The following is a 144,179-nucleotide window of genomic DNA, read 5'->3' as shown; positions in this document are numbered from 1 at the left end:
AAAACGGTTCAGAGTCACCGTTACCATAGGTTTATTACAACTTCGCCATTATTGCAACTTGAACACGTGTTCCAACACACACACACACCAAGTACAGCAACTGTGCATAAAGAACAACATAAAGAACCAAACAGCAAACTCATGGATAACTAAGGCAGGGCGGTGATAAGGGCAAACTATGATGACTGAAGATGAATAAACTAAACACAAACAGACAAGGGAAAACAATTGTCACCACCCTGCCTGGCAAAGCCAAATAAAAATTAAAAGGGGGTACTGACCCCAAAATCAAAAAGGGATCTTCAACATAAGCATGAGTGCCAGGCAAAAGTTGACCAAGAAGTTTACAAAATCAAACAAACAGCATTCAGCAATGTGAAGGGGCCTCTCTATGTCCATGGCCTTGTGAGCTTCTTTTATAGGAGTCAGTAGGGGAAGGCCTCAGGTGCAGCCTGTCCACAATCAGTGCAGCAATCAGCACCACTTCACTGGCTCCACCTTCTCAGGCACCACCTCAGATGACAGAACGGGTAGGGGCATAACAGGGGTCATATTTGAGCTTGAGCACATGTCTGTAGTGGCTGAGTAAAAGTCAATTTCTATTAAATCCTTGAGAATGCCATCCTTCACTTGGTTGTATAATTTGGGGATTACAGTTTTGGAGATGTATGTTTTTCCTGGTAATTCATGCAGCTTGTCAGACTTTTGTAGCATTTCTTTAAATGCAGGTTTTTCAATTTTATTGAACAACTGCATTTCTTTGGCTATAAACCACATTGCACTTTCTGTTAATGTGTGCCGTCTGGTACTGTCACATTTATATTTAGACACTCTCCTGAAAACTTCAGGAACAGCCAGTTGGCTGGATGCAACTGCAGCCGTGGCTGTCTTTCCAAGGTCGGTGAATTGGGTGGGCTGGTGGTGTTTGTTTTTTTTTTATAATTTTTGGTATTAGCACTTTTGACCGCCACTTTTTTGCTGCAAATCCGACAAATTGCCTCCTCCATGTTATTGGGTTCTCCTTTTTCATTTGGCTTGAAACCAAAATGTGCCCACAGCAGAGCTGTGGTGTTTGACTTTGCAACTACGTCCATAATGTTAATGTCAATAGATGCTCATCGAAATGCAGTCATCGAATATTAGTGAATAAGCATCTCAAGATAAACAGTTTGTTGGCACTAATCCACCACTCATGTGCCATTTAATCATCGCAGAAGGGGCGCAACAAGATGACCTCATTAAAAGAGTGCCAATCAAACAACAAATGGTGGAAGACGACATGGAAATAGTGATGGAAATATGACATTTCTGTTAGTTTCATCTAGCTGTTTTTATACAAATGAATGGTAATGATTATGCAAAATGATCGCGGTCAGGTCAAATAATCATGATGAGGCGATTATGTAATAATTGTGACTGCCCTAACCCTTGAGCTCCTGGATGGTGTTGTGGAGCTTCCTGTGTGCGCCATCTCGCCAGCATGGATTGCATCCCTCTGGTGGGCAAAGGTCTCCTGGAAAGATCGGATCTCTTCTTCCCTGTCTCTGAGGGTGGCCTGGAGACGGGCCAAAGTGGACTCCTGCACTGACAGTTTCATTTTGAGAGTCTGAAGCTACACCTCCTGGCTATCTTGGAGGCTCTCCATGACCTTGTACTTTTCATGCAGGTTGAAAAGGTCTCTGTGGAGGTTGTTCTTATCAATGGTGGTTTTCTCCAGTTCCTCACCAGCAACTCACTAGCTGAGGAACTCAACCACTTCTTTGCCCATTTTGAGGTGAATGAGGTGTATGAGGCGGAGAATGAGACTGCACTGACACCAACCACAAACTGCCTGGCACTTCATGTGAGCACAGATGATGTCTGGAGAGTGCTCCGCAGTGTCAATCCCAGGAACGCCCAGATGGCATTCCAGGGGGGGCACTCAGATACTGTGTGGATCAGCTGGCGGAGGTTTTCAGCAACATCTTTAACATCTCCTTGTCATTATGTGCTGTCCCCAAATGCTTTAAGTCTGCCACTATTGTGCCTATCCATAAGAAAACATCTATCAGCAGCCTTTTTTTATATACACTTTTATTGGAAAATATATCAGATGAGAACATGACAAGAAAAAACGCGTCAGTTTAACAATGAGAGTCAGTTAAAATATAGCTACACTATAATAGTAATATAATTAAAGTACTGTGCATCTCAATGGATAAAAAAACAAGCCATTTATCCTGCCTTTTTAAACGTGTTTTCATACATTTTCATAACAAAGCAAAACAAAGCAAACTCAACTAGAGATAAGTAAATAAGTGAATTAATTTAAACAAAAAATTAACAGGGGGAAGGAGGTGAGGGGGGTCTGTCAATGAGAGGACAGAGATTGAAGAGTGTTTAAGAACGTTAAAAAAGGTTGCCACTTATAAAACTTAGCAGAATTAGCTCTCACTGAATATTTAATCTTCTCTAGCTTTAGAAAGGACATGATATCACAGAGCCACTGAGTGCTGGAGGAAGCTTTGGTTGACTTCCAGTGAAGAAGAAGATGGCATCTTGCCAGTAAGGCAGTGAAAGCTAGAATATCTAATTGCTTGGAGGTATATGGGTTGTAGTCTTCCAGAAGCCCAAATTTGGCAATATGGGGAGAGACATTTATAGTGATCAAAAGTATTTTTGACATAGTATCAAAGTATTTCTGCCAAAAAAAAGGTAACGATGGACAAGAGTAGAACATATGGGTCAGATTGAAGGATGAAGCATGACATTTGTCACAACTGTCAATAATATTTGGATAAATTTGTGACATTCTAGCTTTGGAAAAATTAATCCTAAAAAATACCTTGAGACCTGTATGAGTGTTGAGCACAAGTTGAGTTTGTGTGATTTTGTTAAGAGCACCATCACACCAGTTGTCCTCCTGGTTCAACCCCAGTTTATGCTCCCAGGCACCCTTGACTTTGATAACTGGTGAACTGTCATAGGACAGGAGTTTGTTATAAACTTTCAACATGGGTGGCTTTTGAAGGGGGTTGGAGCTGAGAAATTCATCCCACAGTTGAGTGAGAGGTGGGGAGAGAAAAGTTAGAAACAAAGATTGAACGCAGTGTCTAATTTTGAAAATATCGAAAGAGATGAGAATGTGGTTGATATAGCTACAAAGGTACAAGCAATTCCATCCATATACAGGTCTTTACAAGATTTCAGACCTTTATCATGTCATGTGGAAAAGGCTGGGTCTGTAAACGTGGGTTGAAATAAGTAAGTCCTCACTAAGGGAGCTGAGGTAGATGCTGAAATAAAATTGAAATGCCTCCTGAATTGGTACCAGATTTTGAGAGACCTTGCCACTTCGTTATTTGTAAAGCCAGAGGGGTTGGTTGAAATAGAGGAGGTAAGTAAAGCTATTAGAGAAGATGAAACACAAGACAGTGCCTCAGACTTACACCATGGAAAATCTGTTGATTTAAACCACAGTGAAATTTTGTGGATGTGTGCTGCCCAATAATACAGTTGGAAATTTGTGAAAGATAGTCCACCATTGAATTTGCATCTCTGAAGTACAGATTCGTGAATTCTGTGTTCGTTTCCACACCTTAGAATTCAAGAAATAGCTTGATCAATTGTTCTAAAAAAAAACGTTTCGGCAGGAATAGGGGGAGACATTGGAAAAAAACAGGAATTTGGGCAAGATGTTCATTTTAACTGTTGTCTCTCATTTTGTAAATAGGGTGGAGAATATCAGGTCCCAAATCCAGCCTGGCCCTTTCCATTCCCCATGTTAATTCTGTCTCTTTTACTCAGTTTCAACCAATGACAATTTCAGTGTTAGAGAGTACAGTCTCCAATATGAACTCCCCTTCCTGCATATTAGACATCATACCCACTAAGTTGCTCAAGGAGGTATTTTCAATTGTTAACCCTGTTATTCTGAAAATTCTTAATGATTATCTGGCCTCTGGTTCTTTGTTAGACAGTTTTAACCGTGCCATTGTTTACCCATGCTGAAGAAACTTAATGTAGATTCCCTTTCCTTAAGTAACTACAGACCAATCTCCAAATTGTCTTTTTATCGAAGGTTCTGGAAAGAGCCATTTTATCTCAGTTGATTTCTTTTATGAACTCTAATAATGTTTTTAACAGTTTCTAGTCTGGATTTAGAGCACTTCGCAGTACCGAGACAGCTCTAGTTAATGTTACTAATGACTTACTTACTGCTGACTGCAGATAGAGGGGACTGCTCGATTTTAGTTCTTTTAGACTTAAGTGCTGCCTCTTACACAGTAGAGCGGCTCGGCTCATAGTTTATTACACACTTAACTCTCCAACATGACTTTTTCTGTTGTTCTGGGTAACTCTGCTTCCTCGATGGCTCAGTTCTCTGCCCCCTTCTGTTTTCTATATACAACATGCTGCCCTTTGTTCAGGTCATTCAAAATCATAATGATCATACTAAAATGACGAGGTCTGCTTAGCTGCTGTGAAAAATTTGGTGTCACTAAATTTCCTGCTTTTCAGTTGTGAAAAAAAACAAAAAAAGAAAACTGGGATGCTGGTCATTGACCCTGCTAGACACAGACACCAGTTTAATCAAGTAACAATAACAATCGACAACCCTTTGATTTTACAGTGTGGCAGCCAAAAAGCTTGGTGTTATGTTTGATCTTAGCCTTTCGTTTGATAAGCACATTAAAGAAATCACCAAGAATGCCTTTTTTCACTTATGTAACATAGCTAAAATTCGGTCTTTCCTGGCTATGGCTGATGCAGAGACTCTTAATACATGCATTTGCTTCATCCACACTTGATTACTTTAATGTTGTTTTCAGATCTGCCACATGCCAGTACTAAACGTCTTCAGATGGTTCAAAATGCTGTAGCTAGAATCCTAACTACTACTACTTTCGGCTGCTCCCGTTAGGGGTCGCCACAGCGGATCATCCGTTTCCATTTCTTCCTGTCTTCTGCGTCTTCCTCTGTCACACCAGCAACCTGCATGTCTTCCCTCACCACATCCATAAACCTCCTCTTTGGCCTCCCTCTTTTCCTTTTCCATGGCAGCTCCATATTCAGTATCCTTCTCTCAATATAACCAGTATCTCTCCTCCACACATGTCCAAGCCATCTCAATCTTGCCTCTCTTGCTTTGTCACCAAACCGTCCAACCTGAGCGGTCCCTCTAATATAATCGTTCCTAATCCTGTCCTTCTTCATTACTCCCAGTGAAAATCTTAGCATCTTCAACTCTGACACCTCAAGCTCCACCTCTTGTCTTTTCGTCAGTGCCACTGTCTCCAAACCATATAACATAGCTGGTCTCACAACCATCTTGTAAACCTTCCTTTTAACTCTTGTTGGTACCCTTCTGTCGCAAATCACTCCTAACACTCTTCTCCACCGACTCCACCCTGCCTGCACTCTCTTCTTCACCTCTCTACTGCAGTCCCCGTTACTTTGGACAGTTGACCCCAAGTATTTAAACTGAAATGCCTTTTACCACCTCCACTCCTTGCATCCTGACCATTCCACTGTCCTCCCTCTCATTCACACATAGGTATTCCGTCTTGCTCCTACTGACTTTCATTGCTCTACTCTCCAGTGCGTACCTCCACCTCTCCAGGCTCTCCTCAACCTGCACCCTACTCTCGCTACAGATCACAATGTCATCCGTGAACATCATTGTCCAGTGAGACTCCTGCCTGATCTTGTCCGTCAACCTGTCCATCACCATTGCAAACAAGAAAGGGCTCAGAGCCGATCCTTGATGTAATCCGACCTCCACCTTGAACCCATCTGTCATTCCAACCGCACACCTCACCATTGTCACACTTCCCTCATACGTATCCTGCACCACTCCTACATACTTCTCTGCAACTCCTGACTTCCTCATACAATACCACACCTCCTCTCTCCGCACCCTGTCGTATGCTTTCTCTAAATCTACAAAGACACAATGCAACTCTTTCTGGCCTTCTCTATACTTCTCAATCAACATTCTCAAAGCAAACATCGCATCTGTGGTGCTCTTTCGTGGCATGAAACCATACTGCTGCTCGCTGATCATCACCTCTCCTCTTAACCTAGCTTCTATTACTCTTTCCCAAATCTTCATGCTGTGGCTGATCAACTTTATACCTCTGTAGTTGTTACAGTTCTGAACATCACCCTTGTTCTTGAAAATCGGTACCAGTATGCTTCTTCTCCACTTCTTGGGCATCCTCTCACTTTCCAAGATTGTGTTACGTAAACAATCTAGTTAAAAACTCCGCTGCCATCTCTCCTAAACATCTCCATGCCTCCACAGGTATGTCATCAGGACCAACTGCCTTTCCACTCTTCATCCTCTTCATAGCTGCCCTCACTTCCTCCTTGTTAATCCACTGAACTTGCTGATTCACTATCCCTACATCATCCAACCTTCTCTCTCTCTCATTTTCTTCATTCACCAGCCCCTCAAAGTACTCCTTCCACCTTCTTAGCACACTCTCCTTACTTGTCAGCACATTTCCATCTCTATCCTTGATCGCCCTAACTTGTTGCACATACTTTGCAGCTCGGTCCCTCTGTCTAGCCAATCGGTACAAGTCCTTTTCTCCACCCTTAGTGTCTAACCTGTCATACAACTCACCATATGCCTTTTCCTTTGCCTTTGCCACCTCCCTCTTTGCTTTACGCTGCATCTCCTTGTACTCCTGTCTACTTTCTTCATCTCTCTGACTATCCCACTGCCAACCTTTTCCTCTGTATACTTTGCTGTACTTCCTCATTCCACCACCAAGTCTCCTTGTCTTCCTTCCTCTGTCCTGATGACACACCAAGTTCCTTCCTAGCTGTCTCCCTCACTACTTCTGCAGTGGTTGTCCAGCCATCTGGCAACTCTTCACTACCACCCAGTGCCTGTCTTAACTCCTGCCTGAACTCCACACAACAGTCTTCCTTCTTCAACTTCCACCATTTGATCTTTGGCTATGTCTTCACTCGCTTCCTCTTCTTGGTCTCCAAAGTCATCATACAGACCACCATCCAATGCTGCCTAGCTACGTTCTCCGCTGTCATCACCTTGCATTCTCCAATCCCTTTTAGATCACGCCTTCTACATAAGATATAGTCCACCTGTGTGCACTTCCCTCCACTCTTTTACGTCACCCTGTGTTCCTCCCTCTTCTTGAAATATGTATTCACCACAGCCATTTCCACCCTTTTCGCAAAATCGACCACCATCTGTCCTTCCACATTTCTCTCCTTGACTCCATACATTCCCATCACCTCCTCATCACCTCTGTTCACTTCACCAACATGTCCATTGAAGTCCGCTCCAATCACCACTCTCTCCTCCTTGGGTGCCCTCTCCACCACGTCGTCCAACTCACTCCAGAATTCTTCTTTTCATCCATATCACACCCAACTTGCAGGGCATATGCGCTGATAACAGTCAGCAATACACCTTCAATTTCCAGCTTCATACTCATCACTCTGTCTGACACTCTCTTCACCTCCTGCACGCTCTTGACATACTCTTCCTTCAGAATTACCCCTACCCCATTTCTCCTCCCATTCGCGCCATGGTAGAAGAGTTTTAACCCACCTCCGATACTCCTGGCCTTACTCCTCTTCCACCTGGTCTCTTGCATACACAGTATGCCTACCTTTCTTCTTTCCATCATGTCAGCCAGCTCTCTCCCTTCACCAGTCATAGTGCCAACATTCAATGTTCCAACTCTCACCGCCACATGCCTACCCTTCCTCCTCTCTAGCTGCCTCTGGACATGCCTTCCCCCTCTCCTTCTCCTTCAACCAACAGTAGCATAGTTTCCACCAGCACCCTGCTGGTTAACAGTACTGGTGGCGGTCATTGGTAACCCGGGCCTCGACCGATCCGGTATGGGAATCTTATTTATGATCCGCATATTTGATTTGGCAAAGACTTTACGCCGGATGCCCTTCCTAACGCAACCCTCCCCATTTATCTGGGCTTGGTACCGGCACTAAGGATGCACTTGCTTGTGCATCCTCAGTGGCTGGGTTTAGCTAGAATCCTAACTAAAACTAGAAAATTTTACCATATTACACCAATTCTTGCCTCCCTTCATTGGCTTCATATCCATGTTAGATCCGACTTAAAGGTGCTTCTGCTGACTTATAAAATCCTTAAACCATACATTCTATCTTGAGCCCTCCACTCTCAAAATACAGGGCTCCTGTGTGTACCCAAAGTTAAGAAGTCAGCTGGTGGCATGGCGTTTTCCTACCGGGTCCCATTCTTGTGGAATAGGCTGCCTGCTGCCATCAGTTCCGGACACTGCTTGGCACCATCCTCATCATATTCTTCATATATCTTATAATTCTGTTATAATTCTGTTATCCTCTTTCAATTTTGTATTCTGTACATTTTGTACACACAACATCCATTGCACGTCTGTAAGTCTTAGGGGTGAGATCCCTCCTCTCTTGCTCTCCCTGAGGTTTTTTCTTATTTTTTCTCCCTGTTAAAGTGTTGTTGTTGTTTTTTTTTTCTTCTTTTTTTAGGGAGTTTTTCCTTAACCGATGCGAGAGTCTAAGGACAAGATGTTGTATTGCTGTAAAGCCCACTTAGGCAAATTTGCGATTTGTAATAATGGGCTATAAAAATAAAATTGAATTGACATGATTTGTTTTACCATTTCTATGCTGATGACACTGTTTTACATGCTGCTAAAACCCACAGATCCTAGCGGCCTAGCACATTTCACATCTTACCCTCTGACATTAAATTCTGGCTGTCCCAATATTTTCTCGAATTTAATGACAATTCCGAGGTCATTCTGTTCAGTCCCCCAAATTCTATCAGCCCTTTTGGTACTAATGTTGGTGGCTGTCAGGTAGTCTTAAGCAGGCTGCTAGGAATCTTGGGGTGGTAATCGATGCTAACCTCAGTTTTGATAATCAAATCAAACATATTGTTCATTTACACTTTATCCAGCCCAAGGTCATCTCTAAAATTAGGTAATTTTTATCAATTGCCAGTCCGCAAAAATTTGTACGTTTTTATCTATTTGCGGCTTGATTATTCCAATGCACTTTACTCGGGTATCCACAAGGGCTCCCTCAACCATCTGGAGTTGGTACAAAGTGCTGCTGCTCGGCTCATTATCGGGACAAAAAGGTATGGCCATATATCACTCCTGTGCTTGTCTTCCTATACTGGCTCCCTGTTATATTTCGGGTTGATTTTAACATTTTATTGCTCACTTAGATTACTTTTTTTAACTACTTTATTAATTCCCATGGGGTAATTCTTCCCCTGCATTTAACCCATCCTAGCTGTGTAGCTAGGAGCAGTGGGCAGCCGCCGTGCAGTGCCCAGGGACCAACTCCAGTTCGTCTTGCCATGCCTCAGTCAGGGGCTCAGACAGGATGCATGTCATTTTGATGGTGGGGGAAACCGCAGCACCCAGAAAAAACCCACCGCAGACACGAGGAGAACATGCAAACTCCACACAGAGGACAACCTGGGATAACCACCAAGGTTGGACAACTTCGGGGTTTGAACCCAGGACCTTCTTGCTGTGAGGTAACAACACTAACCACTGGGCCACAGTGCCGCCTTTAATGCCTTAAACAGTCTTGCTCCTATTTACATTTCCAATTTACTGACCTGGTATATGCCCTCTCGACCATTACAATCTGCAGATGGAGCCCTGCTGGTTATTCCCAGGTCTCGGTTCATCACAAAGGGTGAACGAACTTTAGTTGTTACAGCCCCCACACTACAGAAGTCTTTCTATTCAGCTAAGACAAACCAAGTCTGTAGCTTCTTTTAAATCTCATCTTAAAATTTTTCTTTTCATGAAAGCTTTTACAAATGTTTGACATTTTTCTATTTATTTACATTGTTTTTATTGTTACTCTTGTTTTTGTAACTGTTTTGATTAACACATTGATTTATATGAACATAATTTATATGAAAATAAATTATAAATGAAATACATATTCAATAAATCATAAATGAAAATAAATGTATATGAAAATCAAATTCTAGGTATGATACTAGGACACAAAATCTGCTGGAAACCTCACATAACATATATGCAAGCAAAGCTGGCAAGGAGCATTGTTGTCATGAGAAAAACAAGTCACATTCTGGATCATAAATCATTGCACACTCTGTATTGTTCATTTATTTTACCATATCTGATCTACTGTGTGGAGGTATGGGGTAACACCTACAAAACCACCTACAACCCTTATGTATGCTACAAAAAAGAGCCATAAGGAAACAAGCTATTTTTAAAGTCAGATGCTTTGAAGTTCAGGGATTTAGTAGAATTTAAAACAGCACAAATAATGTTCAAAGCAAGCAACAATCTACTTCTGAGTAATATACAAAAAAAAAATTCAGACACAGAAGGGGAATATAATTTGAGAAAGAAATTAAAGTTCAAGAAATTGTGTTCGAACAACTTTGAAGAGCATGGGCATTTCAATCTGTGGAAATGAAACTCAAACAAAGTACAAACATTATGCAGTCCAAGAAGAAGTACAAAGGACCGATTTTCAAGAGGTATTGGGGACGATGAAGAGTTGTGTTAACCGATAAAGTTTTACTTATCTCCAAACATTCCTGATCATTTTTTTTTCCTTCATATGACACCGAGTGATATCTGGGTTGTTACTTTTTATTTATTTATTTATTGTCATATTTTTGTTATTTTTTTTTCTTTTTGTAATGCATAGTAGGAAAAATAAATATATACTTCCTCCTACTCCTTTTCATACATGCAACAAATAATCTGATGTATATGGAGATTTGTTCGCTGAGTTTGATGTGTGGATTTGTTGATCATTTCAGATTATTGGCAATGGATTAACTGTATGTTATAGCCTGCTTCTTTACATGTTCAAAATAAATCATTATTCTTTCATTCATGGCTTTTCTTCCCTTTCCCTGTTATTTTATGGTTTTATTGTTAGTGTTTTTATTCTTTCACAATGTTTTTTTTGTGTGTGTCTAATTTTTAACTATTTTATTCTGTTCTGTGAAGCACTTTGTAGCCTTGTTTAGAAAAGTGCTACATGGATGTTTTTTTAAAAAAAATTATTATTATTACTTATTTTATTGTTGTTATTCTTTCTCTCCCGGTATTGCTTACAATCCTTTTGGGCAGGGTAGAAGATGGAGTCACCCCAGTTGCTCCGGCTCTGTGCACTTAATCTGATCCTGCCAAAAAGTGAAAAAGGATCAAGTTTAGGATCCCGGACAGGGCCCTCAAAGTGTTGTGGCAATTTTGCCAGCAACATTGGTGAGAATAAGAACCCAGTTTTACAGCAATCTGTCTTCATAAAGCCACACATATGCATACGGGGTCACCCCCCTAGAAGGAATGAGCCCCGATCTTTGTCTTCAGTTCACTTTATGCTTGGCATGAGTACACAAATATGCTTTGAGTGGATAAATTCAGGTGAGGTGAGGTTCTTCCTTGACTAGGTTCTCTGTTTTGTGTACAACAGCTTGTTAGATACCAAGCAGTTGTTATCTCAGACTATCTGTTCTCAGAGAAAGAGCTGGTTTCTATTTGGCCTTGATGTCACAGAAGCACAGTGGCAATTTACTGCTATCATGAGATTAGCACAAATGGTAAATTACTACTACGACAACACCATATGAAGACTCAATTATATTTACCTTTATCATCAAAGCAAAGTTGGTGAAGTGATATCGCATGGCTCAAGCCTTCTAAGCTGCTCTATTGATTTCCATTCCCATGTGGTGCATTTTGTCATACAGGAGACCATGGAGACAAAAGCATTTTAGATTCATTCATTCATTATCCACACCGTTTATCCTGCTGTCAGGGTCACGGGGATGCTGGAGCCTTTCCCAGCAATCACTGGGCGGCAGGCAGGGAGACACCCTGCATTTTAGATTGTTCGTCTTAAATTTTCTGAATGGGAAGATCCAGTCTCTGTTGAATCCTTTTCAAATAATACTCTATTTTGATCATCAAAAAGCTCTCATAGGATTACAGTTTCAGACTGGATTGTAAAGCACAATTAAATATCAATTCAGAATGAATGTCACACTAGTAGGTATCAGTCACTTGCCAACCCCCGAAACACAAATAAAGTTGAATCAGTTCATCTGGACACAACGTTTCTTGAAAGAGAAACTTTTCATCACTCATCTAAGTGACTTCTTCAGTCTCAACTGACTGCAGGTATCCCCACCAATAGTGTCATAACGACCGAAAACAACAGTCGGGTTCATATGCAAATTGCCATGAGCATTAATTTGAGTTTCAATGGCAATGTGTACTATTCACAGAGGATTGGGGAATAGTCGCAATCATAGCATTGTTACCAACCTCGAAACAGCTCATACAGTTCATCAAAGGTTGAATCAGTTCATCTGGATACAATGTTTATTGACAGATAACGTTTCATCACTCAGCTAAGTGACATCTTCAGTCTAAACTGACAGCAGTTATCCCCACTCCTTATAACAATATGGTTGCATAACGACCGAAACCAACAACCAGTTTTACATTACATTACAATCATTTAGCTGACGCTTTTATCCAAAGCGATTTACAATAAGTGCATTTAACGTAGGAAAATCAGGAGAACTACTAGTCATCAGAGATCATAAGTGCATCTAAACAAGCAACAACCATCTAAGAGCAAAACCAGTGCTAAAGTAAAAGTGCAAGAAAGAGATTTTTTTTTTAATGAGTGAATACAATAAGTGCTAAGAACAAGTAACAGGGTAGTAGTTCTTAAAGAGGTGAGTTTTCAACCTGCACCGAAAGATGGGCAGCGACTACGCTGTCTTGACATCAGTGGGGAGTTCATTCAACCACAGTGGGGCCAGGACAGAAAAGAGCTGTGACCGAGTCGATAGGCAGCAAGGGCCTCTGAGCGACGGGGCAACCAGGCATCTCGAGGCAGCAGGGCGAAGTGGTCGGGCGGGGGTGTAGGGCTTGACCATGGCCTGGAGATAGGAAGGAGCTGTTCCTTTCACTGCCCTGTAGGCTAGCACCAGAGTCTTAAACTGGATGCGAGCAGCTACTGGGAGCCAGTGTAGGGACCTGAGAAGGGGAGTTGTGTGGGAGAACTTAGGGTGGTTGAACACCAGACAAGCTGCAGCTTTCTGAACAAGCTCCAGAGGTCTGATGGCCAATGCCAGGGCGCCAGCAAGGAGGGAGTTGCCGTAGTCAATGCGGGAGATGACCAGAGCCTGGATGTGCACCTGTGCCGTCTCATCAGTGAGGTATGGGCGAATCCTCCTGATGTTATAGAGGACAAATCTGCAGGAGCGAGCAACCGATGCAACGTTTGCAGCAAACGACAGTTGGTCGTCCAGGATCACACCCAGATTCCTCGCAGTCCGAGTTGGCGTCACCACAGTGTTGTCAATGGTGATGGCCAGGTCTCGGTGCGGGCAACCTTTCCCCAGGAGGAACATCAGTTCTGTCTTGTCCAGATTGAGCTTCAGGTGGTGTGTCACCATCCACTCAGCAATGTCGGTCAAGCACGCAGCAATGTGTGTGTCTCTACTTGTGTGTCAGAGGGAGGAAATATGTCAAAGGACGATATGTCAAAGGAAATGATGACCACAAACAATACAGAAATTAGAAGTGTGGATATTGTGCATGTGAACACAATGACGATGAGGTCTGTCCAGCAAAAGGGAAACAGTGTAGTAAGCGTAAGAAATTTAGTCACTTTGCTAAAGCTTGCAAGACAGGACCACAACGACAAAGATACACAGGAAAAGTGTATGGCATAGTAGAAGATGACAATGTGACCAAGGATGAATCCTTCATAGACACAGTTACTAAGAATGCCAGTAACAATGACAAAAGGCAAGCATTTGTTGAACTGGAGTTGGGACCAAAAAGGCACAAACTGAAGTTTAAACTGGACACAGGTGCTGATGTAAACACAATACCGAGAGACATTTATGACAGGGACTTTAGAGATGTAGATCTAAGACCAGCAGAAATAAAACTCAGTGCATATGGTAGTCAAGCACTGCATTTGACAGGGATGTGTGACCTAGAATGCAAGTACAAAGGCACTACTGTCATGTGAGAGTTTTACATAGTCAGTACACAGGGCCCACCTGTCCTAGGCCTGCAAGGCTGCCTAGACACGGGTTTAGTCAAACTGGTGCTATCTGTCGATGCTGCACAAAATGAACCCACTAACATTATGGCTGAGTACTCTGATGTGTTTAAGAGCATTGGACAGTTCCCAGGAGAATGCACAATCTATGTGTCCACCCAGTGTTGCCGAATATTGGAATCACAGGGACGAGATCACAGAAATCAACGGTGTGTTGTTCAAAGGTGAGAAAATCGTCATTCCACACACACTACGAAAAGAAATGCTTCTACACACAGGACACATGGGAGTAGAAAAGAGTAAACAAAGGCCTAGAGACATTCTATTTTATCCTGGCATGAATGCACAGATAGAATATGTAGTGGAGAGATGTCCCATATGCATAGAGCACTGCAGCTCAAACATGAAAGAACCAACGATCTCACATCCCATTCCTGAGAGGCCATGGCAGGTTGTAGGTACAGACTTGTTGACTTCTGAAGGGCAAGACTACATAGTAGTTGTAGATTACTACAGTAAGTACTTTGGGATTGAAAGACTACATCACACTACTTCGTCTGTAGGCATCCACAAAATGAAGGCCATAATTGCTAGACAAGGAACACCTGAGAGAGTTATTAGTGATAATGGTCCTTGTTATAGCTCCAGAGATTTCAAGAGCTTTGCAGAAGCATGGGAGTTTAACCACATCACTTCTAGCCCCCACTATGCACAGAGTAATGGCCTTGCAGAGAGAACTGTCCAGACAGCCAAGATGACACTGGACAAAGCCAGAGCAGAAATAAAGGATCTATACCTCAGCTTGCTGGAGTACTGCAACACTCCAGCTGACGGCCTGAAGTCACCAGCCCAGCTGCTAATGAGTCGACGACTGACGTCAGTACTTCCCACCACAGGTAAACAACTCCAGCCACAAGTTGCCTTTCAAAAGGCTGTGCATGCCAGGAGAGTACAGTGTCAGCACAGACAGAAGCAATACTATGACCTCAGTGCAAGACCACTGTCAACACTAAAGTGTGGTGACACAGTCCACATCCAACAGCCAAATGGATGCTGGAAATCTGCTACTGTGACAGAGCCTGCAGACACAGAGAGATCCTACAATGTCCACACTGATGAAGGTCAAGCCTATCATTGCAATCAGCATCACCTGCTACAGCCAAAGGACAACACTACACACACAAGCTGTGAAATACACCCAGAACCAAATGATGGTACAGAACAAGGGATGTCAACGCCGGACACTACATCTTCATACACGTACACTACCAGGTTTGGACGTGCAGTTAAACCAAGAAAGGTCCTTGACCTGTAAATGTAAAGGGTGTAGGCGGATCGCTGCCCTATGGACATTTGTCAAAAAATCAAAAGACAAATAATAATAATCATATGTTGAACGTTACATTTTCAGAATTGCACTGAACATGCCAAATGCAAGAGTTGAAGTTTACTATTACCTGCTTATCGTGCTTATGTTGTATTTTGAATTGCACTGACCATACTGAATGCAAGATTTGAATATGATACTTACCTCTTTATCCTACCTACTTACCTAAAGGGTATACATCGTTCGAGTGTTCTGTTTATCATATGGTAAAATAATAATAATAATAATAATAATAATATAATAATATTGTTATGTTTTCACTGTTGCCTTGAAATATTTAGTGTTTTAAAAAATGTCCATGTTTAGAATAATGCACTTATGTCATACCATGGTCTACTTACTGGGGCAACAGAAATGTGATTAATGCCAAATGTGTTGTATTTTATGAAGGCATGTTATTTTAAGAAGGGAGATGTAGTATTCCTGTAACCTATCACGTTACAGTTGATACGACAGGATATGACATTTGACGTACAGTTGATACGACAGGATATGACATAGGACGTACGGGAGTACTGGAGGTCAGAGATGTAATGAGGATGCCCCAATGGAGTTCACTAAAGACAAACAATATTCGTAAACTGCCTCATTCATTATACTGTATCAATGAATACGACACCTTTTATGCAAGATGTATTTGATGTTAGAGTGTAACGGGTCACATGACCAGAGTTTAGTTAAGGGCATAGCCGTTGCAATATGGGTCAGAACCAACATGGATGCAGAGGAAGATTATCTCCGTATACAGCTCCCAAAATAACTATTCTACATGTGGTTCAAGAGGCGCACACGATAGTTGTCCTTCATATGTTTTATATTTGTGTATAATGTTTGTTGATGTGGCTTTACGTGGACAATGTGATATGTTTTCAGCAATTTTACTTGATTTCATCGCATTTCTGTTGCGCTAGCATTTGGGCCTGTTAATCAACGGACACTAGCTTTGTTGTGTATTGGTATTAAAAAGAAGCACGGAACAGAGAATATTTTAACGTAACTTGACTGTCAGCTCAAGTTCATCACGCGCTACATCTTCTTCTTCATCTCTATTAACCCCATAGGATCAAACAGTATCACAACAGTTACCTAGTGGAACATATAGGCTTGGAATGGAATAGCATTCAGAACACAAAATTTCCCTCTCTCTTAAAAATGCTACTTCTATATAAAACAAACGGGTATAGAAGCAAATACAGCAAACAAGTAACTTCTGAAATGTTAACCTAATAGGCCATACGTCTCTTGTACTCAAGTTACATAGTCTTTGATCCAAGCTGGCTGTGTTCTGATCCGCTGGCTCAGATTTCGTACAGTATCACTTGTAGAAGGCTCCATAGGCCTCTGATCTTCTGCTGGAAGAGTGAAGGTCTCCAGCAGTGCGTACAAGTGCGAAGCACCTCAAGTCTTCCCATCAGCTAGTGTGTAACTGTGAGGTCCTTCTGCTGTGAGGTTAAGACTGAAATTATTGTACGTATATGGACAACCTGATCTTCTGGATGGTTATGGTAGCGCTCTTGGCCCTTTAGCTTCCTACAGTCACTCTTCTGTTAGGAATATTGGTGTGATTTTTGACAGCTCTTTTAACTTTGATAAACAAATAACCTCACTAGTCAAAACAAGTTTTTTTTCAATTATGACTTCTGGGAAAAGTAAAGGCCTATCTCCCTCCAAATGATCTTGAAAGGGTAAGTCACGCATTTATTACCTCTCGTTTGGATTATTGTAACTCATTGTATGTTGGTGTAGCTCAGTCGTTGCTTCATCTCCTGCAGCTTGTACAAAATGCAGCTGCTCGCCTTCTGACAGGAAAGAAACGACGTGATCACATAACACCTGTACTGGCCTCCCTTCATTGGCTTCCTGTCTGTTTTAGGATTCAGTTTAAGATTTTATAACTTGTTTTTAAGTTTTTAAATGGGTTGGCACCACCTTATTTATCTGAGCAAATACATCATCATACACCAGTCAGAGCACTCAGGTCAAACAAACCAGATGCTCCTACATGTTCCAAGATCCAGGCTTACGAATAGGGGCGACAGAGCCTTTGCAGTAGCTGCCACCGATCTCTGGAACAATCTATCAATACACATAGGATCTGCTCAGACCCTAGAGACTTTTAAATCTTGGTTAAAGACCTACCTGTTCTCACTGGCATTCAATTCAAGTTGAGTTTGACACCGTGATTTTATTGTGGAAATTGTGGAGTTAGAAAACAACGAGACAGGAGACGTGAGAGTAGACGTAGTCGAGGTAGTTTACTAGCTCCAACTTAGCATGTCATACATTCGACAACGACACTGAACTGTGAACCGGAAGCGGAAGTGCATTATCTGACCCCTCGCCTCTTCCCTTAAAGGTACACCTTCCTCTTAGGTGAATGTCTTTCATTATATAGATGTGGGTCACCACACAGGCCCCCCCAGAATTCACCTACACAAAACAATGCAAAACAGCAAAAGTGCAAGTCATGAACATAAAAATAGACTCTACAACAGAACAGTCAATGACATAGTGCAAAGTCACGGGGAAAACAGGTGACGAGTCGGGGGGCGGACCCTGCGGCCATAACGGCTGCACTTCACAGGAGGGGAAACAGATGGGGCCGAAACCCGGGCCATAGGCGGGGCCGAAGCAGGAACAGAGGCAGGTGCCGGGGCCGACCTAGGAGGGCGTCCCCGCCGCGGGGGTAGGGCCAATTGCATTGGCTCCCCAATGTCCAAGTGAGCGGGCTTGAGACGGTCTATAGCGACCCGCTCCAGCCTGCCCCCCATGTCCACCACAAAGTTCTTATCCCCCGCCTCCAGGACGCGGAAGGGCCCGTCGTATGGGGGCTGCAGCGGGGACCGATGGCTGTCGTGCCTAATGAAGACGTACCTCGCCGATGGCAGATCCTTGGGGACGTAGGACCGGGGGAGGCAGTGTTGAGACATCGGAACGGGAGCGAAGGCACCGGCAGCGCTCCGGGACGCACTGAGGTGAGAGGCGACCGACCAGGGAGCCGTAGCATCCGGAAGAAACTCCCCCGGAACCCGCAGGGGCTGGCCATACACCAGCTCAGCAGAGGAGGTCTGGGGGTCTTCCTTCGGGGCCGAACGCAGGCCGAGCATGACCCACCGGAGCCGGTCCATCCAGTCGCAGCCACTGAGGCTTGCCCGCAGAGCGGCTTTCAAGTCATGGAACCGCTCACAAAGTCCGTTGCTCTGCGGGTTGTACGCCGTAGTGCGGTGGATCTTCACCCCCAGGTGCTCAGCGACCGCCGTCCAGAGCTCCGAGGTAAACTGGGAGCCCCGGTCGCTCGTGATGTCACCAGGCGTGCCAAAACGGGCCACCCAGCAGCCGATGAACGCCCGTGCTACCTCTGCTGCCGTCGTGGAGGACAAGGGAATAGCCTCTGGCCACCTGGTGGCCCTGTCCACAATAGTGAGGAGGAACGTATAACCACGGGAGGGGGGCAGGGGACCCACCAGGTCAACATTGACGTGGTCAAACCGCCTCTCTGGAACCACAAACGGCGCCAAAGGGGCCTTGGTATGGCGGTGCACCTTGGCGCGTTGGCACGCCACACACGAGCCGGCCCAGGCTCTAACATCCTTACGGAGCCCGGGCCAAACGAACTTGACGCTCACCAGCTTGGTCGAGGCCTTCACTCCCGGGTGGGAAAGGCCGTGGACGGTGTCGAAAACTCGGCGCCGCCAGGAAGTAGGCACCAGGGGGCGCGGTTGACCGGTGGAGATGTCACAGAGGAGGGTGGTGTTGGCCGCGTCGAACGTCACGTCCTCCAGCCGTAGCGCCGTAGGGGTCGACCGGTAGTCTTGAACGGTCGCGTCCTTGGCTTGGTCCGCTGCCATAGCGGCGTAGTCGAGTTCCAAGTGAACGGCGTTAACAACCACCCGTGAAAGGCAGTCGGCGACGAAGTTATCCTTGCCCGACACGTGTTGTATGTCCGTGGTAAACTCGGAAACCGCCGCGAGATGGCGCTGCTGATGCCCAGACCACGGTTCTGAGGTTTTGGCCATACAGAACGTCAGCCGTTTGTGGTCCATGAAAGCGGTGAACTGTCGGCCCTCCAATAGGAACCTAAAGTGTCTGGTTGCAAGGAAGAGACCCAGTAGCTCCCTATCAAAGGTGCTGTATTTGCGCTCGCTCTCACGGAGTTGTTTACTGAAGAATGCCAACGGCTGCCAGCCCCCCCCCCACCCACTGCTCACACACGGCCCCCACGGCGTAGTCGGAGGCATCCGTTGTAAGGGCTATGGGGGCGGCAGGCGACGGGTGAGCTAGCAGCGCAGCATTGGCCAGCGCGGTCTTGGCGGCCACAAAAGCCTCGTCCATCCCTGAAGACCAGTCCAGCTCGTCCTTAGACTTCTTACCCCGCAGGGCCTCATACAGGGGACGCATGATGTGGGCGGCACGGGGCAGGAAACGGTTATAAAAGTTCACCATGCCCAGGAATTCCTGCAGCGACTGTACAGTGCGGGGGCGGAGGAACATGGTGACAGCCTCAACCCTGGCAGGGGGGGGAACGGCCCCCTGTGGAGTGATGTGGTGCCCGAGGAAGGTGATGGACGACTCCCCGAACTGACACTTAGCTGGGTTGATGATGAGGCCGTGTTCGCTGAGCCTGTCGAACAGCTGTCTGAGGTGTGTCATGTGTTCCTCAGCCGACGCGCTGGCCACGAGGATGTCGTCTAAGTACACAAACAAAAATGGCATGTCGCGGAGCACAGAATCCATAAGGCGCTGAAACGTCTGCGTCGCCCCTTTAAGGCCGAAAGGCATACGTAAGTACTCAAAGAGCCCCAAGGTGTGTGATGACAGCCGTTTTTGGGACATCCAGTGGGTGGACCGGCACTTGGTGATACCCCCGCACTAAGACGATTTTGGAATAGATGGCAGCGCCCGCCAGGTGGGTAGAGAAATCTTGTATGTGCGGTATGGGGTACCGGTCGGGGGTCGTGGCATTGTTTAGGCGACGGTAGTCCCCGCACGGGCGCCAACCCCCGTCGGCCTTAGTAACCATGTGAAGAGGGGAAGCCCACGGGCTGTCAGAACGGCGGACAATGCTGAGGCGCTCCATAGTCGAAAACTCCTCCCTGGCTATTGCGAGCTTGGCCGAGTCGAGGCGTCGGGCCCGGGCGTAAACTGGGGGGCCCACTGTGGTGATATGATGTTCCACGCCGTGCTTGGCCACCGCCGAGGAGAAGGTGGGTGTGGTCAGCTCGGGGAAATTTGCGAGCAGGCGTTGGTATGGATCCCCGGTGGAGAGTGTGTTAGCGAGGCACAGCGCTCCAGCCCCCCCAAGCGTGCAGGGGTATGACGCAAATGAGACGGCATCAATCACGCGACAGTTTTTAACATCCACCAGCAGGTTGAAAGCACAGAGGAAATCCGCACCTAGGAGCGGGGTGGATACAGCAGCCATCACAAAGTCCCAGCCGAAACGTCGGCCGCCAAAACACACGTCCACATGTCTGATACCGTACGTCCGAATGGACGTCCATCTGGGGGCTGTGACTGTCGGTCATCGTGTTCACAGCTTGTGCTGGTAGTATGCTGCGTTGAGCGCCAGAGTCAACCAGCAGCCGCCGGCCCGACAAGGAGTCTCTGATGAACAACAGCTTGCAGTCACGGCCGGCGCCCATAGCCGTTAACGAGCGCCGGCCTTGGCGTTTCCCTGAACCCTGTAACTGCAGGGTTTGCGACACCGTTTTGCTTTTGCCCCAAACCTGGCATGGTAATAACAGAGCCCGTCGTCAGGTTGGCGGCGGGCTGTCACCGCAGCCGCGGTGTCCATATAGTCGTACACAGGTGGTGGTGGGGCGGTCTGGTGGGGTAGCAGGGCATGCACAAACTGTTGCCGGTTGGCCAGGAAAACCCTGTCTGCTTCAGCAGCCAGAGAACGGTAGTCCTTGGAGGCGGCGAGAGGAGAACTGGCCAGTGCTGTGCGTACAGGTGCGGGGAGCTGCCTCAGAAAAATGTGTGTGAAAAGAAAGGCCGGATCAGCCGATCCCAGCACAGACAGCATTTTTTCCATTAACTCAGACGGTTTGCCGTCGCCGAGGCCATTCGGGGACAGTAAACGGTCTGCCTTCTCCAGCTCCGACAGTTCAAATAGTTTCGGGAGGAATGTCTTTATAGCATCGTACTTGCCAGCAGCTGGCGGAGCTTCCAACAGTGTCCTTGCTCGCGCCGTTGTCGATGCGTCTAACGCCGCCACTACGTGGAAGTACTGCGTTGCATCCTGCGTTATCCCTCTCAGCTGGAACTGGGCTTCCACATGTTGAAACCACGGCCGTGGATTATGCTGCCAAAAGTCGGGTAGCTTCACAGTAGCGGTGTAAATGCTAGCGTTAGCAATAGCCATGTTGTTAGCACCGGCGTCGACGTTGTCAGACATACTCGTATTAGTAGTTCGATCACGTCGGGGTCACCAATGTGGAGTTAGAAAACAACGAGACAGGAGACGTGAGAGTAGACGTAGTCGAGGTAGTTTACTAGCTCCAACTTAGCATGTCATACATTCGACAACGACACTGAACTGTGAACCGGAAGCGGAAGTGCATTATCTGACCCCTCGCCTCTTCCCTAAAGGTACACCGTCCTCTTAGGTGAATGTCTCTCATTATATAGATGTGGGTCACCACAAAATATACTTTTATGTTTTATTGTTTACATTTTATAGTCTTTATTTTATTATGTCTTCTTTACACATATTTTTCATATTCATATGTATCACTTATTTTATATTGTATTTTAAGCTTGTGCAGCACTTTGGTTCAAATGCGGTTGTTTTAAATGTGCTATGTAAATAAATTTGACTTGACTTGACTTGACTCACTGAACTTGGACTTTCCTTTCTTGACATGCATAGGGTTTCTCACAAGCACAAGGCTTCCGGGCTGCAGATTAGGAGTCTTAGCATGTCTCTTGGCATCAGCATATGTTTTCATGTGTAACTGTTTCTTTGCAACTCTGTCTCTCAGTTCATGATCTTGCACAGGTGTGAACTTTGACTGGATAGTGAGTTTGGTTCTCATCTTTCTTCCATACATGAGCTGAAAGGGTGATGTTCCTGATAGAGGAAGATGCAGAAGACAGGAGGACATGGAAACGGATGATCCGCTGTGGCGACCCCTAATGGGAGCAGCAAAAAGTAGTAGTAGTAGTAGTAAATCAACGGACACTAGCTTGAGAGACTTTAAACGGAATGAGAGATGTGTATTTTAAATTTTGTCTTTTATTTTCTTGTAGTTTTCATGGTGTCTGCTGATGATAGAGAGAGAGATATAAAATACATCTTCAAAAGACATCTGTATGATGCGTGGCCATTATTTCATTGGACCAATGTAGCTACAGTGGTCTCGTCTAGACGCGACACGAGTCTTTGTTCGATATGCTCCTCTTTGGCTTTCAAAGCATCAATTGTAAAATGTGTTTGTCTCTCTTGTCGTTCAACAGCTGGCTCTGTGCCTTCTGATGGATCTTGTTAGCTCAGTGGCCCTTGACCGTGACCCTTGAGTACATCTGTCATCATCTTGCAATGCTTGGATTGCAAACATTCCCAAATCATCTGTCATAGTACACAAGGACATTGAAGCTCTAGTTAATGGCACGCCCATATTTGCATATGAAACTGGTCGTTGGTTTTGGTCGTTATGCAGCTGTCTTGTTTGTAAGGGTGGGGATGCCTGCAGTCAGTTTAGACTGAAGATGTCACTTAGATGAGTGATGAAGCATATCTGTCAATAAACATTGTGTCCAGATAAACTGATTCAACCTTCCTTTGATTTTCTTACCTGGATTATTGTGCATGCATCAACACAGCTCGTACAGCTGTAAAGAATGCAACGGTATGACAGCAGATTGTCGTTTCACATTTTGTTCCTTAGTCCTGCTTTTGAGCACTTATGTTTGTCTTTGTTTTTCCTTTTCTATGAGAGAGGAAAGCAAGTTGAGCTTTTAAACAAACAAAAAATAATGTTTTTACTATTTATTTTTTTATCCATTTTAGACTTGATCCATTAGTGTTCTGGTGGTGTGGCTTTCAATGGTACGTGTGTGTGTGATGGTACTGTGAATGTTAACACCTTTGAGAATATCTTTTTAAATAAAATCCCATGTTAATTTCATCGTCTTGAAGGAGAAACATACAGTTTTAGCAAGTTTTGTTTTGTTTTTTTTTTTTTTTTTTTATCATTGATGAAGAATGTACGTACTGCTGTTTAAGGTAGAAAACTACTCCCCAAATATCACCGTACAATTTTCCTCTCTGTCTTGGTTTGGGGGAGGCGCTGGTGTAGTGATGTATTGTACTGGGTTTTAGCTGGGACATAGATCCCAAGGAGACATAGTTGCTCGTAGTGGATTTAGGTGGCGGTGGCCTGCCCCAGAGTTGTGTTAATTAAAACACAAGGGGCTGTCACTAGCTGTGCCTGTTCAGTAATACACTGTGGCTGCCACATGCTCTTTGGAGTCTGCTTTCTTTCTCTTGTTCTTTCTCTCTCTCGCTCGCTCTTGTCTTCTTCTCTATCATCTTCTCTGCTATTGTAGTTGCATATACAGTATACATACCGTATTGATCAGCATGAGCCGTAGGTGTGGCTACTGAGTGCCAGTGCAAGTTTCACCAACCTATTTTCATTTCACATTTCTCTCTGCATTTCATTCTGTTTGGCTAGTTTTGCTATCAGCTATCCAGGGTAGTTTCTGAGGCAACAGTGTCACCTATAGGCCGAGAAGAGACCCACTTTCTACCTCGTCTTATCAACCTGTTATATTGTATGTGTAAAGACATATTTATTTTGCCTGTAAAATGCTCTTGTACCCCAGTGCCCAGATCTTGCGTTTTACAAGCTCACACAGCTCACGAACTCTACGTAGTCTGATTAACACGGCTCTGCCAGAGGCTGAGCAAATAGACATGGTGAATTTCAAAAAGAACAAGAAAGGGAGAAGAATGTGAATAATTCATTTCTCTGTTGCGCCGCTCATTACTGTAATTACATAGCCATTGTTCTCTGACAGGAAAGGAACGTAAAATTACAATTTAGGCAGAGAAATTGTCATTTGTAGCAGTAATTGACGCTAATGAAATGATTCTCTCCTTTTCCCCCCCATGGATCATATGTTAATCAAAATGGGAAGCATTAAAGATGACACTAACGGCTGTGATAAGCATTAATGAAAGTGGGAAGGCAAGTGGGATAGCAGCAGACATACTTCCTTTAATAAGTTCCTGTTCATTAGAGCATGCACAGTACACTCTTCCTCCTGTCTCGACCTATTCTTCTAACTGACAGTGTTGACAGGCCCTCCTATCAATGAGGAATTTTTGACCACAACCTCAAACATGAAAATCTCAAATATTTCCCAGCATCAGTAAGCAAGTTATTGGTCTGTGCACAGATCAGTAGTCTGCTATTATCAGAGGGTGACTTAAGCGTCATCATGACTCTCTATTCAACAATAGGTGATGGTCTGTCAGGTTGTCTTTGCTGCCTCTTACCATGTCAGTGGGCTAACTCACACAGAGTGACATTAATATGACAGGCTTTAATCTTTCCCAATATGTTCTCCTTTTTTTTCACCTTGTTTTCCGTTCTTCCAGTGGACTTCTGCATATGCTAACTACTATCCACCCCAGAAAAAGCAAAACAAGGATCCATGAAATGAGATGCCAAATAGCAGACATTGAGGGTGACATGGCAAAAAAAGAAGAGAGAGAGAGTAGGGAAAACAGGGCTAGGTCATTGGCCATGATGAATCGTGTGTGACTCCAGTTCACTGCTGATAGGCATATTAATCTGTTTTGCTGTAAAATCTAGTCAGGTATTCACAGTGGGATGTCACCAAACATGCCTTAGGTCCCAAATTACACCCTGGAGGGGCTTTACCCTTTAGAAGGAGGATGGAAAATTGCTCCAAAACAGCCCACAAATAGCATCGGAATTACAAATAGGAAGCAGAGGGGGCCGTAGGGAAGCCTGGAGGCAACTCGTCTATAAGCCATGTGGGTAGGGGCTACCTAGGAGATGCAAAGAGATCAGGGGTAGTGAGATTCACCAAAAGAGTGGGTACAAGGATAGTAGAGGAACACTCAGAGATCATCATGCTTATACTGAATCTCCTCATTACCTCTGAGGCTGAGCTGTGGGCACAAGTCCAAATCACAGTGAGAGTGCGATGGAGAAGGGGTGAGAGTGGAGAGCGAGAGGATGAGAGGGAGAGAAGATTTGCAGAGGGCAGTATTAAAACCCCGCAGATCTCCGCTGACTTTGGGGAACGGAACCAGTATGTAGATTATATTTATATACGTTGCAAGGAGTGGCTTCTGGCCTATAGGGATAATACAAGTAAGATATGCTGCGCATTTGGAAGTGTTGGAAATACAAATCCTGTTTCGTACTGGATATTAGGAGATGACGTTTAAACTGCGGTATTTAGATGCTTTGAAATGGTATGGTTAAAATGGCTTAAAGGAAAAAGACAAAATATTAGTTATATTTCCATCCATCCATTATCCAAACCACTTATCATGCTCTCAGAGTTGCAGGGATGCTGGAGTCTATCCCAGCAGTCAGTGGGCAGCCACCCTGGACCAACCCCTAGGCCATCACAGGGCACACACACACACACACACCCAGGGACAATTAAGTACAGCTGATTCACCTGACGTACATGTCTTTGAACTGTGGGAGGAAACTGGAGAACCCGAGGAAACCCACGCAGACACGGGGAGAACATGCAAACTCCACACAGAGGACGTCAGGGCGACCTGGAACAACCCCCGTGGTTAAAGCATCATGGGGCTCAAACCCAGGACCTTCTTGCTGTGAGGCGACCGCGCTAACCACTGCGCTACCGTGCCGCCTTAGGTATATTTAATATCACTTATTGTTTCCCTTCTACCCAATGGAACTGGTTTTGGAAAAGGATTTTAATAAGCCTAACATGCTTTCTCACAGACTTCTCTCTGCTTTAGCCTATTATACGATTCAACAACCAACCAGTCATTTCAATTAACAACATGACGCTGTTAGCGCCCTAACCCCCCCCCCCCCCCCCGCTACTATGTATGGCTATTCCCAGGAGATTTCTGCATTGCTACAATGCTACAGGTCAGGTTTAGATCTCAGATCAGAGGTGTTACATTTTTGCAAACTCTAATGACAAGCAAAAATAGAACATTGGAACTTCTTCTGATCATTGTCAATTAAGGAGTACATGACAAGGTTCACTAAAGGTGTTTTTGTTTTTTTAACACATCAAATTCTCTACTTATTTGGTTTTGGCTATTTTTGTCCAGTCTGTATTTGGAAAGATATTTGCTACAATATGACTAATGTCAGAAAAAAAATGAAACATTGCAAATAGTAATGGAAAAAAAATCCATTTGAATAAGCTAAAAAAAAGTAGTCACCTTATAAAGCATTGGTCTTTCTCATCTAATTTAGCCTGACGTTCTCGTCTTTGCTAATTTGCTGTAAACATGTGTGTAACATTTAGTTGAAAGGACACTAACTTGACAGTGAATATCATACAAATGCTCAGCACGATGCAAATGAAGCCCAGCAAAGAGTCCACGTACAATAAAGCCACTTGTGATCCTTCATCTCTGTCGGTGTTTTGTAGCTGCTCACCAGGATGTGTTGAACACACACCAAAGCTAATTGTCACCCATCAGTCTTCACACAGCCTGTAGGGAGAGGCTGTTGAGAGAGCAGATTAGAGGTTGAGGAGACTGAGGACAGCGAGCTGGTCACATCATTAACAGCTTTGAACAAGACCGAAATAAGCTTGTTCTCAATAGTCAAGTGAAATTAACCATCCAATGGGCAATATTAAGGTCCCCAGACGCCACAGATAGAGAGAGAGAGAGAGCGCGAGGGAGGGAGAGAGAGAGAGCGAGAGGAAAAAAGATACTGCTCTTTAATCAACAAAAAAACCCAGACATGTACATTTTTAATCTGAGTTTGGCGTATTTATGAATTATTTTCTTAATGCCACTCAACAAGATACTTTTAAATAAAAGTTTCAGAATCTGGTCCCTGATGATGAAATACACAACACAAATGTTTGCTTGGTTTAACACAAAGGGAACTTTTTCTCTAAAGGTCTAAATCTATTTTAAGCAATAATTGCACAACACTCACTCTTTTTGGATTTGTGTTTTCTTCTGTCATGATTGTGTATGTGTGTTTGAGAGTGTTTTCTCGATTAAGTCAGTGCTGTGTGTGTGTGTGTGTGTGTGTGTGTGTGTGTGTGTGTGTGTGTGTGTGTGTGTGTGTGTGTGTGTATGTAAGCAAAAGAGAACGAACACAGCCAACGAAACTTAAAAGCTGCGTGGGTATGAGGTGTAGTGGCTGATTGGTGTGTGCGCATGTCTGTGCGTGTGTGTGTGCGTGTGTGTGTTGGAATCCACTCCTATGCAAATACCTTCGTGCCATGATAGCTTGCCAGATAGCTTATAGGAGTAGGAGCAGGAAGTTAAGAGAATAAAGTACCCATTGTAGTGGGGCAGCACCGAGACTGTCACTGCGTTGGCACCTGTAAATTCTGTTTTCTTTTTTTAAAGAAGCAAAAAGAACTCAACAAGTGCCCACGAGAACTAGTACGTGAGTGAGAGCATTTGATATTGCAGAAACTTCATCGGTCCCTATCCAGCTGCGCAGAGGGAGACTCCGTACCACCACACATCTGGTCACAGGCCTGATTGGACCCGATTCTCCAGTTCTGGTAGGCTAAACTACACTCATCTATGCAGACAACCTGCAGTGCACATGTATTTTAAAATGACTACATGCAATCAAAGCAAAACAGTGGTTGGAAAGGGTGGCTTAGCATTTTTTTGTATTTTATTTGAAAGTGTTTGGAGAACCCTACAGCAGTATATGGTAGCCACATTAATTAATTTTTTTAATCAAGATTGTACTCTTAAAACTGGCCACCACTGTTGAAAAGACCCAACAGCACACGGATCCTGCTTTTATTAAGACATTTTCAAATTGCTGGTAGTCCTTTAAATCTTACACCACGATAATGTGTTTATTATCAGGCATTTCTCTTATCCTTATTCAACACATTTTGGGAAATATTAGCAGTGCTGTTTCCTAAATTAGCGGTTCACCAAATGGCAAGGCCAAATTTGCCACATGGGAATGAATTTTGAATTTAGGTTTTCGGTTCTTTGTTGTTTTGGCGAGGTTTCAAGCGAAATGAAACTGCCAGTTATACAGAGGGTAGATTCAACGCTCCTGCAATCTAGTTATGACAAAGCACAGGAAATAATTCATCATGATGAAGGGCATATGGAGTAACGTACACTGCAGACTGATTTACAGGGGGTTTTCGTGCTCCAGTATGGCTGTGGCAGAGACGGTTAGTGTTTTGATGACTCTTTGACTGAGCAGTAGACAGCTGATCTGGAGTGGGCCACATGCTTATCTCCTGGGAAAATCTCAGTCAAGAAACTTGACTCAGCTTCTTACGATACATACTCAGGATGTTAATTTGGAGCTCATTCTGGTTTCTGTCTCTTTTTTTGTTTTGTCACCTCTGCAAAGTTATATGCCTACCTCCAAAAACTACATGAAGGGACTCTGAGTAAGCTGATTTCAGGTGTCGGCTTTTATAACCATCATAATAAAGTTATCAACAAGGTCTAGCAGTGATCCGCAGCAGAGTTGAAATGCGGGTCATCTTGCAAAGAAAAGGTTTCTTTGTTTATCAAAGTGAAACTGGTGTTGCTTGCCATGTTAATCATTACCAGATATTGTAAAACCTGACCGTTGCGTAACAATGTTATATTTTCAGGTAATTCAAACAAGCACTATTCCTCTTTTTACTATTTTTCAACTCACACTGCGCACATGATGCTTGGGTGAGAATAGTTACGGGGTGTCATGTTTCAAATAATTGGATTTTACTCAGTGTATTTTCCAACACGGTTTTAATTTCCAAAATGACAACCAGATTGAACGGACTGCTGTTTTGAATTAGCAAACTATGAACACAGAGAAAAAAAAAGGCCATGTAAATAGTGTAGCCATACAAAATATGGATGTACAAAATCAAGGTAGATTCAGTAGTAGCTAATTTTACCATAAGATTTATTGACCTTAATGTGTATAATAAGGTTGATAGGAAATTGTCTCCCATTTTCTGTCATGCTTGATGCTGTCAGTATTCAATCCCTTAATAGATAAGGATAAAGTTACATGGAATTTAATTCAGACAAACTTGCAGACATGACTCATATGTAATAAAATGGGTTGACTGCATAATAAGTGTTGATCTTTCACAGTCTGGATAAGTCATTTGTACAGCTGCTACAATTCTAAGGAACTCTATTCAAACACAAAGCAAATGTATTTGTATTTAAGCTCTAAGCACATTGCTATTTTTAATTATATTTTTACACAGTACAGAAAAAAAGGCATTTGAGAGCGATCAAACATGCAGAGTGGGAGGCAACGAGGTTTAAATTGATCCATAAATGAAAATGTCACTGTCAGACCTCTCAGTGGAAATCAGTAGCCATCATACTACAAAACTTCCAACAAAGTTGATCTCTAAAATATATATATAACTTCAACACCTTGAGGGTGCAGTGCTTACCTTTTTCAAAGCAACAGATAGATAATTATCCTTAGAGGATATCTGAGCCTCACATATAGTAAATACATGTACACATACTAAACATACCATACGACATACGTAGGACAGGGAGACAACAATACATTAACATAAAGGTTCAGAGGTCCAGTGAGTTGAGATCTTCAATGGCAGAAGGAACAAAGCTCCTTTTAAAAGCTCCTTTTTAATCTTTGAAGAGTAACTAAACTCAAGACCATGTTAGTGAGTTTGCTGACATCTATAGGTTAAAAGTGAAGTAAAGATTAAAAACATGTCAGGCTGGTCTTGGTACTCTGATGTATGCATAGCAGGATAAACACAGCTGCAGCAAATAAAATTAAATATGGGTCTGTTTGATGTAGGTGTGCCAGTTCACCTGTCCGTATTGGCAGACAGACAAAGGCAACACTAGCAATTGTAAATAGTACTGTCAATGCTGGTTCTTTGATCTTTGTGTGTATCTGTGTTTTGCATGAAAACTTTTTTTTTATCCTCTCAACTTCTCTCCAAAATTACTCACAATATTTCACTGTGTTTTTGGTCTTCACACCCAGCTTTGGGCCATGGTGCATCATAATTTAGCCGGTGCAATATGAGCATCACTCCCACCACCACCCTTGAGAGCCAGCTATCCACTACCTGGAGCCCAAACGCTTACCCTGATGGTGAGGGACCTGACACAAAACTTAAACACATGCTGATAGTCTTCATGAGGCCTATACTCTACGAGCCATAACGTTTGCACTTTTAACTGGAGTACATCAATTAATTAAATTGTCTTGAATGACTATTGTCTTCAAAATGCCTTGAGGAAATGCGATAATTTCGTTCTGCTGAACAGTTCTGATTGCTACCAATTCAGAGACTCTGTCGTTGAAAAGCCTGTGCTCTTGGGAGGCTATGCGCATGCCATGCTAAATGAATATCTGTTCAACAAACGACAACTGATGTTGTCCACTGTGTTCCCTACCTGACAACCCCATGGCTCTCAGTTACAATGCTTGATTTCTATGGTTCCCTGTTGAGAAGTAGAGCAATGGTCCATTTGGCAAACCTCCCTGCTGGTTTAGTTAACGGCAAATAACTTTGAATATAGAAATGTATTAATCCATTTCGGTTTTGATCTCTTGTTAACCCCCAGTTTCAATGATGCCCAGTTACACAAGTCGCCTGTGGTCACATGACTCCCAGCCTCAGTACTGGAGCAAGTACCAAGTGTGGGAGTGGCTGCAGCAGGTGATGGACATGCACCAGATCGATGCCTCCAACATTCCCTTCCAGAGCTTTGACGTGGATGGCCGCCAGCTCTGTAGCATGAGCTACCAGGACTTCATCCGCGTTGCTGGAAACGTGGGACCCATCCTCTTTCATAGCCTTACAGAGCTCAAATGGGGTGGTACGTTTGAGAGCAGACTGAGGGGAAACAAGCAAAAAGTACAGTTGTGTACTGAATCAGCTGCTTTGGCTTTATTAACATAATAATAGTGGTGATATTGATGCATGGGCATTACCTTGGTTGGCAAATCCAGTGGTCAGAGATGTGGCAGCCAGCCCAAGTGAGCAGGCACAAAAAAATGAACAGCAGTAAACTGGGACAGCAAATAAAAGTATTTTAAGCCATTGTAAAATACGCAACATCAGATAACAACAACAACAACAACAATATTAACAATCCAAACATCTTTCACGTATTTACGATGCACAATTCTCCTCCCAGACCACTATTTCTTGGAATTACTTTTTGTTCTTGAAGAACACCGGTGTGTTACTACACACAGGAGCCTGTTCAAAACACATATCAGGCAGCCTATCATTTGTTTCAGAGAGCACACTACAGTTGGTAAAATGAGTAATGAGAACAGGTTCCAGTGAGTAGTCTAACATCGTTGTTCTTAAACAACGCAAAGAAGTAGATCCAATATCTAGAGGGGTTTTAGAGGAGGGATGACCTTTGGAAATACACGAAAGATGCTATATTTTCTGCGTGGTTAAGGTTTTTTTGTGTGCATGTTTTAAAGGTAGACCGAGGAGGATTATCCTAAAAATCAGTGTATAGACTCCATCCATCAATCCATTATCCAAACCGCTTATCGTACACAAATAATCCCTCAATCCTAGCGACCACGTGCCAAATCCAGATCATAAACACGCATCCGAGAGGAAGCTACGACAATGGCGGACATGGTGCCGAAAAGATGCAAATATATCGAAACGAAATGCCAAGTGGACAAAGCTCGACCCAAAATGAGTGAATCTGGGTTGACTTTCACCCGCTGGCGAGCACTGAAGGAGAGGATGGGGATGAAGAGCCACGCGGCGTTGGCCCGTACACTGGGATGTGTTCTGGCAGCTGCGCTCAGGGGGCGTGTCCCTCTGGAGACGTTGAGCCAGGGGGGAGGGGCCAACTTTGAACGTTGTGTTTACAAACCCCAAACAACAAATCCTACTGTTCTACCTTTAATATTAACCTAAAATGTTTTCATTAGCTGTCCCTATTTACTGCTGTCCATTTGTGTGCCCACTCACTGGGACTAGCAGCCAGATCTTTGACCATGGGACTCGCCAAAGAAGGTAATGTCCATGCATTGATGACACAACAAGTGAGTAACTCACAACACCTTATGTCAATAAATCTTAACCATCTATTTAATCTTTCTCAAAGAGAACACTCATTTTTTGGTAACTTTTGTTGGCATAATAGACAGTCATCTTGAATAGATATGTCATATTACATGTATACATAGATGCACTGCTCAAACAATGTGTGTTTACAAAATGTTAGAATTCCTCTCGCTTCAAGATCATAATAGCTACAGCTGAATATTTTATTTCAATGTTTCAGCACCTTTTGGAGAGAAGTCCACATGAATTATGACATCATGTTAATTCCCCCAGAATAGGATTGTTTGAAGTTGTGTAAATATGTGAAGCTAACGTGCGAACATTCATAGTTCAAGATCATGTTTCAGTTTGAAATATGTCTTCCTGGTATTATTTACATGCATGATAAAGGACATATACAATTGGTAGAAAATAGTTTTCTCAAAGATGAAGGCATTTCGGAGCGAAGTGTCTCCTGTTGACCGAATAACCGGAACTTGCCTTAATGATGATGGTATGGAAAATGGGCAATGGTGATAAGGGATAAGTAATTCAAGGTGGGTGCGAAAAAGGGACTTGATTGAAGGTTGCTAAGAACTGATTAGAGCCCCAGTAAGAAGTATTCACTTAAAAGGCAATAGGATGATGGTTTCACCATTTTCTCTTTTCAGAGACAGTCTATAAAGGTAGATGGGTATAAAGACCCGGGGAAGCAAATTGAAAACTGGCTCAGGTATATACATATATAATTGGGATTTCTATGAAAGAACTGGAGTTCGTAGGTCTCAGTCTTTACCTTCCAGGGGTGGAACTGAGAAGGACTCAGTCTACAATAACCTTTACTGCAGCAGTTAGTACTGTACTAATGACTTTCCTCACTCTCTAATCATCCTCATACAGGACAGCACCTTGTAGACCTAGGGCAACTTGACATCAAGCCAACAGAATGTAAGTGTCAATCAAACTGAAACTGAAGTGCGCCACATACTATAAACCATACACATCTACTCAGAATCAATCAACCCACAAGCAATCAGCAGGGATGGGTATTTTCATGTTTGCTCCAGTGAATGTAACTGATGATACAAATTCCAATTAAATTCCCTTGATAACGCCCAATAAAGAAACCTTTTTATCACATTCAATGTATGTTTGTCCTCTTCCTTCTCCAGTAGATTTTTCTTGTTCATTTCCTGAGACCAGCTATCCACCTGCAGGTAAATACGCTAATATACCTACAGTATTACTGTACAATTAACCATGCATATAATTTGCCCTTACATTTAGATGGACTACTTAACTGATTGATATGTGCTTTTCCCCTTTGTTTAGAAATCTATGATCCCTCACTTCAACCCCTTCCACCTGTTGAATCACCAACTCCATCAAGCCCTGGTAAGGGATGCATTATATGGCCCACATAAAACCAACTATTCAAGCTATTTGAATTCAGCTAATAAACCCATAGCTCCTTTGGTAAAAGAACCAGTGGAGGAAAGCAGACATTGGTGTTGCAAGCCAAATACTGAAAATAACATCCGTGAAAACCAGTTGTGTAGTCACATCAATGATTGGGCACCTTGTTTGCTCTCGTTAAAGGTGGAGCGAGTAGGATTTTTTTGGTTGTGGTTTGTAAACACAACATTCAAAATTGGCCCCTCCTCCCCGACTCAACATCACCGGAAGGATATGCCCCCTACCAAGTTGCCAGAACACATCCCAGTATACAGGCAAACTCCACGTCACTCTCCATTCCCATCCTCTCCTTCAGTGCTTGCCAGCGGGTGAAAGCCAACCCCAGATTCACTCTCATTTTGGAACGAGCTTTGTCTGCTTGGCGTTTTGTCTCACTATATTTGCCTCTTTGGGGTGCTGTGCCTGTCATTGTTGTAGCTTCCTCTTGGATGTGTGCTTAAGATCTCAATCTGGTACCTGATTGCTACGTTTTTATAGAGTTCCGCTGCCCAAAGGTTAATGCCCAGAAACGTCCCATACACAGCTACTACTACTACTGCTTCCGGTTGCTCCCCTTAGAGGTCACCACAGCGGATCATCCATTTCCATTTCTTCCTGTCTTCTGCATCTTCCTCTGTCACGCCAGCCACCTGCATGTCCTCTCTCACCACATCCATAAACCTCCTCTTTGGCTTCCTCTTTCCCTCTTCCCTGGCAGCTCCAAATTCAATATCCTTCTCCCAATATACCCAGCATCTCTCCTCCACACACGCCCAAACCATCTCAATCTCACCTCTCTTGCTTTGACGTCCCGTACACAACAAAATAAGTAAACACAGGCAGAGGACAGGGTCTCTGCAGGCACCACCACACATGTCTGGTGGATCATAAGTGATGATTGAGAGGGATTATTTTTGAATGAGTCTATACACTGATTTTTAGGACAATCCTACTCATTCTACCTATACAACACTTCCAGTGAGATGCACAGTAAAAGTGATCTTGATTGTATGGTGTGTAGAAGGATTCTTTTTTTTCAGTTCCTGTTTGTCTATTTTCAGACATTAAAAGGTCTTACACACGCCCTTATCAGGTCAAAAAACACAGTAAGTAAAATCAATATTTATTAATTATCAATATGTAAATCACATCTATCTATCTATCTATCTATCTATCTATCTATCTATCTATCTATCTATCTATCTATCTATCTATCTATCTATCTATCTATCTATCTATCTATCTATCTATCTATCTATCTATCTATCTATCTATCTATCTATCTATCTATCTATCTATCTATCTATCTATCTATCTATCTATCTATCTATCTATCTATCTATCTATCTATCTATCTATCTATCTATCCATCTATGTGGAGACAGAAAGAGGGATGGTAGGAAGACAAAATGAGAAAGGAAGAGGAGAAAGATGCAATAAAACTGTGTATCAGTGCCCATGGAAGGACCCACTGTCTATACCTCTTTTTTGTTCATAGATCCTAGAGGAACACACTTGTGGGAATTCATCAGGGACATTTTACTGAACCCAGAGCGCAACCCAGGACTCATCAAATGGGAGGACCGCACAGAGGGTGTGTTTCGTTTCCTAAAGTCAGAGGCTGTGGCCCAGTTGTGGGGTAAAAAGAAGAATAACAGCAGCATGACATATGAGAAGCTAAGTCGTGCAATGAGGTATGGTTATCCATGCGTAGATATTGGAAATGTAGTTACACCAAAAACAGACCCAAGCATGAGCAAACACTGTTTTAACTCATGCAAGCACACCATATATCACGATCCAATTAATTTCTATAGCCATTGCTCATTTACCACATTTTATTATTTGAAACTCCTTTCCTTACATGTCATAGAGAGTAGTTATTAACATTGCAAAAACAAATTTGACATCTTGAAAGAAACTTGACAAGTTATCCTAATAATGTCTCTTACTTCATGCTACATACAATACACCTTCAATTTTATCTTACCTTGTCTTCAAATTAAGTTGGAAAGATGATGCAATTAGTTTCTGAAGGATTTCGATCCATCACTTGTGTTTTATTAAGCGACGTGAAAAGCATTTCAAGTTCCCCTTCAGTCTCTCAAATGTTTTTATCTGAGTTGAAATCTTATTTGTCATTAGCGCTGTGGTGCAACTCAAGAACTTGTATCTCGATTACATCACCAGTTTTTTTCACTGGATTCTAGCTTCGAATGTCAAGGTCCACAAAACAAGATTTAATAATCCAAGTTGCATCAAATGTAAATCAAATACTTTTATCTTTTTTCATCACAATAATCCAATTCCATAGTATGCAACCTGTAACATTACAAGGACATTATGAAAGCAGGCAAGCTTTATATTGAAATTAGTTGGATGATATTTATTTTATTTTGTTATTATTATTATTATCATTATATTATTTAATTTTATTTTTGATATATTTTTAAAAAAAATGAAAAAACATTTTAATCCCATAGATAACATTAAGCAATTAGACTGATATGTTTTATGTATTCCAGTTGTCCATGTTAATAGCATACAAATAATCTGTAATCGTTGATGTTTGAATAGAGATGAAACTCTTCTCAACTATTTCTTGTGTCCTGTATTGCAGATATTACTACAAAAGGGAAATCCTAGAACGAGTGGACGGACGCAGACTGGTTTACAAATTTGGAAGGAATGCAAGAGGATGGCGGGAGTCAGAGTGAATCAACTGAAAATTGAATTAATTTATGTTTTCTTAAATTTGTGTGTATTTGATTGAAAAGAACCTTTTTGTCTTATAAGTTAATGTTTTTGTTAAGTTTTAATAAGATATATTTGAACGGTTTACATTGCTGGAAATTGTACTTTTGCCTCAGTGAAATTTCCTGTTTCTTTTTGGTCCCTTTGTGATGACTCTGCACTGGGATTATATTTATTAGGCCAAAAAAAAAAAAAACTTTACTGAATCCACCAGCAAAGTATCAATCAAACCCCACCTACATTTGTTTACATGAGGTCTCACAGGAGGAAAGTATGTGAAAACTGTCAAAAAAACTAACAGAAGTTGTGTCTCTACTCCCACATCTCTCACAGTTGCAAAATCTGAAACCAAATACAAGTCTTAAGGTGGGAAGAGCAGATATAGGATTCAAATCACCATACCTCTGGTGGAAAAAAAGGATACGTGTGTGTGTGTGTGTGTGTGTGTGTATATGTGTGGGTGGGTGTGTGTGGGTGGGTGGGTGTATATAACACTCAACAGTAGGGAAAGTGCTCAACAAATAAGGAGCAAAATAATCCAGTTGGTCAAGTAAATTCTTTATGAGACAGCCATGTACACACATTATATGTATCCATCCATCCGTCCTTTATCCGAACCGCTTATGCTGCTCTCAGGGTCGCGGGGATGCTGGAGCCTATCCCAGTAGTCATTGGGCAGCAGGCGGGGAGACACCCTGGACAGCCCGACATATATATAGATATACATATATAAAAAAATGTGTGTAGACCTTTTGCATATTGATACTGTGAAGCTGAATGTTTGATTGCAGCAAACACACAGTCAGCATGCCATAAGCACAACACAGTAAAACTATTGGACAATAAATGGTTGGTGGAAAAAAAAACAGCTAGTACAGTAGCACATAAACTTTGTGTGACAATAAAATTTCAATTGTTGGTATGTGTCATTTTAGTAGCTCCATCCTTTGCATTCGCCAATTAACAACACTGACCTGTAGAAAGAATTATGTTAATGCCTGGTATGATGGCCAATAATTGTCTTATGCTGTTTTTATTAAAGATCTTTTGTAAATAATACTTGCATACTGCGTGGGTGTCATCATGTCCAATCCAGAAGATAGAGCAAAACTGGTTTTAACTCAAATTTGTGCACGCTTATCGGTTAATTTCTTTGATTTCAATCTGCCACCAGACCTGCAGCGATGCACTTTTGTTAATTATGGATGGAGCCACGCACTTTACTGAGTTTGTTTAGTTGGACCCAGGCCCACCCACAGAAATGGCTAGACCCCTGAAAAGGTCCAGTGAATGCTCCCCCCCCAAAACAAAAAAATCTGCTTTACTCATATCAATGCATGTGTCTCTCTCCTACTAAACACATATCTAAACTGAGAGACTTAGTAACGAGTGCTACATAGGGCAAACAACAGTTTGCCCTTCTTGGACTGTGACGTCCACATTGGGGTTTACAGGAAACCTACACACACAGATCAATATCTGCTTTTCGACTCACACCACCCTCTGGAACACAAACTGAGCATCATCGGAACTCTGCAACACAGAGCTGACAATGTGCCCAGCAGCACTCAGGCCCAACGGAAAGAACACAAACACCTGAAGGGAGTTTTAAAAACCTGCGGCTACCCCAGTTGGACCTTTGTGAAAACTGCAACACGTTCCAAAAAGACCAACCAGGTGAGTGACGAGGAGAAAAGGAACAGAAGGAATAACATAGTCATCCCGTATGTTTCTGGGGTCTCCGAGAAACTCAGGAGAATTTTTAACAAACACCGCATCCCGGTATACTTCAAAGCCAGCAACACACTCCGACAAAGACTGGTTAATCCCAAAGACCGTGTACCACACACCCGGAAAAGCAATCTGATGTTCTGTACAGTGCAATGTGGATTGTACTGACCTATACATAGGAGAAACCAAATAACGACTACACAAACGGATGGCCCAACACAGAAGGCCAAACTCCTCAGGACAAAACTCAGCAGTTTATCTACACCCAAAGGAGAAGACACACTCCTTCGAGGACAGCAACGTACACATTTTGGACAGGGAAGATAGATGGTTTGAAAGAGGGGTGAAGGAAGCCATCTATGCGAAACTGGAAAAACCATCTCTCAACAGAGGAGGAGGTCTGCGACACCACCTATCTCCCACTTACAATGCCGTCCTTTCATCTCTACTCAGGAGACTCAAGAAGCCTAGCCTCCAAGAACAACAGTCGGTCACTAACGGCTCCAACAACTCATGACCACTGAATGGAGCACTAGCGAAGTCGAAACTAACACCCACAATGACCATCGCTGCTTAACATCGGAACATAAAAGAGCCACGCATATCAGTACCTCTGATAACGACGGGCGTTGCTAAACATCGGAACACAAAGAGCCATGGACATCGTTAGCTCTGATAACGACTCCAAAGAGGCTAAATATCTGAGTTTCATCACCAGCCAGTCAGACTAGCTTGGTCTAGTCAGAAAGGCACGAACTGAGGAAGCCTCTTGGATGAGAGGCGAAATGTTTTCACGGATATATACCAAGTCCAGTTGCACTCAATTCAATTCCTTTAGATAGCCATGACCTGGATGAATGAGAACATTCACAGACACGAGTGCTACATAGTTATAGGCACACACACACACACCATAACAGGACTCTTTGACACACAAACACACCAAGGTCAGCAAAGGTCTGCTACACTTACACCACATATTTCTTAGTAGAAAATGCAATTTCTTACCATATGACTTCGTCTTTGCCTCTTACATAGCCATCTTCCTTGTCTTACTGGATGCAAAGTTCTTTATAATGTCTTTAAAGTCTATCTGTTTAGCCAGTTCACACTCACTGGCAAGTATTGCCATTATCATTGCTTGTATTTAGGATGAACATGATTATTTTTGGCCCTCATGCCTTATGGGCGGCCCTGGTTGGACCCAAACCCTTTAGTCTTATAATCCATTGCAGCCATTACAAGCCTAACTATGAAAAGTCCTTGCCGAAAGAGTACTTGCTGTTGCCGACTTATCTTGGTTGTGAGAAATGCCAGGCAGTTAATTACTTGCTGGTGCAATGGTGTAACAGCCATACTGGCTCCTTTAGGCAATAGATGGATGACTAGGCCTTGATGACTAATGAGATAAAAGCAGTATCACTAAATGTCCCATTTCTTATGCTTGTGATCACAGGCAATTCCCTGTTGAATCTCCACTCTGATGAGCCTCTATCTTGTTGTTTCAGTCCTCTTTAACATAATACTGATTGACCCAACAATTTGTTACTATGTTTTTTTTTATTAAAGAATCAAAATGTGGCCATTATTTTCTTTCAGTGTTCACCCTGTCTCTCTGCTCTCAAACGATCAATCCAAATCTTTCACAACAAAAACAGCAGAAAATTAAAGGTACAGTCAGCATACAATACTTTAATTTCCGAGGTACAATAAAGATTTGCAGGGCAAATGGTTCTGATGGTTAGGGGGCCATGTGTGGATGGGATGATAGAAAAAAAATAAAATATGCATACAGAGAGATCCTATGCACAATGAATATACATTTGACTATTCTTGGCATGATGGTGTTAATGTCTATTGATACAGGCTATGTGATGCACACTGAAGTGCGTTATGTTGTTTAGTTACATTATCAAATTATTTTGAAGGAGCAATAACACGTAGTTCGTCTTGAATACTATTTATTATGCTTTTATAAATGAGGGGTGGTATGGTGACCCAGTTATTATTGCTGTTGCCTCACAGCAAGAAGGTCCTGGGTTCGAAACCCAGACCATCCGAAGTCCTTTCTGTGTAGACTTTGCATGTTTTCTCCCCGTGTTTGCGTCGGTTTCCTCCGGGTGCTCCGGTTTCCTCCCACCATCAAAAAGACATGCATGTTAGGGTTAATACTCCTGCCTGTGCCCCTGAGCAAGGCAATGGAGAGAAGAACTGGAGTTGGTCCCCGGGCGTTGCAGCTGCCCACGGCTCCTATACAATAGGATGGGTTAAATGCAGAGAACAAATTTCATTGTAACCAAACTGTACAAATCCTTTCTTCTTCTTCTTCTTCTTCTTCTTCTTCTTCTTCTTCTTCTTCTTCTTCTTCTTCTTCTTCTTCTTCTTCTTCTTCTTCTTCTTCTTCTTCTTCTTCTTCTTCTTCTTCTTCTTCTTCTTCTTCTTCTTTCTAAACTACAGTGCATACAGAATCAACCCTAAATTGTGAGCATGCAGTGTCAGTGTCTCAGTCATAGCTGTTCAATGGAGGATTCATGTTATTATCCCCTATTGTATTTGCATTATATGCTGATAAGGTACCAGTCATTGGGTATGAACATTATAATAACATAAAGAGATGAAGAGAGTTGAACAGTGTGAACGTCTGAAATCTCTGGTGGGATTTTTCACTTTTAAATGATATGTAAGTCACTGTGACTTCTGATATATAGGGAAATGTTGGCAGATGTGACTCACACTAAGATAACTTACCAGTTAGGCAAATTGTCACATAATCTCTGCAGTACAAAGAGATTGCACTCTGATTTTCCTAACAGACTGTCTTGCGAATGCAAAAGTGATTATCATGCAATCCTCCATATGAAAAGATTCATGGTGGCCGTAAAGATTTGGTTAACGCGGCATTATGAGTTTGAGTTTTACATGCATTTTCTCTCCAGTGTCTGTGAGCCTGAGTTTGTATGAGTTTGTTATAAAGAAACAAAGTGTGTCTTTCTGTGCGCGTGTGTCTTTCTGTCTCTGTGTCTGTGCCAGCCTTTATGTCTACTGGATTTTTGGTTACTGTCTGTGAATGTTCTCATTCATCCAGGTCATGGTCATCCAAAGGAGTTGAATCAAGTGCAACTGGACTTGGTATATATCCGTGACGACGTTTCGCCTCTCATCCAAGAGGCTTCCTCAGTTCGTGCCTTTCTGACTAGACCAAGCTAGTCTGATTTTGGTTACTGTCTGCTTTTATGTGTCTGTGGTTTACTAAGCCACAGCGAGAGAATGCCTCGTCATTCTGTTGAGCTTTGAAAGTGTGGAAAAACCACCAGAACAGGTACCTGTGGTGTTGAGCTGCAAGACACCGGCATGGAAGATGTCAGAGGCAGTTAAAAGCATCCAAACCAGTTGTAATAGAGCCTTAAAACCAAAACAACACACACGCACACGCACACACCCACAGTGTATTTGCTATAGTCTCTAAAAAGACTAAGTGCTCATATGAACTCACATGAATACAAAAAGAAAACAGTAAGAAAAAGATCGCAGTCTTCAAAACTATGTGATTTAAACTGTATACTAATTTTGATGTGTGTAAACTGTGTGGGTGTTTGCATGTCCGTCTCTGTCTTGGTTTCTTTGTGTGTCTGTATATTCGTCAATTTCTGTGGTGTATGTGCGTGTGTGTGCGTGTGTGTGTTAGAAGTCACTGTCAGAAAAATAATAATAAAAAAAAAAAAAAACAACTCCGTCTTGAATTTGGCAATATGTTGGTGAACCAGCAAATCAAGTATGCTCACTGGCAACGAGGCACTAACGGCAGACTGGCAAACATGCAACCAAACCTGTTGTGATGGAACCTGCAACGAACACTCACACGTGCCCCCACCCCCCACCCGCACACGCACACAGGGCGACATTTTAGTATTGGTCTGTTGGTGCAGTGATATGTAATGTGCCGCTAAAAGATTGTGTGATTTCTCGGTACAACAGGGATATTGTGATGCTGAATGGCACAGACAACACTGCTTTCTGAAAGATTAGAATAGCAGTTAGCCCTACACGTTGTGTACCACTGAAAACCACAGACACAACAATGGCTCTGTTTCTCTAAAACAATTTACAATATCTTTTCATACCCATCTGTATCTCATAAAGCTACAATATTGCTTCTGAATTTGAATGGGCAATGTGAGGCCTATTTTATTATTTAAAAGAGAGAACGTCAATGCAATCAGATAGATGCTGGCGGAAGAACAGGGAAGTGATGAGAGATAGGCGAGGCGTGGGTATAAAGGCACCCAGCTGGCATTTTGTGTCTGTGCCCCATGTGCGGCTCTGTGGGGCTATTGTGTTCTGACGGCAGATATACAATCACAGATTATCAGGACCCCTTATCACCCTTTCTTCACACTCAAATAGCCCTGTAAGGCATCGCGTCCGAACCATGAGTCACACAGATTAGCCAGGCGGTCACCAACGCAACTTAACTTTTTTTTTTTTTAGAAATGTTTCCCAGCCCATCATCTCAGTAGGAAAATATTAATATTAGTTTAAGCTCTCAAGGATATATCTGCAATACATTTATAAGTAAATTATGTGTAAAATGACAGACTCCCTCAAATGTAAGATGCATCAGTAGATAGAGTCAAACATCTGGGATGTATCTGCATCAGTGACAAACGATGAACAATAATGACTGAACATTTCATCCTGTAGCACTATCTCTTCCCAAGGGACAGAACCTGGAATTGAGTGTACTTCTAAACCAGGGGTCGGCAACCTATGACACGTGTACCCACTGTGGCACGCGAAGCCATTAACGCGGGAGGGGGGGGGATCCGGGTAGCGTAGCGGTCTATTCCGTTGTCTACCAACACGGGGATCGTCGGTTTGAATCCCCGTGTTACCTCCGGCTTAGTTAGGCGTCCCTATAGACACAACTGGCCGTGTCTGCGGGTGGGAAACCGGATGTGGGTATGTATCCTGGTCACTGCACTAGCGCCTCCTTTGGTCAGTCGCGGCGCCTGTTCGGGGGGGGGGGACTGGGGGGAATAGCGTGATCCTCCCACGCGCTACATCTCCCTGGCGAAACTCCTCACTGTCAGGTGAAAAGAAGCGGCTGGTGACTCCATATTTATTGGAGGAAGCATGCGGTAGCCTGCAGCCCATCCCCGGATCAACCCTCCCCGGATACAATCACGATGAAGAGAAATTCTCTTCATCATGATTGTAAGTGCCGTTTAGCTAGCGGGCCGTACGCGTCTGATCCCATAGCATACTGTAGCGAATTCGGGGGGCAGCCGGGAACCGCCACAGCCGGGACGTGAACCTTGGTCTCCCGCACCACGGGCGACTACATTAACCAGTTGACTAAAGAGTCCGACCTGTAAGTGGGTCTATTTATCCATACACGTTACACTACCCCCCCCCCCCTTCGGGAAGCGCGTCCCCGTGTTTCAGCATATCAGCTCCCTCACGCTTTTGGGTCTCACCATCCCACTTCTGACACCGATGTAGCGTTTCCTAATAGACATACATATACAATGCATTAATATCTCAATTGGGTATTTATCTTGACAGAATATAGAGTTTTAAAACCGGCGGTCATTTTGACCGCCCATGGCCGTTTTAGGTAGCAGTGATTCCCGGTCGTTCTGTTGAAACATGTACTTTGAATATAAATAAGGTGCCAGAGTGCATTAAAAAGCATCAAAATAGAGCTTGTTTATTAAAAAAAAATCCAGGGGAAGATCCCCCTGGAACCCCCCTACAGAAATCTGGCTAAGCCCCGAATGTCCTCAAATCCTGGAAACACCCCTGGTAGGACCGTGGCGACTTGTGTCGCCGGTTATAACCTCGGGGGGAACATCGTTGTGTGTGGCCAGTGTGGAAATAAAAGCGCGCTCCCGGGGTCGTGCAGTGTATGGGACATGGCTGCTGCCATTAAAACGGGATCGCTGCCTCCCGACTCATTCTTCCATTCTTCCCCATTCTTTTTGGATAAAAAAACATTTTCAATACCAAATTTAGCCTAATGGTTGAACTAAACGAACAATTCAATTTAAAATAATACTGAAATAATTCATTGGTCTCAAAATACACCATTGCTATTGACAGCAAGAGAACACACTAGCGCAACATTACAGCGGTAGTAAAAACGTAGCATAGCTAGCTAGCTTTCTTTGTGTGAATGCAGAAAATGAACTTTCAATGACATATTGCACTTCATGGATTTGTATGCTTTAAGCATGTTTTCAAGCAGCTAAATGTAGTTTGGTGCTCTGTAGTTGCTAAGACAATTCTCAACAACATCCTTAAATGTCTTCCATGCTATTTTCTCTGGCTCCACTAACATATCTTCTAACTCCCTGTTATTGATGACCTGTCTGATTTGTGTACTAACAAAAATGCCTTCCTTAATCTTAGCATCAGTTACTCTTGGAAAAATCTGTCTCACGTAGATAAATCCATCACATTCTTTGTTCATTGCTTCCACAAATTTTTCCATCAATCCTGGTTTTATATGAAGAGGAGGCAGAAATATCTTTGCTCGGTCGACAAGTGGTTTATTTGCCACACTTTTAGGCGCTGGAAGGAAATGCTTATGGAGCACCCAGTTCTTTTTAATGCAATGTGACTCTTTAGCACGGCTATCCCATTCACAAAGGAAACAACAGTACTTCATAAACTTAGCACAAAAACAAGGAAATTTGTGTTTGGTAGATTATTTCTTTGTTGTAACAACGCTTCTTGGCAATAAATCTTATATCAGGCACCTGATTGACAGTAAAACAAGAGTCAATAGCAACAGCAAAATAAGCTGTTTGGCATTGGCAGAAAAGATTTGGCAAATCTTTCATGAGCGCAACCCACATACTCAGCTCTGCTGCTCATCCCACAAATGCATATTCCTTACAAATGTGTCACAATTTAAAAGGGAAATAAACAGGCTTTCCAACGGTATAAGATTCGTTGCCAAGAAGCATTGTTACAATAAAAAATAATCTACCAAACACAAATTTCCTTACTTTTTGTGCTTAGTATATATCTGAGCTGCATTCCTAGTAGCAGTGCCAATACTTTTAGATCACCACAAGTGTTCCAGACGTAATTGTTGTATTGTATGTGTTTCAACAATAGTTCCATGTTATTGCAGGCTTCCTTTTTGTGTACCACATAGCCAATGGTTACTGAAGGGTAGACATTGCCATGTGTAACGGGACAGCTTTCAGGCTTAATTCTGACGAATCTATAAAAAGACGTCATTGTTGTGGGTCATGGACAGAACCCAAAGCCATGAACCATCCATCAATGTCAGTGCAGAAACAGAGGTTGTCAACCTGCGTAAAAAAGTTTGTCAAATGGTATTGACGGTTCCGAAAGATGGACATTTTTGTACCTGGTGACAGCAAACCCTTTCCTTGCATTCTTGAACCATTCAGAATCAGAATACTTTATTAATCCCCAAGGGGAAATTGGATCCTATTACAGACACTCATGCTCTAATAAAGAAAAATAACAAGATACAAGATAACAAGAAAATAGAAATAAATAGAAATAAAAAAAGAAATAAATATAAATAGAAGATAAAATAAGAAATAGAAATAAGAATAAAATATGTAAACATATGTGCACCATGCTCCAGCATGTAACACCCTATCTATACTGTATTACTGCAGCATGAAACAAACAGCACAAACAAACACTTGACAGGGTAAAATAAGTCGAAGGGCCTGTCTAATGACTATTGCCTCAGAGTGTCTGACACTCTGAAGAAGGAGTTGTAAAGTTTGATGACCACAGGCAGGCATGACCTCCTGTGGCACTCTGTAGTGCATTTCGGCAGAATGAGTCTATCACAAAAAGTACTTCTGTGCCTGACTAGCACGTCATGGAGTGGGTGGGAGACATTGTCCATGATGGCACATAACTTCAACAGCATCCTCCTCTCAGAAACTGCTGCCAGAGAGTCCAGCTCCATCTCCACAGCATCACCGACCTTGCGGATCAGTTTATTGAGCATGTTCGCATCCATTACCCTCAACCTGCTGCCCCAACGCAAAACAGTAATCAGGAGAGCACTGGCCACCACAGACTCATAGCACATCCTAAGCATTGTCTGGCAGATGTTGAAGGACCTCAGCCTCCTCAAAGAGTAGAGATGGCTCTGTACCTTCTTGTAGAGGGCATCGGTGTTATTTGCCATCCAGTTTATTGTCTATATACACCCCCAGGTACTTGTAATATTCCACAGTGTCCACACGGACCCTCTGGATGGAAACAGAGGTCACTGGTGTCATGTCCCTCCTCAGATCAACAACCAGCTCCTTTGTCTTAGTCATGTTGAGCTGCAGATGGTTCTGCTCACACCATGTGACAAAGTTTCCCACCACAGCCCAGTACTCAGCTTCCTTGCCCTTGCTGATGCATCCGACTATAGCAGAGTCATCAGAGAACTTCTGAAGATGGCAGGACTCTGTGTGGTAGTTGAAGTCTGTGGTGTAGAGGATGAAAAGGAAGGGAGACAGGACCATCCCCTGTGGAGCCCCAGTGTTGCTGACCACTCTGTCCAACACAGTGTTGTAAGCGCACATACTGTGATCCACCAGTAAGGTAGTCAACAATTCAGGACACAAGGGGGGAATCCACTTGCATTGCTGTCAGCTTCTCACCAAGTAGAGCCAGCCGGATGGTGTTGAAGGTACTAGAGAAGTCAAAGAACATGATCCTCACAGTGCTCACTGGCCTATCCAGGTGGGCATAAGTGTGGTTAAGCAGGTAAATGATGGCATCCTCAGCTCCCAGTCAGGGCTGGTAGGCGAACTGGGGGGGGTCTAAGTGTGGCTTGACCGTGGACCAAAGCTGCTCCAGGATAAGTCTTTCCAGGTTCTTCATAATATGGTAGGTAAATGCTACTGGTCTGTAGTGCTTGGAGTCACTGAGATGCAGCGTTTTAGGGACAGGAATGAGGCAGGATGTCTTTCACATCACAGGGACCTTTTGAAGCCTAAAGCTCAGGTTGAAGACATGGTGAAGCACTCCACATAACTGGGGGGCACAGGCTTTGAACACCCTGTGGCTAATACCATCTGGGCCTGCCACCTTGCTTGCATGAAGTCTTGTCAACTATCTTTTGACATGGTCAACTGTGAAGCACACTGTAGATGTTCTAGTAGGGGGGAGGGGGGAATCGTCAGGTTGGAGAGGGCCATTAGTCCGGGAACCCATGGGGGGGGGGAGTAGGGCCCCGACTGGAGGATGGGTGCCTAAAGTTGACGGTTGATGAAGGCAGGCAACAGATGAGAGTAGTAGCTCTGCTTTAGCATTTAATACTGGCTGTGTTATCAGATGAGTATAACCAGGCAGGAAGGGTCAACATCTGGATCAGTGTTGTTTCCACATCTGGTTCATGCATTGTGGCATCTCCATTTGCCTCATCTAGGCTCCATATCTCTGGTGGTTTTGGTACTGGCAAACTGTCATCATGTGGCACTGGTCTCATGGCTGAAGGCAGATTGGGGTATTCAATAGATTTCTTATTTTTAGTAGAGAAGCTAGATATATTGGTCAGACAGAAGTAACAGTCCGTCACGTGATCTGTTGTTCTCGTCATATCATTGGGACTGCAAATGGCATTGACTTCCGAGTACCTCTGAACCAAGCTCTCAGATTGACTGCACATGTTGCACAACAAATGTGAGGAGTCCAGGGTTGCTCTTGGTCACCAATTGTACATCCGAAGTAGAGCTCATAGGCTTTCTTAATAAGTCCAGTCATGGTGTGTCTTTGAGCCTTGTGTGTAAACTCACCACAGATGTAACAGAATGTATCGCAGCTGTTGCAACATTGGCGAGACATTTGTACTGAATTAAATCTTCCTGAAGACAATAAATCCCAATGTTAAGTATACTCACTATACTATTGCCTGAAGAACATGTTACATCAACATGCGTTCAAACAGCATCGGTAAATGTGAGCAGCTTTTATAGTCTGTCTGCCAGCATCTAACCTGACTTAGCCTACAGGTATGCCTAGGACAACATTTGCATGGCACCTACATTGAGTGCATGCCCAGGCATGCTTGGACTGACCAGAACAGCTTGCTTTGAGGGCAATATACTAGTAGACTTAAAATATGACAGAAAATCCCAAAAATAGACATCTACAAAACGGTATGTGATATGAAATTTTTAAGGTGGTTTTCATGATCAAGCAGCCCGAACTCCATAAAATACATCAAAAAGTGTTCAGGAAGCAACATCTTCATTGTCCAGTGATTCAGTGTAGCTCTTGACGAGTGTGGATGAAAACGACGCTCTACATCTAGCAGTGGTCACCAGATATTGTGACAAACAATATCGCACTATATCGGTAGGGTTGAATTAATTTGCTTTTGTGCCCTCGTAGTATTCATACATTTGCACAAATAATATTGTGTGTGTGTGTGTGTGTGTGTGTGTGTGTGTGTTTGTGTGTATCTTTTGGCATGTGGAAGACGGGGAGACAAACAGCAGCAGTAAATAAACAAGTAGATAAATGCTCATTATGAAAATGAAACGGCACTCGGGTCTGTGATTTTTTTTTAAACTTTATAAAGTGGCACGGAACATCCGAAAGGTTTCTGACCCCTGTACCAAACCATTGTGAGCCCTTACATAGTTCGTGATAACTCTGGTGTGATTTTGGTGTGGTGTCTTTCCGTAATGCAGTAGGATAAATACCATACATGATTGCGATGAGGCAAATTTCCTGCTCAGACCTCAGGGGATTCCCTGCATGTTATTTCCCTTCTCAACCATTATATATCTATCTGTTTATTTATTAATCTGTCTGTCTGTCTGTCTGTCAAGTAATATTTGTCAAAAGATAGACATTTTGGTTTTTACTGGGTTTCTTTTATTTCTTTGTTTATGTGTTTGTTTATTTTTCAGATTGTGATTTTTTTTCATCGTTACCCAATCAATAAAAGTGTGTTGTCTGCACACTGAATAAAATGGGTAGTCTGGAGTTTTATAAAAAAAATCCTCTGTGTTCTCTGTCCTTTTATAATTTCTTGCAAATATCTTCAGCCAACCCAACATAACAACAACAACAACAACAACAACAACAACACTACGAGCAGCTACAGTACCATACTACTTCAACTACTACTGCTGCTACTGCTACTGCTACTGCTACTACTACTACTACTACTACTACTACTGCTACAACAACAACTACTACTACTACTACTACTACTACTAACAACAACAGCAATATGACTAAGAAGAACAAGAAGAGAGTGAATCCACAGCCAAATTGGTCCCTTGTGGAAAATCAGTTCAGCACATTTAAAAATGTGTCAGTGAATGACATACTAGTTTCATTAAACAAGTTCCTTATAGTATATAAAACTGATAAAGAACTGATCTCTTGTAATCTCTTATTCAAACCACGCAATGCTTCTTACATTATATTTCATTATTAGATTGTATTTCCTGTGCATATGAATACAAAATTCTACAATTCCAACATTCCAACAGACAGCTGCAGAAACTTTGCTCCAGGAGAATAAGATGATACCAAAGGAAGGAGAGCTGCGGCACTCTGAAGAATGGCTATTAAGGGTGCTCAAAGCGAAGTAAGTGTAAAATGAATAGAGGTCAAAGGGCAAATTTCATAAAATCACAACCCATTGCAATGTTAAGGAATTATATTTCTGTGTTTGCTAATCTATTAAAAATTGTGTCCAGCTGTGTCCATGTCCAAAACTGAGTCCATTTGTATCTCTCTCACCCTTTTTTTGGGTGGTGTGTGCGCTCCTCAAGCTCAAGTCCTATACCAGAGGCCAATGTGACATTGACAGCTGATGAGTGTGCGACACACAGACCAAGTTTGTGCTGTTATGTATTAAAGCTGTTTTTTTTCCTACATCTATCTTAATATTCCGCTCCTCATTTGTTGAGCACTTTTATCAACACCATTGATGGTTTCCGGAAAAAAACCCCAAAAAAACCACGTTTCCCCCCCCCCAGAAACCGTCAATGGTGTTGATAAAAGTGCTCAGCAAATGAGGAATGAAATATCAACAAAGATATACGAAACATTTTTTTAATACTTTAGTATTAATCTTTTAGTATTAAAATTGTTATCATATATATAACTTTGTTAAAATAAACACTCAACGGTAGGGAACGTGCTCATATATAAGGAGCAAAATAATGTAGTGAGTCAAGTAAATTCTTTATGAGACAGTACAAACCTGTTTCATGCCATAAGCAATAATCAGCTGTCAATCAGAGTTTACTTGACTCTGGAGTATATCTATCTATCTATCTATCTATCTATCTATCTATCTATCTATCTATCTATCTATCTATCTATCTATCTATCTATCTATCTATCTATCTATCTATCTATCTATCTATCTAGCTGTCTGTCTGTCTGTCTATCTATCTATCTATCTATCTATCTATCTATCTATCTATCTATTTATCTATCTATCTATCTATCTATCTATCTATCTATCTATCTATCTATCTATCTATCTATCTATCTATCTCCTATCGTTGAGCGTTTCTTTTAGCAAAGTTGTATATATATATATATATAGTGACGTTACTTTGTTAGAATGTGAGAAGACTAATTTTATTTTGAAGTTTATTTGGTCCCTCTAGCCTTCCTCACGTGACTTTAATTCAGGAAATAGTTTGCTGCCTGATAGTCATGGTAACAGTACTGTGGCGAACGTAGAAGCAACGACAAAGGTAACTTTGCAGCCCCTTTATTGAACTTACACAGAAACAAGAACTTACAGAAATGTGACACAATACATGGTGGTCATCAACTCGAACAACAAAGTTGTTCAGGGTTTCAGTTACAAGGTTACACAACACAACAGAATGACAACTACAATCACACCACAACAAATAGTAATCACATAAACACATAAAACCACATAAAACACTTACAAAACATTTAATAACAACTGACAATCTGCATGCAGTGCCTGATGGGTAAAATAGGACAATTGGCACAATTCTGACGTGATAGCAACTTCGCTACAGTACAGTCCAGCTTTCCATGCGGAGTTTCATGCTTGCCCAGCTCCTGTGTTTATTGCTTCTATCTACGTTTGTGCCTTGGAGAGCATCGTCTGTAAGTTCAGTTGTGACATTATTTAAGTGATCGATGATGTCTGTTATAAGAACTTCGTTGTATTCATGTTAATATGAAAATAGCTATGTGTAACGTTAGCTTCTCCCATTTTATGTTAGCTAGTTAGCCAGCCAGGCTTTCGGTTGCTAGTTAGCTGTCAGCTCCGTGGTAGAAATGTCACGTTATTCTGTCTGCCCGTATTCCGCCTATATTATAGCATACTGATCTATGTTATATGTACATTATTTACAATTAGTTCATAAGTCATGTGTGATTTCGTAATTCCTAGGTTACGTACAGCTATTTACATGCAGTTACGTAGCCTACAATTATTATTTACATGCAGTCATGTGCAGTTATTTACATGTGTTATGTAGTTATGTCATAGACATGTGATAACATTTTATAATTTATGCAATGTTTATTGAACCATTCTTTCTCTGTATTGCCCCCCTATACAGTTTAAAAAAAAGGTTTGAATTCTCAAAGTTCTTCAGTAAAGTTCCTCAACTTGGACCGGGACTCTGTATTTCTTTGGGATTCTTCATGTTGGCTATCTGTCGGCCTGTTTATACATGGACACAAACACGTAGGACAGAATAGTAAAAAGACGACTTCACGGCGGGCACTACAGCAACAGGATCAATAAACAATGACGGACAACGGCGTAACCAATGGAAACACTGAAGGTGATGAGACGAAACAGAACCGCTCACCTGACGCTGCATCTCTACATTCCGCCTCATCATCTGGATCTAAAACCTCCTCAACTGGCAAAGCTGCAATCAGGGCTCGCGCCAAAGTCGAAGCTGCCCGCGCACGTGCATCCTACGGTCAACGGGAGGCTGAATTAAAGGTAGAGGAGGCCCGTAGAGCAGCTCACCTGAAATTAGAAGAGGCTCGTCTAGCAGCTGACATTAAAGTTAAAGAAGCTCAAATAGCCGCCGAGTTATCAACATTGGAGCATGAGAAGGAGGTAGCGGCAGCTATAGCAGAAGCTCAAGTTCTCGAAGAAGCGGCTGAACTTGAAGATCGTGAGGGAAGCGAGAAGAGTCGATACAAATCGGTTAGCAACAGCCTTCAACGCACACGTGACTACGTCGAACACCACTCTCAGCTACAGACTAGTTACGAGGAGCCCCCAGAACTTGAACGATATACGCCGCTCAGAGCCCCTCACCTCTCAGCCACGAACAATGTTCATGCAGCACATCAACCTGCAAGTTCAACGCCAGCAGCTCCGGCACAGCAACCTGCGAGGTCAGCGCCTGCAGCTCCGGCACAGCAACCTGCGAGGTCAGCGCCGGCAGCTCCGGCACAGCAACCTGCGAGGTCAACACCTGCAGTATATCACCAACATCCTGCTCAGCTCTCCCCTCCTCAGCCTCCTCCTGCTCAGCTGCACCACTCTCCTCTCAGAGCCTCACCGCAGCCACATCGTGATGACACGACTGGTATGAATGACATTGCGAGGTACTTGGTGCGCCGAGAGCTTGTGAATTCTGGTCTCATCCAGTTCAACGAGCGCCCAGAAAATTATTGGGCGTGGAAGTCCTCTTTATTCAACGCCATTGAAGGAATGAACTTAACTGCCAGCGAGGAGCTCGACCTCTTGACAAAGTGGTTAGGAAAAATGTCCTCAGAGCACGTTACAAGGATTCGCTCTGTGCACGTCGCCAACCCTGTAGTGGCCCTACAACTTGTCTGGGAAGGCCTGGAAGAGTGCTATGGCTTCCCTGAAGTGATCGAGAGAGCGCTCTTCGAGAGGATAGAGAACTTTCCAAAAATCTCTCAGAAAGACCCCGTAAAGTTGAGGGAACTGGGAGACCTGCTGATGGAGTTAGACTCTGCTAAGTATGAGGGCTACCTACCGGGGTTCTCGTACCTGGACACCGCCAGGGGTGTCAACCCGATCGTTGAGAAGCTGCCACACAGTCTACAAGAGAGGTGGATAACTAAGGGTTCCCAGTACAAAGAGCAGCACCATGTCTCATTCCCCTATTCACCTTCTTCGCAGACTTTATCTGCAGCGAGGCACGCAGAAGAAACGACCCCAGCTTTACTCTCCCTTCAGCTCCCTTGAAAACGTCCAACAAGTCCTCCACAGGGTCCTCAAAACATGAGCGATCAGAAAAGGAATCAAGACACGCCAAAGGGCATGTCTCCACCCACAAGACAGGTCAACAAACCGCTCGGCTTCTCAGTCACGCAGTTCGAGCAGCAAGCCTGACGACATTGGGAAACAATATCCCATCCATCAGAAGCCCCATCCTCTAAAGAAATGTCGGGGTTTTCGAAGCAAGCCTCTTGAGGAGCGCAAAGCTTTTCTGAAAGAGAATGGTGCCTGCTACAGGTGTTGCTCCTCCACAACTCACCCGGTGAAGAACTGTAAGGCAACTTTGAAGTGCAGCGAATGCGAGAGCGATGACCACATAGCGGCGCTCCACCCTGGACCTCCTCCATGGGACAAAAAAGACAAGGACCCCACCTCAGAGCATGGCGCGGATAGTGAAGAGGAGGCGCCTCCACCAGCAATCACCTCTAAATGCACAGAAGTCTGTGGCAGAGGTCAAAGCCTCAGATCCTGTGCCAAAATCTGCCTGGTGAAGGTATACCCCAAAGTACACCCAGACAGAGCTACTAACGTCTACATCGTCCTGGACGATCAGAGCAATAGATCTCTGGCAAGGTCTGAATTCTTCGACCTCTTCCAAATCAGAGGTTCAGACCCACCGTATACCCTGCATACATGTGCAGGAGTCACCGAGACATCTGGAAGAAGAGCCACAGGGTTCTTGGCGGAGTCGTTGGATGGAAAAATAAGTGTGGTGCTTCCAACACTCACCGAGTGCAACCATATACCTGACGATCGGTCAGAAATCCCGACCCCAGAAGCTGCACAGCACCACAGCCACCTGAAGTCCATCGCTCGCGGAATCCCTCGCCTGGACCCTGAAGTCCAGATCCTGATACTTCTGGGACGCGACATCCTTCAGGTCCATAAAGTCAGGGAGCAACGCAATGGTCCTCCCAGTGCCCCCTATGCCCAACGTCTAGACCTGGGTTGGGTGGTTATAGGGGACGTGTGCCTGGGTTCAGCCCACAAGCCAGCAGCTGTGACTTCCTATCGCACCAGCGTGCTCGAAAACGGAAGGCCATCTCTCCTCACTCCGTGCCCCAACCGTCTCCAGGTCAAGGAAAGGTTCAACTCCAAAGCACAGAACAGCACCTCTCCTCCTTACAGCGTCAAACATGACACCCCAGTCCCTGATGACTGCAGCCTAGGCAGCACTATCTTCCAGAGTACTAAAGATGACGACAAAGTGGGCCTTTCCATCGAAGATCGTCTGTTCCTAGAGTTCATGGACAGAGAGATGGTGATGGACGACACCAACAGCTGGGTGGCGCCTCTCCCATTCTGATCCCCTCGTCTACGGCTCCCGAACAATCGAGACCAAGCTCTCAGCAGACTTACCTCTCTCCGCCGCACACTGGAAAGAAAGCCTAAGATGAAAGCCGACTCCGTCACCTTCATGCAAAACATCTTTGATTACGACCAGGCTGAGTTGGCCCCACCACTACCGGAGGGAAGTGAGTGCTGGTACTTACCTATCTTCGGCGTCTACTGTAGCATTCCAGCCGGACTTTATTCAGACGATGCACTCCAATAACGACTGATGGGTCCGTGGTGCGGTATCAGACCATTTATTGCAGCATTTTACTAGTCACACCGTAGACACACCATAGAACCACCGTAAGAGCTGAAAGCATATACATAAAACAATCATTCAATTATATGTGCGACCACGTTTCCCCCATAGCTAGCCACCAGTACGGGGTGCATAGCACTAGCTAGCATTAGCTTATCATTAGCGATCTCCAAATCACAAAGAACACATAGTAAATAAAAACATAACGAAATTTGAATCAAACAGTCAATCGGCACTCATACCTGTTCGCCTTCCAGCTAGGTGCTAAATAAATGATGATGATCAATGAATTATAAGTTGTGAATTCGTTCTGTGCATAGCGAACATGACCATCGTGTCCAACTTTCAGTTTTGTTCTGCCGTTTTCTCGCAGCAGCGCACAGCATCATGGGAGACCAGAGTTTTTCAAATAAAGGTCACATAACAAAAGGAAGTGTAATTCGCTGTTAATATCAATCAGGACTGTACTTTAGGCACCAAATACAAATCAATAATGAGCACCATACAAATCAATAATAACAAAAAATATTATGACAAAAGTATATGGGTCATTTACACTCCCACCAAATCATTAATGTTTCGAATATAGAAAATCAGGCATAAACAAAAACAAATGATTTCTCAACTCAAAATGACCATAAACCATAAGTATCGTGGGAAAGGAATGTCAAGTATTTTTACAAAAAAACGCATCTCAAGAGATGCAAGGCATGTGTTAGTTAGTAACTAACTGGTCACTATCAAGTAACAAGACCAGTTTTTGAACTGGCCATTCAAGCACTGTCTGCTTGGTGAGCTGTTCACCTTTTTTGCCTAGGTTTCTATCCCCTAGACAGATCTTCACCCTCCTAACCAGTCCATCTCTATCTACTACAGTCTCTAAAACTCTACCCAACTTCCATTCATTTCTAGGCAGATCATCTTCTTTCATCATCACTGTGGAGAGTCCATTGGATTTATCATTGCCGATTCGTCGAAGGATACGCGCCACTGCTCGAACAGCTCGAGACCAGGATGAGAGCCCTGACAGCCGATCTGCCAGGGAGTCTTGTTCTGTAGTTTCTGTGCTCAGTGTCTGAGCTCCTTTCACTTCCGGGTCTCCTAATGGCAGTTCTGGGATCACCTCTTCCGAGAGGCCAATTTCCTTTTCCCATAAAAACACAGGTCCTGTGAACCAGTCCGATGATATCAGTTCACCGATAGTTAGGCCTCTGGAGGCGTGATCCGCCGGATTCTGGTGAGTGGGGACGTATCTCCATTGCTGGGGAGTTGTGCTGAGGTGTATCTTCTGGATGCGGTTGGCCACAAACGTGTGGAATTGTCGAGCCTCGTTGTTAATGTATCCTAGAACGACTTTAGAATCGGTCCAGAAGTACTCCTCGGCATCAGCGTATCCAAGTTCTTCTTTCAGCACATTGCTGGTTTTCACTGAGACGACTGCAGCTGTTAGCTCTAGTCTTGGGATTGTGGTGACCTTTGTGGGAGCAACTCGTGATTTTGCCGTGACTAGGGCGCAGTGAACGTCTCCTTCTTCATTTCTGAGTCTCAGATATGAACACTGTCCGTAGCCAGTCGTGCTTGCATCGGAGAAGTGGTGTAACTCCTGTCTGGTGACCCTCCCAAAGTTTGCAGGTGCATAGCTCCGGGGAATGTCTATCTTCTCCATGTTGGTAAGGTCATTTTTCCATCTCTCCCACCATGGGCGAAGTTCGTCAGTCAGAGGATCATCCCAACCCGTTCCATGTCTGCACATTTCCTGCAGTACTCCCTTTCCGATGAGCAAGAATGGGGCGACAAACCCTAGGGGGTCATACAAGGAGGCAACCGTAGACAGTATACCTCGGCGTGTTGCAGGTTGATCCTTGAGATTGACGTTGAACTTCAAGCAGTCTGACTCGATGTGCCATTGGATCCCCAACGCTCTTTTTGAAGGTAGGTCATCCAAGGTAAGGTTAAGATCTTTGATTTCTGATGCACGTTCCGATGACGGTGTGCTTTCTATTACAGCTCGGTCGTTGGACACAAATTTGTGGAGTCTAAAGCCACCCAGGGCACAAAGTTCTCTGGCTTCTCGAGCGAGCTGAATAGCCTTCTCTGTACTGTCCATACTTGCGACACCGTCATCGACATAAAAGTCTCTCAGAATGAACTGTGAACCTAGGGGGTATAGGTCTCTGTTCTCAGTAGCCAGGTACTTAAAGCCGTAGTTTGCGCAACCAGGCGATGAGGCAGCACCGAAGATATGCACCCTCATTCGGTACTCTTGAGGTTGCGTGCTGAGATCTCCTTTCTTCCACCACAGGAAGCGCAGGTAATCCTGATCCGTCTCGCTCACGTGGAATTGGTGAAACATCTTTTCTATGTCGCACATCAACGCAGTAGAATGCAGTCGGAAGCGAAGGAGAACACCATTGAGATTGTTCATCAAGTCGGGTCCGGTGAGCAGATGATCGTTTAGACTGGTTCCCTTGTATTTGGTAGAACAGTCGAATACCACGCGCAGTTTGTCTGGCTTCTTGGCGTGGTAGACACCATGATGAGGTATGTACCATTTTTCTCCTTCCTTCCCATCATCATGTACTTCCTCTGCGTCACCCTTTTCTACGACATCCTCCATGAACTTGATGTACTGTTCTTTGTATCTTTCATCCTTTGACAGCTTCCTCTTCAGATGGCTGAGACGAACGATGGCAAGCTGTTTGTTGTCAGGTAGGTTGGGTCTCTCCTTAAAAGGTAAGGGCATTTCGTAGTGACCTTGACTGTTCTTCTGGATGCCGTTTTTGAGTTTGTCCAGGAACAAGATATCTTCCTGGGACACCGTCTTTTCATCCTCCTTGGCATCTTTGAAGTTGGACTCCAGAATGCGAATAGCATCTGCAGGGGTGACTGGCGGGAGCTCCTTCACAGCTACCCGGAAACACTGTCTCGCCACCCTTGGAGTGTCAAGGCACGGTGAAGAGCAACCCATGATGCCCCATCCAAGGTCGGTTCGGATTGCGTAAGGCTCTTCATTTCCTCCTGCTATTACGTCTCTTTGTGCCATTGCCCTCGCACAGTTGTATCCTATTAAAAGACCAATATCACAATCTTGCAGCGGTGGAATCTCGTCTATGACTGCGGAGAGATGATTCCATTGTCTGGCTGTTTCACTTGTAGGAATTTGGGCGCGGTTCACCGGTATACCGTCCTTAGCGTAGGCAGGAGGAAGGTCGATGTGGAGGGAAGATCTGTAACTGCGCACACGAAGCCCCGAGACTCGTTGGCTTTGCACGATGGTGTCACGCCCTATCATTGTCGTTAACTTCAGTTTCACTGGACAGGACTCTGCCTTTAGAGCGCTGCTCACTTCCTGGTCGACGAATGTGGTGTCACTCTGTGTATCCAGCAGGGCGTAGACAAGTTTTTCTGTTCCTGAGTTGTTCTTGGACGACACCCATACAGGCACAATCATCAATGTGTTGGTAGACTGTCCAGTCGTGACGGCATGTGACATTGCAGTCGCGGCAGCTTCTGATTCATTAGCGTTGCTTGGGGGAGTGTTTTCCCGAGCTGCAGACGGTTCCCTTTTCACGTGGTTGTCATTGTGAAGACAGGTGGGGTGTTTGGCTTCTCAGGTGTTGCAGGTAAGTCTATGTCGACAGTCCTTCGCGCTATGGCCGGGTTTGGTGCAGCCATAGCAGAGCTTGTTCTCTTTCACGAATTCTCTTCTCTCCTCCAGTGTCTTGGCGATGAACTTGGGACATGCATGTAGCCCGTGTTGACTGTCTTGGCAGAACGCACAGGGGGTTTTTATCTTTCCGCTGGCTGGCTTTTGCTTGTCACTGTCCGTTTCAGTTTGCGTACTCAGAACACTCGCCTTGTTCCTCTTAGGGTCCCTGTTATTCGGTTTTGCTGTGCTAGACTCGGAGTTGCGTAAGGCATAAGGTGAGGTGATCGGATTGCATGCGATCGCTGCCTCCTTTGCCATGACGGCGGTGAAGTCCTTGAAGCTGGGGAATTCTTGATTCCTGTCCAAGGCTTCCGTAGCCTTCCTGTTCCATCGAGATGCTGCCCAGTCTGGCAGTTTGTGGACCAGCTTCATGTTCTCTTCACAGTCGTTCAATATTTCGAGGCTCTTCACATGAGATATTGCGTCTTGGCAGGCGTTCAAGAAGTCGGAAAAGTCTCCAAGTCCCTCTGCATCCCTTGGTTGGATTTTTGGCCACTTTGTGAGCCTGTCTCTGAAGGCTCCCTTTATGACGAAGGCCTGTCCGTATCGGTGATTCAGTTTGCTCCATGCGTCCTTGTAAGACTCGCCATCGTTTCTGTAGAAGGTCCCTTCCAGTGTCTTACGAGCTGGACCGCCTACATATTTCCTCAAGTAGTAAAGCTTGTCTGCTGATGAGATGGCCTTTGAGTCAATGAGTGACATGAATGAAGTTCTCCACTCAATGAACTGAATGGGGTCGCCATTAAATACCGATGGCTCTGGCACTGGAAGTCTATTCAGGGCTATACTATCTTGGAGGGCCCGGGCGAGGGACGACACGTTTACGTCAGGTGACGATGCCGTTATATTGAGGGTTTGGTTGCTGGTAGCTGGGGAGCCGTGACGATTTCTTTCAGGATCATTAGAGTGGACACTGCCGCCCTGTGATGTTCCCTGGTTATAGACTTGAAGTCTGGCCCGTGCAGCCCCTAAGTGCTTTTCTGCCTGTAGACGTTCAAGAGCACGTTTTTCAACTTCAAGCTGCCACCTTTGTTGCTCCTCTAGCGTCCTTCGTTGCTCCTCTAGTGTCCTTTGTTGCTCCTCCAAACGTTGTATCTTCTCCCTTTGCTTATCTTCTTCAAGCAACCCTTCGAACTCCGCTTGTTTTGCTGCAAGCTCTGCTGCCGCGTCCACACGTTTGACTGTTTAAGTGCTGCCTTCGTGGCTGTGGACTGTGTTATGTATGCACACATCGACAGTGCTGCATTTGATTTGGTGCTGTTCTATTGTGCTGGGATCGATTGGTGATGCCTGCGGGCTCTGGGTTGTTTGATCGGGTCTGCCTTTGATGCTGTGTCAGTCTAAATAAAGAATGCCACGGAGAGGTTGTGTCGAGCGACAGCGCTGTGTCCTGACGTGATTTCTCAACATAATATTGGCGACGAGGATGGCTGATATCTCCCTCCCACCACCTGCCCCCTTCCTGGCATTACCTGGCGAGCCTCCGGTACCATGGACTCGCTGGCTACATAGTTTTGAAAATTACATCATCGCCTCAGGGCTCGACGACGTGAGCCAGGCTAGGAAGACGGCTCTGTTGCTACACTGCTTGGGAGCAGAGGGTCATCGTGTGCTCGGGTCTCTGGGGAACGTCACAAACTTTGACGAAGCTGTGGGACTTATGAGCACCCATTTCGCTGCTCCACAGAGTGCCCTCCTTCGGCGATTTATATTCCGTCAGCGACACCAACTGCCTGGTGAGTCTGTGCGGCAGTACGTAGCTAATTTGCGAGGGCTAGCTAGCTCATGCAAGTTTGGCGCGCTTCAGGACGAGATGGTTCGCGACCAGCTAATCGAACACACCAACAACGCAAAGGTGCGTGAGACTCTCCTGCTGGAAAAAGACGGTCTGCTGCTGTCCACAGCAATTACCATCGCACTACAGGTTGAGGTAGCAGCTGAGTGTGCTGCTATGCTAAATACACAGCAAGTGGCCACCTCCAGTCAAGCTGCCAACGACTCCTCCCTCTACTCACGGCTGCCCCTCGGGACGCAACCCAGCCAGAGCGAGGCGGGCGCCGACTCCACTGGGAACGTCTTGCAACTGCAACGACGGCGTTCTCGGCCCCGCCCTCAACAGTCCTGTGGTAACTGTGGATCTCGGTCTCATGTTTCAAGGGCTCAGAACTGCCCTGCCCGTGGCCAGACATGCCGTAGCTGCGGTAAGCACAATCACTTTGCCAACGTCTGTCGATCTTCCCCGGCTGGGTCAGAGGGCCACACCCCCCAGTCTTCAACCGCCGTCATTCACAAGGTGAGCTCTGCGCCAGTGTCATTCAAATCATGCACAGTCAACATTAACGATGTGTGCATTCCCCTGCTGTTGGACACCGGTGCAAGTGTGTCTCTCCTGAATGTTGATACCTACAGTCAATTTTTCGGTTCACTGCCACTGTCCGCACCCTCAGCTGTCCTCTGTGGGTATGGTGACTCCAAAATCGATCTGGTTGGCTCTCTCCAACTGACTGTCCGCTATGGAACCAAGCTGGTGCCTAATGCAGTTTTTCATGTGGCACGCCGTGGGGCCAACCTGATGGGCCTGGACCTGTTCTCCGCTCTGGGGTTCTCCCTCTTAGACACAAGGGGGGCAGCAATCCTGACTGTCGCCACACCTTGGCAGCAGAAGTGGCCATCGTTGTTTATGGGGCTGGGCTGCATCTCCGCCTTCACCCATCAACCTCTCCTCAACCCTGCTGTGAAATCTGTCATCCAACCACTGCGCCGCATCCCGTTGGCTCTCCGTGATGGGGTCTCCGCCGAGCTGCAACAACTGCTGGAAGCTGGCATCATTGAACCGGTGGACGCGTCACCTTGGGTCTCAAACCTCGTGGTGGCTAAGAAGAAGTCGGGGGGCCTGCGTGTCTGCGTCGATCTACGTGCAGTAAATAAGGCAGTGGTCCCTGATAAGTATCCACTGCCCACCTCAGAAGAACTCACTGCTCAGTTCTATGGCTCTGAGGTGTTCTCCAAGCTCGACCTCAGACAGGGGTACTTACAGGTGCCCCTCCACCCCAGCAGCCGAAACCTCACAGCCTTTGTGACACATGCAGGAGTGTTTCGCTACACCAGGATGCCTTTCGGTCTCAGCTCCGCCCCTAGCTGCTTCCAGAAAATCATGGTCTCCGTGCTGGCTGGCATACTGGGCGTGGCCATTTATCTGGACGATATAGTGGTACACGGGCCCACCAGTGAAATCCACGACAAGCGCCTTAACATGGTCTTCGCAGCCCTGTCCAAGCACAAGCTAACTCTCAATGCTGAGAAATGTGTCCTCTCTGTGCCAGCCATCGACTTCGTGGGGTTCCGGCTGTCAGCGAGCGGTGTAACTCCACTACAATCCAACGTGGACACCATTCAGGCCATCCCTGAGCCCAGCTCGGCCGCCCAGGTCGCCTCCTTCCTGGGTATGACAAGTTACTACCTGAGGTTTCTTCCCCAGTACTCTGCGACCACAGCCCCCCTTCGCCAGCTGCTGCGTAAGGACGAGCCATGGGTGTGGTCAAAGGCATGCAGTGACGCTGTGCGTGATCTCAAGACTCAACTGACTTCACCACCAGTGTTGGCTCACTTCAACATCTCCAGCTCCACCTTTGTGACCTGTGACGCATCAGCCACAGCGATAGGGGCCGTGCTGTCTCAAACCCAGAACGGTGTGGAGAAGCCCATTGCCTTCCCCTCCCGTGCCCTCAACCTGACCGAGCAGCGGTACTCCGTGGGTGAGCGTGAGGCGTTAGCCTGTATCTGGGCTTGTAAAGGTGGCACCTCTACCTCTATGGCCGCTCCTTCACCCTCAGGACAGATCACCAGGCCCTGACAGCGCTGCTGTCCACATCTGGGACAGGCCACAAACCCCTGAGGCTGCACCGCTGGTCTGACCGCCTCCGCCAGTACAACTTCAGCCTGCAGTTCACCCCAGGCAGAGACAATGTTGTCGCCGACCTGCTCTCTCGCTCTGTCTCCACCCCAGCTCCACAGACGGACACTGACTGTGTGGAAAAGGACATTGTCCAAATGCTACACACACCCCTCCAGGCCACTGTCTCTCTGCAGGAGCTGAGGGCAGCCTCCGAACAGGACCCTGTCCTCTCCCAGCTCCGCACCTACATCCAGAACGGCTGGCCTCACAAGGTCCCAGAGGAGCTGGCTGCGTTCGCCCGAGTCAGACAGGAGCTCTCCTGCTGGAACGACACCTGCGTGGCACGTGGGTTTTGCACAGTGGTCCCAGCTGCTCTCCGTGCACGTGTTTTGAATACGGCGCATGAAGGCCACCTGGGCATTGTGAAACTGAAACAGCGCTGCCGAGACCTGGTGTGGTGGCCGGGGATAGACAGAGATATTGAGGCTCTGGTGAAGGACTGTTCTGCCTGCCTTGTGAGTGGCAAGACTGGCCACCAGGCTCCCCCACCCCTGCAACCTCTCGCCTGGCCCTCTCAGCCCTGGGAACACCTGCAGTTGGACATTTGTGGTGAGATCCATGGAGTTCCCCACCACCAACGCTTCATGGTGGTCGCCTACGATCTACACTCAAAATGGCCTGAACTCACCACTTCCGGCACTGTGACCTCACAGATCATCATCGACTTCCTGGACTCTCTTTTCTCTCGCTGGGGCCTCCCAAAGGCCATCACCACTGACAACGGCCCTCAGCTGGTCTCTGCTGAGTTCACTGCTTATCTCGAAAGCAAGGGCATCCGTCATATACGCACTGCGTACTACCACCCCCAGGCCAATGGCGGCGTTGAACGTTTTCACCAGTCACTGAAGAACGGCCTCAGAGCACACATGGCCCAAGGGTGCTCTTTCACGCAGGCCATCCGTCACACTCTGCTACACTATCGGGCCACACAGCACTCGACCACAGGCGTCTCCCCAGCCTCTCTCATGCTAGGCCGGGAACTGTGCATGCCCCTTGACAGGCTCCGCCCCTCCACACCTCAGGCACCTCCCTCTGGGGTCAGAGCCTCAGTCACTCGTCAGCAGACGTGGATGAAGCAACGGTTTGACCAGTCAAAACGAACCAGGGTGCCAGACATCAATGTGTCAGACTGGGTCAGGGTCCGCAGGCCCCACAGGGACAATAAAATGGCTTCATACTGGTCCTCTCCTCTCCAAGTCACCCGTCAGCTGGGCCCAGCCACTTACCTCCTCAGCGATGGCACTCGGTGGCACTCCAGTCGTCTACGGAAGGTGTCAGCTCCGCCACACACAGCTGGTGACACAACCATAGCCATTCCCTCAGCATGGCGAGACGCCCCGGGGCTTCATGCAGCTCCTACACGGGCCCCAGACATTTCTGGGCCTCAGCTCCCCCTGCCATCTCCCTCCCCACCTCGGCCTGCCCAGCCTCAGGCCGCCCCGCGACCTGTTCGCACACGTTTACGCCCTGGCCACCTAGAGGACTTTGTGTCAACCTTTCATGTTTGAAATCCTGCCGGGGGGGGGGGGAAATGTTATGTATGCACACATCGACAGTGCTGCATTTGATTTGGTGCTGTTCTATTGTGCTGGGATCAATTGGTGATGCCTGCGGGCTCTGGGTTGTTTGATCGGGTCTGCCTTTGATGCTGTGTCAGTCTAAATAAAGAATGCCACGGAGAGGTTGTGTCGAGCGACAGCGCTGTGTCCTGACGTGATTTCTCAACATAATAGACTGACTTTGACACTCTTGAGACAGTGGATCCATGGATTGAGCGCGCATAGCTGCCCTTGAGTAGTTCCTTGAGATGTCGTTGTGCTTGTTCTGCATCAAAATCTAAATCGATGTCTACAATCCTCTCGTAGGCGATTTTCTTAATCTCTGTTGTAGCTGCCTCACATGCATCAACACGGCTTCTCATTTCGGCTGAGGGTGTGAAGTGACCTCGTATGTCATTATAGGTGTTCAACACAGCCTCTTTATCCTTCTCCAAAGTATCAAGCAGAGATGCCAGCTCAGTTTCCTTGAGGTCTTTCTTTAGCCGCTCTCTTGACTCACGAGCTCGACTCTTCCATTTTTCATACGCTGAGAGGAGCTTTCTCTCCTTCTTCCTCACCTCCTCTTGTTGCAGTTCAAGCATTTTAGGAGTCGAGATCTTCACTCGAGTCGAGCGTCGGAGGCTATCCCCATTTTGTTCTTCAAGTTGACTTTGGAGGCTACTTAGTGTTTCTTCCTTAGTTTGAATTTCCTTCTCTAAGTGTTCTATCTCGGTAGTCTCTAGCGTTTCGTTGAGAGCCTCTTGTAGCTTACTAATCTTAAGCTGTAGTCTATTTATCTGATTCTCTAGCTCTGACTGTGGGGCAGGATTCTCTGTTTCGGTCATATTCAATTCTGCCATGATAAATGTGATGTAATGAATTTTTTGCCTTTACTATAGCCCATAGACTACCCAAAGAGAGGAGCAGAGAACCTGGTATAGCTACAGACTGCTTAGAGGACTAGAGCCTATTACTGTAGGCTGACTGTTATATTACTGACTGCAAGGTTATAATATCAATCTCTCCACTGAATACAACATTCAGTTACCATTCAGACTGTATAAATCTAGCATTAAACATTTTCCCTTTTTTTCTCACAGTCAACAGGAAGGATGATCAGTAAATGGATAGTAATAATAATAACAGTCAATAAACAAAGTCACTTGATTCACTTGTTACTTTGTGTGAACTTATTTGTTCTATAAAGTCCCATCAGCTTCACATTGAGAAACATCAAATTCAATAAATGTCCATTGTTGTTGATGTCTTTTTCTTCTTAAACCTTTTCTTCTCAAACCATGTTTATCAATGTTATCAGTGAAGATGAATTGTTCCTTATCAATCAATGAAATGTTCCATACCTTTAGAGTCTGACCGTCACACCAAACCTTCAAGCCAGCTGCCTGATGAGAGTAGAGTTCCTTTGTCTAGAACAGTGGTTCTCAACCGGGGGTCCGCGGACCCCTAGTGGTCCGTGGTGTAATTGCAAGGGGTCCGTGAAAATAAAATATCTTTAAAAAAAGATCCTATGACATTTATAGAAATAGGATTATTTTACTCAAATGTGACTGAGACCTTTATCTACCTAAACTGTAAAGGGTAACAGGACTTTTTTCTCTAATTACATCTGTTTCACAAGTGTAATTTATTGTATTTTAATAAGAGATCTCGCTCCCGTTTGCATTGTTAAAAGTTACTGCATAAAATTCTGTTGTTACATATATCTGAAAGTTACTGAATACATATTCTGTTTTGTTACATATATCTGAAAGTTACTGCATAAGAATTCTGTTTTGTTAACTATATCTAAGTTACAACTGAAAGCTCTTATATTTGCCCCAAAGAGGGAATAAATGCTATCATGTGGTGGACACGTATTGGGGACAGAATTCAACCCAGGAACTAAGGGTTAAGTCATGGTTGCCCTGGCAGGTTAACGCAGGGTTAAGTTATGGTTGTCCAGCCAGTTTTCTGGTTATTCTTGCCACCTCCGCTCAGTCGAGCTGGGGTTTTGTTTGTCTCGCTGATTTACCGTGGATTAAAGAAAGTTGCCTACACGGCTAAAGTGTGAACCTACGGTCTTCTCCGTTCCTTCGGCTCTACACTGGTGACCCCGACGTCGGTTTTCGGATAAGTTTTCTGAAACCACACACATTATGGCTACGAACGCCGTTGCAATTAAACTGCCGGAGTTTTGGGAGTCTTCCGCGGCTACATGGTTCGCGCAGGCTGAGGCACAGTTCGCGCTCAGAGACATAACAGCAGACGAGACCAGGTACTACTACGTAGTGGCAGCGCTGGGGTGCGCTACGGCTTCCAGGATAAGCGGTTTCATAACCAACCCACCGGCCGATGGTAAATACGCCGCACTTAAACATCTCCTCCTTGAAACTTTTGAACTGTCAGCAACGGAGAGAGCACGTCGCCTCTTCGCAATTCAGGGCTTGGGAGATGGCAAACCATCGGAGCTAATGAGCAGGATGTTAAACCTACTGGGTCAAGAAAAGCCATGTTTCCTGTTTACGGAGCTGTTTCTGCGCAACATGCCGCCCCACGTCCAGACTGCGCTCGCTAACTCCACCATCACTGATCCCCGTGAGCTGGCAAAGGAGGCTGACCGATTCTTCGTCGCTACACAACGTTCCTCCCATGCCGGGGTGCTGGCTCCTACCTTCACTGGCCCCCCGCCGACATCGCGGGCGTGGCCCGACGGTGGCGCCACAGCATCAGACCGCTACAAGCCCTCTGGACTCTGTATGTACCACGCTCGATTTGGTGCGAAAGCTAAACGGTGCCGTTCCCCCTGCAACTACAGGCCGACGGGAAACGAGAGGGCCAACACTCAGTAGTGGCCATGAGTGTTGGCGATACGAGCAGGCTACTCTTCATCCTCGACACCATCTCCGGTCGGCGATTTCTTTGTGACACGGGCGCACAGAGAAGCGTGCTCCCTGCTACTGACGTCGACATCATGGGCGGGGAGCGGGGCCCCCAGTTGGCGACGGCTGACGGCAGCCCTATCCACACCTACGGCGTGCGGTCTGTAGAACTGTGTTTTGGTGGACAACGTTTCACGTGGGAGTTCGTCATGGCCAATGTAACGCTTCCCCTCCTCGGAGCTGATTTTTTGTGCGCTTACGGTTTGCTAGTGGACATTCAGAACAGCCGTCTGGTCGATGCCTTAACCTTCTCCTCCTTCGCATGTACGCGGAGGGAAGCGGCCTATGCAGGTCTAGCCAACTCTCTCTCAGAGGCAGACAAGTTCACCCGCCTCCTCGCTGAGTTCCCTGACCTCACCCAGCCTACCTTCTCTGCACCCACCGCTAAGCATGGGGTGGAGCATCACATTGCTACGAAGGGGCCCCCGGTCTACGCCAGAGCCAGGCGTCTCGACCCCGCCAAACTCGCCATTGCCAAGTCTGAGTTCGAGCACCTGGAACGCATGGGGATCATCCGCCGCTCTGACAGCCCGTGGGCGTCCCCACTCCACATCGTCGCTAAGCCTGATGGAGGTTGGCGCCCATGCGGGGACTACCGCCGACTAAATGACGCCACCACGCCTGACCGCTATCCTGTCCCGCATATCCAGGACTTTTCTGCAAACCTGTCTGGCAAATGCGTCTTCTCAAAAGTCGACCTGGTCCGTGGTTATCATCAAGTTCCCGTGCACCCCTCAGACATCCCCAAGACAGCGGTGACAACCCCATTCGGCCTATTTGAATTCCTACGAATGCCATTTGGACTCAAAAACGCGGCCCAGTCCTTTCAGCGGCTGATGGATTCAGTGCTCCGTGGCCTTCCTTTCATCTTCGTCTATTTGGACGACATACTCATCGCCAGCGCCTCCGAGGAAGAACACCTGTCCCATCTTCATGCCCTCTTCACACGCCTCAGCCAGCATGGGCTGATCGTCAACCCGGCGAAGTGCCGGTTCGGGCTGACAGCCATTGATTTCCTCGGGCACCGCATCACTGGGGACGGGGCAGTCCCCCTGCCCTCAAAGGTGGAAGCGGTGGCGGCCTTTCCGCGCCCCCAAACAGCTCATGCGCTCAGGGAGTTCATCGGGATGGTGACATTCTACCACCGCTTCATTCCTCGAGCCGCCTTTATCATCCGGCCACTGTACGAGGCGCTGAAAGGCATGTCCCCCAACCAGGCGGTCGACTGGACAGCAGAGCGGGACCATGCGTTCACCGAGACTAAAGCTGCGCTCTCCCAGGCTACCCTGCTAGCGCATCCTTCACCTACAGTGCCTATTTCCATAACCACGGATGCATCGGACTATGCTGTTGGTGCGGTTCACGAACAGTGGGTGGGGGGGGCTTGGCAGCCTTTGGCCTTTTTCAGTCGCCAGCTTACACCCCGAGAGCGCAAGTATAGTACTTTTGACAGGGAACTCCTCGGTCTCTGGCTCGCCGTCCGGCATTTCCGTTTCCTGCTAGAGGGCCGCGAGTTTACTGCGTACGTGGACCACAAGCCCCTCACGTTTGCCATGTCCAAGACGGCCGAGCCATGGTCCGCTCGCCAGCAGCGACAACTCTCCTACATTTCGGAATTCACTACCGACATCCAGCACGTCGCTGGTAAGTCTAACCAGGTAGCTGACTGCCTGTCTAGGGCAGTGATTGGAGCGGTCCACCTAGGCCTTGACTATGCACAGATGGCTGCTGACCAGGCCACGGACCCGAGCATCCTCCGTCTCCGGGCCTCCGACACGGGGCTCCGCCTGCAGGACGTTCCTTTCAGCGACACAGGTGTCACCCTCCTGTGTGACGTCTCCACAGGACAGCCCAGGCCCATCGTCCCGCACAGCTGGAGACGCCCCGTATTTGAAGCTGTGCACGGCCTCTCTCATCCAGGCGGTAAGCCATCCGTGCGCCTGACCTCTGCTAAGTTTGTGTGGGAGGGACTTAAGAGAGACGTGAAAGCGTGGGCCGACTCGTGTGTTGCCTGTCAGCGGGCTAAGATACACCGCCACATTAAGGCGCCCCTGGAACGCTTCGCAGTGCCGGAGAGACGATTTGACCATGTCCATGTCGACCTGGTTGGTCCCCTACCCCCCTCCCATGGGTTCACCTACCTCTTCACTGTGGTGGACAGGACTACGCGCTGGCCTGAAGCTGTTCCCCTGGCATCCACGACGTCTGCTGATGTGGCCCGGGCTTTTATTGGGTCGTGGGTCTCACGTTTCGGTACGCCTTCCGACCTTTCATCTGACCGTGGGCCACAGTTTACCTCAGAGCTATGGAATGCTGTGGGTGAGGCTCTGGGCGTCAAGCTTCATCGCACTACCGCCTACCACCCTCAGGCGAACGGCCTATGTGAGCGCTTCCACCGGTCCATGAAGGCTGCGCTTCGGGCTACTCTCAAGGACTGCAACTGGGTTGACAAGCTACCATGGGTCATGCTGGGCCTGCGGACCGCCCCGAAGGAAGACCTACAAGCCTCCTCTGCGGAGCTGGTGTACGGCACGCCGCTGCGAGTCCCAGGCGATTTCATGCCCAATGCAACGCGTCCCTGGTCAGCTGTGGACCAACGAGCCTCCTTGCTGGACGGGGTCAGAGCTTTCACACCCGTCCCTACCGCCCAACACGGCGCTCCGGTGTCCCAGGTGCCCCCAGGTCTGCAGTCAGCGGACTACGTGTTCATCCGTCACGACGCACACCGCCCCCCTCTGCAACCCCCTTATGACGGCCCCTTCCGCGTCCTGGAACGGGGAACTAAGCACCTGGTGGTGGATTTTGGGGGCACGGCCGAGCATGTTTCAGTGGACCGAGTTAAACCCGCACACCTGGACTTGACGCAGCCGTTGGAGTTAGCCCAACCTCCTCGTCGCGGTCGTCCCCCGGCTCCGCCTCCTCCCCCCGTGGAGGCCCGAGCTGCCTCTTCTGCTCCTCAGGCCGACCTCCACAGGCCCGCGTCAATGCCTCCCACAGACACTCCGGCCCCTGTTATCCGGAGCCGCCGCGGACGGCCTGTCGTCCACCCGCGCCTGCCTGACTTCGATTACTAGGGCGAATTCTGGGGGGGCTCATGTGGTGGACACGTATTGGGGACAGAATTCAACCCAGGAACTAAGGGTTAAGTCATGGTTGCCCTGGCAGGTTAACGCAGGGTTAAGTTATGGTTGTCCAGCCAGTTTTCTGGTTATTCTTGCCACCTCCGCTCAGTCGAGCTGGGGTTTTGTTTGTCTCGCTGATTTACCGTGGATTAAAGAAAGTTGCCTACACGGCTAAAGTGTGAACCTACGGTCTTCTCCGTTCCTTCGGCTCTACAATAATGCAATTTAAAATGCAGTTTCTACTGTTTCTACAAATTGCAACCCCCCTCCCCCAAGATCAGGGGGAGGGGTCCTCAGGGTAGATCAAAAATACGCAGGGGGTCCAAGACCCCAAAAAGGTTGAGAATCACTGGTCTAGAAGACCCGTAAAATGGCGCCGAGTTGCCCGATGAAATGGCGCCAAGACGCCCGATGAATTGTCCCTTGTAGACCAGTAGCAACTTAGCTCCGTGGCTCGTCCTCATAGACCTCCTCTGGCAGCGTGGTGGCGGGGTTGATGAAGAGGCTAGCTCTTACTGTAGCATTCCAGCCGGACTTTATTCAGACGATGCACTCCAATAACGACTGATGGGTCCGTGGTGCAGTATCAGACCATTTATTGCAGCATTTTACTAGTCACACCGTAGACACACCATAGAACCACCGTAAGAGCTGAAAGCATATACATAAAACAATCATTCAATTATATGTGCGACCACGTTTCCCCCATAGCTAGCCACCAGTACGGGGTGCATAGCACTAGCTAGCATTAGCTTATCATTAGCGATCTCCAAATCACAAAGAACACATTGTAAATAAAAACATAACGAAATTCGAATCAAACAGTCAATCGGCACTCATACCTGTTCGCCTTCCAGCTTGGTGCTAAATAAATGATGATGATCAATGAATTATAAGTTGTGAATTCGTTCTGTGCATAGCGAACATGACCATCGTGTCCAACTTTCAGTTTTGTTCTGCCGTTTTCTCGCAGCAGCGCACAGCATCATGGGAGACCAGAGTTTTTCAAATAAAGGTCACATAACAAAAGGAAGTGTAATTCGCTGTTAATATCAATCAGGACTGTACTTTAGGCACCAAATACAAATCAATAATGAGCACCATACAAATCAATAATAATAAAAAATATTATGACAAAAGTATATGGGTCATTTACATCTACCACCCTCAAAAGCCAGACAAGATCAGGGTTGTCTTCGACTCCAGCGCTCAACATCACGGCATCTCCCTGAACAATGTGCTACTTACCGGCCCGGATCTGAACAACAACTTGCTGGGAGTCATGCTGCGCTTCCGAAGAGAAACAGTGGCTGTCATAGCAGACATCGAGCAGATGTTTCACAGCTTCGTCGTTCAAAAAGACAACAGAGATTTCCTGCGTTTCCTGTGGTTCAACAACAACGACCCAACCAAGAGGTTGTCGAGTATCGCATGAAAGTTCACGTATTCGGCAACTCACCATCCCCAGCTGTCGCCATCTATGGACTTCACCGAGCAGCAGGACACGGCTCCAGGGAACACGGAATGGATGCCAAGCACTTCGTGGAACGTGACTTCTACGTCGACGACGGCCTCAAGTCGCTCCCGTCAGCCACAGAAGCCATCGACCTGTTGAAAAGGACACAGGAGACGCTTGCTGCCTCAAACCTGAGACTCCATAAGATAGCATCAAACAGTTCTGATGTCCTGGAGGCCTTCCCTCCAGAAGACCATGCAAAGGGACTGCAAAACGTGGACTTCGACGGCAACTCCACCCTCATCCAACGCAGCCTGGGACTCAGCTGGGAACTCAAGCACGACATCTTCACCTTCAGAGCAACGGCCACAGAGAAGCCGTTCACCCGCAGAGGTGCTCTAGCCACGGTGAACAGCTTGTTTGACCCCCTCGGTCTCGTCGCTCCAGTCGTCATTCAGGGAAAGTTTCTGCTGCGAGAACTCACCTGCAATGAAGCTCTCGACTGGGACACCCATCTATCAGATGAAAAGGAAGCAGAATGGGGGATGTGGAAAGATTCATTACAAGACCTGAAAGACATCAGGATACCAAGAGCCTACACTCCCACCACCCTATCTACTGCGCAAAGGAATGAGCTCCACGTCTTCTCTGACGCTTCAGTGAAGGCTATCGCCGCGGTAGCTTACCTCAAGGTGATCGACAGTGATGGAGAGTGTCATGTCGGTTTTGTCCTGGGGAAAGGCGAAACTGGCGCCTCCGTCCGCTTATACTATCCTAAGACTGGAGCTCGGCGCCGCTGTGCTGGCAGTGGAAATGGCAGAGCTGGTGGAGAGGGAGTTGGATATCAGTGTAGACACGATGCGGTTCTACACAGACAACAAAGTTGTCTTAGGGTACATATACAACCAGACCAGGCGGTTCTATGTGTACGTCTGCATCAGAGTGCAGCGAATCAGGAAGTTCACCAAACCAGAACAGTGGAGCTACATCCACGAAGCTCAAAACCCAGCAGATCATGCTACCCGATCGGTACCTGCCGCTGAGCTAACAAACACTACATGGCTCACAGGACCCCCTTTCCTGTCCCCGCCTGATGGAGTTCACACTCCTGAAGAGGAGCCTCACGAACTCGTCGACCCGGATTCTGACAGTGAGGTGCGTTCAAATGCCACGACTCTCTCCGTCCCTCCAACTAACCTGGGATCTCCTCGCTTTGAGTGGTTCTCCTCATGGAAGTCTCTTGTGCGAGCTATCGCATCCCTAACCCGCATCTTGGAGCTCAAAAAAGCTGCTGTGGAAGACAACCTCAAAACCTGTACCGGTCCCACAAAGCCTTGCACGGCGGAACAGCTATCGATGTCAGAGACTCTCGTCATCAGTTGTGTGCAAAGAGAGACCTACAGAGAAGAGTTCACCTGCTTGGTTGCTGGGAAAAGTATTCCCAAACACAGTCCTCTAAGGAAGCTGGACCCCTACGTGGATGAAGATGGTCTTCTGAGGATAGGGGGAAGGCTCAAGCATGCAGCAATCGACACAAGAGAACAGTTCCCAGTCGTCATCCCAGCTCGCAGCCACATCGCGACGCTCCTTGTGAGGCATTACCACGAGAGAGTCAAACATCAGGGTCGTATCTTCACGGAAGGGTCCATCCGCACAGCAGGATTCTGGATCGTCGGAGCCAAGCGGTGCATCAACAGCATCCTCCGCAAATGCGTGGCTTGCAACAAACTTCGAGGGAGGACGGCCGAACAGAAAATGGCGGACCTACCCTCCGACCGTCTGAGCACAGAGCCACCCTTCACCTACGTAGGACTCGACGTGTTCGGCCCTTGGGCTGTCACCACAAGACGAACCCGTGGCGGTCAAGCTAACAGCAAGAGGTGGGCAGTCCTCTTGACGTGCATGAGCACACGTGCTGTGCACATCGAACTCATCGAATCGATGGATACATCAAGTTTCATAAATGCCTTACGACGATTCTTTGCACTGAGAGGCCCTGCGAAGCAGATTCGTTCTGACCGTGGTACGAACTTTACAGGCGCCTGCAAGGAGTTGCATATGCTCCTCACAGATCCCGAAGAGCTCAACGTCAGGAAGTACTTGGGTGAGGAAGGGTGTTCATGGATCTTTAACCCTCCTCATTCCTCCCATATGGGAGGAGCCTGGGAGCGTATGATTGGAGTCTCCAGACGTATTCTTGACTCCATGCTCAGGGAAACCAGCCAATCACGCCTTACTCATGAGGTGTTGTCTGCCTTAATGGCAGAAGTTACGGCAATCATCAACGCCAGGCCCCTCGCACCAATCTCCTCGGACCCAGAATCTCCCTTCCTCCTGACCCCCGCTTCGCTACTGACGCAAAAGGTGTGTACTCTCCCTCCCCCTCCGGGGACCTTCGACGGCAAGGATCTCCACCGCCAGCAGTGGAGGCAGGTGCAACATCTCGCCAACACCTTTTGGCACCGATGGAGGCGTGAGTACCTCCCCATGAAGTAATACTTGGGGTAGTATTGGTCGAGGATCAATGACCACACCGGGTTATAGAACTCAGGTTTAATCGTGGCTCAGTAGGCAGACGTAATAACCATACATGGTAGTGGTGTAACCATAATAACAGTCCGGGTAGTACATAACACCTAGTGTAGTTCCAGTGTATATACATGGCGTTATATCACTACACCCCACACTCCAAAGTCGCAGTAAGTGGCAGGACATGCGTCCTAACGCCAAGGAGGGCGACCTAGTGTTGCTGAAGGACAATCAAGTGACGAGGAACGAGTGGCCCCTGGCTCTTGTTACAAAGACATTCCCTGGCCAGGATGGAAAGGTCAGGAAGATTAAGATCAAGGTCACAAGATCTGGATCTACAAAAACCTTCCTGAGGCCTGTCTCCGAGACAGTCCTACTCATGCCGGCTGAGGATATGGACTGAGTTAGTTTGTGTTCTTCGGACATGCTCCTCATGTTAATTTAAGATGGTGGTATAGTAATTATACCAGGCGGGGAGTGTGACGTTACTTTATTAGAATGTGAGAAGAGTACTTTTATTTTGAAGTTTATTTGGTCCCTCTAGCCTTCCTCACGTGACTTTAATTCAGGAAATAGTTTGCTGCCTGATAGTCATGGTAACGGTACAGTCCAGCTTTCCATGCGGAGTTTCATGTTTGCCCAGCTCCTGTGTTTATTGCTTCTATCTACGTTTGTGCCTTGGAGAGCATCGTCTGTAAGTTCAGTTGTGATATTATTTAAGTGATCGATGATGTCTGTTATAAGAACTTCGTTGTATTCATGTTAATATGAAAATAGCTATGTGTAACGTTAGCTTCTCCCATTTTCTGTTAGCTAGTTAGCCAGCCAGGCTTTCGGTTGCTAGTTACGTAGCCTACAATTATTATTTACATGCAGTCATGTGCAGTTATTTACATGTGTTATGTAGTTATGTCATAGACATGTGATAACATTTTATAATTTATGCAATGTTTATTGAACCATTCTTTCTCTGTATTGCCCCCCTATACAGTTTAAAAAAAAAGGTTTGAATTCTCAAAGTTCTTCAGTAAAGTTCCTCAACTTGGACGGGGACTCTGTATTTCTTCGGGATTCTTCATGTTGGCTATCTGTCGGCCTGTTTATACATGGACACAAACACGTAGGACAGAATATATATATATATATATATATATATATATATATATATATATATATATATATATATATATATATATATATATATAGCAGCTGATGAGTGTGAGATACACGAAACCGGCCTGTACTGCAATGTATTAAAATCTTTTTTCCTGTATTCGTGTTGAGATATATATATATATATGTGTGTGTGTGTGTGTGTGTGTGTGTATGTGTGTGTGTGTATGTATATATATATATATATGTATATACACACACATACATACACATACATACTCATATACACAAGAAAAATATATAAGGTCGAGACTTGAGAGGCCCTACTGATTAATGCAGTTTGACAGTATTTGGACATAGTGCCTTCCAGAAACTAAGATACATGAAGATCCACTGTTGTAGAGCCACATAAAGTACATTTTTAGCCATGTAGCCATGTCTCATCCTTAGATGTTTTAGATGTTGTTTACACGTACTACTGGTAGAGGGCGCTCGCAAATGTAGGAACAACTGACGAGATTAGCGAGTGGTGAATCTCCTTGTTCACATGGCAAAAGGCCCTCTAAAGCCCTAAAAATGTCCCTGTTTTATGCCTGCTTCTTTTAACAGGCGTAGAACACAGCGGTGGAATTTGAGATGACGAGAAGCACTTAAACAATCTGTAAATTAATTTTAAATTTTATACAGGCTTGATGTTGGGTACGGATGTCACTGTACTATTTATTTCTATTTCCACCGGATTATTTTTCAATCCTTGTTTATAGTTTTCTGTCAAGCATAAACGTGGGCACGTCCAGCCAACGGAGGACAAAAACATGGCGGCCTCCTTGCGTCTGGGTCGTCAGGGAATCTTACTTGGCTTCGGGTTATCAAGCTTTAAGAAATGTTCGTGGACAACACAACCGTGGCAGAAACATGTCAGACACCTCTTCCAGTCCCCGTCTTTCCTTGGTGAGTGATGACATGCGTGTGGTTTTCTAACATGCATGTTTTTGTGTGTGTGTCCGTGTGACAGCCTTGGCGTCCGGCGCTAACCTAGCGTAATATTAGGGGATACGTGCAGTTTTCAACATTGAGAGTACTTTGTGTAGTTCGTAAATACACATTAATACCCATGTGGTTGTAGCAGCATAACCCTTTGCAATGGGTTAACCCGATTTACCAGTTTTTGTAATATTGCCTTTCTGCCTTGGCCTCATTAGAGTGATATCTCACGTTTACGTAACGAATTATAATAGTGCCTGGTTAGGTAGACATATAATGGTGGGATCGGACCCGTGAATCATGCCCCTCGTTTTGTCATAGTATAACTACTGTAAATGTAATCTTCCCATCGAGCCGAATTTGATTACCGGAGCATATGCAACTCTTAAACATGGTTATGTCAAATTTGCTAGAGCTGTTTTAAGTCTCAGAAAATGACCTGGGAAAGATGTACTAGCCGTGAGTTTAACATTTGCTTATTAACAAAAGCAAATTCCAAAAAAAAATATACACCGTCACAGTCTTGAATAGTAGCTATTAGTATTACGAGGTTGTGGAAATGTATTGGCTCTTCTTCAAGTCCGATATTTTCTCTACTGTTTAAAAGTTAAAGTTACACAACAATGATATTGAAATATTTGTCTACACAAACAGAAACAAGCAGAACAAATTGAAGACACTGTGTTGTGTGTTGTTTTGTTTTTTTGTTTGTTTTTTGAAGATATCGTAAGAGCTTATTAATAACTAATGGCAATATATGTCCAGGAATCATGACTATTGCTTTATAGTTAACCGCTTTTCAACATCTAGACTAGCACAAAGAGGCAGTTGACAAGTCAGTATTTACTGTTAGTGTTGAGAAATGAGCAGTAATGTGAACAAAAGTTATATCTTTGGATTATCTTGATTTTTTTTTTTCATGATTGTTTTGGCAAAAAGAACAAGTGCCACACTTGTATGCCAAATGTTACTTATATTAAAAAAAGAAAAAGATCCATTCTAGAAATAAGATTGGATCTCCACAGAACATACCTGTACACACAAAGTATTGTCGGTTTTAGACTTGGTATCGCTTGTCCACTACATATGTTTGCGAAAAGATATCCAGCAGATGGCAGCATCGTACTATGTAGAGCAGACCCTAATAAGGACTTTAATAAGGTATTTTCTTGTAGAAAGGTGAGTTGATGGACACGGCATTTAAAACTACAGTGCCTTGCAAAAGTATTCAACCCCCTTGACAGTCATCACTAACTTCTGGATTATAAGATACTCACACATCTGTTCCTGATCAATATTATTTTTGTGAACCCATAAACTCTAACAGCATGTTCTCAAAGCCAAAATAAGTTATGTTTTGGTGGATTCTTATTAGTAAATGAAAAACTTAAATATAGTGCTTGCATAAGCATTCAACCCCTTGTGTTCTGAAAGCTCCAAGTTTACACAAATGACAAATTATTCCTAAAACAAACTCAGGTAAACACAGTTGGATAATAATTAGTATGCACCTGTAAGATATTAAAGTAATTGTGTCATTTATGGGTTTAAAAAGCACTCTGTAAAGTTCATTAGCTGGGCATGAACTCCATCAGAAGAAATGAAGACAAAGGAGCATAATACTGAAGTAAGAGACAAAGTGATTAAAATGCAGAAGGGGGGGAGGGATACAAAACAATATCCAAGTGTTTGGATGTCCCACGGAGCACTGTTGGGTCCATTTTCAGAAAGTGGAAGCTATATCATACCACCCAGATGCTTTGTAGGACAGGCTGTCCCTCAAAGCTAAGTATCTGAGCAAGACGTGGACTGATGAGGAAAGCCATAGATGATCCTGCAATCACTTTGAAGGAACTCCAGAGATCAGTGGCTTAAACTGGAGTAAATGTGCATCAGTCAACCATATCACCGGCTCTCCATAAATCTGGCCTGTATGGGAGGGTGGCAAGAAAGAAGCCATTGATCAAAACTATGCATATAAAAGTATGCTTGGAGTTTGCCTGGGTCGTCCTCTGTGTGGAGTTTGCATGTTCTCGCCGTGTCTGTGTGGGTTTCCTCTGGGGGCTCCGGTTTCCTCTCACAGTCCAAAGATATGTAGGTCAGGTGAATTGTTGTACTAAATTGTGTGTGTGTGTGTGTGTGTGTGTGTGTGTGTGTGTGTGTGTGTGTGTGTGTGTGTGTGTGTGTGTGTGTGTGTGTGTGGGCCCTGTGTGATGGCCTGGCGGCCTGTCCGGGGTGTCTCCCCACCTGCCGCCCAATGACTGCTGGAATAGGCTCCAGCATCCCTGTGATCCTGAGAGCAGGATAAGCGGTTCAAATAATGGATGGATGGATGGATGGATGGATGAATGGATGGAGTTTGCTACCAAGCGTGAAAGAGACCCAGTTAGGATGTGGGTAAAGGTTTTGTGGTCAGATGAGATGAAAGTTGAGCTTTTTGGCCAAAACTCAAAGCATTAAGTGTGGTGCAAACCTAACACTGTTCATACCCTAAAAAAACACCCACCCTACAGTGAAGCATGGTGGTGGCAGCATAATGCTATGGGGGTTGCTTTTCATCTGCAGGTACAGGGAACCTTGTTCAAATTGAGAGAAGAATGGATGGAGCTAAATGCAGGGAAAAATTGGAAGAAAAGCTGATGCAGTCTGCCATAAAACTGAAGCTTGGGAGAAGGTTCACCTTCCAGCAGAACAGTGAGCCTAAGCACAAGGCTAAAACAATAGTCATTATACTAGCCCTTCAACTTAGCTTACCCTGTCGGGTGTTTGTGCTGTTTGTTTCATGCTGCAGTAATACGGTATAGATAGGGTGTTATATGCTGAAGCATGGTGCACATATGTTTATATATTTTATTCTTATTTATATTTCTTATTTTATCTTCTATTTCTATTTTTCTTACTTTTATTTATTTCTATTTTTGTGTTATCTTGTATCTTGTTAGTTTTTCTATACTAGAGCGTGAGTGTCTGTAATGGGGTCCTCCCTATAGTCCCCGGGTCCTATAGTCCCCGGGTCCTATGTTCCCCGCTTTGTATGAGACCGGGGAATATCGGACCTTTTTGTATACAGAGGGCCCTATATTCCCCACTTTTCCCCAAAAGGGTCCTATGTTCCCCGTTTTGTAGGTGCAGGGGAACATAGGACCTTTCTTTATAAAAAGGGTCCTATGTTCCCCGGGTGCCCTAGGGGAACATAGGACCCTTTTTTTAAAGAAAGGTCCTATGTTCCCCGGTCAGCAGGTTTGACGCTGTTTGGCGCAAAAAGTGAATTTTCAATAATGCATTATTTAGGGCAGATTATTAAGAAGACAATGAATCATACGATTTCTATTTTTATATCACAAAAACGAATTCACAAAGTCCAGGTTGGCTAAAGTATGTGGAAACTTTCGACACTAAACCAATTTCAACTTATTAGGCTATAGCCTATATTTGGGCGCATAACCCACCCCGGTTTTTTATATCACAAAAATGAATTCACAACGTCCAGGTTGGCTAAAGTATGTGGAAACTTTCGACACTAAACCAATTTCAACTTATTAGGCTATAGCCTATATTTGGGCGCATAACCCACCCCGGTAGTTCTCTGATATTTATGCGTGAAATGTGTCACTTATCGAGGAAAATGCGCCTCGCCGAGTAGGTGAGCTGGCTCGTCTGTGTCTGAATGTAATATAGTAAGCCTATGCTCCTTGGGCAATTGTACCCAGGCATAGCTCAGTCGGTAGAGCTCTCGCCTATGGATCGCAAGGTCATGAGTTCGATCCCGGGTGCCGCCAACTCAGCGTATGAGTAGCACATTGTGCGAGAAGTGCTGGGAGCTGAGGATAGGTGTTGTGTTCCGTCCTCAGCAGTCCATCTCCCAGAGGTCTAGCGCATTGTACCAGGGATAGACTCCTGCGTAAGCTGGCTGATACCGACAATAGGCCAATTCCGACCCACTTCTTCAATGTTCCCTAGAAAGCCGTCGTTCCCATTATAACCACACCAGCTTATTGGGAAAAGCATCTGACAGATATTAGATAGAAACCATCTGCTCATTAAGGCCCTTTAAGCATCATAATTGTAATGATAATAATAATAATAATAACATAATAATAATAATAATAATGATAATAGCCTAATAATAATAATAATAATAATGATGATGATGATGATGATGATAATAATAATAACAATATAGCCTTATATTAGAAATGCTAAAAATTGGATAATTGAAATATTTATAATTATAAAGTAGGCTAATATAGCATGGTAATAACAATAAAATAATAACAATATCTGCCTGGTCTCTTAAGATTCTAAGATGCTGTATGCTACAGAAATAACGGGACATAGGCCTAGGCTAATGAATATGCCTTTTTGACAAAATATGAATGAAAGGCTAATCAACAACGCTAAAGCTGAATCACAAAACACATTTTGCTCGAAAAATAATTTATAAATAGCCAAATGCACACATGATTTCGAGTTTGGAAATATTTAAAACTTGTCGTGGATGTGTGGTCATCTGCACGCAAGTTTCCTGGCGTTCTAAACCACACGATCAAAATTCACCAATGTCTAAACCGCCCGCCAACTTGCAACAATTTGCAAGAATCGGTTGTTATCGGTGATAACTCGTGGACTCACTGTCATGTGCTTACAAGCCTACAAGAAGACAAACAATGGCGATAGTTATGGATGGTGATCGAGGGGGCAAAGTGTTGGTACATGAGAACTTCAGATATCAGAAGCACCCCAATCAAGACACCATTAGATGGAGGTGCTGGAGGTGGAACTGTAGAGTGCCACTGATCACAAATAGATTTGAAGTGGAGGACGTGGATGCTAACATTATTGTGCACGATGTTGGGGAACACGTGCATCCCCCTGATGGAGAAATGGTGCACCATGCCGAATTCCGACAGGGGGTGACTGCAGAAGTTGCGAGGGAGCCAACAGTCCCAATCAGAAGGATCTATAATGCGCAAATGCAGTAAATATTGGTAAGAAATAACAATAAAGTAAATTACAGCCTCCTCTAGGCCGAATTTGGATACGCACTCAAGGTGGCCTGCGATATACAACAGCCAACAATGGTAATACGGCCTAATTTAATCAGCGGAGGAATAGATTGTCGTAGCCAACAACTCAGCCATGACCCCAGTTTTTATTATTTTGGACCCGTTAAGGAAATAATTTGCAAAAAGGGTTCTAAGTTCCCCGGTTTGTTCCTCGATTGGAAATAGCGGGGAATATAGGGCCCTTTATTTGGAAAAAGGTCCTATGTTCCCCTGGAAACAGCGGGGAATATAGGACCCTTTTTCCAAAAGATGGTTCTATGTTCCCCGGTGTCTATTGCAACCGGGATTATAGGACCTTTTTAGGGGAAAACGGGGAATATGGGACCCTTTTTTTTTCAAAAGGGTCCCATATTCCCCGATCGGGGAACATAGGACCTGGGGAATATAGGACCCGGGGACTATAGGCACGGCCCCTCTGTAATAGGACCTAATTTCCCCTCGGGAATGAATAAAATATTTGTGATTCTGATTCTAAAGCAATAATGGTATGGCTCAGCAACAAAAAGGTGAACGTTTTGGCCAAGTCAAAGTGCGGACCTCAACCCCATTGAAAATCTGTGGCACAGACTGAAAAGCACAGTCCAGAGGTGCCATCCCACCAACCTGCAAGACCTGTACAAATTCTGTCAAGAAGAATGGGCAAAAATTACTCTAGAACAATGTGCAAAAGCTTGTACATGCTTACCCCAAGAGAATCATGGCTGTTGTTGCAGCAAAAGGGTCTTATCAATACTCTACAAAGTATTGATATGGAGGGGGGGGTGAATATTTATGCAAGCACTATGGATATGTATGAGGTATGAGGGCAGTGTGGCAGTGGTGAGGTGTGTGTTAGGAATGATGGATGGGTTCAAGGTAGAGGTGGGATTACATCAAGGATTGGCTCTGAACCCTTTTTTGTTTGCAATGGTGATGGACAGGTTGATGGATGAGATCAGGCAGGAGTCTCCGTGGACTATGATGTTCGTGAATGACATTGTAATCTGTAACGAGAGTAAGGAGCAGGCTGAGGAGAGCCTGGAGAGGTGGAGGTATGCACTGGAGAGAAGAGGAATGAAAGTCAGTAGGAGCAAGACAGAATACATATGCGTGAATGAGAGGGAAGACAGCGGAATTGTGAGGATGCAAGTAGAGGTGACGAAGGTGGATGAATTTAAAGAGAGACTGACATGCCCTTTCTGAACACATTTTTTAACGTTGGCAGTTTGAATCGTAACCGAAAATAGGTGTGGTTTTATGAATTCAAAGCTATTGGCTACTGTCTTCCTGGGTGTTCATGTGGGTGTGGCTCGGTACCGCTTGTCACTTGCCATAGGAAAAAATTGTAGTAGGCCTACGGCACAGTAGTGCAATACAACTTGGCGAATAATATGTTTGATGATACAAATAAATGTTAGATAGATAGATAGATAGATAGATAGATAGATAGATAGATAGATAGATAGATAGATAGATAGATAGATAGCAGTACATTGTAGCAAGATCGATAATAAAGTCTCAGCAAAATAGCACAAACTTGAGCCAAGTACCTAGCAGGAGGGGGTGAAAGAACGGCTTCTCCGTGGTTTTATAGCATCTTGCTATGGACACACCCTATATGCAGATTGACTGGTGTCTACATATCCACCGGCACAATTTGTCATTGGACACCATCTACAATCAATCGCAGATCTCTCTCGAGTGGCCGCAGATGCACTGTTTTGGCCACTGAATTTCTCTGTGGTCTCATTCCCACTCGGAACATAGCCTATCAATAGGATATTTCAGATTTTGATGTCAGTATCACTTTAAATACTTGGGGTCAACTGTTCAAAGTAACGGGGAGTGCAGAAGAGAGGTAAAGAAGAGAGTGCAGGCAGGGTGGAGTGGTTGGAGAAGAGTGTCAGGAATGATTTGCGACAGAAAGATAGCAGCAAGAGTTAAAGGGAAGGTTTACAAGATGGTTGTGAGACCAGCTATGTTGTATGGTTTTGAGATGGTGGCACTGATGAAAAAACAGGAGGCAGAGCTGGAGGTGGCAGAGTTGAGGATGCTAAGATTTTCGGTGGGAGTGACGAGGAAGGACAGGATTAGGAACGAGTACATTAGAGAGACAGCTCAGGTTGGACAGTTTGGAGACAAAGCAAGACAGGCAAGATTGAGATGGTTTGGACATGTGCGGAGGAGAAATGCTGGGTATATTGGGAGAAGGATGCTAAACCTGGAGCTGCCAGGCAAGAGGAAAAGAGGAAGGCCAAAGAGGAGGTTTATGGATGTGGTGAGGGAGGACATGCAGATGGGTGGTGTGACAGAGGAAGATGCAGAAGACAGTAATAGATAGAAACGGATGATCCGCTGTGGTGACCCCCAACAAGTGCACCCGAAAGTAGTAGTAGTAGTAGAGGGTTGGTGGTAACTGACACTCAGACTTTCCAGTAATCATGGCAGCAGTGCTTGTAGCTAGGCAAAGGCATCATCATGCCAGGCGTGCTCATGAGCGGATATTTTGCAGTAGAATATCACTTTTTGATTCAGCTGAGATCAAAATCATTTGCAGGTACAAGTTGCCAGGTCAAACAATCCTTGCTATACTTGATGACGTCAAGGATGACACTGAGCCTGCCTACTGTGTTCTTGGCACAAAGCCACCATTTATACTTTGCCACATGGATAATTGCAATCAGATGCAAAAATTGTTTTGCATCTGATTGCAATTTTTTTTTCTTCTTCCGTTTGTGGTGTGGGGAGATGGCGGCGCAAATTCATATTTGCAGTGGCCTCACCTATTACCAGTGTGGGAAGATGGTGGCGCGAAGTCACGTTTGTGGCGGCCTCACCCAGTACCATCCATGCAGTGTCTTTGTCTACGTCTCTGTTTTAAGTTTTGTCTTTGTTTGATGGCTGGGAGAGCCGGTGCTGGATCAGCTGAGAGAGCTTGGTCTGCTGTGTCTTGTGGGCCCGGGGACCAAAGCCCTGCCCGGAGCTGTGACTGAGGAGGTAACACAGAGGACGGTCTGACAGGACATGGACGCAGGGCAGGCTGAGCTGGCTGCTGGCACCGGGGGGGTCTGGCGGCGGCCTTGCCTGGTGTTGACTCTGGTGTTTTTGATGTCGTTCTGTGGAGTGCAGGGAGGTTTGTCAAGGGTGTCTGGCATTGGATTGGTTGGGGGAGCCTGGTCTCTTGCATCCGGTGGGCCCAGGGACCACGGCCCCTGCCTGGAGCTGTGCCTGAGGAGAAGCACCGAGGGCGGTCTGACAGAACATGGAAATGGGGCAGGCTAAACTAACTGCTAGCCCATGCAGACCGGCAGTTCCAACAGTCATCCTAGCTGGCATTCGTTCCCTTGGACAGTGATTTTTATTGTTTTTTATTTATTTGTTTAGTTTGGATATACGTATTAGTTTAGATATATGTGTTAGTTAGTATGTGTGTTGTTGAAGTTCTTGTAGTTTTTGGCTATGTGTTTTTGTCTTTGTGTTGCACTGCTGTGGGCTGGGGGAAACGATTTTTCATTTAATTTCATGTGCGGAAATACATGAAATTAAATGACAAAGTGTCCCTGATTCCTGGAACAAGGGCAAATTGCACGCAGCTGCAACACTTTATAGGCGTGTTTGTGTTGTGATATCATTCGCACGTCTTTTGTGAATCAGACCTTGAGATAGCACATGCAAGTGATGTGCAATTCATGGTACTATCAGTGGCCACAATCCATTCTTTGTGAATTCGCCTGTCAGCACAGAGTGAGACTGACACGATCACTGGCCAAAGGATCAGCAGCCAACAGGTGACATTTCCCTATCGGCCTGCAATTGGCCAGTATGAGTGGCACCTGCATACAAGCGCTGTCAATCTTCCTATATAATCATATTCGAATTTCTATGCATTATTATTTTTAATTTTCGAATATATTCACATTTTTAAAGCTCTAATTTAGCCTATTACAGGCTTATGTCAATGTCTACAGTACCAGAATGTGGTTGTTAAGTAAATCATGTCCACTAGAGGGCATTCCAACCACTCAAAACGTCTAGAAAGACAAACGAACTCTCAAAAAGTCCAGGTCAAGTCCAGGTTTGAATAAAAGCTATATATCAATTTTCTCAAGGCTAAGAAACACTCCTACTCCCCCAGATATTTAGGAGACCTCGAGAGGTGTCCTAAGTGATTAGGAGTTGCCAGTAGGAGAATGAGACTGAGGAGACAACTTTTGCATCGCCTATTTAAATACCATATGTTTTGGTTAATTTGTGCGCAATACAATTCATTCCCACGTTTTGGTTAATTTGTGCACACAACATACAATTCCTATTTAGGAGATAGATACGGTGTTGTTGAATGTGTTGTGTGCATCTTTACGCACCGGTGGGTATAGGCTACTTCAATGAAGACATAGCCTACCGTAGTGTTTGATGTTGTTGTTAGTGGCTTTGTACAGTTTCACAACTCTGTTGGTGATGGTCGTACGGTTAGGAACTGTGTACCTTGACTCAAGCTCGTGGACGAAATCTTTAAATCCATACCCCTGCGAGATGTTGATCGGTCTCATATCTTTGCAGATAAACCGTGCCAGTTTCTCTGTAATCACCGTTTGGTGGGTAGCTGGTAAACCTCTCGATGAGGAGGGAGGCAAAAAGGAGGTCATTCTTGTCTGCTTTAGCTGCGGTTCCTCAGACTCTGTTAGCTCCGCTGCTAGCATACCAGGGTGTAGCGTTAGCAGGTGTGCCCTTAAGTTGCTGGTTGTAGTGTGGTATTTCATTTGGATCTTGCATATTCTGCAGATTACTATATCTCTATTTGTGATTTTTACGTTTGTTGACCGAAATCCAAATATTTTCCCCACCTCGCATTTCAAATGGTCAGGAGTGGTGATCTCCGCTATGTCCTGTCTTTCCGCCATTTCTGTGATAGTGACGTTAATGGTGTTGCGCGCATTTAATGATATTGTATTCAGACTCAAACTTTATTGTTCATGACACGTCAACAGCATTTCCACATGGGTAGGCAGGCGAGAAGAGCGAGATTTGCTAACGTTAGCCAACACATTTATTTTTTTTTTTAAATTGCACATTTGAATGGCAATTCTAGCATTCGAATAGTATCAATGTGTTTAATATTCAAAATATATTCGAATGTAGAAAATCGTTCCAACAGCCCTACTGCATACCGGTTGGCCTGTGGTTATGTGCACCTGTCATGGTCTGTGATCTGGCCTCTCCCATCTCCTGATTGGTGCTTTGGTTCACCTGAGCCCAGTCTCCTTGATTGGCCTGTGATGTGGTGCACCTGTGCTGGGGAATATTTGGCTCTGTGTTTTGCAGACATTCCCGGTCAAGTCTTGGGCTGGGGGACCGTGGGGAGGGGGACTGGGGGGCTGGGCATGTTGGTTTGCGGAAACTCTTGTATCCTGAACCCTCATCTGTCTCCTCTGTGTGAGAGAGTGTTTTTGCTAAGCTCCTGTTTCCTGAACCCTCATCTGCCTCCTCTGTGTGAGAGTGTTTTGCTGAGTTTTCATATTTTATGTTTATTCGAGTTTGCTTTATTGCCTGCCCTGTTTGGCAGTGGTTTTTTGTCATTGTGTGTTTTGCTGAAGCCCAGTAAAGAGACTTCGTACTTTACCACCTGCCTCTGCCTCTTCTCCGCAATTGGGTCCAAATACGTGGCGTACAGCAGACATGGACCCAAGAGTTAGAGCAGTTGCGCACCGCCATTACCACCCAAGGTGCAGTTCTGGGTGAACGGTACACCAAGCTGCAGTCGCTGGAGGCGAGTGTCCGCTCCATCTCCAGGTCTGTTGGAGAGATCAACCCCATGCTTCAGCAGCTGACAGTGGATCGCTCCCAGCTGCAGCAGGTCCAGGCTCAACAGCAGCAGATGATGGCCACCATCACCAGCCTCACCACCGCTCTCCAGCAGCTACAGCCTGCCCAGACAACACCACCTGTGTCAGCAACGCCCAAACCGACCGCCTCTACTGACCAGCCTTCTACTCCATCCCGACTCCCAGAACCAAACCTGCCCCCCCCCCCCCCCCCCCGAGAAGTATTCTGGGAACCCTGAGACCCGCCGCCAGTTCCTGGTCCAATGTGAGCTAGCCATTGGGGCTCAGCCCTCCAAGTTTGTAAATGAGATGGCTAAGGTCTCGTTTATTATACAGCTCCTGTCTGGTCCTCCCATGGCATGGGCCACTGCTTTGTGGGAGCAGCATGCGCCCGCCTGCCAGTCCTACTGAACCTTTGTGGAGGAGCTGAGCCAAGTTTTCAGCCATGCTGTGATGGGACAGGAGGCAGCCAAGCGACTATACGCCCTGCGACAGGGAGGGGAGACAGTAGCTGACTACACTGTCAAGTTCCACACGCTGCCAGTAGAGAGCAGATGGAACACTGCCTCCCTCCTCACCGTTTATCAGCATGGACTGTCGGAGGACATAAAAGATGAGCTGGCTGCCAGGGAGCAGCAGGATGACCTGGAGGAACTCATTAAACTCACCACCTGAGTGGACAATCGCATCTGTGAGCGGTGGAGGGAGAAGGGGGCTCAGGGCGCCCATGGATTTCAGGTCGGTGCCTATGTCACCCAGCCTACTGTCTGCTTTCCAGTGCCTGCGGCAGCCTCCCTTCCACTGGGAGCAGAGGAGCCCATGCAGATCGGCGGGGCCAGTCTGTCAGGGGTGGAGCGTGTCCACCGGATGAGGGAGGGCTGCTGTTTGTACTGCGGGGAGGCTGGCCACTTCGTCTCCCACTTTCCCAAGGCTCCAGCAAAATACAAGACCCGTCAGTAGCTGGGGAGATTCTGACGGGTCGAGTCTCCATGCCTCCCTCTCCCTAGCCCTGTATGTTGTTGTTCGCAACTGTTTCCTTGGGCTCTCAGGCACATCAGCTCAGTGCCTTTGTCGACTCCGGCGCCTCTCGTAACCTGCTAGACATTGCCCTGGCCCAGGAGTGGGGCGTCCCTACCTGACACTTGGAGGAGGCCATTAACGTGACAGCCCTCGATGGCTGCCCTCTGGGGTCCGGCAAGGTCTGGCTTTGCACCATCCCTGTCACATTGGTCCTGGAGGGGAGTCACCGGGAGGAGATCTCCCTGCACCTCGTCGAATCACCTGCCTATCCTCTGGTGCTGGGGGTATCTTTGGCTGGCCTTACACAACCCATAGCTGGATTGGACCGCAGGTTGGCTGGAGGGGTGGGGCCCTCTCTGCCAGTTTTCCTACCTCAAGGATCCTCGGGAGACACCCCGGTGTGCAGTATCAGTGGAGAACAACCCTGTTGACCTTATCAATGTTCCTCCTGAGTATGCTGACCTCCGGGAGGTGTTCAGTAAGAAGCGGGCAACCGTCCTTCCTCCGCACCGCTCCTATGACTGTGCTGTTGAGCTCCGCGCCAGCACCAGCCCTCCACGGGGACACCTGTACTCCCTCTCGGCTCCAGAGACTGCTGCCATGGAGCAGTATATTAAGGAGGCCTTGGAGATGGGATTTATCCAGCCATCGACTTCCCCAGCAGCTGCTGGATTCTTCTTCGTGGGGAAGAAGGATGGCACACTCTGCCCCTGCATAGATTACTGGCCCTTGAATGCCATTACCATCAAGAACCGGTACCCTCTCTCTCTGCTGGCCACTGCTTTTGAACATCTCCGAGGGGCCACCATCTTCACCAAAATCGACCTGCGCAGTGCCTGCAACCTGATAGGGACCCAAGAGGGGGACGAATGGAAGACGGCATTCATCACTCCCACACACACATTCCCACACACACACACACATTCACACCTTGGGACAATTTAGAACGGCAGTTTCACCTGACCTACATGTCTTTGGACTGTGGGAGGAAACTGGAGCACCCGGAGGAAACCCACGGAGACAAGGGAAGAACATGCAAACTCCACACAGAAGACAACCTGGGATGATCCCAAAGGTTGGACTACCCCACGGCTCGAACCCAGGGCCTTCTTGCTGTGAGGTGACCATGCTAACCACTGTGCCACCATGCTGCCCCACACGTGTCTTTCGATTTAATTAAAGACATTCATTGTTAAGGATTCTGTTGTTCTACAGTATTGTTGTTTGTGTTGTTATTTGTTAGTAAAAAACATTTTCCAAAAGGTTTGGTATATTTTATGCATGTCTGTAATCCCGAGAGATTTGGCTGGTAATGCCCGACAAGGCGCTGTGAAACAAGCACAGAAACGGCATACTAGCTCAGATAAATTCAACATGAGATTTATATTTATTTTTACAATTTCTTTATTGTCATTTCTCATTTCATACATTGAAACACATTTTGTATTCTGCATTTAACCCTTCCAATACACTAGGAGCAGTGGGCGGGGCCAACTCCGGTTCCATATTCCGTCAGCTTTTGGCCTAAGTCTGTAAAGTTTACAAACTGAACCTAACAAGAGTCAAACAAAGATACAAAACATGCTTATTTCTGTTATAACAACAATACTTTCAATAAGATAGTTGTAACGGTAGGTGTAACAGGGTGATTAATACTCATGACATTTATCTGAAAAATAAATTACAAATCACTCAAACACAATTATTATTTTTATCAGTTACCGATGGAGTAAATAACAAAATAAATTAACGAACCGTAATAAATGGAAGAAGAGAGCGCATTTATTATAACAGTAGCACAGCTGAGGTCTTTGGCATTTTGTCCCCCCTTTAACGGCCAATGTGAACTGAAGTGTGACGTCACTGCTGTTAGTGAGAAGAATGTCGCGCCCAAGCTGAGATGGTGTGTGTGTGTGTGTGTGTGTGTGTGTGTGTGTGTGTGTGTGTGTGTGTATATATATATATATATATATGTGTGTGTGTGTGTATATATATATATATATATTACCACATTTTAACAGTGCAATTAAAAACTATGAATATAGTACAAGAATGTGCTCACAAAATGTATTTTTGCAGTTTGCCTTTATTGATACATTTGGTAAACAAAAACAAAAAATAAATAAATATCCGAATCCCAAAATTGAAAACAGAATACCCACCCAATAAACAAATACTCGAATATTTGGGTCTGGCCCTAGTGGAAAGTATTTTTCTTGCAACTGCATTTATAACCTTAGGTTTCTTTCTCCCCAATTGCATCTGGCCAATTATCCCACTCTTCTGAGCTGTCTCGGTCGCTGCTCCACCCCCTCTGCCGATCCGGGGAGGGCTGTAGACTACCCTGCCTCCTCCGATACATGTGGCATTGCCAGCCGCTTCTTTTCAACTTACAGTGAGGAGTTTTGTCAGGGGAACGTAGTGCATGGGAGGATCACGCTATTCCCCCCAGTTCCCCCGCCCCCCTGAATAGACGCACCAACTGACCAGAGGAGGCGCTAGTGCAGCGACAAGGACATATACCCACATCCGGCTTCCCACCCTAAGACACGGCCAATTGTGTCTGTAGGGATGCCCGATCAAGCCAGCGGTAACACGAGGATTCAAACCAGCGATCCCCGTGTTGGTAGACAATGGAATCGACTGCCACACCGCCCGGATGCTAAAACAGTTTGTTATTTCTGGACTGGGAAAACAATTAAATTAATGATTAAATGAACCCAGTATGAGGTGACCATATGACTATGAGGTGACTAGGCCTGGGTTCATTTAATCGTTTTCCCAATTCGAATCGCTCTTCATCATTTCGATCTGGTTATCGATTCATTTAATCCCTGAATCCCACATTGACACTTTTTTACTCGAACGTAGCTTAACCATGTCATGTGATATGCTACTTCAGTACACGTCATCAACAAATATTACTGGGCCCACTACATAAAATTGCAGATTAGAATTTAATATCCAGGCATTCACATTAGACACTACCACTGACTATCCCTGTAACAAACTGGCCACAGTTTCAAACATTGACCAGCCAACATTGGTCCAGCCAGATGCTAGGTTTTGATCTAGTCTTGTTTTACTTTCAGACATGACCCTGGATAGCAGAGATTTCTTGGGCAGGCACGTTGTGTCAGTATAAAAATGAAACAAAAAGGGATTACCTTGCCTTGGCTTGTGATGATCAAGTCTATTTTGGGATGAAAATACCTTCTTCTTTTTTTTTACTGAATAGTATTTTATGAATTCTACATTTGAGAACAAAAAGGATTGTTTCTTTGTTATGTTGCACACATGTTTTGAGCACTTGATCATTTCATGTGCCTTTTTCATGTTCATGTTGATTTCGCGCATTTAACAGTTTTTCATGTTGATTTTTGTTTTGACATTTGCACCGAAAGAAGTTTTGCTATTTTATATAAACACGTTGCTGAATTACGGAGACAAATTCAAGTGAATTATTGCTTTTTTTGTGGACATTAGTGATGACTGAGCAAAACAGCCATGAGGATATTGCCTCTTAATGGCCCCAAAAGTTATGAATACATTGGTAAGGGACTATTTTTCTATTTCAGGATTAGTGAGTACAGACAAACATTTGAGAGAGGAAAGGTATTCACTAGAAAGTAGTTATCATGAGGTTATTGTGTGAAAATAAAATCTTAGTTGTTTTTTCCAGTCTATTACACTCTGGCACAGTATTGGAACACAGGTTGTTCTATTTTCCTTCCTGTGATAATGATAATACATCAGAAACAATCTCTACATTTGTTACATTTATCGAGGTATAACCAAATATAACTTAGGATATATTTTACAGGACTCCAAAATGGTAGCTTGCTAATAAGTCATCAGTTAGAAATGTCCATCCATCCATCCATACATTATCTACAGCATCTTAATACAGTTTGGGGTTGTTGGGGAAGCGGAGCCCGTCCCAACAGGCACTGGGTAGAAGGCAGGTAGAAGTGAACCTCTGTCTCCTTTTCAGTTTCCCTTCCCCTCTCTTTCTGTCTTTCTCCATCTGTCTGTTTTCATACCTGTAATCTCATACCCATATCACTGTCTGATGCTGTACCCCCACCTTACCTTACCCCACCCCAAACTGCTCATCGGGGCCTCCACATGTAAGTGACCCAGGTTCTTGAAGGGAGATAGGTTAGACGTCATGCAAGTGGATTGTTGTGCAATAATGCACACATTTAGCCTAACTGTCATCAATGACACAGAGTAGAAGTATGCTGTCTTTGAGTTCTAGTATAACATAAGGTGCTGTCCTGCTGAAACTGCCACATTTGTGCAATAAGCACAATGAACTGGTCAACTACAGTTCAAGCAAGTCACAATAAACAAGAAATGTATGTTTGGCTTATGCTATCCTTTTTTCTGTCAGCCTGATGATTGTCCATCTCAGTGTATTGAGCAGTCTGAACTCTACCCCTTGGTGCCATGTGACTAGAACTGGTGATTGTGAAATGCTATGATTGGGACTGGGCAGTAGGAGTACCTATCACAGCCTTGGTGCACTGTCAGCCAACATCACAATACATTGTTTTTCTGTTTGTTTTGGGGGGTTTCCGCCAGCTCTGTTTTCTTCTGTCATTGTTGCACTGATCATCCTTGTGCTCTGATGACTGTGATCCACTTTCCAGCCACAGGGTTCTCTCCTCTTCTATTTAACAATGTTCACGTTTTAAAACGTTTGCAAATCACTCTATTTTTAACCAGCCATAATCAGTCATATGAGAGTCTCTTATAGCCTGAGTAGTAGAAGATGTTGACTGATTGAAATGTTTGGATTTCTGAAGTTTTTGGAATGATGTTCTTTTTGTTAACGCACATCTGTAATTTGTTTCTAAATTGTCATTCTTTTTCTTTCCACTAGGGGTCAGCCAAATCAAAGTGCAAATGCCAGCTCTCTCCCCGACAATGGAGGAGGGAAACATAGTCAAATGGCTAAAGAAGGAAGGTAAGCTACAGGCTGTAGGACACTCTTTACTGCATGACTTTGGGTTAGATTTGATATAAATGAAATTACACCACTGGGAAATCATATTTTCAGAAGCAGATGATGGGATACAGTCAGGAGAAATACATGTTGAGCATAGAATTATATGTTGAAATTGAGTGGACATAGAGGAACCAAAATAATAAAACACTGAGCACAATGAATAGAAATAATCGGGGATGTATGGATAACCCCGTTTGTGCATGTGTACAAATCCAGCTGGAAAACTAGCCAATACGACGATACTACAATACTAACACATTCCACTTATCTTTCCATGCTTTTGTGTATTCAACTCTCATCTCTATACCCAGCCCTTACCCTCGCATAGTGACAGACCCATGTTAACTCTGTAGATGAGCATTCTAAGTCCAGGTTTGACTTGTAATACACAATGATGCAATTATTGCCCAGTATATTTTAAACCTGCATATCTCCTGTACATTATCTATCCATTTACCACACCACCAGCTATACCAGCACCCCCAGTTACCAAGATGCTCAAGCAACTGTCTCTTGCTGAGGAGACAGACAGGCTGCATCACTAATTATTGACCTGATGACATCACATTGTTCTACAAGACAGAACCAAGCCTGCTGGGTTCAGAGTAGCAAAACACCTGGTGGCTAATTGGTCCAGGGAAACATGGCACTTGCTATTCATCACCGCTTAGCAACGCTGTTCAGCCAGTCTCTGCAGCCACACTCCCATTTATCAGCAGGCAGTATATACCACATTCTGATTGGCTTCTTGCGTCCGCGGTGTTGCCATGTGGATCTGTGTGTGTGTGTGTGTGTGTGTGTGTGTGTGTGTGTGTGTGTGTGAGAGTGAGATAAAGGGCTGTTCAGAATGTAGCCTGTATAGCTACTACATTCATACATACAAGACAAATCGGCCTCCGTCTTTTCTGCTGAAAACATCTGGGTTGCACTTTCATTCAAGTGTCAAAATTCACCAAGCAATATGTGCAAGGCAATAATAATAATAATATAATAAATGATTTTTTTGAAGGAATAATAAATAAACATTTATTAAAAAATGAAAAAATGTGATCTTTTGATTTCATAAAATTCTTGTTTAGATCATTCTTTGTTTATATTTAATTGCATAAGCTAATGTTTAAGGTGTAGAAAATTATCTATTTTCAATTACCTTGAGTTATGACTTCACCCATCACTAAGGCCATCTGTCAAGAAATGGCTAATGAAATGGTTTTGTTCATTCTTCTCCCTATTTTTATCCCTCTCTCTAAATTCAAGGAAAAGTCGACATGCTGAGTTCGTAGATTTAGTCTTTATGTTACTGCTAATGCTTATTTCAAACCACTAAGCAGACCTTTGTGATCTTCGAACAGAGTTGAAATGGCTGGAAGATGCCTGTTTGAGCTTAAATATTGCACATTACACCCAACCGCTGGGGTCATATGATGTCAAAGCCTCATACAGAAATTCAGCCCTGTCTTCGCTACTCTAGGCTCTCTGGGGCTTCTGATGTCAATGCTCCTTTCAGCTCCTTTAACCTTACCTTCACCCAACCCTGTTCACACTCACCCTGTCATCCATCTCATTTCAGCCATCCCCCAAATTCTCTGTCTCCTCCTTTCACACAGGGCCTACAGCATCCTTACATTTCAGCAAAAAAGGACTGTTTTGCGAGGTGGCTGTTTTTTGCCTGTGTCGCAAATCTGTCCATGACAATATTTGCCTTCAAAATGACCCCAAGTTACCAATGTCCACCCACCAACAGCACAACCCCCCCCTTTTTTCTCTCTCTCTGCTGAAGACATAAATGTGATGTGACCAGGTCAACATGACACTTGAACCTTTTATCATCTACCTTACTTTATTCTCTCTCCATAAGACATTGACATGTGCAATAAAGAGGAGTCAATCTTATATTACTTACCCGCTTTACGATAAGGATAACTCTGTAACTCTACAGGGATGTGTAGATATTTTTTTTGAGTGACCTTTGGCGGGATGGAAGAGATGGGTCATGTTTTAGTCTAATTAAATCGCTAAATAAAAATATATCACTGCCTTTTTATTATATTTACTTTGTCCAGGCCACTATAAGTACACTGAAACACTATAAATTATTTGAGTTTTGCATCAAATGATCAGTTTCTTTTATCTCTCAGTTTCTTTTACTCTTCTTTTGCCCAAGAAAACCGTTTTACTGTCCTTGTCTGTCTGTTAGAAGCCTTGCCTGGATAGCTGTATGCAAATAGGTTTAGTGTCATACAGATCTCTAAGCATGCTAGTGAGAAATGGAGGCTCCTAATTGCCATCCTTTTTCCATTGCTAAGCAGATGCTAATGTATTCTAGCTCCCACATGTGGTGGAACAGTAGGATTCTTCAGGGATTTAAGGGTAGCAGAAGATCTACCCCTCTGTTAGACACAGCAGGTTCCTGGTTCCTGTATCCCAGATTCTTTCCAATTAAAGATTGATTAGGGTTGCTGCTTTTGATATTTTGGCCGAACTGTGGAAAAAAGAAAATCCAACTTTTTTTTTTCTTTTGCTACAACCATTTTGTATATCCACTTGTAATCGGGGTGGTGATTTTCACATGGACTAGGGGCATATACATTGAGTGAATAAATGTTTTGATCTGCAAAACAGTTTTCAATCTGCAGAAGGTTCTATTATGTGGTCGTGTGGATGCAATTAAAGAGTGATATGTTACACCTAGGCTCATTGTTGCTTTATTAAAGAGATTTTTTTTTTGCGGTCAGGCCATTGATAGAGAGCTAGTGAACTTTTGTTTTACATTTCAGTTATATTTTTTTATGTTTGCAGGCGAGGCAGTGGCAGTTGGTGATGCCCTCTGTGAAATTGAGACGGACAAGGCTGTGGTTACCATGGAATCCAGTGATGATGGTGTCCTGGCCAAGATCTTGGTGAGTAAGCACAACTCCCAAATACATATTCACAGATGGATACTCAGTGTTAATGAGATGAGATTATCTAATTGTGAACAAGCAGAGCTTAGTTTGGCATTTAGCTTTTGCCTGTTTGCACCCATGCCAGGCGACAGGCGTGGGTGCAAAACCATGAATACTGGGGTGGCATCCAGTGCTTTACCTGTGGCCCCGTCCATATGGTTAGTGGTTGTGTCAGGAAGGACATCCGTCGTAAAACCTTTGCCAAATCAGTATGCGGATTGACAAGACCATACCGGATCTGTTGAGGCTCACTACCGGATCGGTCAAGAGCCGGGCTGGGAGGTGCTGTACCCTCACAGGGTACCGATGAAAACTATAAAATCCACTGTGGTGAACCCAGAGAAACAGGGAATAAGCCGAAAGATGTAGAAGAAGAAGAAGAGGCATAGCTTAGTTTGGCATTTAGCTTTTACCTGTTACTTTTACAGAGACGGATTAGAGGTATATTCAAAGCCATTTGTCTCTATGTGACAAGCCATACTTTTCGACAATGTTTGTCAAGCAATTCACATTTGTTTTGTTTATGGTTGAAGCAATGCATATCCATCTTATTAGTTATTATTACTTATACACTGCCTGTATCAGGGTTCTCCCCTGCCTATGCTGTCTTGTTAAATTTGGCTTTCGTGTACTGTGACAGTGAAGAGTTGATGATGTGTCTTCCAAGTGACAGCTTTTTCGCTTTCCATTCCCCCTTTGTGTACTGTTTGATTTTTAAATACTTAATAGACTGTCAAACACAGACCAATCTCTTGTCTTTCATGCAAACTCTGCCACATGTTTGTACTCTGGAACATAGAAGCGAAAATGTTTTATCGTCCCTCACTGTCAGATCTAACTGCCAGAGATCTGAATGTGTGTGGGAGGGAAATACTGATCGTTATTTCCTTGAAAGAATGTTCCCATCAGCACCGCTCCACCCCCTCGCACCTCTCACCAATGAGATAAAACTGCTGCCATTGACTAACCTTGCGGAAAAACACAGGAGACGAAGGCGAGTTTGAACTTTATTCCTCAGCTCCAAAACCAAACTGAAACAGGAGCAACTTTGCACCAGAGAGCCCGGGAACGTAAACCACGCCCCCAGCTCACAGACCTGCTGGGTGAGGGGCATAGCCCCTAGTGTCCGCCACACTTGTTAATTTATTTGTTGGTGTTTCTTTACTCGGGTCTTATAGATAACAATGAACCCATGCATTACATGACTTTTTTCATGTATATGATTGTATATTACATAACATCAACAAACGCAACCTTCATTTTTAACATATTCATGGTCTGCTATGGGGTCATTGTAGCAGGGTTCAGGTGGCTCAGTTGTTAGTGCAACCTAGATAAACGCAGCATTCGGTCAGTTAACTCTACCAGATACACATTGGGGCACATGCACAGCTACTTTTTTTCCATAAGTGACCCACTCTATGCTGAAAAATGCCTTTATTCTCCTTTTTATTAGTATGCTCCTTTTTTAAACTGCCCTCCCTTCTTTATTCCTTCACTTCATCCTTGTCTAAGCTGTCATGGGGATGAGGCAGTTTCCATAGCAACTGTCTAAGAGTTGGGGGTGGGGGCTTTGGCACTGCAGCTGGCAAAGAAGGGCTGAATTAGATAAGCCCCCCATGCGAGGAAGAGATAACACACACACACACACACTTTCTTTTGTTTGTTTTTTTTCCCTTTTTTTTTTTAAATCAAAGACAATAGCCAGTCACACTGTCTGAAAGATGTTTTCTCCCCATGTATATCTCACTCAATGGGTTACAGCATGTTGGCCCACATTGTTGTAGTTGTGGCTCTCTCTAAGCACCCAGTTGGTTTCTAATTTAGATACTAGTATAATTACCTGCCTGTGGCCAAACGCCTGGCTAGGCAGCACTTCCAGTGCTTTACAGGGAGTATTTATGGGGGTCAGCTCTTAGTATGGCTCTTTACAGCTTTCGGCCTAGACTCAAGGGGGTGAGGGAGCAGGCACTACGCCCTGCATACAGTGTGTGTTGGGGGTTACCAGCACCATTCACACACACATTAACCTGTCTCATCATACCCCTACAGCACTGCTCTACCCTGACCTCAGGGCTGCAGTCTTAAATCTGTCACTGATACAATCAATCACAATCATACACCATAGGAAACTATACACAAATACACATGGACACAGAAACTCACACGTGCATAGGGTCACACATTCTGTTCCTTCTATGACCTGATGGATATGAAGATGAATGGTGCTCAGCAGAGATGGAAACGGCATAGTGCAGGAATGGATTGATGGTTTATTCCAGGTGTTTGGGATGATGACTAGCTGGTACAAGTAATAGAGAGTTTGGCAGGTGAATGGATAACTGAATGAATGAAGATACTGAACAGGCTCTACAGTGCTTAGCTGACAGTCAACTTTCAGTTTCTCACTCCATGCCTCTCTTCATCCTCACACACTTTGTTATCCATGCTCCTGGCGATCAATTTAAACACCAACAGCAGTGCACCTTTTAAACCCAGTCGTTATTAGAAATGGCTTTCTAGCCCTCAGCGCATTCACACCGAGTAGACCAAAGGTCATTTTGTTTTGGCACACTCTGAATTTCTAACTAGGTGAAGTCCAAGACTGTGGAGTATATAACCTAGAGAAACCGATTGAAAAGTCATTTTTGTCTATGTGTGTGCATCTGTGTACATGTGTCTGTCTCTGCCTGCCTGTCTCTGATTGTATGTGTGTATCCATCTTAAAATACTGGACTGAATGGCTACAGCTGCGTTGACAATGATTGCAGCTCATCATTCCTATCAATGCTGCATGTTTCCACTCTGCGAGACATGCCTTGTTCAGCTTTGCAAAAAATGTCCCTCTTTTTGACATTTTATAGTTTTCCTCCCCTATTTCCCAACCAAATCATCTTTTTTTTTTCAACACTATAATTTATTTGCCAAGAGCGCTACCGGACAGTCAGGGTCATCCTTTCTCCAAAAGAGGAGGAAGTTGTCAAGCTGACTAACCTTCACTGAGCCTCTTGTCCCTAGTTCACTGTCTAAACCAAAACAGAAGTCCCTCAGTATGAATGTACACAAGAAATAGATTCACAGATCGTCCTTTGTGTAAACAGATAGTAAATGGCTGTCTACCGTGTGTGTGTGTGTGTGTGTGTGTGTGTGCGTGTGTGCGTGTGTGTGTGTGTGTGTGTGTGTGTGTGTGTGTGTGTGTGTGTGTGTGTGTGTGTGTGTGTGTGTGTGTGTGTGTATGCATGCACACATGCATGCATACTGGGTGCACAAATGCATGAAGCAGCTCGAGATCAGTCTATATTCAGAGTGAACCCAAATGCCATCTGGGGCCACATTTGACAGGCTCTCTGCTCGGCTCTCCTCACTGGATGCTGTTGTACCAGGAACTGATACCACCCTGTAATAATTGAAAAAATATATGAACCTGAAATGAACAGGACACATTGGGTCGAAATCAAAACTGTTACAGGTACAACAGCACACTGTAATCTGTTTGACCAAAGTAAATGGTCAATGCCAAGCTTAGAGCAGCAGAGCATTTTAGTCTAATTGAATACTTGACTTGGCTGTTCTTACGAGAGGTCCCTGGAGGAGGAATGCATTTTTTTTTTGCTGCTTAATTATCTGATTGTGTGTGTGTCTCTTTCTGTCTGTGTCTCTTTCTGTCTGTGTATTTCTCTTTGTCTGTCTGAGTGCGTCTCTCTCTTTCTGTGTGTGTGAGTGTGTGTCCCTCTCTGTCTGTGTGTCTCTTTCTGTCTATGTATTTCTGTTTCTGTCTGTCTGTCTCTCTCTTTCTGTCTGTCTTTCTCTTTCCGACTGTATGTGCATCTGTCTCTTTCTGTCTGTCTGTGTGTCTCTCTTTCTATATGTTTCTGTGTGTCTCTCTTTCTGTATGTTTGTGTGTGTCTCTGTCTGTGTCTGTCTTTCTCTTTCTGTCTGTGTGTGTCTCTTTCTGTCTGTTTCTTTCTCTTTCTGTCTGTTTGTGTGTGTCTCTCTGTTTGTGTGTGTCTGTTTTTCTGTATATCTGTGTCTCTGTCTTTCTGTCTGTGTCTTTCTCTTTCTGTCTGTCTGTGTGTTTCTCTCTCTTTGTCTCTATGTGCGTCTCTCTTTCTGTTTGTCTTTCTCTTTCTGTCTGCCTGTGTGTGTCTCTCTTTCTGTCTGTCTGTGTGTGTCTCGCCCTTTCTCTGACTTTCTCAATTCAATTCAATTCAATTCAATATGTGCTTTATTGGCATGACAGACGTTTGTGTATATATTGCCAAAGCATGTAAAACAACAACAACACAATACAACAATGATTATAATAATAACAGCAGCAACAACAATGATTATTATATCAAACAACAACAGTAGCAATAGGTGCCGCCACCCACTGTCTCTCAGGTTGTGGCGGGAAAATATAAATCTTGCTGCAATGCTCGCCGCTGGCCCCCCTCCCAGGACCACCCGCAGCTTACTTGCATCGTCCATTTCCTGGTACTCTGGAATCACATGTTCCAGCTCCTGGACAAAAGCCCGTCGCTGTGTTTCAAATTTGTCACATTTAAGGAGGAAGTGCACCTCTGTCTCCACCTCATCTGTCATGGACTGACCACATGTTCGTTGCTCTTTTGGCAACCACGTCTTTTTGTGTCTCCCCTTTTCAATGGCTAGACTGTGGTCACTGAGCCTGTATTTGGTGAGGATCTGTCGCTGCTCCCTATCTCTGACAGTTAAGAGGTATTCTTCCAAATCATAGTTTGTTTTTAGGGCCTGATAGACTTCTAGTTTGTTTTGAGTTTTGATTTCAGTGTTAAAATGTTTCAGATAATTGTTCTTGCTTTGTTTTATAGTCTGATTTATCCTCATGTTTGTTTGTTTTATAGTCTGATTTATCCTCATGTTGGTTTGTTTTATAGTCTGATTTATCCTCATGTTGTTTGGGATGCAGTGCTGGCCTGAGGTTGGTTGGTCTTAGTATTTGGTAAGGGGTTAGTGAGTCTCAGTGCCAGCTGCTTCAGGGGACTCTTTTCGGGGTTCAGTTCTTGGGTTTTTTTCTCTTTCTGTCTGTCTGTGTGTGTGGCTCTCTTTCTGTGTCTTTCTCTTTCTGTCTGTCTGTATGCAGCTCTCTTTCTGTCTGTCTGTCTTTCTCTTTCTGTGTGTGTGTATGTGTGTGTGTGTGTGTCTTTCTCTTTCTGTCCGTCTGCGTGCATCTCTCTCTTTCTGCCTGTCTGTGTGTGTCTCTTTCTGTCTGTGTCTGTGTCTCTCTTTCTGTCTGTGTCTCTCTTTCTGTCTGTCTGTCTCTTCTTTTGTCTGTCTGTGTGCATCTTTATGTCTGTGTCTGTGCATCTTTCTGTCTCTCTGTGTCTCTCATTCTGTCTGTGTCTGTCTCTCTTTCTGCCTGTGTGCCATCTCTCTTTCTGTCTGTGTCTGTGTGTGTCTCTTTCTGTCTGTGTCTGTCTCTGTGTGTTTGTTTTTTTAATGGAGTATGTCTCAGCTAATCCTAGTCCCGGTGGTTATCTTCCTAATTGATCTTTAACAGGCGTCACAGTCAGTGCAGTGCTCTTTTACAATCAGTTGATGGCAGTGTTGAGCCCAGCACCACTCCAATGTAAATAAGGGTTTTAAGCGAGTGTGCACATGTACCTTTTATTCCTTTTATTTAACAGTGCATACACTCACTCTTTAATGGAGATGTCTGCACACTCAATTGCACACCACCTGTGAAGCTGGTTTAAAAAATAAAAAGACAGCTGGAAAAAACGAATTTTGTCAACTCAGGGCTAAAGATGACACCTAGAGAACACGAGAGACTGGAACTTTATTAAATTTGCCTATAAATACCTCAGTCCTGTAATTGGTGTATATTGAGATCCCAGTTGTCGGCTGAAAGCAATATGGGGCTGCTCTCTCCACTGACTTCCCTCAGCTGTATGGTGAGGCAGAGAAATATTCTGCCGTCTACCACACAGAAGATGTTTTATTATCCATTTGCATGATTTGCATGCTGCAAGTACTAATTTAGAAAAATGGGAATGCAATTGTCAGGGAGGAGAATTGAACCAGAGGTTCAGCAATTTGTTATGAAGGAGAAACAGATGATCGCAGCACGCTCTTCCACTTTTCTTTATCTTTTATTTCAAGGCAAGAACAGACTTAATAAAGCCAGGGATTTGAGTACAGGAAATTGTGGCATTAGAGCATTGAATTTCAACGCAAAAGTACCAGATTATATTTATTTTAGTTTTCCTGACTCTCGTGTAGCATTTTGCTATTGCTGACAACTTTAGATCCAGGCTGTATCGCATTTTATCCATTTTACAAATGTGTCTGATCATATCTTTCTGTAATACCAGGATCTACATCTTATCGGCGAGATTCTGTCTAGAATAGGCCTTGTCCTTAGGAGTGCAGAATTAAACCACACAGGGTCACCAGCTGGTAAGGGTTTACTGCTGTCACCCCCCACTGCCATCATCTAAATCCACCCACGAAACCAACTGCTTCTGCCTTGCTATGATAAGTGGAGCCCGATGTGATGTCAGTTATGATGATTGCTATGTGTTTGTTGAAGGTAATGCCTATTCCAAACCCATCAGCTGGGAGCAAGCAAAGGCATATATCTAGAAAATGTAATTTTGTAAACAAATAAGCAATTAGTTTATATTCCTCTACCCATATTACTGGATATATATCTTACTTTTTGTGTTTATGTACGTGTGTGTGTGTGTGTGTGTGTGTGTGTGTGTGTGTGTGTGTGTGTGTGTGTGTATATACCTTTTTCATTTCATCTGCAGAGGACTGAGTTTCTCTGCTTGGTCTCTGTACTATGTGGAAAAATCCCTTGGGCACCTGAGGGAGCAACGCTATGGAAATTTCCACAGGTCCTGATTTCCCTGACTAGCCCTTTGGCTCCACTCTCATCCATCACCTCCCACTGGGCAGGAGAGGTGCTGCAGAGGCATTAAGCTTAGGCATGGAGGACAGGAAGAGAGACATAGAAAACATACACACACATCTACTCATGCCCATATGACCCACTGCCCTTAGCCCTCGGAGTAAACGTCAGATAGTAGAACCAAAAAAATCTGGTTTATATAGGCACTTAGCTGATAATATTATACCTTCCTGTTTAAAGGCACTGGTTAAGTCCTACTATATCTTAATTTTTTTTTAATTGTTTTTAGAAATGAGCTTTGATTTTAATTTTTCCCTTTTGAAACGTTTCTGTGAATCTGTGAAAGAGTGTTCTTATTTTTCTTTCCACAAAGACCAACTTGGCTCTGTTTCTTTGCAACAGGACAGTAATTTCTTAACTGATCTGACATAAAAACAGACAGAGTAGAGTATCTGCTTTTCTGCCCGTGAGTGCAGGTGTTTGTATGTCCTGCTCTTCTTTCAGTTAGGTGCAGTTAATGGGTTAATTGGAGCATTTAATTTATTTTTGCTTTTTGTTTGCTGACCTGCTGGATTGGAATGGGGACCCAAAGCTGCTGCTGATAGATCGGTCTCCAAACCTAAGGGGTGAATGTTGGTACATTAGAATTTCTCATCTCGTGTCCGGGTGGCATGGTGGTCTATTCCGTTGCTCACCAACACAGAGATCGGCGGTTTGAATCCCTGTGTTACCTCCGGCTTGGTCAGGCGTCCCTGCAGACACAGTTGGCCGTGTCTGAGGGTGGGAAGTCGAATATGGGTATGTGTCCTGGTTGCTGCACTAGCGCCTCCTCTGGTCAGTCAGGGCACCTGTTTGGGAGGGAGGGGGAACTGGATTGAATAGCGTGATCCTCCCATGTGCTACATCCCCCTGGCAAAACTCACTGTCAGGTGAAAAGAGGTGGCTGGCGACTCCACATAGATTGAATGAGGCATGTGGTAGTCTGCAGCCTTCCCCGGATTAGCAGAGGGGGTTGAGCAGAGATCAGTACAGCTCGGAAGAGTGGGGTAATTGGCCGGATGCAATTGGGGAGAAAAGGGGAGGAATCCAGAAAATAAAACAATTTATAATCTCATCTTCAGCCGCTTCTCTGGGGTTGGGTCAGGGTGGTGGCAAGCTAAGTAGGGCACGCCAGACATCCTTCTCCCCAGCAACGCCCTCCAGCTTCTCCTGGGGGATCTGAAGATGTTCCAAGGCCAGAATTTCCATGTATTCCCTCTGACGAGTTCTGGGTCTACCCTGGGGTCTCCTCCCAGTCAGTCCTCCTGGACCACTCTGCGATGCTGGAAGTCGGCATGCCCTGGTCTCTGCCTTTGCCTGCCACCCGGCTTGCATTGCACCCAACCCCAATGCTCATCCCCACAGGTGGTGGGTCCATGGGGTTACATCAGAATTTGAGCCTTCTAATTGGGGGTAGTCTCTTATCCTTTGACATGTGCCTTTTTAGAGTTGTAGTGGCCTGGTTTGGCTGATCAGAGCAAATTGTGGGCGATGGAACTCAACCGCTTAGGAATCTGTCATGTCTTTGTTTTTGTTGTGTTTTTTATTTCTCTTCCCTCCCTTCTCTTGTTGGGCAGAGCTTAACTGTTGGCAGGGATACGAGCTCGCTAAGCAGATCCCTTTGGGACTGGATCAAGTGCAGCAGTGCTGACCTGTCCATTGTATCGGAAATTTAATCTAGATTTAGGCCTGATCAATATTGATTAAGGGACAACACCTATCCTTGTCTGAAGTGGCACGAGCAAGGCCTGTAGTGTATTTTGATTGCTCCATAACAAGAGAGTGAATCAATAGTTGACAGCTATGGGGAGCAAAAACCCATCCATTGCTTTATCCGTTAAAGATGGCTGTTCTTGGTGTATGATTTGTCAGGTCAGCAGGGAAAAGAGATGAAGTGAGTGGATAAGGCTGTGTAACTGTTTGATAGGTCCCTGGTTAGCTGCCTTAATCAACTGGCTGTCAAGAGGCATTCATCATTACACTGGCCACTTAGCTCCTACCTCACTCTGTTTCGTTATTTTGTTCCTTATATATCGTCTCACCTTGGTCAAACACCTTCCAGCTTTTCTCTTATTCTTTCATCTTTTACATTTTTTTCTGTTTCTTAGCAAGGTGGTAAAAGTAAACTATATTTTGATTTTGTCTAGTGTTGTCGCACCCCCCAGTTATGTGAAATAAACCAGTGTTGCTAAAGTCCCTATCACTATATAATCTGCCCTCTTGCTCACTTTGCAGATGCAGGAGGGCAGTCGCAGCGTGCAACTGGGCACACTCATCGCCCTCATGGTGGAGGAGGGGCAGGATTGGAAACAGGTTGAGATCCCCCCTCCAGAGGCAACAGCTCCCTCTCCTGCCCCACCTGCAGCCGCTGCTCCGGTTGGGATCCCTGCTGCTCCACCTCCATCGCTTCCATCCAAACCAATTACCTCAGGACCGTGAGTGTGGCCTCCTTCCTTTTCTGCTTACCTCATTTCACACAGACAAAATATAACTAGCCCAAGAGTAAGCTGATTAGCAGCCCCATTTACTGGAAGACTTGTGGAGTTCAGGCTGGAGGAGGTGTATAGAACTATAAAAAAGGTTTGAGGATACCTTTCTTAACATGGCACCAAGTGACACTTGCTTGGACTTATTATTGAATCAGTTTCGCCGTACAGTGCAATGGCTATGGGTATGACACAATCGTCTTTTGGATCACTTTCCTAGAAGCCTTGTTTTCCCTATGCAATGTGTCTGCCACTTGGAATGAAACCTTTTTGGAAATATAGGGATTTCTTTATGGCACATGTACAAGTTTAGAAATTCTACTTGACCTCATCTGTGAAAATAGCTCCTGTTCTTCTGCTATAAAGGAAAAAAAACAAAAACAAAAAACACCTTGCTGTTGTCTTTGAGACAGATGGCATAAAAGACGTTGCTGGAATCCAAAAACCAGGTGTTGCTTTGGAAAAAGTACCTGTCCAATCAGGGCTTAGTAACCACCACCATGTACAGAATGCTGAGTAGGATGCTTCCACACTATCCACCCATCAAAACATGTAGCCTTCTGCCTAACTAATCCTGTTGACAAAATAAATGGCAGAGAAGCAAAGCAGTCACTACAACACACACTCAAAGTGGGCTCCATTTGATATTCTCATTTTCCAGTTTTAACCATGGTAATGTTTCAAATTAGTGGGTGTTAAGGGTTACAGATGATGCGCAAAAAAGCACATCACCTGTAAGCATAGCAGGCCGAGATCGCACAGAAATGCTTAGTTACTTTTTCACACTCAGTTAGAATACAAACAACAGTTTTCTTTGGACAGGAACACGGCATAGGAAGTGACTCTGATTTTACATATGAAGTTATACACAAATATACCACAATCACTTATTAATTTCAAAAAGGTTGCTACAAAATTATGTTTATAATTTGTTTGAAACCTGTCATGAAAATTCAGAAAGCCTTTTTGAGATCTTCTTGTTTTCTCCAGGTTACGTTTGAGTCCAGCAGCAAGACACATCTTGGACACCCATGGCCTGGACCCCAAGTTGGCCACACCCACAGGGCCCAGGGGACTTATCACCAAAGAGTGAGTATAGGTAGAATGGTTTTGAGTGGCGTGCTTAGCAATGAGATGTTTTTTTTGTTTTTTTTTTTTTTCTGTGGCTGCCCAGGCACGGCCCTGATGTGTTAGCACTGCATATATATCTCAGCATCAGGGTGAAGTGACAGGGCACTGGAACGGGAGAGTGTAGGCTGGGCGAATGGAAATGTGGGAGAGTGTAGATAAGTGAAAGAATGTGACAAAAGCGGTGAGGATTTCATGTACTTCAATCCTGTTATAAAGGTGCATTCACACCACAAAAAGCTGTGAATCTATACGCATGCACCAACAAACACACAGGACTCTAATGGCTACCTGGTGTCAGCGGGGACCTGATGGAATGCTCTTGTTATCCATCTCACACCCTGCTGGGGAATCTCATTAAATCGCTGTGGTTGTCATGGCAACCCAGTCTCCAGCACCCACTGGTGACCACAGAAACGCATGCCATATGTTGTTGTAGGTATGTGTATGAGTGAGGGAGGGTAAAATTGAAAATATATGAAAAATCTGGTGTAGAAATACCACACAAAAAATCTTAGAAACTCATTGTTGTTTCTCCTTTTCATGCATGCCGTCCTAGTTAGCAGGCTTTAAATAATATGCTTTAAAAGTACAAATTTAATGGTTTAATTGCCATGATTGCTAAAACCTTTTTTTTTTTTCTTAAGTTTATGATCTGCAGCGACAGTCTCAAATGTGTGTTAAACTCAAGTTCAGCGAGCTGGAACTGCCAGACACAAATTTCAGTGTGGCCGGTGTATGAATCTAGTTTCTCATTTCATTCTGGCCTTCCCAGTTACAGCTGTGGTTAGTGGGAATACAGCTCCTTGTTGCCACACAGAGAGCACTATTGAACAGTACGTGCTAAACAGACAGGGCCCTGATGCCCCTGACCACACACATTTTAAATGCGTATGGCTCACTGGCACTTCAAGTTAACTCTCTAACTTAAAAAGGCTAAAAAGAAAAAGGAGTTGTCTTATACTTAAATCAGACATATCTGGGGGACTTCCATAATGTAAAAAAAAAAAAGCTCATCTGTTACGTTTGCCATGAGCACTTTGTAAAAGATGAGCCATTCCATGAGCCATGGAAAAACACTGTGCAGACTCTAAAACATGCTTGAGAAAATTACCAGTTACATGGCCACTAATTGGAAAGATGTTACCAAGTTGGAGGATGGCCATCATATGGTCATATGATGGCCATAAACGAGCATCTCTGCGCTGAAAGTGAAACTAAAGTTAGGGAAACAGATATTAAAACTCAGTTTTTGCTGAGTTTGTCCCATGGCACCTCAGATCTAAGTTTGCGATTGGAGAATTCTCTGTCTCAAAGCCTCCTCTCCCCTTCCTACCTTCTTTTAGCTGTCAGAATGGGGCATGGATAATACCAGGGCTGCATTATCCAGGGATGAGGTCATAGGAGATTACATAATTGACAGGAAGGGTTAAAAAGAGGTGCAAAAGATTAAACACATTTCTCTGAATTTGCCTCGCTCCCTCATCTCTCACTCTCGGCCTCCCTCATTTCTCTTTCTCTCTCTCTCGCTCTCTCTCTCTAGCCATGTCTGTCACATATATTAATAGGTAGGATAGCCAATAGACAAAGGGATGGCAAGTGTGTGTTGGCATGAATGTTTTCTCCAGGGCCTGTCTGTCTATACTTTCCCACAAACACTATTGCCCTCCATTTTATTCTGCCGTGATTTACTATAGTATATGGTTTAAACATAATGACTATCATTGATAAGAATGTATAACATTTGTGGTTGACAACAGCCTTGTAAACATTAATAAACCCCATCAGCTCATTTAAGAGGGCCAGTCCTATATTGGAGGTGGTATTGGTATTTGAAATATAAACTTGGTTAATAGTTTTATATATATATATATATATATATAACTTTGTTAAAAGAAACACTGAACGGAAAGGAGGTGCTCAACAAATAAGGAACAAAATAATCCAGTGAGTTGACTCACTGGATTATATATGTATATATATATCAACACACGGGCGTGACACTGGGCAATGCAAACTATATGATTCTTTGTTGAAATAAATTAGCAGCCAATGAGTGCAAGACACATGAAACAGGCCTGTGCTGCTATGCATTAAATCTTTTTCCTGTATCTGTGTTGATACTCCGCTCCTCATTAGTTGAGCACTTATAACACCATTGACGGTTTCGGAAAAAAATGCTACACACACACACACACACACATATATATATATATATATATATATATATATATATATATATATATATATATATATATATATATATATGTCAATAGGTTACAATAGATGGTCTCAGGATAGGGGTATTTTGTACATTGTGCAGAATGTAATTGTGATTGTAAAGCCCTCTAGGGCTGAAGTGTAATTTAGACAGGACCTTGACATGGATGAGGAAAAACTCCACAAGAAAAACCTCATCAGGAAAGAAAATAGGAGGAGCCTCAAGAAGAGCAATAGAGGAGGGGTCCCTCCACCAGGATGGACAGACATGCAATAGGTGGCGGATGCAAAGAGTAGGCAAGAGTAATAGAATTACAATGTACAGCATGTCTGGGTAGCGTAGCGGTCTATTCCGTTGCCTACCAAAACGGGCATCACCGGTTCCAATTCCCGTGTTACCTCCGGGTTTGTTGGGCATCCGTACAGACACAATTTGGCTGTGTCTGAGGGTGGGAAGCCGAATGTGGGTATTTGTCCTCATCGCTGCACTAGCGCCTCCTCTGGTCGGTTTGGGTGCCTGTTCCGGGAGGGGGAGTGGAACTGGGGAGAATAGCGTGATCCTCCCATGCGCTACATCCCCTTGGTGAAAATCTTCGCTGTCAGGTGAAAAGAAGCGGCTGGAGACTCCACATGTATCGGAGGAGACGTGGTAGTCTGCAGACATCCACGGCTCAGCAGAGGGAGTGGAGCAGCGACCGGGACAGCTCAGAGAGTCAAAAAGAAAGAAACAAAAATTACAACATATAAGCAGAGCTTAAACACAGCGAGGTAATGTAGAATATATATGCATCTAATACGTAGACTATAGAAAAGCACATTTAAATCTATTACATTATAAAAATTCCAAGGAGTGAGTGCAAATCATATGGAGTGAATCTAGGATCATCCAAGACGATGTCAGGCAGCCCCACAGATGCAGTCAAGAGCCGGCGGAGACTAGACTTCACATTTACACACGCGATAGACTCAGGCACAGAGGGAGAAAGAAGTGAACGGCGGAGAGTGATGCAAATTGCTCATTGCCCAAACAAATGATGTGTAAACAGCCATGAACAAACAATTCCGACTTGACAATCAATCTGTATGTTTACATAAACACAGCATATCGTATGCCTTGTCACTACCCCTCATTATTTCAGTCATGAATTATGGATGATTATATGTATATCTTTTAACTTATCAGATTTTATAATTCAATCCAATTCTTTCCAGCTATCGGTAAATATTTCATAGTTGTATTTACATGCTTTTACTTGTTGATCAATTGATTGAGTGACAGCAAACATACACCATTGTATTCCAGCAAAGCAATTGTCTATTTTTTTTCCCTACCGCTGCTGTTTAAGATGTGCAGAAGTTAATTAAAAGTACCGTGTATAGCACAAAGAAGAGGGTTAGATGTATACGAGGAAGGGGAAAGGTATCAGCCTCAAAGAGTCTGGTAGATTTTTTTTTCTCCCCATGCCATGTTTGACCTTGTGAAACACAGGTATCCACAAACAATGGCGAATATTTGGCTCAGTTCCTTGCTGCTGTCCTTTCACATTCTCAGGGAAGTGGAAATGGGGTATGTGCTTAAAATTACTTCATTTGAAACCTGAAACTTTTAATTAGAGCATACAAAAGACAGGCAACAAGGCCTTAAAATTAGTTGGATGTAAAATCAATACATCAATTTGGATTCTTACCAAGGGTGTTGAATAACAAGTTTTGAATGACTAATGCATGCGTGGCCAAGTGTATATGTATTACCTTCTGAGCCAGGGGGGGTATTACTCTCAATTATTTTAAATTACACAATTTAAGACACGCTATGTCTTCATAAATACTTACATAAGGTGTGTATGTAAAGGATAAAAATTACACATTATTGGGTGTCTGGGTAGTGTAGCGGTCTAGTCCGTTGCCTGCCAATATGGGGATCACCGGTTCGAATCCACGTGTTACCTTCGGCTTGGTCAGGCATCCCTACAGACACAATTGGCCGTGTCTGCAGGTGGGAAGCTGGATGTGGGTATGTGTCCTGGTCGCTGCACTAGCGCCTCCTTTGCTCAGTCGGGGCACCTGTCTGGGGGGAAGGGGAACTGGGAGGAATAGCATGACCCTCCCACACGCTACGTCCCCCTGGTGAAACCCCTCACTGTCAGGTGAAAAGAAGCAGCTGGCGACTCCACGTGTATCAGAGGAGGCATGTGGTAGTCTGCAGCCCTCCCCAGATCGACAGAGGGGGTGGAGCAGTGACCGGGATGGCTCAGAAGAGTGGGGTAATTGGCTGGGTACAATTGGAGAGATAAAGGTGGGTAAATCCAAAATTAATTAATTAATTAATACTCACATAAGGTGTGTATGTAAAGGATAAAAACAACACAATATTTACATTGATGTAATTCTACATGGAGGGATCTGTGGTAAGAACGATATTTCCCTTCGACAGGGTTAATAATAGTCCATTATGTCCTCTGTTGTTAACGTCAGAAGCCTTTTAAAGGCACAGCTCCTTCTGAAAGTGATTCACTGAGATGCTTTCCTGTGTGCCAACTGTCTGGACGGTAGAGAACTGATCCAGACCAACTGTTGTTTTCATGGGAATAGGCTGCTGTAGGAAAGAAAACATTTGCAGAGGGAAGTCCAGTAGTAACTCCTGCATTAAGGAGTTATTCCAAGCTGCAGCATGTTGATTTAAGGGTTCACTCCAGATTTCTCAAACTATACATCATGGCTCACGATTTTGACTTGCCAATAAAATGGAAATGGAATGTTAGCTTTATGTTGGTCAGGTTTTGGACTGTCAGATTTCATTATTGTTCTTTCCACTGCAGCTATTTCAGCTCTGGCTCAGTGGCCAAGTTTTACTAATCATTTGCTAGTTAAAAAAAAAACATTTAAAAAGCACATAGAATACAGATAATGCAGGTTATCTTACAGTATGCAACTATTGTGGTGTTTTCTGTTAGCTTATCATCAAGCGGATGAGTATTACAGTATTACCTCATCTGCATCCAATTTGTAAGCATGCAATAGCTTGAACCATGAACTTGATAAAGTTCAAACATTCTCCTCATTGTTTGTGTCCATGTGGGTAAAAATAATGAATCGATAAAAACAAAAAAACTTGTTTTTGCCTGTCCAGTGGCCTGTCCTAGATGGCAGTGTAGCCTAAGATTGGACACAGATAATTAATCTGGATCTGTGTACATTTCAAACTCTTTGTTGCGAGTGTGGGTTTTATTGTGAGTGTGTGCCATGCATGCATGCATGTATGCATGCGTGTGTGTCTGCAGAGCCTCCATCGCTATTTAATATTCCAGTCACCTCCTCCAAGGCTTTCAGATTCTCACTGGGCTCTTTTGCCCTGGCTGTCAGTAGGAGTGCAAATGGTCGGTGTGGAAAAACACACACACACACACACACACACACACACACACACACACACACACACACACACACACACACACACACACATATGCCTCCTGTAGAGGTAGATCAGACAGACAGCCACACAAAAGCTATCTATAACATCGCCAAGTAGCCATTCTTGGCAGCCGCTGACTTACCAATTGATGCTCTGCTCATTCCATAAACAACTAAAACACTTTATACATCTTAAAGGAATTTGGTGGTGGTATTATGCTTTATGCATTCTCACAAAATAATATTGCATATAAATTAAAGTGACCAAACATTTTTTTTTATTTGTACTTTCCTCAACAGAAAGTCGTTTCTTCTCTATGGGGCTAAATTCAGCACTGAGAATGTCAGTTTGTGGCTTGTACTTTTTACTTAAGGGGATATACTCTCCTCCTGTTTAATCAGATAGTTTGTTCTGTGTTCTCTTTCTGGGAGGAGGAGCGGCAGGCATGCAAATTTACATTCACATCTAAGCTATCAGATGAAACAAATGTCAGAGCTGAGGCACCATAGCAGGTACACTCTCCATTGCTGTTTTCTTTTGTTATGTGGCAACCCATGCAAAGAGCTTTTTCAGGGACATGTGTCTACCTGTTTGTCTGGCCCAGTGACATTACCCTATCAGGCCCTTTTATGGTGGTCCGTAATTACTGGATGTGTGTTTCTCTATGGCCAGATGGGGGAATTCCAACCTGCTCCAATCCCTCTACAAACAGTGATAACAATGAGAGGAACAGAGGAAGCAAGCATGAGGGAGTGGGTTTAGAGCATACGGCTCACCAGGGAACAGGGTGAATGGAGCCGGGGGGCCCATACTTCTCCAGGCAGCATAGTGAGGTAGGGCAGCTGGTCCAGACAAAAGACTTGATGTGCTTGTGAGGTGGGAGGGTCCCAGTGCACTGAGCTAGAACCAGAGAGATCTGAGCAGGCACACCTGATACCTGCCCAGCTGCAGGGGGAGGGGGAGGGAGAGTGAATCTAGGGCAGACATCTCAGTCCATCATCATTCCCCTCCTCTACCTCCTTTCTACTATCCCCTCTCTGTATAATTGTCCAGTTTGCAATATTCTTCCCCCAATGGATGTCACCCTTCCACTCCTGAATTCTGCGTAACATATCAGAGGTGCTGGCCAACTCCAAAAACAGAAATTTATCGGTGTGTTGAAAAAATAGTTGCATACACATTACACATTTAATTGAGAGTGGTTGAGATCTAGCTCAGAAACGTTTGGCTATCATAGCTAACATTAGCACGAGGCACTCCAGCCATTCCAGTGACGACACAAGGATTGGCACTTCATCCTGTGAGATCACGATGAAGCAGATGCTTCCGAGTGTTAAAGGACAACCTGTTCTGATATGTGGGGAATCCACCTTCATCAAGACATCAGTAGCCTATTTGCTTGAACTATGAAAATGCCACACAAGGTGTCAGACAAATTACCTTATTTATGGTTGAGGGACATTCTGTGACATTACTGTATGCTTTTTATAACCTTGCCTTGTTAACTCTGCATGTTTCCCATCTAAGGTGTTAGTGTGTGCCCCATTTTTCATGCGAGAATGGCTTGTTCCTGACACCTGATCGTGGCCTCCATTGTAAGGCATTTGTTTGTGATTGGCAAGGGATTTTTATGACACTCCACTATTGGCCCAGAGGATAACCGAGAGTTACCTCTCTGTCTCTTAGTTACACACACACACACATGCACAAACCTCTGCAGGCTCGAGTATTGTTACCAAGTAAACCCTTTTCTAAGCCTGACACACATACACAAACACACACAAAGACAGGCGTGCAAACAAATATATGCTCATACTAAACAAATGAATAGATGTAAGACAGTCTGATATGTGTCCATATTTAGACAATGGGGAGGAATTGGTGACCTCACCAAGGCATCGTCTTTCAATTTTTGAGCTCAAATGACTCGTGCCATGAACAACTTGGATGCTGATGCTAAAGATTTGGGCTAGAAATTGCTGAAAATCTTTGCTCAAGAAATGAATTTGCTGAAGATGACAAATATTCTGTTTACAAGCAAATATTTGTGATGGAACATTAGTCCTGATAAATTTAATGGCTATAGCTTGTTCCCTATCCGTTTTTACTATTTACTCTGTTTGAATTCTTGGGCCCCTGTTCCTGTGTGTTTACTCTTGAAACATGTTGGGATAGTGCAGACTGCCATAATGATTCTGGTACTCTCCCAAGCATGGTGTTTTATCAATGGACCCAGTCAAGAGTTGAAGTCCAGAGGTGCTCTTGTTTACATTGGGATAGAAAGTAGTATTATGTACGATTTCCTTACTTGCCCAATAACATGAGCTAAAAGTAAAAAAGTAAACCCTGCATAAAGTTTTATTCATTTTCTGTCTACCATCCCAGTCAGTTGTGTGAACAGAAAGTGAGACCCCATATTTATTGGGTTGCTCACACGTTCATACACACACACACACACACACACACACACACACACACACACACACACACACACACACACACACACAATTATGTAGCATATTTTGCATCAGAGTTTGTTGGCAGCCTTTGCATCAAGCGAGCCCTTTTTTTCTTCTGCTTCAGATTCACTGGCTTGTAATTAGTGCCCATACATATATAGGTCCTGTCACGAGATCCAGTTTTAGTTCATCTTTATCATCAAATTATGGAGTTTTGGAAGTCTTTAATTGTTGACTTTAATTGTGTGTAACATTTAAATAGCATTGTTCTTTTTTCAGCCTCCCTGGTTTTTATAGTACTTGTTTTTTCTTTTTTTCTTTTTCTTTTTTTTTTTAAATTATTCATTTATTATTTTTTGTTTGCAGAGATGCCCTGAACCTTTTGAAGAAGTCGCCTGTCCAGCCAGCAGCCCCAGTCTTGGCTACCCCAGCCGCCCCGAGTCCTGTGCCCACCACGACAGCTGCCCCACCTCCACCAGGCAGCAGACCCAACATACCCCCACTCTCTGTGCCAGGGAAGCCAGGAGCACCGGTAAGCAAACAACACTTTACCCTATGCACACACACACACATGCTTGCATGCACAAACATATATATATATATATATATATATATACACACACACACACACACACACACACACACACTACTACACTGACCATCTTTTTGCAAAAGTGTTTGATTTGACAGGATGACTGTTCTGTGCTTAAACAGTCAAATCTGTCATCATACTGAAAAATAATACTGGGCCAGGGTTACGGATGAGTGGTTTTAGGCCTTCAAGCCTCACTGGTTTTGGAGGGAACTGAGAGAGAAAGTGGCTTCCTAAAGGTTTTTATAACTCACAGTATTCTCAAGGGCCACACCATATCACCATATTGCACAGCTTCCCTGCTTGAAACCTGTATGAGATGATATCTTAGATGTTTGCAGAAAAGTGCCTTGGTCCATGATGCTTTTCAACTTCCTGATTTTTTTGGCAGTCTTTCTCTCTCTCTCTCTCTCTCTCTCTCTCTCTCTCTCTCTCTCTCTCTCTCTCTCTCTCTCTCTCTCTCTTCAACTTTTTCCTTCACAAGTATTCATTTTTTTGTTAATTTTTTCCACCCCGTATCAGTAACAGGCCAAGCCTAGTTGACAGATACATTCCAAGCATGAGCAATAATCTGCATATATCTAAATGTGTTTTTTTTTCTTTTTTTTTTTTTTGTGCGGTTGATGTGTTTTTGATGATTGCCATAGTCTGTTACTGGTTGAAATATCCAATATTTTTTTGCATGTGAAAAAATGGCTTGCTTGATCATCAACCTGAATGTAAAAATACAGCAAATTTGTCTGCATTTTTGCTTTTTGCTGCCTTTTTTCCCCCTTTTTTAAGGTTTTTGTAAGATGCAACGGATTTCTTCCCACTTTGCATAGATTTTGCCTCAAGATCAGAGCTGTAGTATGTTCACTCCATTGATTCAAACATGCTCAGAAAATCAGTACATCTGTGTTTTGGTCAGTTTGACCAATCCCTGTTAAAATCTCCTTCTGTCACACTCAGTTATGTCGGTGTTGCTGATGCCTTTTGATATATCTGTTTCCTTTGGTATGCTTGAGAAGCCCACAAGCATCTTAACTGCTGAAGAAAATGGAAAATGACCTTGTGGACAAGCCTGGTGTGGAGAGGAGACAAGTCTCATCTTTGTGTTTTTTTGCATTTTTTTTTCCCTTTTGCTCACATAAGGGATCAGGAATTCTTTATCGTATTATGCCCTTTTCCCTGGGAACAATATCGGCTAGATGTTGGACTCATGAGTTTGAAACAAAATGCACTAACTGACTCAGTGGGAAATAGATGGACAGTCCAGCTACAAGAGTAGGATCTTTTGTAATCAAATAGCATAGAATACTCTTTATTAGTCATTTTGTACAAATGAATATACTCTCTGCATTTAACCCATCCTAGCTGTGTAACTAGGAGCAGTGGGCAGCTGCAGTAACAACTGGATACTGCAATGACTGGACCAACTTCAGTTATTTCTTCCTATTACCTTGCTCAGGGGCACAGACAGGAGTATTAACCCTAACATGCATGTCTTTTTTGATGGTGGGAGGAAACCGAAGTGCCTGGAGGAAACCCACGCAGACACGGGGAGAACATGCAAACTCCACATAGAAAAGGACCTGGGATGGCCTGGGGTTCAAACCCAGAACTTTCTTGCTGTGAGGCGACAGTGCTAACCACTGGGCTACCATGCTGCCCCAAAAAGTAGCGTTTTCCCAGTTTATCCCCTTCATCGCACTTCTTAGATCACGTGTGTTCCACAGAAAACCAGGACCACCCGCCTACAAACACGGCCAGTTCCCACACTCTGGATTTATGCAAGACATGTGAAAGAGATAACTGCTTGTAGTTTTTATTGACTGTGAATTTTTCGTTAATCAAATATCATCAGTGTTGTTATCTTTTCCACCCCAACAGGACAACTTAACCCAGACAAGCAGGTATTAGCGGACAGACAGAAATATTGCCATTACTCTCTGGATTCTTTCTATTACTTATAGTGAGCTTTACACTTCAAGTCTTACATTTGATGACCGCACCGCGAAGAGTGAATGTCATTCCAGATTCTTTACACCAAATCTGTTGGTGTAATATGATGCTTGTGCCAATCTTAGCAGCAAGGACCATCTCTTTTGTATTTGATTTGAACTGCATAGCTTTGTGCTGTGCTTTATTTGATTATCTCCTTTTAGAATGCCAGTTTTAAACCGTCTGTTGTGTGGGTGTCTGTATGTTTTGAGAAGAGCCTTTCTTGCAAGACCTAGGACTTTATCCAAGAGGCAAGATGGCCAAACACTCACCCACCCTTGCAAAGACACCAGGCACTTGTGTAGCTGTAATTAGGCTTAGTTCCCTTAATACCCTGCAATTTATTTCCCACAAATTATTTTCACAGTCTTCAAGATGGATTTTTTTTCTTTACTTCCCTTGAATATAAAATAGGTTGTTCTTGTACAGAACAAATCTAGTAATACATAACATCTTCAAAGATGATGTATAGCTTTAGCATTGATAGTATAGTTTTCCATCTTGTTTCTAGTTAACATTCTTTTTAAGTTGATCTTATTGTTTTAACCTCTTATTCACGAAAGCTATAACCGTGAAGACCCTGGGTTTTGTTTAAACTACTGATACCTGTGGTGATACTGGTTACTACACTAGTGTCAGACCCCTCTAAATCCTTGAGATCCATTCAAAATGAAACAAACTCGCCACTGCTATTGCACCAGCATGGATGAACTTTGGTTTTAGGTATCAGTGTTGCAGTACCTGTTGGTGAAGGTCTGCTCATTACATACAACAACTTTGCTTCTTCTTTTTCCCCCCTTTTTCTCCCCAATTGTACTTGGCCAGTTACCCCATTCTTCCGAGCCAACCTGGTCACTGCTCCACCCCCTCTGCTGATCTGGGGAGGGCTGCAGACTCAGGGGTGCCATAGTGGGGGGGTGGGGGGGCTCGGGAAGCCTGGAATTAAAAGTTTGTTTTGGTTTGCAAATTTTTATTTCTAACTAATTAGTGTCATAACTTCACTTAATATTGGCTCAATACATCGATTGATGGACTTAAAGAAAATAGTGGAGGCTCTCTGAGGCCCCTCTCACCCCTCTCTGAGGCCATTGTCACCCCTTACAAAAGGTGCAAAATGGTTTAGTCCGCCCCTCACAAGCGTCTCTCAGTGCAGCTCATCTAGTCCTGTCATGAGTGACTGCTGATACAAGCAAAGATAAGATCAGCGATGTCCCAGGAGAGGCTGAACAGCCTGGCACTACTCTCAGTTGAAACCCGATTAGCAAAACAATTGGACTTTAAAGATCTAATCAATGACTTTGCAAACAAGAAGTCCTGTCAGTGGGCATTTACTGTAGAATAAACATCATGGGTGTCAGCATCAGTACCCTAAGCTGCATCAAAGTTTGAAATGATACTATACATTTTTTCAGTCACTGCAAGATAGTTAAGTTAGGTTAAGGTTAGGTTAAAATAGATTAATGTACTGTGATTTTAAATGATATACAGTGTGCTAGAACTCAAAAAAGTGATGCGGTAGCGACAAAAGAGGAAAGGGGCCCACAGAGACTGCTTATGTATACGGCCCAGAATTTTGTGCTACACCTCTGTGCAGACTACCACGTCTCCTCCGATACATGTGGCATCGCCAGCTGCTTCTTTTCACCTGACAGTAAGGAGTTTCATCAGGGGGATATAGCGCATGGGAGGATCACCCTTCCCCCCCGCTCCCCCGAAACAGGCACCCCGACCGACTAGAGGAGGCACTAGTGTAGCGACCAGGACACATACCCACATCTGGCTTCCCACCTGCAGACACAGCCAATTGTGTCTGTAGGGACGCCTGACCAAGCCGGAGGTAACACGGGGATTCGAACTGCTGACCCCCTGTTGGTAGGCAACGGAATAGACCGCCATGCCACCCAGAAGCCCCTGGCTTTGCTTCTTTTAAAACTTAACTACATAACACAGCATGTGGCTGCTATAATGAAGTAGAAAAACGTCATGTGTGATACTTTTTTGTTTGTATATTGTGAATTAGCTATTCCCTTAAATAGTCCAGGCATAGAAATTATCAAGAAAAGAGTTTTATTTGCATGTAAATATTCAGGAACATAGTTTTAATATGTAGTATGATAGTTTAAAACATGAAATATAGCTTTTTGAAAAAGAAATTATTTTTTAAAGGTTAAGTGCCTTGAATAACCAAATAAATATTGTGCAATTACTGGGTTGTTTGTCTTAGTAAAATTGGTTTATATGATAAGTTAATGTTGTGAGACTGTCAATGATATCCCTTCTTATTACCTTTCTTTTGGGAAATGGAGCCATCTGCACTAGGTAGAGACACAAGCACTGATCCATAAGATGTCTACGACTAAAAAAGACCGTTATCTCTCTTTTTCTCCCTTTTCTCTTTCCTATGTCATTTCCTTCTGTCATCTCCGATACCATCCTTATTTTCCTCTTCCCTTTAGGGCACGTTTACTGAGATCCCAGCCTCTAACATTCGTCGTGTGATTGCTCAAAGGCTGACAGAGTCCAAGACCACCATCCCCCATGCTTACGCCACTGTTGACTGTGACATGGCTGCTGTTATTCAGCTCCGCAAAGACCTGGCCAAAGGTAAAGATTCATAATTTGGCAGGATTAAATTTCATGTGCGTGTGTAAACACATTGTTGCTACAGATAATCATGCATATGTCAGTATGATGCTCTTCCTGAATATCTCACGCCAATTTGGTGTGAAATTTGTGAATGTCAGGGTTTTCACATGATGGCTCATTCCACACACTAAGAGGAAAGTCTTCTCCCTCAGCTTTAAGTTTAAAAAATGTCAAATGGCATCTGTGTGGTGTGGCGGTCTATTCTGTTGCCTACCAACACGGGGCTCTCCGGTTCGAATCGCCGTGTTACCCATGACTTGGTCAGGCGGCCCTACAGACACAATTGGCCATGTCTGCAGGTGGGAAGCTGGATGTGGGTATGTGTCCTGGTCTCTGCACTAGTGCCTCCTCTGGTCGGTTAGGGCACCTGTTCGGGGGGCAGGGGGAACTGGGGGGAATAGCGTGATCCTCCCACATGCTACATCCCCCCGGTGAAACTCCTCACTGTCAGGTGAAAAGAAGCAACTAGTGACTCCACATGTATCGGAGGAGGCATGTGGTAGTCTGCAGCCCTCCCCAGATTAGCAGAGGGGGTGGAGCAGAGATCAGGACAGTTCAGAAGAGTGGGGTAATTAGCCGAGTACAATTGGGAGAAAAAAAAGGGGGGGTGGGTGTCAAATGGACTTTTGAACCTATTAACAGCATCTTGTATACCAGTTCATTATGCTCTATGAGGTGAGTCCTGGTAGAAACCTGACTCGGATGCTAGAAGAAAGAAGGCATAACCGCAAGGTGGTTACATAATGGATGCCTCCGATCATAGTTTCTAAAAAGTGTTGTATTGAGTTAATTTACCAACGCTTTTGGAATAGATAACTGTAAATTCTGTCTTTCCAGAACCACTGCCTCCTACACCTCCTTTTGAAACTTGTCAGCTCTATTTTCTGGTATGCTAAAACTTACAGCTTACAACAAATCCTGCTGTGACTGTACACCTGCAGTTAGGCATATTGATGAATACAAAAGAAATGAATAAATGCAAAACTCCTTCAGCAGTCAGTTATTCTTAGTGAAGTTTGGCCAGTGATGGATGTCAGGGTTTTTACACAGTCATTCTACAAATGAAAAGGGAACTTGTTTTTGTCACTTTCTTCTCATTTGGTCCTCTTTCACATGTGACAAATGAATTCCCCTATATTTGAGGTGTTAATTATTTCACTACATTGCCATAATGGTGAATGTGTTTTGCCAAATGACAGCTATCATATTAAGTAAAGCAGAGAATGAAGTCGAAGTGTGCTAGTTGTGCTGTTTGCTCAAAGTGCTCTTCTAGTTTTCCATCCTCGCCCAGGCCTTCCTATAAGCTCAGTGTTATTAAAGTAACCACAGTTACTTATGCAACAACCACCAGGATGTGGTTTATTCTTCATGGGTTTGGCACAGTGTGATTCAGATCAGTAGTAGAAAAAGGAAATATGTAATATCACTGTTGGTTGTACTTGGACTCTGCACAGCTCAAAATGTCAATGCTTTGCAGAAGGTGTTGTTATTGTTGTTGTAAAATGTCCATGTTTACCTGGAGAAGATCTGCATCATAAATACTGAGAACAGCTTACCTAACAAATTCTCGATTTCCTCCTAAAGGTTCCTTTTAAAGTTTTCAGTTCTAACGGGGTGTGATGTAGAAACCGCTTTATCTAGCTCGATAACACCAAGGTGTCAACACTATGTCAGTGATGGTGCACAAGACAGATGTGTGTGTGTGCGTGCATGTGTGAGAATGCGTTTCTGTATACAGATTTTATCATGTACATGCGCGCATGTGTGTGAGTGCTGGGGGATTCTCCCCCCGTTTGTTTTTGCTGTATGTCTTTTGTTCGAAATCAAACCAATTTCACGGTTAGCTTGTTAATCATCAGGCTTACAACATTCATAGTCTGGCACTGATGAGCACTTCTAAAAAGCTGGCTGTGGTGCCAGGCTCACTTGGCCCACAGTACTCACACACTTAGAGGGGAGTGAAACCCAGAATTTGAGGACTGCAAGTTACTAAATTTTGAAATTGAAGGATAACCAGATCTAATCTGTTGGAGAAATGTTAACGGTTTCAGAAAAAGGAAGAAAGGAGGAAGTCAAGTCAATTTTATTTGTATAGCCCATTATCACAAATTACAAATTTGCCTCAAGGGGCTTTACAGCAACACTGTATGTTTTTGTTTTTGTTTTTTTGCGTTTACTTAAAACAAAGGGTTGACTTTTTTTTCTTTTTTTTTTAGGAAGGATACGTTCCAGTCCATTAGTTAATTATGTGGACTTAGGTAGCATACTACTACCAGACCCTGGAATAAATTTGCTGTCACAGTACAATTTAAATCTGTTCTCATCTTGATTTATTTCTATTTAAAGAGGGACAAATAGATACTTGGTTACATACTGAATATGGAAAAAATCCTGTCCTTAGACCCTCGCATCGGATAAGGAACAACTCCCTAAAAAGACCTTTAACAGGGAGAAAAAATGGGAAGAAACCTCAGGGAGAGCAACAGAGGAGGGATTTCTCTCCCAAGATGGACAACGTGCAATGGATGTTGTGTTCACACAATTTACACAATACCACAGTGAAAGAGGATAACAGCGTTATAATGGAATTATAAAATATATGAAGAATATGATGAGGAGGATGCCAAGCAGTGTCCAGACACCACCGGAACAGCCCAGGACCCAAGCCACGCAACCAGCTTCACCACCATGTAGACAAAAAGGAAAGAAAGATGGGAGGAAAGAAAGAGAAAGGAAAAAGAAAGAAAGAAAAGACAGACAGAAATAAAGGAAGAAGGAAGGACATAAAAAAAGAAGGGAAGTAAGAAAGACGCATTGCCCACTTTATTAAGTTAACGCGGTTGGACGGATTCAACAAGGTGCTGGAAACGACCCACTTGGTCCACACCGATTCAACAGCTGTTGATACTGTTCCTGCAGATTTTTTGGCCAAAAATGTGTGCCGCAAACCTCCCATTCCACCTCATTTCCAAAGATGATCTGTTAAGTTGAGATCTGCAAGGCCAAAGGGGTAAATGTAACCAACTATCATGCCCCTTGAACCAATGTAGAGATGATTCAGCCTTTATAACATGGCACATTATCTAGCTGGAAGTATCCATTAAACTGTGTCTATGTGGGTATGTATGCACCTGGTCAACAATATTGCTTAAGCCTGTTACATAATACACAACTTGAGAATATTCACTGTGGGTGTCAAAGACTGCTTATTTAGAGGCGTCTACTTAATGTCAATAAGGTCCCTCTTATTGGTATTAAGCGTTGGTTTCCTTTGTTTCAAGAAACATTCCCCATAACATTAAAAAAGAAAAAAGAGGGGCGTCAGGATGGCGTAGCGGTCTATCCGTTGCCTACCAACACGAGGATCACTGGTTCAAATCCCCGTGTTACCTCCGGCTTGGTCGGGTGTCCCTACAGACACAAATTGGCCGTGTCTGTGGGTGGGAAGCCGGATGTGGGTGTGTGTTCTGGTCTCTGCACTAGTGCCCCCTCTGTTCGGTCAGGGCGCCTGTTCGGAGGGGGAGGGGGGAACTGGGGGGAATAGCGTGATCCTCCCACGTGCTACGTCCTCCTGGCGAAACTCCTCACTGTCAGGTGAAAAGAAGCGGCTGGTAACTCCACATGTATCGGAGGAGGCATGTGGTAGTCTGCAGCCCTCCCCGGATCGGCAGAGGGGGTGGAGCAGCAACCAGGATGGCTCGGAAGAGTGGGGTAATTGGCCAGGTACAATTAGGGAGAAAAAGGGGGCAAAATCCAAAAAAAAAGAATCAAGATGCTTTCTAAAAACATAAATTCTTCCTCAAGCCCACACTCGATTTGGAATCAAGCACATAGTGTAATCTGTTAAATGGTTGTAAATCAGAGTCCCTACTCTGGACAGTCACATCCAGGTGGCCAGAAAGCAAGAGAGGGTGGCTCTTTTTGAGATAGTGGAATCACCACGTCTGGCAGGTCATACCATCTTCAGAGCTGTGTAGATCACACATCTCGCTCATTCTGGCGTTCAGTCACACAGTATCTGAACCTCCCATTCCAAACATCTGCATACTTTATATAAAGTCACGTCCATGCAATTTGCCGACAATTTGCTAACAAAACTCACATTTTGTCTCCTTTCTTTATTTCAGAACAGGTCAAAGTGTCTGTCAATGATTTCATCATTAAGGCAGCTGCTGTAGCACTTAAAGTAAGTGGTAAAGAATCACTCCTATAATTCATTCAAGAAGCCTACGTATCTTTCAAGCTTTTGTCCTATTCACTTACTGGCCTTGTTTATTTGCAATACCATGTCTATCTACAGATATCTGGTATGAATGTCTTTGCAATGTCATTTGGTCACTAACTTGAATAACACCTACAGCCAATCTCATCTGCACCTCTCATTTCAAATTTATTCATGTGATGAATCAGCAGGTGGCTGAAGTCATGCCATTTTGAGGCAGACCTAAAGATAGACTAAAATCCTCTGTTAATTTTGACTTCTTTTTCCAACAGCAGATGGGGCTTTGGCTCAATTTATCAAGACATTTATCTTTCTGAGCAGACAAGTTTGCATGAATTCATTATATTAAGGCAACAGAAAAAGATAGGTAAATATGAGACGTGCTTATAATTCCATACTGGCTTCCAAAATAATGAGTCTAAAATATTAGCTTTGATTTAAATTAAACTGTAACGATCTCTATGGGGAAATAGAATAGGAGTAGAGTCTTGGGGGTGGGGGGGGGGCTCAAGATATGCAAGGGGACTTGAAGCATTTCACAACCAGCTTATTTACACAACAGTCATATAGTAAAAGTAAAATGATGGGAAATAACATGTGCCCGGTGTGCAAATTAAATTGTAGATGCAACTGATGTCCCAACATGCTGAGTAAAGTGCAGTGTTTGTATAGAGAAGCTTATAAGAAATTGCAGTATTATGTGGCAAGTGCATCTCTCAATATTTTGATTGCTTTATATGTCTGTTTTCTAATCTAGCATTATCTGCTGTACTTTGGATCAAGATCAGTCATTGCTCTTAGCGGTGTGTTCAATTTCATAGGTAATAGAGACGGCTACCAAGCACTGATTGGTGGATTGCTGTCTCAGTCAGTTGCATTTTGGAAAGGGTCAGTTATTCTGGCTGCTAAAGTCTCGGCCAGAGGCACAATCCGTAACGCTACTTCTACCTTTCACTTGTTATGGAGAACAGGGTTTCGATATATGGCACGTGACATAGTTCTAGTGCATATTTGAATATCCATGAGGCATATTAGAAGCATTGCCCCATTAATGTCAAGCTATTTTTGAGGAGGTTGGCTTTAATATGACAGTTCTACATTGACTTTGTGCTGTCATTTCCTTGTGTGCATGCTGGGGGTCATAGAAAATGACAGAACCTATTAGCCTTTCATCTTATAGCCTACTATTAAAGTGAACTTTCTGTTATGTAACCACTGCACATAGTCTCATGATATGCTAGTTAATCTCTTTTTCTAGTTACAATGCCCAATATGATTTTCATGATCATATATGACAGAAGCTAGGCTGACCTCTGAGTTTTTGTACCCCAGGAAATGCCAGAAGTCAATGTAACTTGGTCTGGCCATGGCCCTCAAGCGCTTGATTCCATCCACATTGCCATCGCTGTGGCCACTGAGAAGGGTCTTATCACCCCCATCATCAAGGATGCTGCACACAAAGGTGTTCAGGAAATCTCAGCAACTGCTAAGGTAGGAAGCTGACTTTTAATGCTGTATAATTAAAAGGCTCAGGGAAAAAATAAACAATGTTAGATTTTGATAAACTTCGGTCTGTCAGCAAACTGGTGTAGTGAGATTAGTTTCCTGGTGTCTTCTCAATCATAGGGGAACAGCATTCTCCCGGTGGTTTTTAAAATACAATTTTTGGAGTTTGAGAATTGATTGGTTGTGTAGTGAATTGCTGAAGGAAGGTAAAGACCTAAAATTTCCATGTAACATTTAGGAACAGAGAAAAGTTCAAATTTGTATAATGATTCGGTGCAGGTGTCAGCCGCCGCAGATGGACTGAGTACCCAGCACCAGTGGGTGTCACTCCCTCTATCAGCAGCTGGGAATGTGCATTTATACATACACATACCCACGCTTGCACACCTATGCTCAGATATGCATATGTAAGGGATAATGTACAGTGAGCCAGTCATTATTGCTATATAAACCCCGACAGGGTGATTCACTCTATTAAACATAAGATATTGTGATATAGGTCTCACTCTATTTTGCTGTACTACATACAAATTTGAACTATCTTACATATAAGCAGCCACACAAACACACACTAAGACATGGGCTTTAACTGTGTGCAGACCTTTCTTCCCACCTTCACAGTGTGCATTAATGCACAGAGACAAGAGTAACTGTGCTGAGTTAACACAAAATTCCTTATTAGTCTTTAAATTAAATCAGCATGTGGTATGGGTGGCACCTGGAATGCTTGTTAATATAACTGCTGGGCGTCCAGGTAGCGTAGTGGTCTATTCTGTTGCCTACCAACACGGGGATCGCCCGTTTGAATCACCGTGTTACCTTCGGCTTGGTCGGGCATCCATACAGACAGACACAATTGACCATGTCTGCGGGTGGGAAGCCGGATGTGGGTATGTGTCCTGGTTGCTGCACTAGCACCTCCTCTGGTCAGTTGGGGCACCTGTTCGAGGGGGAACTGGGGGGAGTAGCATGATCCCCTACACACTACATCTCCCTGGTGAAACTCCTCACTGTCAGGTAAAAAGAAGCGGCTGGAGGCTCCACACTCCACATGTATCAGAGGAGGCATGTGGTAGTCTGCAGCCCTCCCCGGAACGTTAGAGGGGGTGGAGCAATGACCAGGACAGCTTGGAAGAGTGGGGTAATTGGCTAGATATAATTGGGGAGAAAAGGGGGGAAAATAAAAATATATATATATATAAAACTTTGTTAAAAGAAACACTCAACGGTAGGGATAGTGCTCAACAAATAAGGAGCAAAATAATCCAGTTATGATTGCTTATATCATGAAACAGGCTTGTACTGTGTCACAGAAAATGTACTTGACTGACTGGATTTTATATATATATATATATATAAAACCTTGTAAGAGGACACAAAAGGGAATTGTGTTTTGTTGACGGCGACAGGTGTATTCTTTGCCGCCCCCCGGTTCAGGGATGGTCGTTCCCTCTTTGCATAGATGGTCTCTTTCACTCCCCGTTCAAACCAGTGTTCCTCCCTATCAAGGATGTGCACATGCTTGTCCTTGAAAGAGTGGCCACTAGGTGTAGACTGCAGAGTCCTGACATGACTAAGTCCCCACCAACACAGCGGCCAGGGAAGGGGAGAAATCCCACATTAAACAGGCCTTAGTTATCCTAACTGGGCATTTGTCAATGCCAGGAACACGCCCAAACAGTGCACCAGCCAATTGAAGACAGGAGAAGGACAACAACTGCCTAAGCATAAACAGTGGTAATTCCATATGTCGCGGGAGTGTCAGAAAAGTTGAGACGCATATTTTCCAAACACCACATCTCAGTTGCTTTCAAACCCCAAAACACGCTGCGCCAGAAATTGGTCCACCCCAAGGATTGGGTCCCCTGGAACAAACAGAGCAATATAGTGTATGCTGTTAAGTTGCAGTGACTTATACAAGAGGGAAACTCTACAGACGCTGGCCATGAGGATGGCACAACACAGAAGAGCTAATGCATCAGGCCAGGACTCCACAGTCTACACCCATCTACAGGCCAGTGGCCACTCTTTCAAGGATGAGGATGTGCACATCCTTGATAGATGTGCTATTGCAGCTAGAAAAGCACTATATAAAATGCAACTTTATTGAACTTGATTGATTGATAGGGAAGAATGTTGGTTTGAACAGGGAGTCAAAGAGACCATCTATGTGAAGAGGGAATGACCCTCCCTGAACCAAGGGGGGGGGGCTAAGAGTACATCTGTCGCCATCTTACAATGCTGTGATTGCAAACATTCCCCAGTCCTCTGTTAGTAGTACACATGGCCATTGTAACGCTAGTTAATGCATACCCCCATATTTGCATATAACTGATTGTTGATTTCATTTGGTATGCAACTGTTATTTATAAGGGTGGGGGTACCTGCAGTCAGTTGAGACTGAAGAGGTCACTTAGACGAGTGATGAAACGTATCTGTCAATAGACGTTGTATTCAGATGAACTGATTCAACTTTCTTTGGTATTCATTCATGTTACCACTGGTAAGCACTGGACATTTTTGATAAATAGTCTACAGCATAGGACAGGTGGCACATAAAAATGTGCCATGCTTCACAGAGGAAAATTAATAACAATATTCAACATTATCTAGCTTCTGCTGTGAAAATGTTCCCATTTTGTATTAGTAGGATTTTTTTTTTATTATTATTCTTGATGTAGCTAGAATAGTATTTCCTTGGTGGTCATTGTGGGAACTCAGTAGATAGTGATTTTTCATTAAAAGCAATAGCCTGCAGTGTTTACCCATTGGCTAGCTTATTAAACTTGCATATTGCTTGATTAAAAAAAATAAAAAAAACACTGTGTCCTAATAAGTTTCAGAGAAGGTTATTGAACTACAGTTAGCCAGTACAGTGTGTGATTATGCCTGCCTTTTAGTTGAAGGTACCAGGAGGGCCTGGCAGTAACACTGTTGTCTTTTAATTGACTTGGAATGTTTTTGTTTTAACTGCGGTCCAAAGAAGTTTGCTGTATCATAGGTTATCAGTTTGTATTTACAGAAGATGTTATGTGTACATTGTCAATGGCCTTTCCAAGGATCTAGCAGTATAAATCACAGCACTTTTTTTCAAGCTCCAAGCTCAGATAACGAGTATTAATATACTCATGTGTCTACACGAGTGGAAAAGTCAATCTCATCCCTCCTTATTGTGTGATAACCTATAAATGAGTGAATCAGTGACTTTAAAAATCTGTCTTCCACAGGCACTGGCCCAGAAAGCTCGAGATGGGAAGCTTCTGCCCGAGGAATACCAAGGAGGCTCATTTAGGTAAATGGACACATTATCTCTGAGGTAGTTCACATGAAACAAATCTGAAGTTATCATGCCAATATAAAACTTAATATTGCTTGCAAATCCTTTCTCTCCATTGTCTAGCAAATCATAGCCAATTTTCTATAATATGTATTAATAATATTTCTGTTTTGTCAATAATGGCTTAAATTCTCTGTCACAAGTGAAGCATTTTATTTGTTTTTGCAGTCAGAGGCCTTTTAATAAGATGGTGGTCATAAATGTCTGCTGTTAAAGGATATAAATTCAGTTTCATGGATAGCCCATAAATTTTACATATACTAAATTTCATGCAAGTATGAACTAAATGTGTTGTAGGGTGACACCCACCATCAATTATTGTGACATCAGTAGCAGCAGAGGAGTCTTTCTTGATTCATTAGCATTAATAGTGTCACTTCGATATAAATGGGGTTTCTGTGTCAAGGGAGGAACAATGAATTCCTATGGAGATGCAGTACTCTAATTCTGCTTTAGGACATATGCCTTTCCATTATCTCTCTTTCAGTCCACCCTGGCTAAAATTCTCATCAAGACATGTAGTAGGCTGCCTCCAGGTCACTATTACTAACAATAGACAGATTTGGAGTCTCCGCCACAGAATAGAGATCGTGCAGAAGTACCAATGACGTTCGCGACGTGTAAGACTTAACGCGACGTCACTGGACTGCTGCCATTACTGTTCGACTGGAGCTAAAATCAAAATATTGCAAATTTTGCGTGTTTTCACACTGTTTTCATGGATTGTCGGTCATAATGAGTTGCGAAAATGATGTTGTCATTCGTAAAGTGGCTAATTACTGCCATGGTATCCACTGCAGTAGTAACAGCAAAGACACCATTGATTCCATCGGTGAATTTTCTGTCTTTTTATTGCATCACAGTACAAAATATTCTGTTGATATTAATGGTACTGACTGTATATTGATGTTTTGAGTTGAATGGTGAACTTGAATGGTTTTTCCTGCGAGGTTTAATCTCTTACCTGATTCACCTGAAACTAAAAAGTGTTAACTCAAAGGATAAAATAACTGACACAAAATAGGTCTAGCTTGGTAAAATAGACTATTATCCTAGGAAAAATATAGACCGGTCTCATCTTAATTGGAAAATATAAAATAGATAATTGACTAAAATAATTAGAAACCTGAACCTAAACAACCTAATTGCAATTAAAATGGGATTCAAACCAGGGATTTCAGTATATCTAAATGTATGAATGTGTGACACATAGCTGTGAATAGTTTTCATTTTTCAAGTGAATTTACACTATTTTGTCATTAAATTGACAGCTTTTTCATTTTGTAGCCCGTCTTTTGTCTGCTATTTTGTTGCTCAACCACTCCTTAAGAGCCTAGATCCGGTCCAGTGTGAGATAGTGACACAAGTGTTACTTTTTTTTTTTATTGCATCACAGCACAAAATATTATCTCGAAATTTATGTAACACTTGTGTCACTATCTCACACTGGACCAGTTATAGGCTCTTAAGGAGGGGTTGAGCAACAAAATAGCAGACCAGAGACTGGGGTAACTAAATTAAAAAGCTGTAAATTGAATGACAAAATAGTTTAAATTCACTTGAACATGAAAACTATTCACAGCTATGTGTCATACATTCATACATTTAGAAAAACTAAAACCCTGGTTTGAATCCCTTTTTAATTGCAATTAGGTTGTTTAGGTTCATGTTTCTAATTAGTTTAGTCAACTATCTATTTTATATTTTCCAATTAAGATGAGACCAGTCTATATTTTTCCTAGGATAACAGTCTACTTTGTCAAGCTAGACCTATTTTGTGTCAGTTATTTTATCCTTTGAGTTAACTCTTTATTTTCAGGTGAATCAGGTAAATCTACACTCTAAAATCCCTTTTTCAGGTAAGTTGACCCTTTGAGATTAAACCTTGCAGGAAAAACCATTCAAATTCACCATTCAACTCAAAACATCAATATACAGTCAGTAACATTAACAAAATTTAACCCTAATAAATGCAGTGTTACACTTAACAAGGTATCCCTTTCTTTTCAGTTCAATGTCAACAGTTCAGTTCAAGTCCCATTCTGAGTGAGGTCCGATGGCGTTCAGACGGGGAATTTTTCGTCTTGTTATTGCATCACAGTACAAAATATTCTCTCGATTTTAGTGATATTTCTACAGTTTGCCCATGACAATATTTGTAAACAAAGGGGCTAAGAAGAAATGGTAAGATCCCGTTGAGAACGCATCTGTGCTGATGTTTCGGGACAAACGGTGCCTATTTTGCCACTAATAATGTGTGATATTTAATACTCGTTATTGTCGATTAGGCCAGATTAAATCTCCGAAGCTTTGCATTTGTGATAAATGAACACAGATTTGAATCAATTGATTGAAATGAGGCAATCTTTGTCGTGGCGCCATAGAATTACTGACAGTGCGCGATGATAACCGGCCGCTCCAGGTAAACAACAATGGCGGACATGCTTGCATTACATCTTTTGTGACGTAGAACAGCTCACTGGTACTTCTGTAGGATCTCTATTCTGTGGTCTCTTCTGCCGAGGTTCCATTAATTTTTAGTAATCAGTGCTATGTTGTCTTAAATAGGAAACACCAGAAAAATGAATCAGTTCATCTGGACACAACATTTAGTTGGATAAACGTCACTCATCTACATTTTCAATTGTTCATCACTCATCTAAATGACTTTGTCAGTCTCAACTGACTGCAGGTATCCCACAACCTTATAAACAGCACAGTTGCATAACGACCGAAGTCAACGATCGGTTTCATATGCAAATTACCGTGATATCATTATGGAGGCGGATGAAACAATGGTCTCATATGATGTGACGTCACTCTTCACATATGTTCCTGTTGATGAAGAAGTTGAGGTAGTCTGTATGAAATTACAGGATGACCCCACCCTTAGCAATAAGACCATCCTTACCACTGACCAAGTGTGTCTGCTCCTGAAGCTGTGTTTTTCCTCTAGGTACTTTACATACAGGGGACAGTACTATAGGCCGAGGTATGGCTGTGCTATGGGTTCCCCAGTCTCATAGTGGCCAGCTTGTATATGGAGGAAGTGGAAAAGAGGGCTCCACTGTCCTATCCATGGACACCAGTTAGCCATTGGTTCAGATTTGTGGACGACACCTGGGTTGAAATTAAATATCAGGACTTACCACATATCACAGACAACATTAACTCAGTGGACAAGTTCACCAAGGAGGATGTGAGAAATGATAGGTTAGGCTTCTTATAGACTGAAATTGCAATTGGTGATGGGGGGAATTTTCGATTGTTGATGTTTACCAGAAACCAACACATACTGATCAGTACTTAAGGTTTGACTGTCATCATCCACTGGAGCCCAAACTAGGAGTCATAAGGATGCTCTCCCCTTCCCCGACACAGTGGCCGGGGAAGGGGAGAAATTTCACATTAAACAGGCCCGGATTAAGTGTGGTTATCCTAATTGGGTGTTTGTCAAAGCCAGAAAGATGGCCAAACAGTGCACCAGCCAATCGAAGAGAGGAGAAGGACAACAGCTGCCTAAGCATAACCCAGTGGTTTCCGTGTATGGTGGGATTCCATATGTGATGATTCCGTATGTGGTGGGGGTGTCGGAACAGTTGAGATGCATTTTGTTTCCCCCAACACTGCATCTTGGTTGCTGTCAAATCCCAAAACATGCTGCGCCAGAAACTGGCTTGTATATTGGGGAAACCAAACAGATGCTGGCCAAGAGGATGGCACAAAGGTGGCGGCACGGTGGTGCAGTGGTTAGCACTGTTGCCTCACAGCAAGAAGGTCCTGGGTTCGAACCTCGGGGTCATCCCAGGTCATCCTCTGTGTGGAGTTTGCACGTTCTCCCCATGTCTGCGGGTTTTCTCCAGGTGCTTCGGTTTCCCCCACCATCAAAAAAAAAAGAAAAAAAGACATGCATGTTAGGGTTAGTACTGCTGGCTGTGCTCTTGACCGAGGCATGGCAAGACGAACTGGAGTTGGTCGCCAGGTGCTGCATGGTAGCTGACCACTGCTCCAAGCTACACAGCTAGGATGGGTTAAATGCAGAGCATAATTTCCCTACGGGAATCAATAGATTATATCAAAATAAAAAAATCAAATGTAGAAGAGCTAACATTTCAGGCCAGGACTCTGCAGTCTGCACCGGTATGCAGGCCAGTGGCCACTCTTTAAAGGATGAGAATGTGCACATCCTTGATAGGGAGGAATGCTCGTTTGAACAGGGAGTGGAAGAGGCCATCTATGTGAAGAGGGAACGATCATCCCTGAACCGGGGGCCTAAGAGTACATATGTCACCATCTTACAATGCTGTGATTGCAAACACTCCCAAATCTTCTGTGAATAGTACACATAGCCATTGTAACTCTAGTTACTAGCCACGGCAATTTGCATGTGAAACTGATCGTTGATTTCGGTCATTATGCAACCATACTGTTTGTAAGGTTGGGGTTTGTAAGGCTTCGTCAGTCTCAAATGGCCTGCAGTCATTTGAGACTGACGAAGTCACTTAGATGAGCGATGAAACTTTTCTCCCACCAAACATTGTGTCCAGATGAACTGATTTAACTTTTGGGGATTCTCGCCCGGATTATTGAGCATGCATCAAGACAAATGGGAAACAGTTTGTCCTGCCAATTACTTGTTTACTTTTTTCCCCACATTCGCCCACTCACTATCATAGCTAATGTTCTTTTCCCATGATAATGTACCATGGAACCAGTTATAGCACTGCTATTATGTCTCCGCAGCTAATTCTATCCATGCTCTCCCCTTTGCTGAGCTTGACTAATGATGTAATATGTATCATCTCCACTGTCCTCCCTCCCTCCAATTCCTCTCCCTCTCTCCCTTCCAACTCCTCTTGATGGCAGTATATCTAACCTGGGGATGTTTGGCATCAGTGGCTTCAGCGCAGTGATCAACCCTCCTCAGGCGTGTATCCTTGCTGTGGGGAGCTCCAGGGCTGAGTTGCGACTGTCGGAGGATAACCAGGCCCTTCGCACCCAGCAGCTGATGACAGTAACCCTGTCCAGTGATGGGCGGCTAGTAGACGACGAACTGGCCTCACGCTTCCTGGAGAAGTTCCGCAGCAACTTGGAAAAACCGCAACGCATGGCTTTGGCCTGAAAGATGGGAAGGAAGACTGAAGGAAGATAGCTAGATAAGAAGAAAGTGAGAAACACCTCCATGATAAAGCCTTTCTCATGTTTGCACAGGCAGAGGTCTTGGACAGTTTATTCCTGTTCATGTCAGCAATAATATTGCCATTTCCTGAATTAAGGCTTGCAAGCATGTGACTCTCATGCATATTGTGTACTTTTTCCTTCTCCACTGTATTGCTTTTGAAAAATTATCCCCTGGCTTTTTGATGGAGGTGTTAATTTGGACTAGTGCTCGAGGAGTGTTCTCTAGTATTGATGCATTGGTAGGTCCAAAGGAGAGGAGCATAGAAGGGTGTGTCCCACACAGTGTGAAAGGTCAATTTGCAACTGTGGTTGTTCCACCACACCGTTGTTTGTATATAAATTGGTTTAAATTCAGGTTCCTTTTCAAGAGTCCAAGAATACATGCTTGTCCAAATGACTTCGCCTCCCACGCACAAAATGAAACAGATGCTTCTTCATAGATTTTCTAATTTTGTTCATTTGTCCATTGTATTTATTACCAGTCATCAGTGGCAATGCACTCTTCTTGTGCTTGTGTACCCATATTTGTACTGTAATGATTCTTTGAAAATGTAGGGTATATCTTTTGCTGGACTAAAAAGGAAAACTAAACCCAACTAAATTCAATATTCATTGTCCATGTTGATAACTTATTTAAAATGGAAGCATTATCACATCCTTCAAAAGACAAGCCAGAGCATGAATACAAAGTGTACCATGAATAAGATTTTAATCTTTTTCAGCGCTAATAAATACATCCATTCTGTGCTGCCCTGCAGTGTTTGTATGCTTTATTTAAGTTTCACCCTTCCTCATAATGTAGCAAAACCACCAGTGCAGATACAGATGTGTGCAGATGTGACTATGCCTGTTTAATTATAAGGGCAGTCTATGACAGTTTTTTTTCTCCATAGGAACCAATTAGGATGATTCCCTAATACCATTAAGCTGCTGCTGACAGATGTATGTTTGTGTGCGTTTTTGTGCTCTTCGGATGTGCAGAACAGCTGCTCCCACTAGTATGAACACCATATCCTACATATGCAAAATTAGCTCTTGGTAGTGTGATTCGTATGGAGGTAGTGTGTAATAAGGCAGCTGAAGCAGGTTCTCCAATTTGAGATTTCTATATTGCACCTCCACAAAATATAACCAGAGTATGATGTCACTTGTGACTTGACAAGGTGAAACCCCTTTACATAACGATGCTCTGGAATCCATCCATCCATTATCCAAACCGCTTATCCTGCTCTCAGGGTCACAGGGATGCTGAAGCCTATCCCAGCAGTCATCGAGTGGCAGGCAGGGAGACACCCTGGGCAGGCTTCTAGGCCATCACAGGGCCAACACACACACACACACACATTCACACCTAGGAACGATTTAGAATGGCAGATTCACCTGACCTACATGTCTTTGGACTGTGGGAGGAAGCCGGAGCACCCGAAGGAAACCCACACAGACACGGGGGGAACATGCAAACTCCACACAGAGGATGACCCGGGACAACCCCCAAGGTTGGACTATCCCGGGGCTTGAACCCAAGACCTTGCTGTGAGGCAACCATGCTAACCACTGCACCGCTGTGCCGCCCACTCTTGAGTCATGGCCATCATTTTTTTGTCTGTTGTTGGGTTTACTTCTCAAGCTAGATAGTTTTACACCTTTTTTTTTTAATTAGCATGAAAGTACCTTGGGTCAGTGTTGGTTTATGAATGTACTAAAAGAAGGAAGCATCCATCAAGAAACAAAGTATGTCAACAACTTTTATGACTGTGTCAACCTCATGCTAACAATGGGTTACTGTGTCATGGGAAGTTTTCTACTTATTCAAATAGTCCTAGTTCAACTTCTCAGTAACAAGATTACATCAGTTGTGCTTGAGAAGTTTTTTTTTTTCCTTGAACGGTAGAAATTGTTGCTTTGGCAGCAGACTGAAATGAGTGCATTCTGAGTTGAAAGGGTGGATCAGGAGGATAGGCTGGTAACATGTGAACAGGGAGCATCCAGGCAACTGGCACAGCTGCTTTCTACCACATGCCCACTGCTCTGCTACCTATTTACACAGACATGCACACACGCCCTACACTGTCTCCCAGTTACCACGGTGATAGAAGAGACACTTGAGTATTAAAATGTACAAGAAAAGGCCAAATCAACAGCCCGTTAACACTTCAGCTGCAGTCATATTCATCATGCAACAATGTAGAGAAGAAAGAAAAAGGTTAATGTCATTGATGGGTCCATTTTGTCTTCCTCCATGTTGCCTCCATGAGCACAAAAGGCCTCCAGAAACATTGTTGGTTTTTTTTCTGTCACACATCCTTTATAGCTCATTGTCTTTTGTGTGAACACCAAAATATTTGTGAGTCACACAGCCAACAGTGTTGCAGATTTTAAAAGCTGGATTGTATTTAGGGAAGGTCATGGTCTGTCACGTCACATCCTCCCATTGTATATCGGCTCCAGCCAAATCTCTTTGGCTATCTCGTTTTTAATAGAACATTGAATCCATACTGTGCTAATGCTCAGTGTCCCATTCCTGTGTATTGTGTGGACTGCAAAGTGTGTCGCTGTATATAGGGGGTACACCAGCTGTCAGGAGACGATAAAGTTGGGCTGAGAAGAGGCCATGGATTAAGTCTAGCGATGCAGATATAAAAGGCTCCATCAGAGACATTGCGCTGAGTCTAAGAGAGGATGAGAGGAGGGGGGAACGTGTATGTGGGTACACATACCTTCTGCGCCGCCCTTGTTGAGATGGCAGATGTGTGTCTTAAGCCCATGACCCTTGGAAGAAAGCAATGTCAACATGCTCCGCCCCTTGGAAATGCATGGACATAGTCTTGCAGTCGATGTTCTGCAATTCTTCCGAGACTGCATTAGACTCAAAACCTCTTGTTAGAATTTCATCAGAGCTGGGCGTCGGCGTAGCGTAGCGTTCTATTCCGTTGCCTACCGACACGGGGATCGCCGGTTCGAATCCCCATGTTACCTCCGGCTTGGTCGGGCGTCCATACAGACAGACACATTTGGCCGTGTCTGCGGGTGAGAAGCCGGATGTGGGTATATGTCCTGGTCGCTGCACTAGCGCCTCCTCTGGTCAGTCGGGGCGCCTGTTCAGGGGGGAGGGGGAACTGGGGGGACTAGCGTGATCCTCCCTTGGCTATGTCCCACTGGCGAAACTCCGCACTGTCGGGTGAAAAGAAGCGGCCGGTGACTCCACATGTATCGGAGGAGCCATGTCTGCAGCCCTCCCCGGATCGGCAGAGGGGGTGGAGCAGTGACCGCAATGGCTCGAAAGAGTGGGGTAATTGGCCGGATACAATTGGGGAGAAAAAGGGGGAATAATCAACAACAAAAAAACAAATTTCATCAGAGCGGATTCTCGAATAAATATTGGCAAGTAGTCACTTCATCGACATTATTATGTGCAGCTCTGCTTTTTCTGTATGTAATTATATTAACTATCATGCTTTATTCAATTATAGTAACTATTTTTTTCTTCTATTAAATGACGTGAAGCCTTCACATACCACAACTTTGAACCAAGCAGTTGCTCCAAATGTTACACAAATGAGCTAAACAATGCCGTCGCATATGTTGGCTTGGTAAGTGTAGCAAAACCAATTCTGACATTTTCCTGGCTTTTCTGTCAAGTAATGACATTTGCTCAACGGACTGCGACGCCCGGCAATTCTGTGTGACAGTTGGATAAGAGAGCTGCCAGAGCACATGTGTCTTGGTTTATTTGTACATCGGTTTTGATAAACCGAGTACAGGATCCTGAAGATACTGCGGAGGCTCAGGCTAGTGTATAGGTCAGACTCATGGACACACAGCGTGGCACAGTGTGATGGAGGCAGTTGCCATGGAGACCAACACGGGGTAGTGTGCATTGCCGCCATACTGGTGTTTGCATATCCTTCAGATAGATCATCTGACGACATGATCAAAATGCACACTGCTGTGTCAGTTTTCCCACAAAAGATCCTAGTCACCCGGTCCTGTCTCCGAGTTGTTCTGAATGCAGAGCCAGCGAGGGGTAGCCGTCGCACCGTGAACTGACAAGAGGACGGGTAAAGGAAATTTGCAAGCACAGACTGCAAAGCGACATTTCATTCAATTCAACTTTTTTTTTCTTTACACAGAGAGGGTTGAAGGGGTGTGGTTTGGGATGTTGTTTCATATTGCTCTACCCTCCATCCTCGCAATCCCCAAAACTCCTCCCAAAACCCTCCTCGTTATCCTCCTCGTAGGCTTCATGAAATCACAGCCCCATACATTCATGCATTAAGAGGCCTGGGGCGCTCAAAGAAAACCCTCTGCCACATTTAAACACCATTGCTGAGAGAGCTCTTAGTCTTTTGAAGGGAACACAGGATATTGCCGGTATTAGAAAATATGCATCAGTGATCATTTACCTTGACCATTGCTGACATAAAAGAATGTTTTTACTTTCATCATTCAGTAATGAGGAATTTTAGTCTATTTTACTGCTCTGGAATTCATCCTCGCTTTTTACGATATCGCATGTGCATACACACACACACACACACACACACACAGACACACACACACACACACACACACACATATACACACCCACACACACACATATACTTCCCTGTGTGAATAGGCTTTGCGACAGATCACCAGGCTTGTTCTCATCCACACTGTCTCACGCTCAAGTTTGTTCAACCATTGTTGACAGGATTTCCTCTGGTCTCCCCATTTTCCCTTACTGCTAGAGCCTCTCTGTTGAATCATCTCTTTTACAAGGGGTGAAACTGGGTTTATACCCAAAGCCTGCTGTAAAATCATGTTCTACATACATTTGTTTTTTTGTTTTTTTTTCCTTTTTTTTTTTATTTCCTTACAGCAGCATCAGTGAAGGTGCCAGTTACCAAGTGTCCCATATGCAAACATGCCCTGAGAAATTACTAAGGTTTATGATCACTGTGGGGACTGTGAATGTGACCCAGATAGATGACACTGGACATTCCAGCTGACTATACAGTAGCCTGTGACACTCACTGTCCAAACACGCTCGTTCTGCCATCCCACTACCCAAACACAAGCAAGGCACTAACTCTGTTGTCGTTGTGCAAAGCCTCGCCTTTTGAAGCAGTCCAGTCATGCTCCCATGATGCCGAGCTGGTTTATCCACCTCAGACACTGCTGCGTCAACTGAGTGTAGGGTAGGCAGCATTGAACTATCAGCCATAGATACACAATAATCCTGTGCCCCACCCCAACTGGAAAAAAAAACAAAACAAAAAACAAAACCTCACACGGAAGCATCATCACAGATATACCCTACCATCCAAAAACCCACAGCATTTTCATTGGTTAACCCTAACCAAAGAAGGAACATGACACCCGATTGCTGCTTGCAGAAATGTCTTGTTTCCTCAGAAATCTAATGAGCTCACAGCCTTTACACAAATAGCTTGGCTCCGGGCATGTTGTGAAAATCACATGTTGTGTTCGATAGTAGACAACATTATTTTTCACTCCTCACATAGCTTACGATATGCTACCGAAGGGGTTATAATTACACAACACGATCTCAGCATTTGACTGTGTCCGTTACTCTGTGTTCATACTATTAAATCTGCACAAATATCTCATCTTGCACTGAATGGTTTTTGCCAAAATGGGTGGATTTGGTCGTTCTCACTGCTCTGTACGTATAAGGACATCTTGCAAGCGCATCTAGTCACATTCCATGCACTGCGCTGGTCAGAGGGGAAAAGGCACGTTGCCTGACAGGAATGCTGAGGAAGTGCCATTAGTCGGCCAGGCCATTACCGCCATTCCCAACCACAAGGACGTCTCATGAGACTGTATGTGTGTGTCTTCACTGAGTAATCTGAAAGAGTGGTGGAAATTCTTGTTGGATCTATATTAGCTGACTAAGCTGTCTGGTGTGTAATTTGGGTTTGGGCATGTCCAACATACAGCTGTTAGCCTTAAGAGTTCGTCTGTGCTACAACGCTCTAACATCATATGACAGAGATAACCAAAAAAAAAAAAAACAGCACACTGGAGCCTTGGTAGACCAACGCCCTGACTGGGCTGACCTCATAGACTTTCTCACACTTGTCTCCTCTGAACCTTTGACATCTTATCTGTCATTATCTCTCTTTGGGTTGTTCTTTAAGAAACCCAAGTCTAACGAAAGTTTGTCTGTCTGTCTGTCTGTCTGTCTGTCTGTCTATCTAGTAATTTGTCTTCCATCTGTCTGTCTGTCCATTCATGTATTTATTTCTATTCTGGGAATGGAAAATTAGATCTGCTTCTTTCAACCCACACCTGAGTGGAATTAAACCATTTGGAAATACATCAACCACTCATTCAAAGGTTAAATTCCAGCTTGAGCCTGAATAGCTAGGTCAACTTAAGTTAAACACATTCATTTTACTTACATAAAATGACAGTGATTGAGAGGTATGGGTATTTCATTGTGCCACACTGTTGACTAAGTTAGCTTTGAGTTTAGTCTGGCCTTCAAGCGGCCATTTGTAGGTTTGAGTGTTTAAAGGGACATTAATCAATAAAAGCAAATATTAAACAATGAGCACACTATTCAGTGGAGGCACGGTTAATTTTTTTTTTAGTTTGTGTCAACGTTATTTCTCCAGAGAGGCGAACTAGGGCAGTCATTGTTCTCTGAAGGAAAATGAACTGGGCTGGATGATCACCTCTCTCTCTCTCTCTCTCTCTCTCTCTCCCTCTCTCTATTTCTTTTTTTAATGTATTTTGGCTCTTGGAGATCTTTACACTCATCACTAGTCCCTATAAATAAGCAGTTTAACCTTTTTTTTGTTATCGACTAACATTCTTTTTGCAACACGTAGCTACTTAGCAGTGCAGAAGTGCATATTTCTTTAGTGTGTCAGAGTATGAATGTGTTTGATTCTCCGTTTGCATTCGCTCCATCTACACCACTTCAGAGGAACAAACAAATACGCGTTGCCGTGGCAACAGCTGAAACAGGAAGAGGCTGGTCTGGATGTGGTAGTGAAGCAATGTGCAACGTGTAGCTACTTAGCAGTGCAGAAGTGCACATTTCTTTAGCGTGTCAGAGTGTGAATGTGTTTTATTCTCCGTTTTGCATTCGCTCCATCTACACCACTTCAGAGGAACAAACAAATACATGTTGCTGTGGCAACAGCTGAAACAGGAAGAGGCTTGTCTGGATGTGGTAGTGAATGAAGCAATGTGTGATATTTCTGAGCGTCAGTGTCATTTGTCTGCCATAGTAACGTCCACATCAGTCTGTGTGCACGTCATTATGGAAAAAAAGAAAAGAAAAGTACTTTCCCAACTTCCCTATAAAATTCTTTACCGTTGAAGACATCTCAATAATAGCCTACATGCAAGACCTGCTAGTGTCAAATCAGTACAATTCTTAAAGCTAATCCAGATTTCAAGTCTAACCTGTTCTTTTGTAAATGTTTATTACTTTCCTGCATTATTTGCCATTGTATTTGTCCAAAGGTGCCCCCCCTTGTTTTAACAACCACCTGCGAAACCACCTGTCTCTGGGTCTTTATTAGCTATATCCACCACACAGGAGATTAACCGACATCAAGGAGGGGGAAGTCAAGAGGGAAGAGGGTGTGTCACTTCTCAATTGGGACTACATTGTTCTCCTTCTGTTAAGCATTGTTTGAGTTATATATATATATATATATATATATATATATATATATATATATATATATATATATATACACTACCGTTCAAAAGTTTGGGATCACCCAAACAATTTCGTGTTTTCCATGAAAAGTCACACTTATTCACCACCATATGTTGTGAAATGAATAGAAAATAGAGTCAAGACATTGACAAGGTTAGAAATAATGATTTGTATTTGAAATAAGATTTTTTTTACATCAAACTTTGCTTTCGTCAAAGAATCCTCCATTTGCAGCAATTACAGCATTGCAGACCTTTGGCATTCTAGCTGTTAATTTGTTGAGGTAATCTGGAGAAATTGCACCCCACGCTTCCAGAAGCAGCTCCCACAAGTTGGATTGGTTGGATGGGCACTTCTTTGAGCAGATTGAGTTTCTGGAGCATCACATTTGTGGGGTCAATTAAACGCTCAAAATGGCCAGAAAAAGAGAACTTTCATCTGAAACTCGACAGTCTACTCTTGTTCTTAGAAATGAAGGCTATTCCATGCGAGAAATTGCTAAGAAATTGAAGATTTCCTACACCGGTGTGTACTACTCCCTTCAGAGGACAGCACAAACAGGCTCTAACAGGTACTATTTAATGAAGATGCCAGTTGGGGACCTGTGAGGCGTCTGTTTCTCAAACTAGAGACTCTAATGTACTTATCTTCTTGCTCAGTTGTGCAACGCGGCCTCCCACTTCTTTTTCTACTCTGGTTAGAGCCTGTTTGTGCTGTCCTCTGAAGGGAGTAGTACACACCGGTGTAGGAAATCTTCAATTTCTTAGCAATTTCTCGCATGGAATAGCCTTCATTTCTACGAACAAGAATAGACTGTCGAGTTTCAGATGAAAGTTCTCTTTTTCTGGCCATTTTGAGCGTTTAATTGACCCCACAAATGTGATGCTCCAGAAACTCAATCTGCTCAAAGAAGTGCCCATCCAACCAATCCAACTTGTGGGAGCTGCTTCTGGAAGCGTGGGGTGCAATTTCTCCAGATTACCTCAACAAATTAACAGCTAGAATGCCAAAGGTCTGCAATGCTGTAATTGCTGCAAATGGAGGATTCTTTGACGAAAGCAAAGTTTGATGTAAAAAAAATCTTATTTCAAATACAAATCATTATTTCTAACCTTGTCAATGTCTTGACTCTATTTTCTATTCATTTCACAACATATGGTGGTGAATAAGTGTGACTTTTCATGGAAAACACAAAATTGTTTGGGTGATCCCAAACTTTTGAACGGTAGTGTATATATATATATATATATATATATATATATATATATATATATATATATATATATATATACATCCATGCATCCATTATCCGAACCACTTATCCTGCTCTCAGGGTCGCGGGTATGCTGGAGCCTATCCCAGCAGTCCCTGGGCGGCAGGTGGGGAGACACCTTGGATAGGCCGCCAGGCCATCACACAGGGCCAACACACACACACACACACACACACACACACACACACACACACACACACACACACACACACACACACACACACACACACACACACACACACACACACACCTAGGGACAATTTAGTATGGCCGACTCACCTGACCTACATGTCTTTGGACTGTGGGAGGAAACTGGAGCCCCCAGAGGAAACCCACACAGACATGGTGAGAACATGCAAACTCCACACAGAGGACAGCCCCCAAGGTTGGACTACCACGGGGCTTGAACCCAGAACCTTCTTGCTGTGAGGCAACCGCACTAACCACTAACCACTGCATCA

The 144,179-nt window shown here is 44.2% G+C and overlaps 3 protein-coding genes and 1 pseudogene across 4 annotated transcripts; 2 read left to right on the top strand and 2 right to left on the bottom strand.

Annotated features, from left to right (window-relative positions):
• LOC130114554 (carboxy-terminal kinesin 2-like) overlaps positions 1 to 2,995 on the bottom strand; it is a 4,037-nt pseudogene extending 1,042 nt beyond the window's left edge.
• A 24,996-nt stretch (positions 2,996 to 27,991) lies between these two features.
• On the top strand, positions 27,992 to 37,965 carry ehf (ets homologous factor). Of its 2 annotated transcripts, none has more exons than XM_056281997.1 (9): positions 27,992 to 28,207; positions 30,661 to 30,771; positions 31,248 to 31,502; positions 33,608 to 33,655; positions 33,883 to 33,924; positions 34,040 to 34,102; positions 35,224 to 35,268; positions 35,661 to 35,856; positions 36,783 to 37,965. In XM_056281997.1, the coding sequence occupies exons 2-9, from the start codon at positions 30,699 to 30,701 to the stop codon at positions 36,877 to 36,879; spliced, it is 819 nt and encodes a 272-aa protein (XP_056137972.1). In that variant the 5' UTR covers positions 27,992 to 28,207; positions 30,661 to 30,698; the 3' UTR covers positions 36,880 to 37,965. The 2 variants fall into 2 exon arrangements, with proteins under 2 accessions (XP_056137972.1, XP_056137971.1); XM_056281996.1 differs by having other exon boundaries at positions 33,880 to 33,924.
• Positions 37,966 to 54,484: 16,519 nt separating this feature from the next.
• Positions 54,485 to 72,026, bottom strand: LOC130114553 (uncharacterized). The gene is made up of 3 exons (XM_056282420.1): positions 71,991 to 72,026; positions 56,371 to 57,340; positions 54,485 to 54,510 (listed from the first exon to the last, which is right to left on the bottom strand). Exons 1-3 carry the CDS (start codon positions 72,024 to 72,026, stop codon positions 54,485 to 54,487), a joined length of 1,032 nt encoding a protein of 343 aa, XP_056138395.1.
• Positions 72,027 to 75,326: 3,300 nt separating this feature from the next.
• pdhx (pyruvate dehydrogenase complex component X) lies at positions 75,327 to 135,505 on the top strand. Its single transcript, XM_056281921.1, has 12 exons — positions 75,327 to 75,421; positions 76,605 to 76,791; positions 93,600 to 93,683; positions 96,525 to 96,625; positions 105,822 to 106,021; positions 107,063 to 107,161; positions 115,658 to 115,823; positions 120,323 to 120,470; positions 124,640 to 124,698; positions 126,067 to 126,225; positions 129,468 to 129,532; positions 134,444 to 135,505. The coding sequence occupies exons 1-12, from the start codon at positions 75,347 to 75,349 to the stop codon at positions 134,697 to 134,699; spliced, it is 1,599 nt and encodes a 532-aa protein (XP_056137896.1). The 5' UTR covers positions 75,327 to 75,346; the 3' UTR covers positions 134,700 to 135,505.
• The last annotated feature ends 8,674 nt before the right edge of the window (positions 135,506 to 144,179 follow it).

The sequence above is a fragment of the Lampris incognitus genome, chromosome 6 (assembly GCF_029633865.1).
Source record: "Lampris incognitus isolate fLamInc1 chromosome 6, fLamInc1.hap2, whole genome shotgun sequence".
Classification (NCBI taxonomy): domain Eukaryota; kingdom Metazoa; phylum Chordata; class Actinopteri; order Lampriformes; family Lampridae; genus Lampris; species Lampris incognitus.
Note: the sequence above shows the minus strand (reverse complement) of the source record. Positions and strands in the feature narration are given on the sequence as shown.

Bases quoted from the DNA above. Each gene is read 5' to 3' on its own strand.
- LOC130114553 (XM_056282420.1), bottom strand. From the start codon at position 72,026: ATGACTCCCAGCAAGTTGTTGTTCAGATCCGGGCCG. The intron at 57,341-71,990 runs GTAAGTAGCACA...GTCAATCTCAAG, and splicing joins TGTTGTTCAGATCCGGGCCG to GATCAACCTGCAACACGCCG. The intron at 54,511-56,370 runs GTAGAGTTTTAG...ACATGTATGCAG, and splicing joins TAGAAATGAATGGAAGTTGG to GGTATACGGTGGGTCTGAAC.
- ehf (XM_056281996.1), top strand. From the start codon at position 30,699: ATGAGCATCACTCCCACCACCACCCTTGAGAGCCAGCTATCCACTACC. The intron at 33,656-33,879 runs GTAAGTGTCAAT...TTCCTTCTCCAG, and splicing joins TGACATCAAGCCAACAGAAT to TAGATTTTTCTTGTTCATTT. The intron at 33,925-34,039 runs GTAAATACGCTA...CCCTTTGTTTAG, and splicing joins GACCAGCTATCCACCTGCAG to AAATCTATGATCCCTCACTT.
- pdhx (XM_056281921.1), top strand. From the start codon at position 75,347: ATGCGGAGTTTCATGTTTGCCCAGCTCCTGTGTTTATTGCTTCTATCT. The intron at 93,684-96,524 runs GTAAGCTACAGG...TTATGTTTGCAG, and splicing joins CAAATGGCTAAAGAAGGAAG to GCGAGGCAGTGGCAGTTGGT. The intron at 106,022-107,062 runs GTGAGTGTGGCC...TGTTTTCTCCAG, and splicing joins AAACCAATTACCTCAGGACC to GTTACGTTTGAGTCCAGCAG.